Below are 144,179 nucleotides of genomic sequence, written 5' to 3' on the forward strand. Positions count from 1 at the left end.
AAGTCTGGTTATCCTTTGCTTTATATCCAGTATCCACTTATGAGTGAGTACTAACCATGTTTGTCTTTCTGAGTCTGGGTTACCTCACTTGGGATGATTTTTTTTTTCAGTTCCATTTATTTGTCTGCAAATTTCATGATGTCATTGCTTTTTCTTTAACAGCTGAGTAATACACCATTGAGTAAATGTACCACATTTTCTTTATCCATTCTTTGGTTGAGGGACATCTAGGTTAGTTCTAGGTTCTGGCTATTATGAATATTGCTGCTATGAACATAGCTGAGCAAGTGCCCTTGTGATATGAATGAGCATCCCTTGAGTAAATGCCCAAGATTAGTACAGCTGGGTCTTGAAGCAGCTTGATTCCCAATTTTCTGAGAAGTCACCATACTGATTTCCAAGGTGGTTGTATGATTTGCACTCCCACCAGCAGTGGAGAAGTGTTCCCCTTTTTCCACATCCTCCTCTTCAACATAAGCTGTCATTAGTGGTTTTGATCTTAGTCATTCTGACAGGTGTAAGATGGTTGTCTCAGAGTCATTTTGATTTGCATTTCCCTGATGATTAAGGATGTTGATCAATTCCTTTTGGCCATTTGAGATTCTTCTTTTGAGAAGTCTCTGTTTCGATAAGTACCCCATATATTTTGAAGATCAGCCCTCTGTCAGATGTGGAGGTGTTGAAAAATCTTTTCCCATTTTGTTGGCTGTTGCTTTGTCTTATTTACCATGTCCTTTGCCTGACAGAAGCTTTTCAGTTTCAGGAGGTCCCATTTATTGATTGTTGCTCTCAATGTCTGTGCTACTAGTATTATATTTAGGAAGTTGTCTTCTGTGCCAATATGTTCAAGGCTACTTCCCACTTTCTCTTCTATTGGGTTCAGTGTAAATGGATATATGTTGAGGTCTTTGATCCACTTGGATTTGAGTTTCATGCATGGTCATAGATATGAATCTATTTGCAATCTTCTACCTGTTGACATTCAGTTATGCTATTGAAGATGCTTTCTTTTTTCCATTGTACAGTTTTGGCTTCTTTGTCAAAAATCAGGTATTCATAGCTGTGTTGATTAATGTCAGGGTTTTCAATTTGATTCCATTGGTCCACATGTCTGTTTTTATGCCTGTACCAAGCTGTTTTTTATTACTATCTCTCTATAGTAGAGCTTGAAGTCAGGAATGGGAATGGTGATGCCTCCTGAAGTTCCTTTATTGTACAGGGTTGTTTTGGCTATCCTGGGTTTTTTGTTTTCCCATATGAAGTTGAGTGTTGTGTTGTTCTTTCAAAGTCTGTGAAGAATTGTGTTGTGATTTTGATGGGGATTGCATTGAATCTGTAGATTGCTTTTGATAAGATTGCCATTTTTATTATGTTGACCATACCTATCCTTGAGCATGGGAGATCTTTCCATTTTCTTATATCCCTTTCAGTTTCTTTCTTCAAAAACTTAAAATTCTTGTCATACAGGGCTTTCACTTGTTTGGTTAGAGTTACCCCAAGATATCTTATGTTATTTGTGGCTATTGTAAAGGGTGATGTTTCTCTGATTTCTTACTTGGTCCATTTATCATTTGTATATATAGTTAATCTGTATCCCACCACATTACTGAGTTGTTTATCAGCTGTAGGAGTTCTCTGGTAGAAATTTTTGGGTCACTTAATCATATCATATCATCTGCAAATAGCAAAAGTTTGACTTCTTCCTTTGCAATTTTGTATCCCTGTGATCTCCTTTTGTTGTCTTATTGCTCTAGCTAGAACTTCAAGTACTATATTGAATAGATATGGAGAGAGTGGACAGACTTGTCTTGTTCCTGATTTTAGTAGAATTACTTTGAGTTTCTCTCCATTTAATTTGGTGTTGGCTGTTGGCTTGCTGTAAATTGCCTTTATTATGTTTAGATACGTTCCTTGTATCCCCGATCTCTGTAAGACCTTTATCGTGAAGGGGTGTTGGATTTTGTTGAAGGCTTTTACAAGGAGGATCTTAAGAGGGATGCATGGATGGCTCTCAGAAGGGGAAATAGATGAGATCTCTTGGGTAAACTGGGAGTGGAAGGGCAGTAGAGGGGGGGGGATGAAGGATGAGAACATGAGGGAATGGGATGGTCCAGCTGGATGAATGATGGAGTGGGAGAGCAAGGAAAGAGATATTTTGATAGAGGGAGCCATTGTGGAGTTAGGAAGGAACCTGGTGCTAGGGAAACTCCCATGAATCTACAAGGATAACCCCAGCTAAGACTACGAGCAACAGCATAGAGGATGCCTGAGCTGGCATTCTCCTGTAATCAGATTGGTGAATACCCTATCATCATAGAGCCTTTATCCAGTAACTGATGGAAGCAGATGCAGAGATCCACAGCCAAGTACCAGGCCAAGTTCTAGAAGTTCAGTCAAAGAGAAGCAAGAGGGATTATATGAGCAAGAGGGGTCAAGATCATGAAGGGGGAATCTACAGAAACAACTGAACCAAGCTTGTGGGAACTCATGAACTTTAGACAGACAGCTGTGGAGCCTGCATGGGGCCAAACTAGGCCCTCTGCATGTGGGAGACAATTGTGTAGCTTGATGTGTTTGAGGAGCTCCTAGTAGTGAGACCAGGATCTTTCCCCAGTGCATGAGCTTTCTTTTTAGAGCTCATTCCCTATGGTGGGATGCCTTGCTCAGCCTTGATGCATGGGGTAGGGCTTTGGTCCTGCCTCAACCTAATGTACCAGGTTTTGCTGACTTCCCATGGGAAACCTTGCCCTTTTAGAAGAGTGGATGTAGGGTGGGAGGGGGCACTGTGGTTGGTATGTAAAATGAATAAAATGTTAAAAAAAACTTCAAGTCATTGAAGATAAAAGTTAAAGAAGATATCAGAAAATGGAAAGATCTTCCACGCTCATGGATTGTTAGGATTAACATAGTAAAAAATGGCAAAATATAGTAAACAGTACAAAAAACAATATACAAATTCTTTTCAATTTCCATCATAATTCAAACACCATTCTTCACAGATCTGAAAAGGACAACTTTCAATTTCACGTGGAAAAAAATAAAAAAACTCAGGGTAACTAAAACAATCTTAAATAAGAAAAGAACTGCTGGAGGTGTCACCATCTCTGACTTCAAGTTATACTACAGAGTCACATCGACAAAGAAACAAACAAAACAAAACAGCATGGTATTGACACAAAAACAGACATGTTGATCAATGGACTTAAATTGAAGACCCTCACATAAATCCACACAACTATGGACACCTGACTTTTTTTGATAAATAGGACAGAAAAAAGACAGTATCTTCAAAAAATATTGCTGGTCTACATGCAAACTGGATGTCTGCATGTAGAAAAATGTAAACATATCCATACTTATCACCCTGCATAAAACTCAAGTTTAAATGGATAAAAAAAAAACCCTAAACATAAAATGGGATACACTGAACCTGAGAGAAGAGAAAGTGAGTGATAGCCTTGAACTTGTTGGCACAGGAAAAGATTATCTGAATTGAACACCTTTAGGACAAGCAATAGGATCAATGATTAATAAATGGGACCTCATGAAACTAAAAACCTTCTGTAAGGCAGAGGACATTGTCAATAGGGCAAAATGGCAGTCTACAGATGGGAAAAGATTTTTACCAACTCATCTGACAGAAGGCTAATATCAAAAATATATAAAGAATTCAAGATACTAGACATCAACAAACCCAACAATCCAATTAAAAAGTGAAGTACAGATCTAAACAGAATTCTCAAAAGAGGAAGCTCAAATGGCTAAGAAACACATAAAATAATGTACAACACCACTAGCCCTTAGTACAATGCAAATCAAACTGTTTTTGATATTTCATCTTAACTCCATCAGAATTGTTAAGATCAACAAAACAAATGACAACTCATGATGAGCAGAATATGGAATATGATGAACACTCTTCCGCTGGTGGTGGGAGTGCAAACTTGTACAGCCACTATGGAAATCTGTGTGGCAGTTTCACAGAATGTTGGGAATTGATCTACCTCAAGATCCAGCTATACTACTCTTGGGCACATACCAAAAGATGTTTTATCCTGCCACAGACAAAATTGCTCAAGCATGTTCATTGTTGCTATATTCATAATTGACAGAAATTAGAAACAATTTAGATGTCCTTCAACAGAAGAATGGATTTTTAAAATGTGGTACATTTTCACAATAGAGTATTACTCAATCATTAAAAAAGAAAAAGACATTGTGAAATTTTCAGGCAGATAGATGGAACTAGTAAAAATCATCCTGAGTGAAGTATCTCGAACCCAGAAAGACAAATATTGTATGTATTCATTTATATGTGGATATTAGCTGTTAAGTCAATGAGAAGCAACCTACTATTCACAGAGGATATGTATAGAGTAAGAGACTAGAGGGAACAGATAGATCCTTAGGAAAGGGAAATAGAATAGATAGACATGGATGAAAGCTAGGGTGGAATTGGAGGATAAAGTGGAGAGGGGTTTGGGGAGGAAACACACAGAGAGACAGCTAAAATTAAAGGCCATTTCATGAGTAGTATGGAAAAATAATGCAGTAGAAACTGCCATATCTACATAGGCAGTCTAAATGGAATTGCCAAAAATGGGGGAGACTGCATCCCAACTGGCTACTTCTTGTCACCAAATGAAGTTTCAAGTACCAGGGTGGTATTCTGAGTTGCATATAGGATCATATGTGATCATGGGGCCTTAGTAGCCATATCATAGTAACAGGCCATTTATAAGAATGTTTTTGTGAACATTTCCTGGGATGTCACTGCGAATCTGAGATACTTTAGTTAAACAAAGCCTTTTTCTTGGTCTTCCTTGGAGATGGCATCCTAGGCTATTCTTTGTGGTTGTTCCACATTAGTTAAGAATCAGTAGAAGGCCAGATAGGTTGTTTGCTGACCTTTTGTGTTATCTCTCTTCCCCCAGACCCAATCCTAGCACTGCAACAGGCTACCAGCTGCAATCTCCCCACCCCACCTCCCATATCTCCTAAGGATCCCACAGACTACCCCCTCCTGGACTCCCTTACCCTACTCATCATTGTGTTCCAGCTCCCAACTTGGGTGAAGTTGTGCTCAACCACAGGACATACCTGCCAGAAGACCAGGTAGGTAACCCACAGACCTTTTCTGCTCTCTCTGTTCCTCAAGACACAATTTCTCAGGCTCTTTCTTGGCACTGCAACAGAACACCAGCTGCAGCCTCCCATCACCCCTGTCCACATCTCCCGTGGATCCCATAGACCATCTTCTCCTGGCCTCCTTCCAACCACTCATTGCTATATTCTAGCCTTCAACACCAGAAGGCATTCCTTGTGAACACAGCAGACAAACAGGTCAGTAGAAAGCCAACATACAGCAGTCACACTCTCTGAAAATCCACAGAAGAAACAGAAACCAAGGAGCAAAACACTCACCCAACCATGAAAAACCCAGAAATTAGGACCTAGATCTATAATCACCCTAAACCCAGATGCCTAGACACCAGCATAAGAACATGATCAATAACAGCTAGGAGAATACATCTCCATGAAAGTCTAGCTGCCCAACCACAGCAGGCCCTGAATATTCCCACATGGCTGAAGCTTAAGACAAAGACCTTAGGTTCATATCCCTGGGATAGCTGTTCTTTTCTGAAAAGAAATGGAGAATGAGTGGATCTAAGAAAGAAGGGAGTTGTGTGGGACTGGGAGGGATGGAGAGAAGGGAAAATGCTGTAGGGATGTATGAGAGAATAATTAAAAAAACACTCTTAAAACTAAGTATATAAAGATGATAGAGGCCCTTATAGATGAAATGAATAAATCCTTTAAAAGAATCCAGGACCTGGGCTGCTGCCAAGAGTCATGTCTGGGTCGGTGGCCCTGCCATAGCTTTAGTCTGTGTTGTTGTCTGTGGCTCCTCTTACTGCCTAGAACCATGAGGATGAAGATAGGGCTGTGGAGCTGGCCCCGCCCCTCACTGGTTACATGCCGCACTACAGAGAACAAACAGACCCTGCACCTCACCTGGGCAGCATACTAAAGCTGGCCCTGTTTGTGGGGTTGAGGGTGAGCCAGCCCTGAGGGGGTAAAAGCAGGAGAGCTGATCTCCCCATGCCATGTGGTAGCATGGGCAGGGGGAAGATGCCTTCCCTGACCCACCCCTTGCCACCCGAGGAGAGCGGGCCTGGGAAACACTAGAGCTAGAGAGTCGGCCTTGCACCTCACCTGGGCAAAACAGTAGAGCTGGCCCTGGTGGTGTGGGTATGGTTGAGCTAGCTCTGAGGGTATGAGAGCAGAAGAACTGGCCCCTCTCCTTGCTGCCTGCTGTAGTGGATGAGTTAGTTGGGGTAGTGTTGGAAAGCTTGCTGTGGTGATAATGACGAGGGAAAGCTGGTAGGCTGACCAATCCAGCTACTATCCAGGCTCAGAACCCGGGCTACAAGTTGCTCCGTCCCCCAACATCTACCACATCTACGATCTGCAGGTCCAAAGTTGCAGGATCTCCATGACACAAGGCAACAATAGGATATCCAAGAAAGTCCCAGTGAGGGCCCATTATCGAGGGTGTAGCATAAGCCAGAGGCCTCGAACCAGACCAATGACTCGTTGCAGTAACATTTACAAGTAAAGATGTATGGGCTAAAGTGTATACTGTGTGGCTCATCGCATCACACTACAGCTTTCATGCTGGGACTTCTTTGTTTTTGTTTTTGGTTTTTATGTTTCTTTTAAATTTTACTTTATTTTAGTGGGGGTTTGCAAGGGCAGAGGGCAAATATGAAGGGATGGGGAGATGGATGAGATCAGGATGCATGATGTGAAATCCAGAAAGAATCATTAAAAAGCTAAAAAAAATAATCCAAGAAAACACAAGCAATTGGAGGAAATACATATATTTCTCAAAGAAAGCTATGAAAACAAAAATAAACAATTGGAGAAAATGAATAAATCCCTTTAAAAAACCAAGATAAAACAGTTAAAGTAATGAATAGAACTGTTTAAGAACTGAAAATGGAAATAAAACAAAGACATGAGAAGAACAATAGTCAACTTAAAAAAAAAAGAAAAACAAAAAACTCAGAATAGCTAAAACAATCCTGTATAATAAAGGAACTTCCAGAGGTATTACTATCCCTGATTTCAAGCTCCACTATAGAGCTATAGTAATAAAAACAGCTTGATATTGGCATAAAAACAGACAGATGGATCAATGGAATCAAATTGAAGACACTGATGTAAATACACACACCTATGAACACCTGATTTTTTTCATTTTTCTTTATTAAGAAATTTTCTACTCACTCCACAAACTATCCACAGATCCCCCCTCCTCCCTTCTCCTACCCCCAGCCTTCTTTCCCAAGCCACCCCACATCCCCACATCCCCCAAATCGAGGTCTCCCAGCACACTGAGCCTAGGCAGGTCCAAGCTCCTTCCCACTGCACCAAGGCTGTGCAAGGCGTCACATCTCAGGCACTGGATTCCCAGAAGCCTGCCCATAGACCAGGGACAGATCTCGATGCCCCTGCCTGGGTGCCCCCAAACAGTTTGAGCCAAACAACCATCTTCAATATCCAGAGAGCCTAGTCCAGTCCCATGGTGGCTCCACAGCCACCAGTCTACAGTTCATGGTCTTCTACCAGTGTGGCCAGTCATCTCTGCATATCCTCCCATTATGATCTTGGCATCCCTTGCCTGCACTATCTCTCCTCTCTCTCATCAATTGGATTCCCAGAGCTCAGCCTGGTACCTGGCTGTGGATCTCTGCATCTGCCTCCATCAGTCACTGGACAAAGGCTCTATGATGACAGCTAGGTTATTTGCTAGTCCAGTCACCAGACTAGACCGGTCCAGGCACCCTCTGGACCACTGCCAGCAGACCAAGGTGGGATCAACCTTGTGGATTCCTGAGAGCCTCCCCTTCCTCTTCCTATCCCCATGATGTCCTCATATATCTTGATATCTTCCTCCCTGCCCTCCCACTCTGTCCCTGTTCCAGCTTGACCCTCCCATTTCCCTATGTTCTCATCCTCCACTCCTCGCCATCTGCCACTCCCCCACACCCAGTTCACTCATGTAGATCTCATCCACTTCTCCTTTGCAGGGTCATCCATGTGTCCCTCCTAGGGTCTTTCCCTGTTAGCTAGCCTCTCTGGAGCTGTAGGTTGCAGTCTGGCCATCCCTTCCCTCCCATTTAATATCCACTTATGAGTGAGTACATACTATGTTTGTCCTTCTGATTCTGAGTTACCTCACTCAAGATGATATTTTCTAGCTCCATCCACTTGACTGCAAATTTCATGATATCATTGTTTTGTACTGCTGAGTAGTACTCCATTGGAACACCTGATTTTTGACAAAGAAGCCAAAATTATACAATGTAAAAAAGAAAGCATCTTGAACAAATGGTGCTGGCATAACTGGATGTCAGCATGTAGAAGATTGCAAATAGATCCGTATATATTGCCCTGCACAATACTCAAGTCCAAGTGGCTTAAAGACCTCAGCATCAATCCAGTTACACTGAATCTGATAGAAGAGAAAGTAGGAAGCAGCCTTGAAAGCACTGGCATAGGAGATCACTTCCTGAATAGAACAGCAGTAGCGCAGACACTGAGACTGACAATTAATAAATGAGACCTCTAAGGCAAAGGACACTGTCAGTAAGACAAAACAACAGCCTACAGGATGGGAGAAGACCTTCACCAACCCCACATCTGATAGAGGGTTGATCTCTAAAATATATAAAGAACTCAAGAAACTAGACATCAAAACATCAAATAATCCAATTAAAAATGGGGTACTGATCTAAACAGAGAATTCTCAACAGAAGAATCTCAAATGGCTGAGACACACTTAAAGAGTTTTTCAACATCTTAGCCATCAGGGAAGTGCAAATAAAAAAGAATCTGGGATACCATCTTACACCTGTCAGAATGGCTAAGATAAAAACAAAACAAAACAAAAAACAAATGACAGCTTATGTTGGAGTAAGGTGAATACTCCTCCACTGTTGGTGAAGTGCAAACTTATACAGCCACTTTGGATATAATGTGGTAGTTTCTCAGAAAATTGGGAATCAATCTACCTCAAGACCCAGCTCAATCATACCACAAGGACACTTGCTCAACTATGTTCATAGTAGCATTATTCATAATAGCCCAAACCTGGAAACAACCTAGATGCCCCTCAACTGAAGAAATGTGGTACATTTACACAATGGAGTATTACTTGGCTGTAAAAAAAACAATGACATCATGAAATTTGCAGGCACATGGACGGAACTAGAAAAAAGTCATCCTGAGTGAGGTACCTCAGACCCAGGAAGACAAACATGCTCTGTATTCATGCATAAATGGATATTAGTTGTAAAATAAAGGATAACCAGGCTACAATTCACAGCCCCAGAGAAGTTAGGTAACAAAGAGGGCCCAAAGAGGGATGCATGGATTTCCCTGGGAAGGGGAAACAGAAGAGATCTCCTGGGTAACCTGGGGGTGTGGTAGGGAGATGGGAACATGAGGGATCGGGTGAGTCAGATGCTGGAGAGTAATGAAAGAGATGTCATGATGGTAGGCACATTTTGGGTTTAGGGAGAAACCATCATAGATGGAGAAAATAAAATAGTCCACAACAGGGCCAAATTTAAATAATATCTATCTACAAATTCATTCTTACAGAAAGTGCTAGAAGAAAAACTACAACCTAAGGAAGTTAACTATATTCATCAAAACACAGGATATAAATAATTTAAAACCAGTAAAACCAAAAGAAGAGAAGTGTGTGTGCATACACAGACTTACAAACACACACCACCATCACAAAATGACAAGAAAATAACAATAATCAACATCCATTGGTAATAGATATCTCTCAGTACCAATGGTCTCAATTCCCTGATAAAATGACACATACTAACAGAATGGATGAGAAAACTTGATCCATCCTTTTGCTGCACTCAAGAAACAGACCTTAACATCAAAGACAGACATTACCTAAGAGTAAAGGATTGGAAAAAGATATTCCAAGCAAATGGATCTAAGACGTAAGCTGATGTAGTCATTTTAATATCTAAGAAAACAGACTTCAAACCAAAACCAATCAGAGGAGATGGTGAAGGACACTACATACTCATTAAAGGAAAAGTCTACCAAGATGACGTTTCAATTCTTATGATCTATGCCCCAAAACAAAGGCACCCACTTTTGTAAAATAAACACTACTACAGCCCAAATCACATATTGATACTCACACACTGATAGTGGGATAAATCAATACCTGACTCTCATCAACTTTTAATAGGTTGACAAAATAGCCTGAGAAAAGCCAACACCCTTTCATGATAAAAAATCCTGGAGAGATTAGGGATGCAAATCACATATCTAAATATAATAAGGGCAATTTAGAGCAAGCCTATAGCCAACATCAAATGGAGAGAAACTCAAAGCAATTCCACTAAAATCAGAAACAAGACAAGGCTGTCGACTCTTTCCTTATCTAATCAATATAGTACTTGAAATTTTAGCTAGAGCAATAAGACAACTCAAGGAGATCAAGGTGGTACAAATTGGAAAGGAAGAAGTCAAAGTTCTGTTATTTGCAAATAAGAGTGCACATAATTGACCTTAAAAATTCTACCAGGGAATTCCCATAGCTGATAAACATTTTCAACAGAGTGGCTAGATACAAGATTAACTAAAATATATTAGTAGCCCTCTGGCATATCAATCCCAATGAACTGAGAAAGATACCAGGGAGACAATATCCTTCACAATAGCCTCAACTAATATAAAATATCTTGGGGTTACTTTAATCAAGTGAAAGAATTGTATGATTAAAAACTGTAATATATTGAAGAAAGAAACAGAAGGAGATATCAGAAGATGGAAAGATTTCCCATGCTCATGGATTGGTAGGATTAACATACTAATAATGACCATCCAACCAAAAGCAATCTGCAGGTTCAAAGCTATCCTCATAAAAATTCCAAAAATCTCCAAACTCCAACTCTCCAAAAATCTTGAAAAGATAATTCTCAACTTCATATGGAAAAACAAAATATCCAGGATAGCTAAAAACAATCCTGAACAGTGCAACAACTACTGATTTCAATCAGTATCAACATCCCTGATTTCAAGTTATACTACCAAGCTATAGTAATACAAACTGCTTGGAATTGGTATAAAAACAGATGTGTTGATCAATGGAATCAAACTGAAGACTTACACATAAATTCATACATTTATGGACACCTGACTTTTTATAAAGAAGCCAGAAATACACACTGGAAAAAAGACAGAATCTTCCACAAATGGTGCTGGTCAAACTTTATGTAAAGGAGTGCAAATAAATCCATTGGTCAAGATCACCTTGACCAAAATTCAAGTCCAAGTGGATTAAAGACCTCAACATAAAGCTAGATTCACTGAGCTTGGTAGAAGAGAAAGTGGGGAATACCCTTGAATGAGTTGGCATAAAAGATGAATTTCTGAACAGAACATCAATAGTGCAGGCAATAAGATCAACAACTAATAAATTGTACCTCACAAATCTGAAAAGCTTTTGTAAGGCAAAGGACACTGTCAATTAGACAAAGTGGCAGCCTACAGAATGGGAAAATAAATTTACCAACTTTACATTTGGTAGATGACTAATATTCAAAATATATAGAGAGCTCAATAAAGTAGATAGCAAAAAACCAAATAATCTGATTAAAAATGAGGTTTAGGTTTAATCAGAGAGTTCTTAATGGAGGAAACTCAAATGGCTGAGAAAGACTTAAAGAAATGTTCAACATTCCTAGTCATGAGGGAAATGCAACTCAAAACTATTTTGAGATTCCATCTTATACCTGTTTGAATGGCTAAGATAAATAACACAAGTGCTGTTTCATGCTCACAAGAGTGTTAAGCAATGAGAACACTCCTCTATTGCTTTTAAGAGCTCATACTTGTACAGCCACTATGGAAATCTGTGTGTTAGCTTCTCAGAAAATTGGGAATTGATTTACCTGAAGACACAGCTATCCATCCTACCACAAGGACACTTTCTCAGCTATTTCAATACAGCTTTACTCGTAATAACCAGAAACTGGAAACAATCTAGATGTCCCTCAACAGAGGAATGGATAAAGAAAATGTGGTATATTTACAGAATGGATTATTATTCAGCCATTAAAAAAATGAAACCACAAAATTCACAGGCAGATAGATGTAACTAGAAAAAAAATCATTCTTCGTGAGGTAACCCAGACCCAGAAAGAAAAATATGATATGTATTCATTTATATGTGAATATTAGCCACTAAGTGAATGATAACCAAGCTATAATCCATAGACCCTGAGTGATTAAAGAGAGGAATGACTAGAGGAGGATGCATTGATGTCCCTGGGATGGGGAAATAAAATAGATTTTGTGGATGGTGTGGGGGTAGGTGGGGATGGAAGTAGGTTGTTTCAGGGGGAGACAGGGTAGAAGAAGAAAGTGTGGGGAGAGACAGCTGGAACTTCTGAGTATTTGAGGGTGTGTATAAACCTAGTGCAGTGGAAACTTCCTGGAATCTATCATGGTGATTCTAATAAGGACTGCTAGTATTGGGGGATATGGAGTCTTAGCTGGCCATCTCTTGTAGCCAGGCAATGCTTCCAGTGACAGGACTGGGTTGCATTGAGTTGAGTTGGTCAAGAGGTTCCCTTGGAGATCCCCAAACAACCCTGGCTGATGCTAGGACAGAGGATTGCTCTCCACAAACTGACAGCAAGGCCCCATTGAGGAAAACATATGCACAGCTCATTGAAAATGGTGAGGTTGAGCTGGAGCCTACCTGGAGCATTCACCCCTACATTCATGTCTCTTTGGTTTGAAGGTACTGTGCAGGCTAATAAAAGAGAAATGTGGACACCAACCCTTGAACAACAATCTGTCCAGTCTGCAAGATGGGCTGGGGCAATGGTTGTACAGAACTTGTGGGAGTGGCCACCAATGTCTGATTGAACTTAAGGCACACTCAAGGAGAGGGAGCCTATTGGTGAAATTATTAAGGCCACTCCATGTAGTTAAAAGGGATGTTTATTTTGTGGGGTAACTTACAAGTGAAGGGATTGGTTACAGAGTTTGGGAAAGGTGTATCGCAGTCCAGCGGTGTTCTCTGGAGAACTCTGCTCAGTCTACCTCCAGCGTCCAGGCTCCAGGAACCAAGAGTGTTGGCGCATCCAGATCTTGGGTCTTCAGGGTCCTCTCTTGGTCCTGCCTTGTAGGCGTGATGGTTACCGAAGCCTCAATGGGGGTTGAAACTTCCAGATCAAAGCTGGAGTGGCTACCCACTACAGGAGCCCATGCCCAACACTGTGTAGATGGCCAGGAACAGGAGCTGAATAGCCTAGGGTAGGACTAAACATGGTTGGTCTAAAAACAAGTCAATGAAATGATACTTAATGATCTTCTGCCATACTCATAGATCAGTGCCTTGTCCAGTAATCATCAGAGAGGCCTCCTTCAGCAGCAGATGGGAGAGAATGCAGAGACCCATGTATTGGATTCCCCCAAATTCTGTGCATGCTAATAAACTTATCTGGGGTCAGAGACAGAACAACCACAATATTAAACATAAAGGATAGGCAGTGGTAGCACACACCATTAATCCTAGCATTCCAGAGGCAGAAATCCATGTGTTCAAGGATACAGCCAGGCACGGTGACTCATCATGCCTTTAATCCCAGAAAGCAAGCCTTTAATCCCAGGGAGTGGTGGTAGAAAGCAGAAAGGCATACAAGGTGTGAGGACCAGAAACTAGAAACATTTGTCCTGGTGAAGCTTTTGGTTGGTTAAGCTTTCAGGCTTTGGAGCAGCAGTTCAGCTGAGAACCATTCGGATATGAAGACAGAGGCTTCCAGTCTGAGGAAACAAGATCAGCTGAGAAGTTGGCCAGGTGAGGTTAGCTGTGGCTTGTTCTGTCTCTCTGATCTTCCAGCATTTCACCCCAATACTTGGCTCCGGGTTTGATTTTATTAATAAGACTCATTAAGATTCATGCTACAGACCCATACCCAAACATTATGCTGGCTGAGAGTCTACAATGGATGTCTCCATCGGGTCCCTTAGAGCTTGAGAAGAAGTGGGGCAGATGAATTCTAGGCCTTAGAGGGGACTCACTGAATTAAAAGCTCACTGAATCAACTAAGCAGGGCTTATATGGGCTCACAGAGACTGAAGCAGCAAGCATGAGGTCTGTATAGGTCTGTACCAGGTCCTCTGTGTATTATGTTGTGGCTGTTAGCTTGGTGTTTTTTGTGGGACTCTTATCTGTGGGAACCGGTGTGGGATCCTTAGGACTTTTTCTCCTGTTATGTTGCACTGTCCAGATTTGGTGCCAGCTTTGCCTTATTGTATTTTGTTTTGTCTTGTTTAGTTGTTGTCTCTTAGAGGCCTGCTTTTTTCTGGGAAAAGAGGAGGAATGGAGTTAGAAAGAGGAGAGGTGGGGGGGAAGTGGAGGGAGAGAAAACTGTGGTTGGGATGTATTGTATGTTGTATGATTAAAGAATCTATTTTCAATTATACATGTATATATATACACACACATATATATATATATATACATACACACACATATATATACATACACACACATACATACACACACACAATTAATCTTTACTCTTAGGGTTGTTGATTTAAAAAAATATAAAAAAGAGGTAGAGACCAAATTTGTGGTCCAACAAATTTGTGGTCCAAAGTGAAGCAATTCCTGAGAAGAAAAGCAGAAGCCTTGGGTTAGAAAGAGACAGCAGTGGAAAACTAAGGCATGTAAATACAGCCCCCTGAGACTTCTGGAAGGTCTTTCATTTCTCAAAGGCTCTGGAAGTGATGTAACACTTCTCCAGGAGTGTATCATGCTTCCTTCCTCTCTTGGTCATCCATAAAGATCAATGGAGAAGATCATTTCCATGCTTTTGTTCTTTGTAATTAAAAAGAGCTAAACACAAAGATGTATCTGTATAATTTGGAGATTAAGTGACAAGGCACTATATTATAATTTTGTTAGAAATTAAGGACTCTAATGAAATTATGATCAGCAAGATTTGTTGTGTGTGTTAACTCTCAACTGTCATCAGTGAAAGAAGCACAGACACTTAGGGCAACTATAAATAATACAAATTAGACATTATTGAGGCTTGTGTTTTTAAGTCCTCTAAATATCTAAGAATCTTGTCATTTATTTAATTCACTAATAACTCCTGGATATAAAGTTGTGATGTTTGAAAATATCATAAGATCTCACAAAACAGCAGTTTGGATGACAAAGAATGGTACAGTTTGGAGGGTGAGTTCTCCTATGATTTACCATGTTGTAGGGCTGATGTCTTTGATCATAATTAGAAGAGCAAGTATATTAGTAGCTATTAGCTGTGTTAGTTTTGTGTTTTAGAGACAAAGAATCCTGGTGCAATAGTAGACAGGGAATTTTGGATTATGGAGTTCTCCTATGGTCTTTTCTTACTCTAAAATTAGAAAGAATATTGAGTTACAGTGAGATTACCCTAATGAAGCAAAGTGTATTCATCCTCAGACCCTCAAAGAGCACTCTGGTAATGCAATCGTTTTCCTTCAGCAATTCAACCCAAATCCATGATGACCTTGCTAATGATACATAAAACCTATAACACGCAATTATATTAATATATTCTAATGCAATTTGGTTGTACAAAAGGCTGGTTAAATTTATAATGACGTTTCCACATTTCTCAGAAGCTTTAGTTCTTTCAGACATCTGTGCCTCACTTTTCAAAGCATCACTGTGACTCTACTCCAAACACATAAATGATTTTTAAAAACAAATTCCTACACATTATTATTTTATAAAATATATCACAGTGTTTGGTGATTGGAGGTTATGAAAGGGGTAGAGTAATAGAGTTCACAATGTCCAAGTTATCAGATTGCTATTTAAAAACTACTGAGTGTGTTTTTAGAGACTCAGATTTTGAAGTATGTTAAGTAGTTTTGCATTTAATAACACATTGTAGCTGCCCTCATTAAATAAACTCCTTATTAGAACTTACTCTCTACTTAGAACTGCTGAAACTAGCAAGTTTCTGGGACTACAGACAGCCACACTGAGTTCAGTTGACCTGTAGTGGTCAGATAAGGGCTGCTGCATGGAAACTAATGTTTCAGAGTTGGGCCCTGGTTCATTTGAAAATATGTTATTATCTGCCAGGTAGAGGATGGCTCTTCATATATGAAAATTACCCAATGGCCTCTTATGTTAGAGTTACGATTTTGCATGAATTAATGTGGGGAGAAAAGACTCAAATCCTTTGAACTTCACACATGCCATTTTATTCTCTTATCTGGCTACACACGGCTACTCATAAGCGGAGGTTTCTGGAGGGGCCTCTGTGGCAACCTGCCTGGCCAACTGTTCTCTGTAAAGCTAGGGCTTTTCTCAAGTTCGAGTGCAATTTATACAACACAGATAACTGTCAGCCAGTAACTAAAGAGAGCATACAAGTTACTGAAGGTGTGAGATTAGATCCAGCTGTGGTGGAAGGGGGATCCCGGAGAGGATTCCTGGGGAGACAGTCCTGCTGAGGGACATGCATGGCCAGACTCCTCGGCAGGGAAGTCAGCCTGGCATCTCCACACATCCACCTCTGGGGATGTTGTTGGGGGCTCTTCAGAATCTCTTAAATGTATGAGGTAGAGAGTGGGTAAGGATAGCAGGGAAGGAAAACTGGAGGGAAATGTCTGAAAAAAAAATCACCACACAAATGATCTGGGCCTCTTGCTGTAAAACCTAACAATTTCAAGTGAGTATGATTTTCTGGGTTTCTTCTGCAAGTGCCTGAGGGATGGAACCACATAACAGACAAAGTAATTATTAAAAATGCAAAGATCCAGTAGGTATGAAAAATGGAAACTTGTCTCCAGAAAAACATTAAAAAGCATGCCTAAGTCAGGGAACCAGAGTCTCTTTGCTTCTAACAGCTGCTTTTCTGAGGCTGTACAAGTTCTGCGATGAGCAAGTCCTGTATATGGAGGTGGCTGCTCCATTGTTGCTGGCAGTTGAGACCAGAGTAGGCTATTGAGGGGAGCTAACGGTTTTGGCACTGGGTTTGGGTGTTAAGTATCAACTAACATGTTTATGCCCGCCCTTCAGATGTCCACACACAAAGACCCCTTTCTCTCCCTTCTGGCAGAAATCCAGGCCAATCTTGGAATGCTTCATCCCTCGTCCTTCATTAAAGACCCTGTGTTAATCGTGGGGCTTCATCATAGAAGCACCCTGGAAAGGAATGCTCACTGACCCACAGCAAACACATTTCCGCTTCTGTGGAAATTGCATGTACACTAACGTAGGGTTCTGAAGCAGAACTAAGAAACAATCAACCTCCGGCCCACGTGAAACCACCTATAAGTTTAATTCGCCGCAGCGCAAGTGGGTCTGTCTAGAGGTCGCTGCCATCTCAAAAAACACAAACAAAAACCAACCCCCCAAACAAAAAACAACAAACAAACAAACAAAACCCCTGTATTAAATCTGATTGTGTGATACATATGTCTACATACATATAGAGGAGGTTCTTTCTTACTATTTGTATGGATAACTTAGTTATATATCTCCTCAGTAGCAGGTCTTGGTCCGTTAAAATGATGTTGGCCTGATCTAAATAGTATGTTCAAACTGGATTTTGATAAATAGGATGATAAGCAAGTAACGAGGGAGCGCTGCGTGTTCCCCGTGGCTTTAAAGGGTGATGTTGCTATACCAGCTTTACCAGAACTATTTCACTTTCTTTTGTGTTCTTTTTGGCATTAAAATTCTCCTGATATTCTCTAGGCTTTGCTGAGACCAATGATTTTAATGAACTACATGTTTATAAATTTATTAAAATAAAATCACCATCAATGGAGAAGAGAATTTTTGGATAATTCTACTAGCAAACAATTTCAGGGAGGGTTTTGTTTTGAAATAATAAATTGTAGTAAATAATTTCTTTTTAATATTGCAGGTTGGTTTATTATTGGGCAAAGAACTGAAAAATAAAAGCATGGCCTCACATCCTAGGTATCAGATTTTAAAAAATTCTGTATAAGTGATGACTTATTTAGTTAATATTATGACTTATTTGGGTTACATATTCATATTATAATTCTTTACTCATGCTCAAAGATTTATTTTTATGATTAAAAAATGAGTGTTGAGTATTTAGAAAAGAAGAAAATTTCTTCCCATGCACGCCAATAATTTGCATATTTATGTTGTCTGACTTTCAGTCTTACCTTCAAGTGAAAGAAAAAAAAAAGAGTTAAAAGTAAGACACTGTGCTCATCTCCTTAAATGCCCTCGTTAGTTATTTCCCACTTACATTGCCAGTTCAGTGTCTTCTTCAGGCTAGAACAGGCATGCATCATTCAGCACTTTTCAGGCTGCAACGGTAGTTCTAAAAATCCCCAGAGACACGGCCTAGGCTTCTGACAGGCAGGACATCTGTCCTCTAAGTGCTGCATGCCAGGCACATAGCTGGCACCCAATAAATAGTTTTTGAATGGCTGATTGGATAAAGACTTTGTGATTTATGCAAGTATGGGAGGAAACATTAGCCCCCCCTTTTCTTCTCTGTTTTTGTAGAAACCACAGCATCTGACAGGCCTATAGCTTTATGTAGTGGCCTGGATAAGGGCCGCTGGCTTCCAGAAGACCCTTTGGGGGCCTTTGCGTCCTTGGTTCTTAGTCCTGAAGACCCATATGCACACTGCTCAGAGTATCCAGACTCAGCCACGTTTCACATTCCTATTGTCATGGATCGAGAATAATTTCTGGAGTGGGCAAGAGGACCCAGGAAGGGTCACAGTTTTCAGTTTTTTTTTTGTTGTTGTTGTTGTTTTGTTTTGTTTCTAACACCCTGTCCCATTCAGCTCTTCTTCTTCCCTCTGATCAGTAGCCCACTGACTCAAAGGCAACACCCTTCCTATCTGATATTTCTCTCCATTCTATGTTGGTTAATGCCATATTTACTGTACTTTACTTTAGAGCTTGTGCTACACAGAACTACTGCAATTCTCATATCTCAATATCCCACTTGCTGACTACAACTCACAGTTTTTTTATTTTCTCACTTACTGTGTGTCTTCTATGGCCTTATAAGGACCCCTAGTTCCTTGAATCAGAAACTTCTGATTTCTTCCCACCTCTTTTACCCTCTCCATCTTTTCTCCTAATTAGTACAAATTTGGTAACCTTATTTTTTTAGTTGTCTCCTTGCTGACAGGCTCCATATACTTTCCCCTTGTTTCCGTAGACCTATAGAACCCTGCCACTGGGTCAGTCTAGTGCCATTTGTCCCACCAATGTATACCAGGCTGCTGTGACTTCCTGGGAAGATCATTTGTCAAACCAAAAAGTTGGCAGTCAGCCTCAACTGCTTCCTTCCATGCATTAGAGCTGCTGAGCGACCTTGGGTCACTTACCATCCTCTCTGTGTTTAACTTATTCATCTTTAATATGGGGCTTATCATGTGGTGTGAGCACTGGATTAATATGTGTAAAGGATTTTAGAACAACCTGAAACTAAAACTACTTTGAGATTTCATCTTACCCCAGTCAGAATGACCAAGGTCAATAAAGCAAATGACAGCACATGCTGGCAAGGATGCAGGCACAGGGGAGTGAAAACCTGTACAATGTGGCAGTTTCTCAGGAATCTGGAAACTGATCCACCTCAAGATCCGGCTATATCACTGTTGAACATATATCAAAAGGACTCTACATACTACTCCAGGTATACTTGCTCATCCATGTTTATTGCTGCTCTATTCAAAATAGCCAGAAATTGGAATCAGCCTAGATTTCCATTAATCAATAAACGTAATGGAAATATGGTGCCTTTACATAATGAAATATTATACAGCTGTTAAGAAAAATAAATAAAAATTTGCAGGCAAATGGATGAAGCTAGAAAAACTCATCCTATGTGAGGTAACCCAGATCCCAAAAGACAAATATTGCATATTTTCTCTTCTATGTGGATGCTAGCTTTTAAGCTTTCAATATGTGTGCTACAATCTATATAACCACAGAGGTTAGGTACCTAGTAAGGTACTAGAGGGAGGGACAGGATCTCCTAAGGAAAGGAAAATAGAATATATTGTGGAAAGACAAAGGGGGGAATTAAAATAGGAGGATTAAATAGGGAGGAAGATGGGAGAGAAGGATAAAGGAGTGAATATGAGGAGGGGCAACTAACACTAAAGGCCATTTGCAAAACCTTATGGAATCTGTCTACTGTAGAAGCTTCCTAAACTATAGACATATATGAAAGGAATATAATGGAGTCACCACATAATAGGGGAGACAATGTCACAATGGACATCTTATGTTGCCAAATAAAACCTCCAGTGCTAGGAGTAGTTACATCTTGTTGAGTCATTGGTCAAAAAGGTCCCATGGGCCACTCCCAAATCACAAGCTGTTCTCAAGGCTATTGATTGCTCTCCACAACCTGGTGGTAAGGGCCTATTGTTGAAGACAACACTTGCTTATGTCATCAAACATGGAGAAATTGATCTGCTGCTTAACTAGGAGCCTCGTGCCTACTGTCCAATGTTCATGGTAATAGAAAGTGCATCCAGCACTACTGGAAGAGAAACGTGATAATTAACATCATTTAGTTACAAATCCTCTGACTTAAAACAGTGACCTGGTACAATATTGGCACAACTGTTATAATAAATGAATTAACAGTGTGACCCCCCTATCAAGATTTTCTCTTCTATCATGTTTTTCTGTTATTTTTGCCATGACTTCACCTAGCAGCCCCAGCAATATTTTTGACTACCAAGCTGACTGTGTCTGTCTTTATCTTTTTGCTAGTTTTTAAAACCTGCCAGTGTCATGATTAAATTTGGCTCTAAATTTTTTTTTTAGAAACTTAAGATTCTTCATCTGCATAGAGTGGCATGAGGCTAAGGTACTCACACATTTTTTTTAAATGTAAAAGAGATTCCAACTACCTTTAATCATTATGAATAAAGAGGCTTGCAAAGACTCAGTTACTTATCCAGAGACATGTGTCAATTAATGCTGAAGGCAACAGTGAAGAACCAGCATCCCATGGCTCTCTTTAGTTGACAATGAAACATTTCTGCAATATATTATTAAGAAAGAAATTTCAGGTATGTATAAACACAAAAAAGTATTTATAGGCAGATATGGACACATTCATGAATAATTATATAGACTATGTAAATAAAGTGAAGTTTTGAGAAAGTCACTAGGTTCCTAGTTCCCCTGGTTTGCTTTGCTCCAGATCTTTGTTCAAGTCATATGTTTCTTCTTTCAGAAAACAAAGTTGAAAATCTTTCCTATCCATTCTTGCTAGTCCAGGGTCTTAAATATTAGGTTCTTCTCTTTCAGATGAACTTAATTTTTTCTCCCTTTATTTACCATTATTTACCATAATATTATGATGCCTTCTTCACAACAGATGACACTGCCTCTTATATGTTTTCTGTATTGATTTTAGCAGTTCAGTGTGTGTGTTTTTTTTAAGTAGATCTTCCAACAGATTCTTAGCTTTTATTCGTTTTTAACTTTCTTGTTAATACTGTTGATCAAGTCTCCACTTTCGAAATACCCACTCTCATGGGAAAGAAGATGAACATATCTAGGTTACATCATACTGGTTCTTTTCTGTCTTATTTAAGCCTTCTGTAAATCCTTTTTGTTCTTTCATGTCCAACAAACTATTCACCAAATTAAAGCCTTTTATTTTTCTTCTGAGTTTCTGTTCTTTGACAATCAATCCTCTTCTATAATTTGCTGGGAGATTTGTGAGAGCAGAGACACTGTCACTGTCATTCTCATCTGGTCTCTTTTCAGTACATTGCAGCACACCTGGAACACGGTAGGTACTCATAAGAGTTTCCTCACTTGAACATAAGCTCTGTAGATGACTCAAAAGTCTATGACAATAACTTCTGCTCTTTTCACTTCCAGTCCCAATAATATTATCACTTTCTGTACATTTATAACAATAAAACAGGCGCCGACACTACACTAGCTAGTCTTCTGGATGACTTGAATACACATTTTAAACATCCTTAGCATGGAAAACACTGACATGCACATAATGTTTTCAGCTTAACTTTGCAAAAAATAACATCTTCTCAGCCCTGCTTATGAGGTCTTTCCTTGTCTAGGAAGCACCAGTTCTTTCATCCAACTATTCTTTCCCTTTTTCCACATCCAGTTCATTAATATGTACATGCAGTCAATTATTAAAAAGACACTTTCACCTCACTTTTCCTCATTTCTGTTTTCCAAGCTAGTACAGACCACCATATTTTCTGTCAGTACAAGAACTTCCTGTTGTATGTCTTGACTTTTCTTCCAAACATCTACATTCCATTCTACACACCAGACCATGATATTTCACACAATGTAGATCACATTACATTACCTGAGTGGTTACAACCTGTCATTACCAAAAATATTGCGTACAGGGTGACCTGATAGTAATGGCAGTGTGACTGCATGGTACTCTTAGCGATAGGTTTGAAAATATAAATTAGTTGAAAATACAAGCCAAGTGTTGATTCATGTATGAAGGAAACCATGTCAAAGTCCACAAGAAAAATTAGGAAATGAAAATTCTATATTCTGTAGTTACTTTAAGTATTCAAGTATCAAAACTTAAAATATTAGCTAATTTTCCATAATTTATTTAATGCACTTTAATAAATATTAATTGCTGCAAAACTAGGGATAAGACTAGGGGACTGAATTTGGAGAAATGGAAGAGAGATACCTTCTTGCTTCCCTGGCAAGAGTGGGCTGTGGGTTGCTTGTTAGATCTGGGAGCTGGGATAAAGCAATGAAGGGGAGCCAAGGGTTAGGAATAGAAGATCTGTGGGATCCACTGGAGATTGGACGGGGGAAAGGAGGCTACAACAGGTGATCTGTTGCAGAGCTGGTGATGAAACTTGGACATTGTATTTGAGGGGACAGAATGAGTCAAAAATCTGCTGTTAGCTTCCCTGCTTCCCTTGGTGGAGTGGCTTGTGTCTTCCCAAATAATCTCCAGCAACTTAACAAAGCTCTAGTGCAAACAAAAGTAATGACACCCAGGAGGAGTAAACAGCAATGAATAATCAACCACAGGGTTGAAATCAATAAAATAGAAACAACAAAAACAAAAAACAATACAAAGAATCAATGAAACCAAGAGTTGGTGCTTTGAGAAAATCAATAAGATTGACAAATCCTTGTCCAAATTAACTAAAAGGAAGAGGGAGAAGATTCAAATTAACAAAATCAGAAGTGAAAAGGGGGACATAACAGCAGACACACAGAAAATCCAGAGAATCATAAGACTATACATTAAAAACTTGTATTGTAATAGAGACCATGCCAGTACCCATATCACTAGGTAGTCACCCAGCTCACAGACCACCAGTACTTCCCCAGAACCTGACCTGACTAACCCCAAGAACTCTTACTCTTCTCATCACTCTATCCTGACCTACATCTCCATCAGAAGCCCCTTGTTCCACCAGAGGTCATGCCAGCCCCCAAATCAGGCAGGGATGCTCTACTCAATCACAGGCCACACTGGCCAGAGAACCAGAGAGAAACATCTGTGTAAGTGAACAGAAACTATAGAAGCAAACATCACCAACAGAATACAAGAAATGAAAGAGAATCTCAAGTGCTGAAGATATGATAGAAGAATTGGTCAAAGAAAATATTAAATCTAAAATATTCCTGATACAAAACATCCAGGAAATCTGGGACACCATGAAAAGACCAAACCTAAGAATAATAGAATTAGAAGAAGGAGAAGAATCACAGACCAAAGTTCCAGAAAAATATTCTCAACAAAACCATAGAGGGAAAACTTTCCCAACCTAAAGAATGGCATGCCCATAAAGGTAGGAGAAGCTTACAGAACAGCAAATAGATTGAATCAGAAAAGAAAGTCCCCATACCACATAATAACCAAGACACTAAGCACACAGATCAAAGGATGTTAAAATCTGCAAAGGAAAAAGGCAAAATAACATATAAAGACAGGTTTATTAGAATTACACACAACTTCTCAGTGGAGACTCTCAAAACCAGAAGACCCTGGATAGATTTCTGCAGACTCTTAGATACCACAATTGCTGTCCCAGACTATTATAACCAACAAAACTTTTATGCATTATATATGAAGAAAACAAGATATTCCATGATAAAGACAAATTCAAACAATATCTATCTGCAAATCACATCCTTCAAGAGGTATTAGAAGGAAAATTCCAACTCAAGGGTATTATACCTATGAAAACATAGGAAATAAATAATCTTACACCAGCAAAATCAAAGGAAGGGAAACACACACACACACACACACACACACACACACACACACACAAACACACACACAGAGCTACCACCACCACTAACAAAAACAACAAAATAACAGGAATTAACAATAATTATTTATTAATATCTCTCAATATTAATGGACTCAATTCCTCAATAAAAAGACACAGGTTAACAGAATGGATATGAAAACAGGATCCATCCTTCTGCTCCATTTAATAAACACACCTCAACATCAAAGACATACATCAACTCAGAGTAAAGAGTTGGAAAAAGATTTTCCAAGCAAATGGACCTAAGAAGCAAGCTGGTGTGGCTATTCTAATGTCTAACAAAATAGACTTCAAACCAAAATTATTCGAGACTAAGAAGGAAAATTCATACATATTAAAGGAAAAATCCACCAAGATGACTTTTCAATTTTTAACATCTATGCCCCAAATGCAAGGGCACCTACATTTGTGAAAGACACATTATTAAGCTTATATCACACACCAACCCTCACGTATTAATAGTGGGAGACTTGAATATCCCACTCTTACCATTAGACATGCTTATGGATTGGTAAAATTAAATAGCAGAGTGGCATCCTATTAAAAGCAGTCTGAAGATTTAAAGCAATCCCCATCAAAATTACAACACAATTCTCTACAGCCTTTAAAAGAATAATACTCAACTTCCTATGGAAAATTAAAAAACTCAGGATTGCTAAAACAATCATGTACAGTAAAAGAACTTCTAGAGGTATCACTATGCCAGATTTCAAGTGGCACTACAGAGCTATAATTAAAACTGCAAAGTATTGGCATAAAAACAGACAGATTGATCAGTGGAATCCAGTTGATGACCCAGACATAAATCAACATACCTACAGACACTTGATTTTTGATGAAGAAGCCAGAGATATTCAATGGAAAAAAGAAAGCATCTGCTGGTCTAACTGAATGTCTGCATGTAGAAGAATGCAAATATATCCATATCTACCATCCTGAACAAACATAAAATTCAAGTGGGTCAGTGACTGCAACATAAAACCAGTTACACTGAACCTGATAGAAGAGAAAATGAAGAATAGCCTTGATCATATTGGCACAGGAGACAACTTTCTGAACAGAACAGCAATAGCAAAGGCACTAAGTTTGACAATTAATAAATGGGACCTCATGAAACTGAAAAGCTTCTGAAAGACAAAGGACAAAATGTTAATAGGACAAAATGGCAGGCTACAGAATGGGGAAAGATTTTCACCAACTCTTCATCTGACAGAGGCTAATGTCCAGAACATATAAAGAACTCAAGAAACAAGACATCAACAAACTGAATAATCCAATTAAAAACTGAGGTACAGATCTAAACAGAAAATTCTCAGCAGAAGAATCTCAAGTGGCCCAGAAGTGCTTAAAGAAATGTTCAACAGTCTTAGCCATCAGGGAAATGGAACTGAAAATGAATCTGAGATTCCATCTTATACCTACTAGAATGGCTAAGATAAAAAACACAAGTGACAGCTTATGCTGGAGAAGATGTAGAACAAGGGGAACTCTCCTCCACTGCTGATGGGAGAGTGAAAACATGTACAGCCACTTTGGAAATCAGCATGACATTTTCTAAGAAAATTGGGAATTGATCTACCTCAAGACCCAGCTGTACCACTCCCAGATATATATCCAAAGGACTCTCCATCCTACCACAAGGACACTTGGTCAACTATGTTCACAATAGCCTTATTTATAATATCCGGAATTTGGAAACAACTTAGATATTTCTCAACTGAACAACTGATAAATTAAACAATGAACATTTACACAATGGAGTATTACTTAGCTGTTAAAAAATGAAATCTTGAAATTTGTAGGCAAGTGAATGGAACTAGAAAAGATCATCCTGAGTGAGGTAATCTAGATCCAGAAAGACAACCATGGTACATACTCATGCATAAAGATGTATAAAGAACTCAAGAAATTAGATATCACAAAAACACATAACTCAATCTAGAAATGGGATACCAATCTAAATAGAGAATTCTCAATAGAGGAATCTCAAATATCTGAGAAACATTTTCAGAAATGTTCAACATCATTAGCCATCAGAGAAATGCAAATGAAAACTACTTTGAGATTCTATATTAAACCTGTCAGAAAGGGTAAGATCAATAACACAATTGACAGCTCATGCTGGAGAGGATGTGGAACAATGAGAACACTCCTCCATTGCTGGTGGGAGTGCAAACTTGTACAGCCACTTTGGAAATTTGTGTTTGTTCCTCAGGAAAAAATGAGTACACTTCAAGATTCATCTCTACAACTCTTGGACATATACCCAAAGGATGTTTCATCTTACCACACAGACATTTGTTCAATGATGTTCACTGCTGCTCTGTTCACAAAAGCCAGAAACTGGAAACAACCTAGATGCCCCTCAACAGAGGAATGAATAATGAAAATGTGGTACATTTACATAATGGAGTATTACTTAGCCCTTAAAAAACTGACATCATGAAATTTGCAAGCAAATGGATGGAACTAGAAAAAAATCATATGAGTGAGGTTATCCCAGACCCAGAAAGACTAATACCATATGCATTCTCTTATATGTGGATATTAGCTGTTAAGTCAATAATAGTCAAGTTACAATCCATAGAACCACAGAGGGTAGGTATAGAGCACCCTTACTATAAGGAACAAATAGATTTCCTTACGAAAAAGATATAGAATAGATAGATATGCATAAAAGGGTTAGTTGGAATGGGAAGATCAAGTCAGGAGAAAGATGGGAGAGGGTGAATTTGGAGGGACTACCTGGAGAGACAGCTAAAAGTAAGCTTATGAAGGGTAGTATGGAAATGTAATACAGTAGAAACTTCCTAAGATATAAAGGCTATCTAAATAAAATCACCAAATAATGGGGAATACAGAGTCCCCACTGGCCATCTCTTGTCACCAAAGGAGGTTTTCAGTACCGTACTAGATTGCATTCAATTGAATTTTTGGCTAAGGCAGTCCCATGGAAATCCCCAAGCAGACCATGCTGTTGACAAGTCAATGGATTGCTCCCTGCAAGCTGACAGTGGGTCCCCATTGCTGAGGACAACACCCATACAACTCATTGGACATGGAGATATCGAGGTGGTGCCTACATAGAATCTTCATTCCTACGTTCGAGCATCTTTGGTACAGGAAGGTACTCAGCATGCTATTAAAAGATAAAATTAAACATCAAGTCAGACAAAAAACTCTTATCTACAATGGTGTATTAATTTCTAGACATGATAGGGCAATAGTGGCACAGACCTTATGGGGTAATCAACTAATATCTGATTTGACTTAAGGCCCACTTCATGAGATGGAGCCTATATACAACACTGATTGAGTGATTAAAAACATGGGACTAGATAGCCCAGAGACCCAGGGTAAAACCAAATAATACTGTATAAATACAAGGTGCAGCGATAAAATGCCACCTAATGATATTTTGCTATATTCATAGATAAGTGCCTTGTTTAGCCATCACCAGGATGCTTCCTTCTGCAGCAAATGGGAATATGTACAGAAACCCACAGAAATGACTTAGAGAGTAAGAGACCTTGGACTATGTCTAAATGGATGCCTCCATCAAATCCTTACCCTCAGAGGTCAGAGAACCCAGCATAAGAGGAGGCAGAAACAGTGTAAGAGCCAGAGGAATGGAGGACATCAAGAAACAAGGCAAAGCTCCTATGAACTCCCAGGGAGTGCAGCAGCATGCACAAGGCCTGCTCCTGTTGGCACCAGGTCCTCTCTGCTTGCATCATGGCTTCCAGTTTAGTGTTCTTATAGGATTCCTGAGTGTGTGAATGAGTTGGTCTATGATTCTTCATTCTTATCTTGGACTCTTTTCCTTCTGTTGGTTTGTCTTGTCCAAATTTGATGTAATAGTTCTCATTGTATTTCATTATATTTTATTTTGTTATATTTTAAATGAATGAATGAGTGAAAACCTAGTCACTAGGGTAAAGGTTAATAACTGTCATTTCTACCTGCTGGGAGAGGGAAAATCAGTTTTCTCCAAAGTAGTGACACTGGATATCAACCACTCCAGGACAGACTTCATACCCAGGAGAAGTTGACTAACATATAATGGACTCTATAGTTTTTTTTTTTTTTAAATTGTACTTGTTTTTTCTTTTTCCTTTTGGATGGTGTTTAATTTTGTTTTCTTGGTTTGGGGGTTTTGTTTTTATTGGAGTTTTATTGTTTTTTGAGAAAGAACTTAAATTTATATGGATTGGGAGGGCTAGGGGATCTGGAAGGACTTTGGGGAGGGGAAGAATATGAGTAAAACATATTTAAATTTAAAAATTGTTTTAAATAATAAAAAAGAAAATAGTGCAACATTACATCCTCAAATAAATAGTCCTGTAAGAAGCAGAAATTTTCAGTTTACTTCTTTATTCCCAAGTTTAAAATTGGCCTTTTTAAGGGATGGGAGTTCCTGCTTGTGACCTCATATCTGGGAAGAAGGAGCCTCAGCTGAGGAATTGACTGGCCTATGTGTATGTCTGTGGAACATTTTTATGATTGTTAATCGATTGAGGAGAGCCCAGTCTACTGTGGGTAATGCTATCCCTGGGAAGGTGGAATTGGTTATAAAGAAAATCTGTTCAACAGAAGCAGGGGCAAGCCAGCAAACTGCATTCCTCTATAGTTTCTGCTGAGTCCCTGCCCTGACTCCCTACCACGGTGGACTGTTATGTGGAAGTATAAACCAAACTCTTCCCTCCCTAACCTGGGCTTGGTCGATGTGTTATCACAGCAACAGGAGCCAAACTAAGACATGACACAATGAAACACGATGATAGACATGTATTACAAACTACATGGTAAGAGTATTCGTTAAAACCCAGCCGCTCCCTTTTTAGGAGGCAGGAAGGAAGTTTTCTCATTCTGTTCAGGTAAAACTGCCTTGGTTTTCCCCAGTGGTGATTTTGACCTGGGTTGCCTTGGGTTTCTAATTTGTGAAACTATTAATATCCTAGAGCTTCTGTTCTGTGTGTTGATCCTGGTTGGTAAGAATACGTTATATCAATGAGTCAGAGTTGCTCCATATTCTGGGGAGTCAAAGCAAGATTGGTAAGGAGATGTGGATGAAGTAGACAGGGCTGTTGAATGATTGTGTCCTTATGGAGTATTGATTAGATTCTGGTAGGTTATTGATCTGGATTATACTTGTTGGATAGGGTTGTGATGAATGGATTATGTAAATTTTGTCTTTGACATTCCTCTAACCTTAGAGACTATTTCTTATTCTGAAATTTTAGCTAACAGTGCTTTCTCTCTGTTACCTCCTCTGTCTCCCTCTCTCTATCTCTCTCCCTCTTATTAACTAAATGATATCCAGAAAGGACATGGATATTTATGAGCCCTTTCTTAAGACAATTTTGCATTTATTTCAAAAAATTTTACACACAAGGAAAACGTTGATTTATTTAAATTAGTGAATGAAAATTCTGCAGAGTATCCACTTCAACCACAATTCCAATTACTTTTTCCTTCTGTCATCACAATCAGGTGAAAATTATAGAAGTCTCAGCACCAAAGTTTGCAAACTCAATAGACATAGTACATTTTTTTTTCAGAATACATGCTGTAAAAATAGGAGCAAACTATAAGCTGTAAACCACCTCATTTTAAAGGTAATATAAATGATTCCAATACAATATTCAGAAATATTACTTTATCAAGATAAGAACATATCATGATGTTACAGAGCTAGCCCATATAAGTTATTTCCTCCTAATAATATTTTTTAACAGAAACTGACAGGCTGTGTTGCACCTTCCTCTGAACACAAATTCAGTCTTTGCCTTAAGCCTGGGCTGTCCAGTACAGTAGCCACTGGGGTTCTGTGGCTGTTTCACTTTAACATAATTTAGATAAAAATGTATTAGACACATTTCAAATTCTCGAAAGTCACATGTGATGGTAGTGGCCTCCTTCTTGTAGAGTATAGATCATAAAACATTATTGCAGAAAATTCCACCAAACAATACTGCTTTATCTAACGTCATGAATTTATTTTATATCAAAGCTGTAGCTAGTCTTTAGTAGGGACTGAGAAAGTCTATAGAATTGTAATATTTATTCCCAGTGTTGCATGGTGCGCGCGCGTGCGCGCGTGCACGCACGCACGCGCGCACACACACACACACACACACACACCACTAGCCCTAAAGTATTCAATGTTCAATTTGTTCATTCCACTTTATGATTACAACTCACTTCATACTTTGATTTAACAAACACCTCACTGTACAGACTTTCTTTTGTACCACCAACCAACTCCCAAATCAGGGCAAGAAGATTTGTTTGTGAATGGAGGCAGAGTTTTTCTGTCTCAACAGCCCAGTCCCAAATAAACACACAAAAGCTTATATTAATTACAAAATGTTTGGCCATTAGCTCAGACTTATTATTAACTCTTTTTTACATTTAACTTAACCCATCTCTATTAATCTATGTATTGCCACATGGCCCATGGCATTACTGGTCCTCTGGTGTCTTGCATGTTAGGCAGCTCACTTGCATCTCTCTCAACTCGGCCCTTCTTCATTTCAGTCCTCAGTTTGATTGTCTCACCTAACTTTATCCTGCCTTGCTATAGGTCAAACAGCTTTTATTATTAACCAATGAGAGTAATACATATTCACAGTGTACAGAAGTATTATTCCATAGCACTTATTATTAATTATGAATGCTCATAATCCTTATCTTATACTTGTCCCATAGCTCTTATAACTTAAATTAATCTGTTTCTATTCATCTATGTTTTGCCTCGGGTTTTTACCTTTCTTTCATTCTGTATGATCTACTCCAAGTCTGTCTGTCTGGCCCTCAGCGCCTCTTTCTCTTTTTCCCTCTTTCTCTCTCCTCTCATTCTCTTGAGCCTGAATTACTCCTACTACTTATTCTCTCTGCCCACCAGCCCTGTCTATCTCCTTACTGCCTAGCTATTGACCTTTCAGCTTATTAGACCAATCAGGTGCCTTGGGCAGGCAAGGTAAAACAGCAACACATCTTTACATGATTAAATAAATGCAGCATAAACAAATGTAACACACCTTTACACAGTTAAAGTAATATTCCACAACACAAACAAATGTAACACATCTTTGCCTAGTTAAACGGATATTCCACAATACCTCACCACATTTCTTGTCACTCTGGACACACGTCAGGGATATGGAATCTATATCACATCCCTTTATTCCTTTTTATTTCCTCTCAGATTATTATATACAAGAAGGCACTTTCTTTTTGACAAGTACTTACAGGGTTGAAATGTAACAATGCCTATAGCTACGGTTTGGTTATGGTTTATCCCTCAAAAGTTCATGTTTTGAATGCTTAGTCCTAAGGTCACAATTTAGAAGGTAGAAGATTTTTAATGAAGAAGGGTCTAGCACAGCATGATAGCCCATGTTTCAGTCTAGAAGCTGAAACAGGGAGAGTGAAAATTTGAGAGGCCTGCTGGGGATACAAAGCAAGACCATGTATTAAAAAACAGACAAAAACAAACAAACAAATAAGCCCCGCAGAGCCTCTTGCCTTGTGGTACTGAAAGGGTGTCTAGCAGAGAGGACACCTAGACTCTGCTTCTTCACTTATACACATGCCCTCTACCTGCTGCCAGTTTCCACTCAGCATCTGTCATGTCACTCAGCCACAGGCCTCTTAAGATGCACGTCCTGTTAGCAAGAGTAATGAACCAGGTCAATCTGTTTCCTTTACACTGTTAAGTCAACAAAAACCATGCTCAGACACTTATGAATACCCACCTACTCTGATGCTGTGCATTCTGGGTACTTAGTAATTCAATGTCAGCTGGCTAACCTGAGAGAAGAGTATCCAGTGAGGTAGAATTCTCAGTGTCCTAGGTATCTATGGTGGCAGTTTTTACAGGGGGAATCCTGTGAAGCAAAAGATAACAGCCAGTACCTAATAGCTGCTTTGGTAGGCAAGTTCCTAGTCGCTCCTGCTGAGGGCCTTGTGACAGGGAGGAAGCATTGAAACCCCAAACTCACTGCTTGGAAAGCTGGGCACTTGTTTGTCATTCAGTTTGCCCTGAGTTGTGCGATTCAGCCAGAAACAGTTCTCAAGCGTGCTACTGACAACTCCTTTCCTAATCCTGACAGCTATTTTCAAAGCACGTGTTCATTCTTCATATGGGCATTAAGAACCTCTTTTTTTTTAGATTTATTTATTTATTTATTTATTTATTTATTATGTATACGGTGTTCTGCCCGCATGTATACCTACACACCAGAAGAGGGCACCAAATCTCATTATAGACAGTTGTGAGCCATCATGTAGTTGCTGGGAATTGAACTCAGGACCTCTAGATGAGAAGCCTATGCTCTTAATCTCTCCAGCCCAAGAACCTCTTTTATGCAAAGGTGTGTCCTTGATATTGGAGATGAAACAGAATAAGGGAAGTAGATAATAAAGAGCAAACCAGTACATTGTTTCAGTCTATGAGACACTGCAAAGAACTAGACCAGAATGCTCTAGTAGAGGGATAGAGGGGAACTAAAGCAGGAAGAATCTTAGATTCATTTAGCAGAGAAAAACCTCTGGCAGAGGAGACCTGAAGGATGAGAAGAGCCAGGTGGGAGAAACAGCAAACAAAGTCATTGAGACAAATTTCAAAGTGTGGCTTGATCAACTGTGTGGCTCAGCAGAGTTTAGAGGAAAGGTGCAAGAGGTACGGAGGTAGTGACTACGTCACTGCTGCATTGTGCATGGTTTTCGCAGGCATAGCAGATTTTAAGAGGTTTGGAAGGCCCCTAAAATATTTATAATCAGGAGACTAAAGTGGAGATTTGATGCCTGAGGAGGAGTGAGTGAATGAATGAATGAATGAATGAACAAACATACTGAATACTCAGGATAAAGTGTTTAAAATGAAAGGAATCCTAAATGCCTAGAAGGTGCTCATCTTCCTTAAATAGCTACTGCACTTCCTCTCTGCTCCCACTCTTCCTTCTTCTGCATTAGGAGGGTGATATACTGAGTGGGACTCTGGAATTGATTGGACAATATCTCTACATCCACTTTCTAAAGAAAGCAACATTAACTGGAAGACTTCCTTGACCCCTTTAGGCAAAATCAGGCCTTCTCTCTTCTGCATCGCCACAGTGCTTATTGGCACATTCCTCTATGAAACAGTTTCACTTTAAATTATAAGTAAATGTTCCAAAGGTTTCAAGTACTGTAACTTCCCAACTCAGCCCCCAGCACACATAGGCTCTTGCTCAATGTTTTCTGGACAAATTAAAGAATGAGAAGGAAAACATGAAGGTGCTTTAAGTAAATGCAGAACCAGAACCAAGTTTCAGTGCCAATTAGTACTAAAAGAAGATTAATTTACTGTCTCTGCAATCAGCTCCTCTGACCTGATTATGCATTGGAGTCATGAGGTTCTCTACAAATATTACTATTTATGCAGCATGCAAATTAAGACAACTCTCAGAAAACTTACAAGTTTGAATTCCCATGCTGTAATAGAGGTCTTCTCAATTCCAAGTACCCTTTGGTAAATAATAGCTTGAAAGCCAGTGGTACTAGCCAGCATTCCCTACTTTGTGTTGAGGATAACACTGCTGTATTTACACAGAATGTGGTCTTTGATTTTACCTGAGGGAGGTAGGCAGAACAGCATCTTATCTGTACATTGTAGTGAAAATATAGTCCACCCCAAGAAATGCTCTTAGTTACCCAGTTCACACAGGGCAGTGCTGGTGGTACCAGGGCCTTTTTGCTGGACAACTATCCCAATAGGTCTCAAAGTGTAGTGCAGCCGCAGTGGAAATCTCCCCTTGGAAGTGTCTAGAAATGCAAATTCTACTTTTTGAATGTTTCAGGGTAAGAAGGTGAAGAAAGAAAGACCAGAAATATTTTTCCAACCTGGATGGTTCACCTCTCCTTAAGACAATCTGGCAAGTTCCCTGCTTCCAGAAGGTGAGTATATTGATGATTGATGGCTAACTTAGTGAAGAAATCCAGTTAACAAAAAGCACTATCACCCAGACATCTTGGATTTAAGTGATGCCCAGGCTTCAGCCACTCAAGTAGCTAAGAATTCAGGCTTGTGCCACTGCAACCAGACAGAAAAAAAAAATAAAAGCCCACCATAGACTCTATCTCTCAGAGAGAAGTACAGACATAAAGTTCTAAAACAAAAAACAAACTAAGGGATTCAAGCTGTATTCACTCATGGAATATATTCCTCGTATATACTCTAGGGATACATGCCAAGTAGTATGACACTGCTTTAGCTGAAAAAAATTTCTGACCTGTAAATTCAAATATATTCATTATCCATTATTGTATTAAATTTTCACACTAAATACTATTTCATAGGAACATATTTTTGTTTTATATGATAATTGAGCACTTCATCACAACCTTCCAAGTATTGTGTAATCTTCAATGAAGAAACTGCAATAAACTATAAGTTGTACTTACACCTAATCTGATCCAATCAACATTAATGCAAACTGAATTGCATAAAGCTTGGTCTTTATACTTATAAGAGAAAAACAATATAGAAAAATATATAGTATGAAGTCAACTTCATGGTGGGATGTTTATGTTAAATCACAAAATAGATGGGGCAGGGTAATGCACTTTTCTGCATTATTCCAAACAAACTTTTCAACTGAACGAATCTCATCCAAAGGAGACAATTGGCTGTTTTTCCCTGGATACATGCATACAATATACAAGCTTCACATAACCTAAAGCTAACCAAAGTACTCTGAAGGGATCTCAAACACATTCTACTAGCAGAGCCATGCAACATGCAAGCAACATGTGCTGTGTGCTTTGCTGTTTTTGCTTCTTCAGTTCTGATCCAAGGTCCTCAGATCCAAGTCCTGGCACATGTTGGGTAAGCTCTTGACATCATCAGCCAAGATGTGTGCTTTTTATTTTATTTTATTTTTTTTGAGACAGGGTTTCTCTGTGTAGTTTTGCACCTTTCCTGGAACTAGCTTTGGAGACCAGGCTGGCCTGGAACTCACAGAGATTCGCCTGCCTCTGTCTCCCGAGTACTGAGATTAAAGGCATGAGCCACCACCGCCAGACCAAGATGTGTGCTTTAAGATGCAGAGATCCACAGCCAAGCACCAGGCTGAGCTCCAGCAGTCCAGTTGAAGAGAGGAAAGAGGGATTATATGAGCAAGGCAGGGCAGGGGTTTAAGATCATGATGGGGAAATCTACAGAGACAACTGAACCAAGCTCGTAGGAACTCAGGAACTTTAAACCTACATATAGGAGACAGTTGTGTAGCTTGGTCTGTTTGAGGGGCCCCTGGCAGTGGGATCAGGATCTATCCCTGGTGTATGAGATGTCTTTTTGGAGCCCATTAGCTATGGTAGGATGCCTTGCTCAGCCTTGATCTGGGGGAGGGAGGAGCTTGTCCTGCCTCAACTGAATGTATCAGGCTTTGCTGACTCCCCACAGGAGGGGAGCCCTTACCTTTTTAGAGGAGGTGATGGGGGGTGGCCTGGGGTGGGGGAAGGGTAGGGGTAGTGGGAGGAGGAAAGAGAGGGGGATCTGTGGTTGGTATGTAAAATGAATAAAAATATTTCTTTTTTTTTTTGTGATATATATTTTTTATTTTACAATACCATTCAGTTCTACATATCAGTCATGGGTTCCCCTATTCTCCCCCCTCCCACGCCCTCCCCTTACCCCCAGCCCACCCTCCATTCCCACCTCCTCCAGGACAAGTCCTCCCCCGAGGACTGTGATCGACTTGGTAGAATCAGTCCAGGGAGGTCCAGTCCCTTCCTCCCAGACTAAGCCAAGTGTCCCTGCATAAGTTCCTGGTTTCAAACAGCCAACTCATGGAATGAGCACAGGACTTGGTCCCACTGCCTAGATGCCTCCCAACCTGATCAAGCCAATCAACTGTCTCACCTATTCAGAGGGCTTGATCCAGCTGGGAGCCCCTCAGTCTTTGGTTCATAGTTCATGTGTTTCCATTCATTGGGCTATTTTTTTTCAATAATTGAGTAAAACTGAAATTTATTATATGCCACAGTCGTCCTAGGGACCTCCATGCTATATATATAGCCTCTATGGTTCTATGGGTTGTGGTCTGATTGTTCATTTTATATCTAGAATCCACCAATGAGTGAGTACATACCATAACTGTCTTTCTGGGTTTGGGTTACCTCACTCAGGATGATTTTTTCTAGTTCCATCCATTTGCCTGCAAATTTCATGCTTTCATTGTTTTTCTCTGCTGAGTAGTACTCCATTGTGTATATGTACCACATTTTTTTCATCCATTCTTCCGTTGATGGGCATCTAGGTTGTTTCCAGGTTCTGGCTATTACAAATAGTGCTGCTATGAACATAGCTGAGCATGTATCTTTATGGTATGTATCAGCATTCTTTGGGTATATGCCCAAGAGTGGGATGGCTGGGTCTTGAGGTAGTTCGATTCCTAATTTTCTGAGAAACCGCCATACTGATTTCCATAGTGGTTGTACAAGTTTACATTCCCACCAACAGTGGAGGAGTGTTCCCTTTGCTCCACATCCTCTCCAACATTGGTTGTCATTGGTGTTTTTGATCTTAGCCATTCTAACAGGTGTAAGGTGGTATCTCAGAGTCGCTTTGATTTGCATTTCTCTGATAATTAAGGATGTTGAGCATTTCTTTAAATGTCTTTCAGCCATTTGTAGTTCTTGTTTTGTGAATTCTCTGTTTAGCTCTTTAGCCCATTTTTTAATTGGACTGTTCAGTGCTTTGATGTCTAGTTTCTTGAGTTCTTTATATATTGTGGAGATCAATCCTCTGTCAGATGTGGGGTTGGTGAAGATCTTTTCCCAATCTGTTGGCTGTCTTTTTGTCTTATTGACTGTGTCTTTTGCCCTGCAAAAGCTTCTCAGTTTTGAGAGGTCCCATTTATTAATGGTTGTGCTCAGGGTCTGTGCTGTCGGTGTTTTATTTAGGAAATGGTCTCCAGTGCCAATGCGTTCAAGAGTGCTTCCTATCTTCTTTTCTATTAAGTTTAGTGTAACTGGATTTATGTTTAGGTCTTTGATCCACTTGGACTTGAGTTTTGTGCATGGTGACAGATATGGATCTATTTGTAATCTTTTACATATTGACATCCAGTTATGCCAGCACCATTTGTTGAAGATACTTTCTTTGTTCCATTGCATAGTTTTGGCTCCTTTGTCAAAAACCAGGTGTTCATATGTGCATGGATTAATGTCAGGGTCTTCAATTCGATTCCATTGGTCCGTATGTCGGTTTTTATACCAGTACCAAGCTGTTTTTATTACTATAGCTCTATAGTAGAGTTTGAGGTCCGGGATGGTGATGCCTCCAAGGGTTGCTTTATCGTATAGGATTCTTTTAGCTATCCTGGGTCTTTTGTTTTTCCATATAAAGTTGAGTATTTTTCTTTCCAAGTCTGTGAAGAATTGTGTTGGGATTTTGATGGGGATTGCATTGAATCTGTAGATTGCTTTTGGTAAGATTGCCATTTTTACTATGTTAATCCTACCTATCCATGAGCATGGGAGATCCTTCCATTTTCTGATATCTTCTTCAATTTCTTTCTTTAGAGATTTAAAGTTCTTATCAAAAAGGTCTTTCACTTGTTTAGTTAGTGTTATCCCAAGGTATTTTATATTATTTGTGGCTATTGTAAAGGGTGATGTTTCTCTGACTTCTTTCTCCGCCCTTTTATCATTTGTGTATAGGAGGGCTACTGATTTTTTTGAGTTGATCTTGTATCCTGCCACTTTACTGAAGGAGTTTATCAGCTGTAGAAGTTCCCTGGTAGAGTTTTTGGGGTCACTTATGTATACTATCATATCATCTGCAAATAGTGAAAGTTTGACTTCTTCCTTGCCAATTTGTATCCCTTTGATCTCCTTTTGTTGTCTTATTGCTCTAGCTAGAACTTCTAGTACTATATTGAATAAATATGGGGAGAGTGGACAGCCTTGTCTTGTTCCTGAATTTAGTGGTATCGCTTTGAGTTTCTCTCCATTTAATTTGATGTTTGCTGTTGGCTTGCTATAAATTGCTTTTATTATGTTTAGAAATGTTCCTTGTATTCCTATTCTTTCTAAGACCTTTATCATGAAGGGGTGTTGGATTTTGTCAAAGGCTTTTTCAGCATCTAGGGAGATGATCATGTGGTTTTTTTCTTTCAGTTTGTTTATATGGTGTATTACATTGACTGATTTCAGTATGTTGAACCATCCTTGCATCCCTGGGATGAATCCTACTTGGTCGTAATGGATGATTGTTTTGATGTATTCTTGGATTCGGTTTGCCAATATTTTGTTGAGTATTTTTGCATCAATGTTCATGAGGGAGATTGGTCTGTAGTTCTCTTTCTTTGTTGCATCTTTGTGTGGCTTGGGTATCAGGGTAATTGTAGCCTCATAAAAAGAGTTTGGTAGTGTTCCTTCTGTTTCTATTGTGTGGAACACTTTGAAGAGGATTGGTATTAGTTCTTCTTTGAAAGTCAGGTAGAATTCTGCACTGAAACCATCTGGTCCTGGGCTTTTTTTAGTTGGGAGACTTTTGATGACTGTTTCTATTTCTTTAGGGGTTATTGGTCTATTTAAATGGTTTATCTGGTCTTGATTTAATTTTGGTATTTGGTATTTATCCAGAAAATTGTCCATTTCTTCCTGGTTTTCCATTTTTGTGGAGTACAGGTTTTTTTTTTTTTTTTTTTTTTTTTGGTTTTTTCGAGACAGGGTTTCTCTGTGTAGCTTTGCGCCTTTCCTGGAACTCACTTGGTAGCCCAGGCTGGCCTCGAACTCACAAAGATCCGCCTGCCTCTGCCTCCCGAGTGCTGGGATTAAAGGCGTGCGCCACCACCGCCCGGCATGAGTACAGGTTTTTGAAGTATGATCTGATGATTCTCTGGATTTCCTCATTGTCTGTTGTTATGTCTCCCTTTTCATTTCTGATTTTGTGAATTTGGGTGTTCTCTCTTTGCCTTTTGGATAATTTGGCTAGTGGTTTGTCTATCTTGTTGATTTTTTCAAAGAACCAACTCTTTGTTTCATTGATTTTTTATATTGTTCTCTTGTTTTCTATTTCGTTGATTTCAGCCCTCAATTTGATTATTTCCTGGCGTCTATTTCTCCTGGGTGAGTTTGTTTCTTTTTGTTCTAGAGCTTTCAGTTGTGCTGTTAATTCATTGGTATGGGATTGCTCCATCTTCTTTATGTGTGCATTTAGAGCTATGAATTTTCCTCTTAGCACTGCTTTCATAGTGTCCCATAAGTTTGGGTATGTTGTACTTTCATTTTCATTGAATTCTAGGAACTCTTTAATTTCTGTCTTTATTTCTTCCTTGACCCATTGATGTTTCAGGTGGGTATTATTCAGTTTCCATGAGTTTGTGGGTTTTCTATAATTTTTGTTGTTATTGAGTTCTAACTTTAAGGCATGGTGGTCTGATAAAATACAGGAGGTTATTCCAATTTTTTTTGTATCTGTTGAGATTTGTTTTGTGTCCAAGCATGTGGTCAATTTTTGAGAAGGTTCCATGGGGTGCTGAGAAGAAGGTATATTCTTTTGTGTTAGGATGGAATATTCTGTAGATATCTATTAGGTCCATTTGAGTCATAACATCTGTTAGGTCCTTTATTTCTTTGTTAAGTTTCAGTCTGGTAGATCTATCTTTTGGTGAGAGTGGTGTGTTAAAATCTCCCACTACTAATGTGTGGGGTTTGATGTGCGTTTTAAACTTTAGTAGTGTTTCTTTTATGAATGTGGGTGCTTTTGTATTTGGAGCATAAATGTTTAGAATCGAGACTTCATCTTGGTGGATTTTTCCTGTGATGAATATGTAATGTCCATCCTGGTCTCTTTTGATTGATTTTAGTTTGAAGTCTATTTTATTAGATATTAGGATAGCTACACCAGCTTGTTTCTTAGGTCCATTTGCTTGGAAAACCTTTTCCCAGCCCTTTACTCGGAGGTAGTGTCTGTCTTTGGAGTTAAGGTGTGTTTCTTGTATGCAGCATATGGATGGGTCCTGTTTTCTAATCCATTCTGTTAGCCTGTGTCTTTTTATAGGTGAGTTGAGACCATTGATATTGATGGATATTAATGACCAGTGATTGTTAATTCCTGTTATTTTTTTGGTTGTGTTGTGTTGTCCTTCTGTGGTGTATGTTGGTGTAGGATTATCTATTGCTTGATTTTTCATGGATGTGTTTAGCTTCTTTGGGTTGAATTTTCCCTTCTAGTGCTTTCTGTAGGGGTGGGTTTGTGGACAGGTATTGATTAAATCTGGTTTTATCCTGGAATATTTTGTTTACTCCGCCTATGGTGATTAAGAGTTTTGCTGGGTATAATAGTCTGGGTTGGCATTCATGGTCTCTTAGTGTCTGCATGAGGTTTGTCCATGATCTTCTATCTTTCATAGTCTCTATTGAGTAGTCTGGTGTTATTCTGATGGGTTTGCCTTTATATGTTACTTGGTCCTTTTCCTTTGCAGCTCTTAATATTTTTTCTTTATTCTGTGTGTTTAGTGTTTTGATTATTATGTGGCGAGGGGACTTTTTTTTTGGATCCAGCCTATTCGGTGTTCTGTAAGCTTCTTGTATCTTCATAGGTATTTCTTTCTTTAGGTTAGGAAAGTTTTCTTATGATTTTGTTGAATATATTTTCTGTGCCTTTGAGTTGGTATTCTTCTCCTTCTTCTATCCCTATTATTCTTAGGTTTGGTCTTTTCATGGTGTCCCAAATTTCCTGGACGTTTTGTGTTAGGACTTTTTTGTCTTTATTGTTTTCTTTGACTGACGAATCTATTTTCTCTATCGTGTCTTCAGTGTCAGAGATTCTCTGTTCCATCTCTTGCAATCGGTTCGTTATGGTTGTTTCTGTAGTTCCTGTTTTGTCAGGATTTCTATTTCCAGCATTCCCTCAGCATGTGTTTTCTTTATTGTCTCAAATTCATTTTTCAGATCTTGGAATGTTTCTTTCATCTGTTTAATTGCTTTTTCTTGGCTTTCTTTAATTTCTTCCCATTTTTTGTTCGTTTTTTCTTCCATTTCTTTAAGGGAGTTTTTTATTTCCTCTTTAATGGAGTTTTTCATTTCCTCTTTAAGGGAAGTTTTTATTTCCTCTTTAAGGGAGTTTTTTATTTCCTCTTTAAGGAAAGTTTTTATTTCTTCTTTAAGGTAGTTTTTCAATTCCTCTTTAAGGAAAGTTTTTATTTCCTCATTGAGGGAATGTTTTATTTCTTCTTTAAGGGCCTCTATCATCTTCTTAATGTCATTTTTAGGGTTGATTTCTTCTGTTTCTTCTGTCATGGTATGTTTAGGTCTTGCAGGTGTAGAATCACTAGGTTCTGATGTTGCCATATAGGTCTTTATGTTGTTGCCTGTATTTTTGCACTGGCGCCTACTCATCTCTTCCTCTGTGAGGTGCAGGTGGTGTCTGTGTCTGAGAGTGTCTCTCTTGTTCTAATTTTTAGTCTTGGTTTAGTCGGGGTTCTTGGTTAAATTGGTGCTTTTGGGCTATTTCTTCAGGGGCTGCTGATTTCGATCGGTGAATTATATACTTATGATTCTGGTGATCTGGTTTGGTGTCTGGGTAGCGCCTTCTTCTGTGTTCTCAGGTCACTTTTTGTTCATTTGTCAACTCCTCAGCTGATCTTGTTTCTTCAGACTTTAAACTGTAGGCATCTGAATCCTCTCCCAGATGGGTTTCAGCTGAGCAGGGTAGTCTCACCAACACCTCCAAGTTGTTGGGTTTCACAGGATCAGCAGCTGGGCCCTGGGTTGTCCTCAGACGGAGTGTTCAGATTCGTTCTGGTTCTGACCCACGGAGATAGCTTCTTCCCTAGATGTTGGGGTTAGGGGCGTCCCTGTTCCAAGCTGTGTCTGCTTGTCTCCGTCCCTGGGCCTGTTTACCTCTGCGGTCCGCCGCCGGGCCTGTATGTCCCTGTCAGCTGCCGCTGGGTCTGTCTGCCTCTGGGGGCCGCCACCGGGCCTGAATGTCCCTGTCGGCCGCTGCACGACTACCTCAGCGGGCTGCCGCTGGGCCCGTCTTCCTCCACAGGCCGCCGCCACAGGCCTACCTGCGTCTGCCTGTCTTCGCCACCGGGCCTGTCTACCTCTGTGGACCGCTGCTGGGCCTGAATGTCTCTGCCGGCTGCCGCCGGGCCTGAATATCTCTGTCGGCTGCCGCCGCTGGGCCCGTCTACCTCAGCGGGCTGCTGCTGGGCCCGTCTATCTCCGCGGGCCGCCGCCGCAGGCCTACCTGCGTCTGCTTGTCTCTGCCGCCGGGCCTGTCTACCTCTGTGGGCCGCCGCTGGGCCTGAATGTCTCTGCCGGCTGCTGCCGGGCCTGAATGTCCCTGTCGGCCGCTGCCGCCAGGCCCGTTTACCTCAGCGGGCCGCCGCTGGGCCTGAATGTCTCTGCCGGCTGCCGCCGGGTCTGAATATCCCTGTCGGCTGCCGCCGCTGGGCCCGTCTACCTCCACGGGCCCCCACCGCAGGCCTACCTGCGTCTGCTTGTCTCTGCCACCGGGCCTGTCTACCTCTGTGGGCCGCCGCTGGGACTGAATGTCTCTGCCGGCTGCCTCCGGGCCTGAATATCCCTGTAGGCTGTCGCCGCTGGGCACGTCTACCTCAGCGGGCTGTTGCTGGGCCCGTCTACTTCCGCGGGCCGCCGCTGCAGGCCTACCTGCGTCTGCTTGCCTCTGCCGCCGGGCCTGTCTACCTCTATGGGCCGCCGCTGGGCCTGAATGTCTCTGTCGGCTGCCGCCGGGGCTGAATGTCCCTGTCGGCCGCTGCCGCCGGGCCCGTTTACCTCAGCGGGCCGCCGCTGGGCCCGTCTACCTCTGTGGGCCGCCGCTGGGCCTGAATGTCTCTGCCAGCTGCCGCCGGGTCTGAATATCCCTGTCGGCTGCCGCCGCTGGGCCCGTCTACCTCAGCAGGCTGCTGCTGGGCCCGTCTACCTCCGCGGGCTGCCGCCGCAGGCCTACCTGCGTCTGCTTGTCTATGCCGCCAGGCCTGTCTACCTCTGTGGGCCGCCGCTGGGCCTGAATGTTTCTGCCGGCTGCTGCCGGGCTTGAATGTCCCTGTCGGCCGCTGCAGGGCTTGAATGTCCCTGTCGGCCGCTGCCGCCGGGCCCGTTTACCTCAGCGGGCCGCCGCTGGGCCTGAATGTCTAAAAATATTTCTTAAATAAAAAAATAAAAACACCCCCCCCCGCAAAAGATGTGTGCTTTAAAGGTACACAGGTAGATAAGCCACCAAAACCAAATATGAAAAGGAACTATTATTCCTCCAATGGTTTTCATTTAATAAAGGCTTACCTTAAGGAAAAAAATAATCAAAACCTGTGGGTTAATGAACCCAATTTCCTATTTTAGGGTGAATGAGCACTTCAGTGTTGCTGAACAACAGCTGTTTGTAGTCCAAATAAGTAGGTTTTGGTTTTAGTTTGGACTTCCACAACTTTATTTTGCAAAGGGGAAGGAATCTTTGCCAGCTCCCAGTGTTTGGAGATGATAATCAAGGATAAACATGAGAATCTTTAACATCCCAGCCCCTAAGCATTAGCTACCAAATGTCTTCCTTTTTCTTCGATGCCTTCCCTGTCTTCACCCACTCAAATGTAAGGGATTTCAAAAAGCCATTAATACACCTTGATTAACCTCGGCAGATTTTACAGTCTCTAAATCATTTTCATGAGGGCACATTGCATTCTGGGATATGTTATCAATTTTATGTCCCAATGACAGTCTTGTCCTTTTCTACATACATCCTTTGTCCCCTTCCCAAGGGGAGCTGATCATAACCAGAAGGTGGAAACTGTTTAAGAAAGTGCCTAAAAGGTTTGAGTGCTGATATGCACAAAAGCTGAGCTAAAATAATTATATATGATTACCTATGTCATTGATTACAATAATTATCTAGGGTGAGTTAGCTCTCATTTGAAATATGGATAGAAAAATATATTAATAGTGACAATTTAATAAACAAAGATATTATAAATGTAAATAAACACATAGAATAAATAATAATCATCTTTTATTGATGATGTGCCTTTAAGTTTTCACCTATTTCTCCACAGCTGATGAGCTTAATTTACTCTTCCCACAACACTCCCTCTCTTGGTGGCATCATCTTGGCTACAAGTTGAACTTGGAAAGCATCTCTGCAATGGTCACTGTACCTTGTCTTCTAGAAGAATGGATTTCAGCTGGAAAAAATAAATATTTTAAACAAATAGAATCTAAATGATACAGATTTTATAAGGAGTTATTTTAAGATTGTAAAATTTGTTTAAGTGCAGAATTGCTGCATCAAATGTATCAAAGAGACTTCAGGTGACTAGAACCCAAAAGAAATCAACTTCCTCAACAATCAACACATTGAGAATGAAAAGGCAGCAATACAGTGACAAATACAAGACAGAAGCAAGTATCGTCTTTAATTTTTATCTAGATATTTCATAGTTTCCAAATAAAAAGCAAATATATACTAATCAAGACTAATTTTACTCAGAAAACACTGCGTGTAGTTTTGCTGATATCAGCAAGACAGAAGTTCCCAGCGGAAAAGCAGAATGTGCTTCCTAAGCAAACAGGATTAATTTCCAAGTCACAGAATTATTAAATCTCCCTTTGGAATACTATTGTTTTCCAGAAAAAGAATCTTTTATGGTACTGAGACAACATGGCACCAAGAAAAGAGTATCACAATTTATCCATTCTTTTAACAAATGTTTATTGAACATTTCTTATGTGATAGGCATGATGGAAAAGAAAAGATGAACAAGGCCATCTACGCCAATAGTCCATTTGGGAACATACATATGACAATAATTGTGAAGCAGTTCAACAGGGACTGTAACAGAGGTTTGTACAAGGTCCTTCTGGAACAAGGAGAAGTGAGATGCATTTTTGGCCGGTTTCCAAGAAACTCTCACTGGGGCATTGTAGCCTCTCATGTGCACATTTCCAGAGGTAAGATGATCCCTAACCTGTTACAGAGATCTTATTGCAAAAGCAGAGGTGGAAGCTGGTGATGGTTTTACTCTTGAATGTGCCTCTGACTAGGAAGCAATAATAGAAAAAGAAATTTACTGTTAGCAGTAGCAGAGCTGGATCTCTGGGAATACTAGGGGAAGAGTTAGGATCAAAGGGTCAGTTTCTAACCTCAACTAAATTCTCAGACCAGGCATGAACTAAAATGAATATAAAGAAAGGAAGTTTGCTTAATGATGTAGTGAGTTTATTTGGGACATGTTGAGTTTGTAGTTGTCCTAAAATAAAGTTCAAGATTTAAGAAGAGAGGAAGCCTGAAAACATAAGCCCATTTGTCCTTGTCATAGGTACGGTTGGTGCCACAGAGGCAGGCAAAAGTGATAGTAGGAACAAATATTAGGCAAAGTGGAAGCAGCCTTCACCTAAGATGCAACTCTTGCATAGAGAGCTGAGAAAAGGGAAAGAATCTCAAAACAGCTCTTGATGAGGGAAGGAAGAATGAGATAAAGGGGGAAATACAGAGGAAAGTGGATAAAGGAGAGAAAACATTAAGAAGAAAGAAGAATATGCTTAGCTTCAATTTCTGGAATATCATCTTTTTTTTCATAGAAGTTTAGAGGGCATTTCCCCATGTCAACCTATCTTTTATTATTGTAAACGACACTTTAAAATGATTACTTTAATAGCCAAACAATCACTATATTGTTTAAAAAAAGAGCTTTTCTAAAAGCACAAGTTCTACACCGAAATCAACCTTGTGAATATCAAAATTAAGTGTTCTTGAACGTTCAGAGGTTTCTCATGAAATTCATGCAAACAAAAAACTTTACAAAACTAATTTCAAGAAAAAGTTTTATTTTGAATATGTGAAAGTGTTTTGTACCTTTGTTTGCCTTCAGAACAAGTTCAAATAGTTAAAAACATAGGATTATATTTTTCAATGCAGTGAAAATTTTATCAGTTAAATAAACTGACATGTAACCGTTCTCAGCTTGCAACTTTCTCCACCAATCAAATGAGGAATATTTTGATTAAACTATTTTTCTAATGCAAAGATGACTACAGTTTATTAGATACATTCTTTCAAAGTTATAATGAAAAGGTGTGTGAGGAAATTGCACAAAGTTGAACACAATGGCAGATAAAGTCAGATTTCTTCATTGGCCTCTGCTTCCCAGTGTGGCTAAGTCCAAAGACAGCCAGGTGATGCCTCTATGCATCTGACAATCTGTCATGGTTTATCTAACCCCTAAACATGTAATACAAGTCTAAAAAGCACAATCATGGGAAAAATGGCAGATTTTAACATTATTTTACTTCTTTATTTGGATATTTGGCTTCTCACTATCTAGATTCCAATGCAAATCCAAACTGGAGACAATGCAAATATAAATTATGGACAACATTAGTATCACAAGACGTTATTTTGTACTAGTTATTTGAATAAGATGATAAGGCTTAAGTACCACAAATTATTCTTATGTGGGTATGAATACTCCTCACGGTATGTAATTAATATTTTTTTGCCATTTATTTATTTTAATTCAAATATATTTTGATCATATTCTCCCCATCTGTCAAGTCCTTCCAGATTCTTTCCCTCTCCCCACTCAACTTTAAATTTAAGGTGTTTCTCAAAAGACAAACAAAAACCCACCACCACAACAAAACTTAACAAAACCAAGAGAACAAAATAAAATGCCACTCCAAAACAAAACAAAACACCAAACTGTTGTGTTAGTTTAATCCATCCAGCCAATGACTTTTGAGATGTCTGGCCCAAAGGGCATGGTTTTCTCTGGCTAATTGACTGGTTAAAACTGGGGGTGAAGTTGTTTGGTAGCTAGCTCTCTTGGGTGTCAAGGATCAGGTCAGGCATAATGGAACAGCTTAATTTGGTGCCCATCCCCTCAGGGGCAGGAGGACAGGACAGCAGCAGCTGGACCAGCAGGATCAGTAGTGTCTTCCTTATTCTGTAACAGTGAGTATATTATCCCCATTTTATACCTTAATAAATTCTTGAGATTCTTTAACAGACTCTGATGGCCTCTCATAACACCAAACTGTATTAAAATAAAAGAATGCAGAAAAAAAATGTGAATCCATTATATGTTGGCCAGCGATGCCTGACCACGAGGCCCGTCTTGGAATGGTTGATATACCAAGTGTCAATCTATTGGAGAAAACTGATTTTCACACTCTAACAGGTATAAGTGACAGTTGAGTTGTTAACCTTCACTCTAATGGCTAGGTTTCCATTCATTCATTCATTTTTTTAAATATATAACAAAATAAAACAAAAGCTATCATATTGAAGTTGGACATGACAAGCTAACAGAAGGAAAAGAACCCAAGAGAAGGCACAAGAATCAGAGACTCACTTGTTTGCACACACAGGAATCCTGTAAAAAGACTAACAGGAAGCCATACTATATATTCAGAGGACCTGCTACATACCTGTGCAGGCCCTATGCATGCTGTTTAGGTCTCTGTGAATTCATTGAGTTTTCCACATGTCAACATAGACAGCTTTGGGTTTTGTTTTGTCTTGTTTTTTTGTATCCTTCATCCCCCTTGGCTCTTAAGATCTTACCATTACCTCTTCTGTGGTATTTACTAAACTCTGAAGGAAGGTTTTTGATGGAGACATTCCATTTAGGGCTGAGTGTTCCAAGATCTCTTACTCTCTACTTATTGTCTTGCTGTGGGTCTCTATATTCTTTTTCTCATCTGCCGCAAGAGGAAACTTCTCTGATGATGACTGAAGAAGGCACTGACAGTGTATTTCTGTGTCTGGGATACCTTACTCGGAATGTTTTTTTTCCTAGTTCCATTTATTTGTAAATTTCATGATTTCATTTTTAATGTCTGAATAATACTACATTATATAAATACATCACATTTTTTGATCCATTTTTCTGTTCAGGGACATCTAGGTTGTTTCCAAATTCTGGCTATTGTAAATAAAGTTGCATTGAACATAGATGAATAAGTGTCATGGTGGTAAAATGGAGCATTCTTTGGGTTTATGCACAAGAATGGTAGAACTGGGTCTTGAGGTAGATCAATTCCCTATTTTCTGAGGAACTGTCATCTTGATTTCCATAGTGGCCATACAAGTGTGTACTCCCACAAGCAATAGGGGAGTGTTCTCCTTGCTTACCATCCTCATCAGCATGAGCTGTCACTTGTGTTATTGATCTTAGCCATTCTAACAAGTGTAAGATAAAATCTCAACGTAGTTTTGATTAACATTTCCTTGATAGCTAAAGATATTGAACATTTCTTTAAGTATTTCTCAGCCATTTGAGATTCCTTTATTGAGAATTCTCTGTTTACATCTGTACCCCATTTTAAAATTGGGTTATATGTTTTCTTGATATCTAGTTTCTTTAGTTCTTTATATATTGTGGATATTAACCCTCTATCAGATGTGGAGTTGGTAAAAATCTTTTCTCAATCTTTAGGTTGTTGCTTTGTCTGAGTAACAGTGTCTTTTACCACACAGAAGCTGTTCAGTTTCATGAGGTCCCATTTATTAATTGTTGATCCTAGTGCCTATGCTAATGATGTTCTGTTCAGAAATTCTTTTCCTGTGCCAGTAAGTTCAAGGCTATTTCCTACTTTCTCTTCTCTCAGGTTTAGTGTATCTCATTTTATGCTGAGGTCTTTGATTCATTTGAGTTGAGTTTTGTGCAGGGTAAAGTATAGATCTGTTTATATTCTTCTACATCCAGTTTGACAAACACCATTTTTTTTGAAGATGCCATCTTTTTTCAAGTATGTATTTCTGGACTCTTTAGCAAAAGTCAGGTGTCTATATCTGTGTGGAGTTATGTATAAGTCTTCAATTTGATTCCATTGATAAAAATGTCTGTTTTTGTGCTATTGTGGTACTTTTTTTGTTTGTAATCACTACACTTCTGTAGTGCAACTTTAAATTGGGGATGGTGCCATCTCCAGCAGTTCTTTGATTGTCCAGGATTGTTTTACCTATCCTGCTTTCTTTTTTGTTATTTTTTTTTTTCGTTAGGAAGTTGAAAATTGTCCTTTCCAGATCTGTGAACAATTGTACTAGAATTTGATGGAGACTGAATTAACCTATAGGCTGTTTTTGGTAGAATGCCATTTTTACTGTATTAGTTCTACAGACCCATGAGAATGGGAGCCCTTTTTGTTTTTTGATGTCTTCTTTAATTTTTGTCTTCAATGTACTGAAAATTTTATCATATGAGTCTTTCACTTGCTTGGCTAGAGTCACTTCAAGATAGTTTGTATTATTTGAGGCTATTATGAAGTGTGTTTTTTCTCTGATTTCTTTCTCAGATCATTTGTCATTTGTATATATGAGGGCTACTTAGTTTTGTGTTAATTTTTTTGTTTTGTTTTGTTTTTCAGACAGGGTTTCTCTGTGTAGCTTTGCAGCTTTCCTAGATCTCGCTCTGTAGAGCAGGCTGGCCTTGAACTCACAAAGATCCACCTGCCTCTGCCTCCCAAGTGCTGGGATTAAAGGTGTGGGCCACCACCACATGGGTTGTGCTAATTTTGTATCCAGCTACGTTGCTAAAAGTGTTTCTTTACTGTAGGAGTTTCCTGTTAGAATTTTTTTGGGTTACTTGTGTATAGTATCCTATCATCTGTAAATAAAGATACTTTGACTTCTTCCTTTCCAATTTATATCCCTTTGATCTCCTTTAGTTGCCTTATTGCCCTAGCCAAGATTTTTAAGTACTATATTGAATGAGTATGTAGATAATAAGTGGATAACCTTGTCTTGTTCCTGATTTTAGTGGAATTGCTTTGAGTTTCTTTTCACTTAGGTTGACTTGGATATGGGCTTGCAGTAAACTGTGGCTATTATATTGAGGTATGTTCCTTTGTATCCTGAATCTCTTCAGACTTTTATCATGAAGAGGTGGTAGATTTTGTCAAAAGCCTTTTCTGTATCTAATGAAAATGAGGTGATCATGTGGTTTTTGTCTTTCAGTTTGTTGAGATTGTGGATTGCATTTATCAATTTTACATATGTTGAACCATAACTATCCCTGCATTTCTAAGATGAAGTCTACTTGATAATGATAGATGATCTTTTCAATGTGTTTTTAGATTTTGTTTGCAAGTATTTTATTGGGTGTTTTTGCATGAAAATTCATAAATTAAACTGGTCTTTTCTTCTTTTTTTGTTGGGTGTTTATGTGGTTTGAGTATCAGGGGTAACTGCAGCCTCATTAACTGAATTGGGCAATGTTCCTTCTGTTTCTATTTTGTGGAATAATTTGAGAAGTATTGGCATTAACTCTTATTTGGAAATCTGGTAGAATTCTGTGCTCAAGACCTTGTTTTTTGCGGGGGGGGGGGATTTTAATGACTGCTTCTATTTCATTAGAAGTAATAGGTCTGTTTAATTTGCACATTCGATCTTGATTTAACTTTGGTAAGTGCAAAGCACCTTCTGATTGGTTTAATAAAGGGCTGAATTGCCAACAGCTAGGGAGCAGAGGATAGGCAGGATTGCCATGAGAAGAGAGGAAGAGGAGATGAATATAGGCATGAAGAGATGCCAATGAGACACAGACTAAGTCAGACGTACAGAATGGTGGAGAGGTAAAAAAAAACCATGTGGCAGAGTGTAGATTAGTAAAAGCAAATTAATTTAAGTTATAAGAGTTAGTTGGGGACAAGCTTAAGTTAAAGACCAAACTTTCATAATTAATAATAAGTTTCAATGTCATTATTTGTGGGCCAGCTGTTTAAGGAAAGTGTGACTATAGGTAAGTAGGACCTATGGAAGAAAACAATGCATTTCTTTTAGATTTTTCAATTTGGTGGAGTACAGGTTTCAGATGATATTCTTATGATTCTCTGGATTTCCTTGGTGTCTCTTGTTATGTCCACCTTTTCATTTCTGATTTTGTGAATTTGGATCTTCTCTCTCTGCCCTTTAGTTAAGTGTTTGTCAATATTATTGACTTTTCTCAAAGAACTAACACTTTGTTTCATTGATTCTTTGTATTACTTTTTGCTGTTTTTATTTCTATTTTATTTATTTCAGCTCTGAGTGTGAGTATTTCTTGCCATTTACTCCTCCTGGGTGTAATTACTTCTTGTTCTAAGAACTTTTCCATCTATTGTTAATTTGCTAGTATGAGATAGCTCCGATTCTTTTCTGTAGGCAATTAGTGCTATGAACTTGTCTTTTTGAACAGCCCTCACTGTGTTCCTTAAGTTTGACTATGTTGTGTCTTCATTTTTATTCAATTCTAGAAAGTCTTTGATTGCATCCATTCTGTTAATCTGTGCCTTTTTATTGGTGAATTTAGACCACTGATATTAAGATATGTTGATGACCAGGGATTGTTGGTTGCTTTTATTTTGTCGTTTTTGTTGGTGTGTGTGTAATTATGTGTATGTATGTGCATGCATGCTTCCCTTCTTTTGATTTTGCTTGTCTGAGATTATTTATTTCCTGTGGTTTTGTGGGTGTAGCTAATCTACTTAGGTTGGAATTTTCCTTCTAGCACCTTCTGTAGGGCTGCATTTGCAGAACGATATTGTTTGAATTTGACTTTATCATGAAATATCTTATTTCATACATCTATAGTGAATGAAAGTTTTGCTGGGTATAGTAGTCTGGGCTGGCATTTGTAGTCTCTTTGAGTCTGCAGCACATCTGCCCAGTATCTTCTGATTTTTAGACTCTTCATTGAGAAGTCAGATGCTATTCTACTAGGTCAGGCTTTATGTGTTACTTGGTTATTTTCTCTGGCACCTTTTAATAGTCTTTCCTTGTTCTGTGCTCTTAGTGTTTTGATTATTATGTGGTGTGGCGACTTTCTTTTCTGGTTCAGTCTATTTGGAGTTCTGCCTACTTCTTGTACCTTTATAGGCATCCCCTTTTTTAGTTTAGGAAAAATTTCTCCTATGATTTTATTGAAAATATTTTCTGGGCCTTTGAACTGGGATTTTCTCTTTCTCTATTCCTAACTATTCTTAGGTATTGTCTTTTCATAGTGTTCCAGATTTCCTGGATATTTTTGGCAGGAGTTTTTTAGATTGAACATTTTCTCTGACCAATGTATCCATTTCTCCTATCATATCTTCAATGCCTGAGATTCTCTCTTCCATTTCTCATATTCTATTGTTGAAGCTTGCCTCTATTGTTTTTATTCAGTTTCCTAAATTTTTAATTTCATTTCTTGAATTTCCTCAGTTAGGGTATTTTTTTCTTTAGTGATCCCGTTTCCATTTTCAAGTCTTAAACAGTTTTACTCATTTCCTTGCACTTTTTATTTTTTATTTTTGGTGATTTTTCAGGGTTTCTTTAGGAGATTTTATAATTTTCTCTTCAATGACAATTATCATCTTCATAAAAGGAGTTTTTAAGCTCTTTTAATTTTGCTTTAGCTATGTTGGAATATTTACAGCCTGCCATGGTAGGATAGTTGGGCTCTTGTGGAGACATATTGCCTGTTACTGATTGTGTTTTTACACTGGCATCTAGGCATCTGGTATTGGGATGATTATACGTCTAGGTGCTGATTTCTGCATTTGTCTTTGTTGGGTTGATGTTCTGTTCCTTGATTTCTGTTTCCCCTGTAGGTTTTTGGAAAATGTGATGGCTGTGGGTTGCCTGGTAGAAACTTTCTTTGGACCTGATAGTTGTTGACACTGGTGTTTCTAGGTAAAATATGTACCTGGATATTGGGAGCTGACACTTAGGAACGGTGACAGGCTAGGAGTCTGTTTGGTTTCACAAGAGGCAGGAGACCAGAGTGTTCATCCAGGATCTGTTTATTTTGTCTCCTTGGAATAGGGAGAGCCAATGAAGAGAGGTTATGCCATAGTGTCTGCTGTACATCTGGGGATGAGACTTGAGGGTTGGCTCTAGAAGAACAGAAGGTTCTACAGATAGCCTTCCTGCTTCCCTGGTAGCAGTGGCCTTTGAGTTAACAGGGAGTGCCTGCTGAAGTTGGGGTCTGGGGTAAAGCACTAAGTTGGGGGGTAGGGGAAGGCAGGTTTGCAGTGGACGGTCTTTAGGATCTACAGGAGGTGTGGATGAAATCTGGGGGATTTTGTTTAGAGGAGAGGAGGGAGCATGAAGGTCTTCTAGTAGCTTACTTGTTTTCCAGAACTGCTCAGCTGCCATGTTCACAAGAAATGCCTGCTGGTATTGGTAGTTGGGATACTGGGACTTTTGTCTTCACAGTGGCTGCTGGAGCTTTAAACTGCTAGCACCCAGCTGCTCAGGCCATAACCTGATGGGAATTCTATTCCCCCAGACAATGGCTCTGTTGCTTCCATTAAAGGTGGCTTTAACTAAATTTCCACCTTCCAAAAAAACTTGAGATTCAAAGGCTAAGGTGAACATCTGTGAGCTTACAGTGTTAGAATAGCAACTGGCTAACTTTCTTTACTGGCATTTTTGGAAGCCTCTCTTTTTCCATACCACCCCAACTGAAAAACCCACACTATGCTTCTCCCTGCTACTTCCTGTTAACTAGTTGCTAAACATGCCTCTCTGAGCTCAGATTAGTTTTATGTAATTAAAGCAAATGCAACACATCCTTATATAGTTAAACAGCCTAAACAAATGTAACGCATATTTGCCTAGTTAAACAAATATTCCACAAAAGAGACAAATTGAGGTAGCAACATTGGAGGAGATCTTTGTGATCTTTGAGTATGATATCAGAGAGAAAAGGTAGACCACAGAAGGTGTTCTGCTATAAAGTTGGGAATGATACTGTATATGTGTGATTTTAAGAAAGCACAGAATGATATGTTTGTCTATGGCTTTTAAAGCTGAACTTAGTGCTATTTATCTTCCTTCCCTACTTGTCATTTGTTTTGCCCTCTCTTGAACCTTTCAGGAAAGGACCGCCTCATTTTTCCCATTTCCCTTCCTAGCACCTATATTCTACTGTTCCCTCTTTACAGCCCCTTCAACCAATTTCCTACACGGTCCCACTTTACTTTTCTGGTATCTACTCTTTGTCTAGGTGATACACTAACGTCAAAAGATTTGGAACTAGGATCCACAATTAAGAGGCAATGTGTGGTGTTTGGCTCTCTGGATCTAGGTTACCTCACTCAATTCAATCTTGTCTAGTTTCATGTATCAACATCACAACCATATGATTTCATTTTTCATTATAGCTGAATAATGGAATTGGTTATTTTTTAAATGTAAAATATCCAGATGATTTAGAGAGGTTTTATTAAATTATTATGTATTATTTTATTAAAGTCTCATTTTAGATCTTGTTAACATGTCTCTCTTGACAAGCATGCAACTCTCATGTGCCACAGAAACATCAGGGCATTGGTAATTTATATATGGCCAAACACAACAAATATATTTGGAGTTTATCTAATGTCTCATGTTATAAATTAATACCCCTCAACTCTTAATTGGGGGCCAGAGAGTGGAATGTGGTGGTTTGAAAGAATATAACTCAGGCTGGAGAGATGGCTCAGAGGTTAAGAACACTGGCTGTTCTTCCAAAGGTCCTGAGTTCAATTCCCAGCAACTACATGGTGGCTGAAAACCATCTGTAATGTGATCTGGTTCCCTCTTTGGGCCTGCAGGAATACATGCAGGCAGAACACTGTATACATAATAAATAAATAAATCTTTAAAAAAAAAGAAAGAATATAACTCCCATAGGCTCATAGGAAGTGGCACTATTAGGAGGTATGGCCTTGTTGGAGTAGGTATGACTTTGTTGGAGAAAATGTGTAACTGTGGAGGCTGGCTTTGAGGTCTCATATTCTCAAGTTATGCCAAATGTGGCTCACAATCTCTTTCTGCTGCCTGTGGATCAAGATGTAGAACTCTTAGCTCCTTCTCCAGTGTTTTGTCTGCCTGAATGCTGCCATGCTTCCTGTATGATAATAATGGACTAAACCTCTGGAAATTCAAGCTAGACCCAATTAAATGTTTTCCTTTATAAGAATTGCCGCCGGGCGGTGGTGGCGCACGCCTTTAATCCCAGCACTCGGGAGGCAGAGCAAGGTGGATCTCTGTGAGTTCGAGGCCAGCCTGGACCACCAAGTGAGTCCCAGGAAAGGCGCAAAGCTACACAGAGAAACCCTGTCTCGAAAAATCAAAAAAAAAAAAAAAAAAAAAAAGAATTGCCATGATCATGGTGTCTTTTCACGGCAATAAAAAGTCTAGCCAAGATGCATTGTAACTTTGGTTGCACAGTATATCTGTGTCCTTCTGAACACTACATCATTTCAATGTTTCTTACATGAGAAAGTAGATAGAAAGCTAGGATATACCAGCCACATACTTTTCAGCTGTTTGGAAGACCTCATGGTTCTTGCTAGCAGTTTTTGTTTGTTTTTAAATACTGAAATATTTTTTGAGAATTTTATACAACATTTTTGATCACATTTGTCCCCTACTCCTCCCAAATCTACCCTTTCCACTTTGTGTTATTTTATTTATTCATTGCCTCATACATATGTATGTATGCATGTATATACACACATACATACATGTATGTCACAATAATAATCAAAGACAAAGAGGCTTTCCAGCCTTGAAGTGGAGCATGGGAGGAGTTTGGGGAGGGAAGCTGGGAGAGGCTGGAGGAAGGGAAGTGAAGAGGCAAAATGATATTCTATTTCAATTAGAAACAAACATTGTTTTCAAAAATGAGAAAAGGTTATTTTCAGAAATGTAGAGACAACAGGTATTTCTTTTCCTAGTGGAAACCTGGAGAAAGCTATTTCACAATTTTATATTTTTGATATAGATTGGAAACCTCTTCAACTTTATTAATCTATAGAATATATATTATGCAAAATGACAAACATGTGGCTTTGCACCTGACAGAGGAAATAATTTTCTTTCACTCTGATAGTATAAAATTGCATTGGAAAACAAAACTGTGTCTGCATCTTTAAAAAATATATCACGCAAGTACATAATGTGCTGAAATAAAAATACTGCATTATAGAAAATAGCATGAGTCTCCAAAGGTCCAGCCATGGTGAGCAGAACCAAAGTCTTTTGAGTGGACTGCCTGTTATGAAGCAGACTAGATAAGGCAGCTGTATGCTTGTCTCTCTGATGTAGGGTTGTTTCTCCTTCACTGCATGTGATAGCCAATAAGGAGAAACCTCAGCCTGAGAAATGTGTGCAGTGTGTGGGGACTGACTGCAGAATGACTCAGGGACATCTCAACATCGTCATCCCAATCTTTATGTGTTTAAATCAGAAAGAAAATGAAAGTAAAATAAGACAGAGCAGAAACTTGTAAACTTTGAAATGGCTGGCTTCACTAGAATGCAATAGTGATTCAGAGCAGTTTAGAATCCAATGGAGGAAAAACCACAGTAGTAATGTTTAGGAAAGTTATAGCGATGTCTAGGTGAATTGGCCAAGGAGTGATTTAAAGATTACGGTCACAACAGGATAAAAAATCATAAAAGTAATGTATTATTAAGAGGCGCAAGAAAATACCAGCAGTTGAAGACTGTCAAGGGAGAAAATAAAAACAATAAAATAAAATTCGACTGGAGTGGATCCTGGATTTCCCCAAACATGAGAAGTCAGTGTTGGAGGATTAGGGGGTGGAGGTCAAGTTTAAAAACAGATTTTTTTTTTTGAGAGAGAGAGAGAGAGAGAGAGAGAGAGAGAGAGAGAGAGAGAGAGAAGATGCTGAGGATAGACTCAAAGAAACAGTTGAGATAGGGAGGGTGAGAGAGGAAAGGATGAAGAGAAAAGTAACAGGTTGAGTGATTTTCAAATGATAACAACTGCTTCTTCAGTCTTTTACCAAAATTAACCTAAAGTATATCAGAGAAACTGAATTTGTGTAAAAAGGAATCTCTGTGTCCAAGGCAAAGTGCTTTTGAACTTCAGTCGAGCTTCCTGTCATACATCCAGAATTGGGGAACAAAACATTATAAAGTTTACTTATATTAATTTATATGATAAAGTATTATTTAATAAATTTAACAGCGATGATTTTTAAGGAAATTTATTAAGATGTTAAGAGCTGTAAAACTGTAACATATAAATGCTGTGGGATGTTCTGTATGTACTGTGGGAGCCTATTCTCGGGTTCCTCATGGCTTTACCCAGTAGGTCCACACAGAGGATGATTAGGACCACAGGCCTGAGTGCAGGTGTCTGAGATGGTCTGCACTTGGCTGTGCTGGGGGATGGTCTGTATGTCAAGTTGCTCTGATTAGTCAATAAATAAAACCTGATTGGCCATGGCTAGGCAGGAAGTATAGGCAGGACTAACAGAGAGGAGAAATAAAAGAACAGGAAGGCAGAAGGACTCACTGCCAGCCACCGCCAGGACAAGCATCATGTAAAGATGCCGGTAAACCACAAGCCACATGGCAAGGTATAGATTTGTAGAAATGGGTTACTTTAAGATATAATAACAGTTAGCAAAAAGCCTGCCATGGCCACACAGTTTGTAAGCAATATAAGTCTCTGTGTTTACTTGGTTGGGTCTGAGCTGCTGTGGGACTGGCGGGTGACAAAGATTTGTCCTGACTGTGTGCAAGGCAGGAAAACTCTAGCTACATATAAACATAACAAGTAATTTAAAAACTAGATGCATCTAACAGGGGTGGAATGATTTTAAGAACCACAGGTCAGGGAGGCCCAGAGTGAAATACCATCTTCTGGACATGACAAGACAGCTGCATTCATAAACTCACAGCAGTTGTGGTTGCCTGCACAAGATGTGCACAAGATCAATACAATCACCATTCTCCTGCTGGCTGAGGAGCTGTTGACAGTTGATGGCCTCTGGGGAAGTGAGAATCAGTTTTTTTTTTTTTAAGGCATGTGGTCCCTGTTGATGGATCCACACCTAAAGATTATTTGGGATACCCAGAAGTATTTTGTTAGCACAAATTAGATTTGGTAGATAATAAAAACATATAAATAAAAAAGAGGACATAAATTTGGCAGAGTGGGTGGGTGATGAGAATTGAACTGAAAGGCATTAGGGGAGGAGTCTGGGGGCATATGTTCAAAATACATTGTATGCATGTATGAAATCCTCAAAGAATGAATAAAATATTATATTTAAAAACAAACAAACAATACACTACAGTGTCCTAGGACCGCTGGGTTATGGAGGAATAAAACTGAGAGTCTTAACCACATGTATAAAATGTAACATTCACTGTCAGTTTTGTTTAACCTTGTATGAAATCTAACTCTATTGCTATTGAAAGTTGAGAGTGGCTTGTAACAGTTTTTAAACGATTCTAGAAAAAAGTAAACATCGGTATACATCTTAAATATAAAAACCAAGGTAGCATTAAAAATGACAGTTGTACGAAGAAAATAACATAGCTTTTGTGTAGATATTTTAACATGTAATTTTCAGCACAGAATTCATATAATCTAAAGGCTTGCATTGACCTTGAGAAGAGGTCAGAGCCATCTTTCTGCTGTTAAAGGTGAAGAATGAATATAAGATTGTGGAGTGATAGGTACAGACAGGTGAATTCACAACAGTGACTTCCTTCTCTGAAAATAACATTATTTTCATTTTCATTTTGATAAAATGAATGGCCAGCTGAAAATACATGGCTCCTTGGAATTTGCTTAAATCCTGTATGATAAACAATTTGGATCAAGTTGCATCTCACTTTACAAAAAGCATTTGCATCACTAAATGTTAGAGAAAAGAAGATTAAAATAACAGTCAAGTGCACATATTGAAATAAAAAACATTTTAAATGACAGAAAACTTCAGAATTTGTGCTATGGCTTTGGAAAGTTTTGTATATGGCTCTTAGCTCCAAATTTGATTATCTTCTGTTGAAGCTGTCACTTGAAATTATACTGAGTCTACTTTGCTATACAAGGCAACCTTTCTTTGAATGTACTTTCACAGAAGAGTTTCTTTTTGAATGTGGTTAGCTGGATTCTGAGGATTTTGATGACAGAGTGGAGAAGGATCACAGAAGCCTTCCCTCCCAAAGCTTAAACACATTATGAAAGATAGGGCCGTGAGTTCTCAACGGTGGTCAAGTAAGGAAAGGGTATACTTTTTAACTAAGGCTCAAAAAATAGGAGAGAGAGAGAGAGAGAGAGAGAGAGAGAGAGAGAGAGAGAGAGAGAGAGAGAGAATAGAGAGACAGTTATCTGAATACCCTATTTTGAAGAAATATGAACTGAAAAGGTAGAGTTTTCCTGAATAAAGTCAAGGAAAAGTCCTGCAAAACAGGAGCTAAGTGTAGAATACAGGCCATCCACAGTGATGTGATGGGCAAGTGTCTGCTCTTTTCCATGGTGAGTGGACAGGTCACACTCTTGACTAAACACAGTTGTGTTAATGGATATTGAACGAAGAACATTAGAAGAACTTGGAACCCGGAGTCCTTTTTATTAAGGGGCCAATATGCATAGGGGGCCAGTGAATGTGAAGGCAGGCTCCTGAGATGGTGACTTCTCATTCCCAGAAGATTCTTCAGGGCAAAATAGTTGGAAGGCATGGGGACGGGCATCTAAACAGGTCCAATGGGGAGAGAGGAGGACCCAGGGACCCTGTAAAATATCCAAGCCAGCATTCATTTGTTGCACTTCCAGCCTCAGGCTTCTCCTACCCTGAAGAGATAAATACAGCTTTTCCTTTCTCCTATTTATCAGCCTGGTCTTTGGTCTTCAGTTCTTCATTTAGGCACAGCAATCCCCTGGATGATCACCAGCAACCTGATTACAGCTCACACTTGCATTCAAGTACAGCTTGGTTTATGTGACACATAATTATGTTAACACATAATTTTCATGTTAACTTGGCTGGGCCATGGATCCCAGATATACATGGTTCAATATTGTTCTAGGTGCTTCATTCAGTGAATGTTGAAAAGATCAACATTGAAATTAGGCACATTTGGTAAAGCAGAGTACCTTCCCCAGATAAGACTCACCCAGACAATATAAATGCTTAACAGAGTTGTGTTGGTGCACACCTTTATTTCCAGCACTTGTGAGGCAGAGACAGGTGACTCTCTGTTGGTTCCAGGCCAGCTGCAGCTATATGGTAAGCTCTCATCTCAAAAAGAAACAAAAAGAAGTAGAAAACAATCACCAGCACTATCTTGACCTCTGGCAGACTCATGCTACCACAAGTTAACTGCAGCTCTTTCTATAGCTTGATGGCTTCCTATTTTTTTGGAGAAGTCTGGTTCTGACTAACAGAGCTTGGTAAAGGAAAAAACTTATTTACCTTCAACCTTAAAATTCAGATGGTTAGCACATGATTCTACATAGTTTATCAGAGATTGAAGCTTTTTCCACCTTTCTTCTTTACTGATTTCTAGGGTATTAAAGTTTCCTTCTAGATTTCCTGCATCAGCCCACAGACAGATAAAAGATGATAGACCACTGTTGTTGGGACAGCAATAGGGGTTAGACCCAGAACAAGAGACTGAACATTTGGATGTACCCCTTAGGCGAGCTCACCCTTAGCATCACTCCATTGCCAGGGAAGTTTTTTGAGACAGGGTTTCTTTATGTTGTTTTGGTGCCTGTCCTGTATCTCACTCTGTAGAGCAGGCTGGCCTTGAACTCACAGAGATCTGCTTGCCTCTGCCTCCCGAGTGCTGGGATTAAAAATGTGTACCAGGGAGGTTAAGAAACACTGTGTATCTGTGAAAAGGGTAAAGGGAATTCATTTTATGAACTTAAAGTGGGATTTCAGTTATCCTTTCTTACCTATTTCATAGATTTGCTCAGGTTACTGAATGGGCAAGTGTTTTTAAAACAATCAAGTCATAGACATATGTGTGCCATTATTGTTATTACTTCAAATGTTAAGATTTTGCAAAGCAGACTTATTTTTCAATTTTACAGGGAACTTAAATATAAATAAGAAAAATATATTCAACTTGGGACATTTAAACAATCTACCTAAAATACTATTTATTGTCCTTACTGGTAATAAAATAATATGAATCGTAGAAAATACTCAAAATGAAGAAAAACATGAAATAAAATCCTAGATATTCCTAATCTATTTGTAGAGAGAATCTGTACAGTAGAGACTTTAATAATTGTAGCCCAACCTGGTTTGATGTGGCTACTGCAGACGTTTATCCCTGCTAGTCTGTCTGTTATACTTGCTATATGCTTCTTTCTTGTGTTGGTATTGGAATCAGCTTGGCTTTCTTTGGATAGCAGAAATGGCTGTAGCCATTCCAAATGGCATGTTCTTATATTGAACTAACCAGAGGAAGGCAAAAGAGCCCTGGCTGTTTTCTCTGTACTCTTAGAAACCCATTTTCTTTCCCTTCCAGAAATGTCCAGAAAACTCTTGTGAGCCATGATCTGAATTATATTACATGCCCACCTCAGATCTGAACTTGGGCCCTCATGCTTGCATGGCGAGGACTTTACTTCCTAAGCTATATCCTTAGACTCTTTAATTTTTGAGACACAGGCTCTTATATCTAAGCTGCCATCACATTCTCGATGTAACAGAGGATGACTTTGAATGTCTGATATTTCTGTATTCCCTCTCCCACGTGCTGGGATTACAACAAGAAAACAATTGTCTTAAATATTTTAACGAAATTGTCCAGCACATTGTAGGGTAGTACCTTAGATAGTAACCTCCAACGTATTATGTCATTACCAGTTTTAGGAAAAGCCGTCAGTGAATCAATAAGGCAAGAATGAGATTTGTATTTCTCTATTGGAACTTCTGCTCTGTAATATTCTTGTTTGGTGTTAAGCAGAGTCAGTTGGGGCTGAACAATGTAGTTTATTGATGGCTTGTTTTGAACCTGAGGTGTGGAACTTGAGCCTGCTCCCCCTAGTGTTGCTGCTGTTACTGATTTTGCAAATTCCTTTTGCCTAGTGTAACTAGAGTATGGAGGTTAAGGCCTGGGTTTCATTGAACATGGCTGAGGAATGCACTGACTTGTCCCATCCAGACATTGAATCAGGGTTAAAAACACTCCTATTCTCATAGAGATACCAGCTTCTGAATGAGGCTGGTGCTGATGGGTATGCCAATAAGCAGCATAAAACAGTTTGAAAAAACCTGGCTTGTGTAGGGGGATCAAGGTCATGATGGGAGAACCCACAGAGACAGCTAATCTGAGCTCCATGGGAGCTCACGGATTCTGAACCAACAGTTAGGGAGCCTGCATGGCGGTGACCTAGGCCCTCTGCATGTGTGTGACAGTTGTGTAGCTTGGTCTGTTTGTAAGGCTCCTAGCAGCGAGATCAGGACCTGTCCGTGGTGCTTAGGTGGCTTTTGGGAACCTGTTCCCCATGGTGAATTACCTCTCCCAGCCTTGATGCAGGACTAAGAGCTTGGTCCTGCCTCAACTTGATGTGCCAAGCTTTGTTCAAGTCCATGGGAGGCCTGACCCTTTCTAAATGGAGATGAGCAAATGGGGAGGGAGGGTAGATGGAAGAGGGGGAGGGAATGGGAGGAGAGGAAGGAGGGGAAACTGTGGTTGGTATGTAAAATAAATGAAGAAAATTTAATTTAAAAAGAAAAAAGAGAAAAAAACTGGCTTGTCTTTTCCATAGCATGCTTGTTTTCACTAAAATGAATCCTTACACTATTTACATGAATAGCAGCTTAGCAAACTTCCAAAACAGATATAAATGTATATCTATCTATCTATCTAGACTAAGATTTACATTTGTGTGGAATTGCATTTTAGCCTAGAATTGATCTTTAGGAATATTTATTTTTTAATATATTTTTTAACTTTTTTGAGAATATAATAGAATCAACCATTCTTGTTCCTTCCCTTTCTTCCTGCTAAGCCCTCCTGTGTAAACCTTCCCTCCTAACCACTATCTTTCAAATTCACAGCCTTTTTCATTTAATTCTTGGTGTGTGTATGCATGTATATATATATATATTATATTATATTATATTATATTATATTATATTATATTATATTATATTATATTATATTATATTATATTATATATATATATATACATGCAATAGTATATCTATTGGTATCTTGTTTAGGGGGCATGTTGGTGAAACTTCATGGATGTAACATATCTGACATTTCTAGGAGACACACTATTATAGCAAACTTCTTGTACTTCTGGCTTTGTTTTAAAAATTTTTTGATTTTTTTGATTTTTGAGACAGGGTTTCTCTGTGTAGCCCTGGCTGTCCTGCAACTCACTCTGTAGACCAGGCTGGCCTTAAGCTGAGAGATCTGCCTGCCTCTGCCTCTTAAGCGCTGGAATTAAAGGCATGGGCCACCACCTGGTGGGCCTCTCGCTCACTTTTCTTTCTTTCTTTCTTTCTTTCTTTCTTTCTTTCTTTCTTTCTTTCTTTCTTTCTTTCTTTCTTTCTTTCTTTCTTTCTTTCTTTCTTCCTTCCTTCCTTCCTTCCTTCCTTCCTTCTTTCCTTCCTCCTTTCTTGCTTTCTCCTTTTTTTTCTTTATTTCTTTTTTATATTTAATGTAATTTCTTTATTCAATCTTAGGGGAAAACCAAGAGCAATAGCAATAGCCTGTAATATTTTGGGAGTCTCCTGGACAACCCTGACTAGAAACTCAAAAGATGACTTCTCATGTCTGGCATTAGGGGGTTTGTTAGATAATCTATGGCCTTTGGGGAAAGCATTGTCAGCTCAGCCCAGATGGGAAAAATTTCATTTAAGCTATATATGTATATATATACACACCAGTATTAGAGGTATTTAGGGAAGTAGGTAGAGGTATTTAGTAAGTAATTGCATGATTTCTTATGACCTTTTCAAATATCCATACTGCTATTTCCCCTCGTCCTTCCTTCTTTGCTATTCATCTCCCTCCCTGTCCCTGATTAACCTTCCCTGTTTTCCTTTCCTCCATTCAGATCACTTGTATTCTGCTACTCCCCTCTTGTGTTGATCCTTCCCTCCACATTTGCCCCCTTTTACTTTCCTGGATTCTGCAGGTCCTTCAGGTTACAGACTCACAGCTGGACCTAGGTACCTCAGATGAGTGAGAACACATGACATCTGTCTTCCTTGGTCTGGGTTCCCTTGCTCAATAAGATCATCACTATCTCCACACACCTACCTGCCAATTTTATGATTTTATTGTTCTTTAGAGCTGAATAGTATTGCATTGGGTCTGTATATCCCACACTTTCATCATCCATTTACCTGTTGAAGGACATTTAGGATGTTGTTTCATTTCCTAGCTACTGTGAATAGAGCAGCAATGAACATGACTGAGCAAGTATCTGTGGAGTATGATGCTGAGTTCTTTGGACATACTGAGGTAAGGTGTATGTATCTGAGTCATATTGTAGAATTGTATTTAGCTTTTTAAAGGTCTATGTTACCAATTTCCAACGTGGCTGCTGAAGTTTGCAGTGCCACTAACAGTGGATGAGGTTTACCCTTCCCCCACATCCTCTCCAGCATTTCTTGTCCACTATTTTGTTGACTGTTGCCATTCTGATTAGGGTAAGATAAAATTTCAAAGGAAAAAACAAAAATATATCTGTGAATTTACATGTTGGCCTAAAAATGTATTTTTAGAAACATATTTTCAAAATTGATATTTTAGGTGCAGTTTTCATATGTGTAGAAAGAAAACATCACAGGATTTATTTTCTTGTTAATGAGTGATTATAAATTATGATTATTATTGAAGTTGCTTAAAATTATTCCCAAATCTTATTGGCCAAATTCAACTCATAGAAAACCCCAAGTCATCACTATTGTCAAGGCTGTTGGTTATTCGCTGTCTTGTGATGGTAAGGCCCCATTGCTAAAAGCATTTATTTATGTCATCCAACGTGGAGAAATTTAGCTGATGTCCAACTAGAAGTTTCAACTCTGCTGACTGGTGTTCATGATGCTGGAAGGTACCTTTTGTGGTACCAGAGGAGAAAAATAAGCATTGATATCACCTAGTTACAAACCCTGAGACCTACAATAAAGACCTGCCTGCACAATGTGCTGGTACAATAGTGGCTCAAATATTTTGGGAGAAAAAAAGTGACTTTTTGAATGAATCTAATGAGATGAAAGAAATCCATAGATGACACTACTAAGGTGGGCAAGAATCTGAGACTAGCTAGATTTTGGGCACTCATACATATGAGCCCATGAGGGCCATTCTCATTCAAACCACCAGAGGGTTTATAGCTTAGGGATCAGAGACCATGATGCTGGAGCTGAGGTAGCAGATGGTTGAAGCAGTAGCTGAGAGCTCACATTTTGATCCACAAACATGGGGCAGAGAACACTGGGAATGGCACTAATCTTTTGACACTCAACATCATGATCCTTGTGAAATACTTCATCCAGTAAGGCCTCACCTGCTAATCTTCCTCAAACAGCCACCAACTGAGATCAAATATTCAAATTCCTGAGACTTAAGGGGGTCATTTCATTCAAATTGAATGGCATTGGCAATTTGGATGTTGCATAATCACCACATTGGTTACATATTGGTTTAAATATTGCTTCACAACCAACACATTGGTTAAATATGAATGCTACATTGGTTAAATATGGATTGCCAGGATTAAATATGGATGCCAGGTTTAGGCCAGAGGCATAGAGGACACAGACACCTTACCGCTTAGGATATACTCTGTATTGTAAAGAACAAGGACTGAGTTTAACTTGGGTTAACCAAAGAGCCATCTAATTGGCTCATGTAAGAAGATTCTCAGAGTTTACTGCTTTCACATTGCTTAGATGAGGTAACTGAGTCCTAAGTCCTTCCTGCCAACTGGCACTGCTCTCCTCTGGGCCTTGGCTTCCACGTGGGATTTCATGGGGGAAAAAGATAGCAGTAGCAGTTCTATTCTACATGCTTCAAAGTTCAAGTCTATCTGAAAAGAATCCTCCCAGAGAGGGTCATTATCTGTCACTAGTTCAAGGAGCCATGTGATGACTTAGTCCTTGGACCTTGAAATGAGGCTAATGTTGCTCAAATATGTGTCTTGAGAACAGAGGTGGGGTTGTTTCCCAGTCATAACTTGATGTTTGGTGTGGGTGCTGGCTGGCAGGGACAACAATGCCTCCACCTGCACAGAAGTCTAGCTAGTAAATTTCCATTTATTCAGGCAGCGTGCTAGTACTTTACATACATTGTCTCATGTAGCACTCAAGATGGTTTTCTTTTGATGACGATGTCTCATCTGCAAGCTAAAACTGGTGCGTGCGTGCGTGCGTGCGTGCGTGTGTGTGTGTGTGTGTGTGTGTGTGTGTGTGTGTGTGTGTGTAAGAGAGACTAGTCACTCGAGTGACTTGGATATGAAGTTCCTAGTCTTATCTAAGTTGGTTCTTGTCTTTGTTTTCTGATGGATAAATTTTGCTTTGTAATGATTATGTGAACTAATAAATGATCGGATTAAAAAAAAACAAAAGCAAGGTACAACATTGAACCTAGCTGAATTAGACAGCTATATGTCTTTAAAATAAAATTAAAATTCTTGTGTGTTACATGCACATGTCACATGCCTGCATGTGAATATCAGAGGACAATTTGCTGGAGTCAGTTCTCTCCTTCTACTTTCTAGGTTTCTGGGGATTGAACTCAGGTTGTTAGTGTTTGGCAGCAAGGTGTGATTGTCAAGTTAGGAAAGTTTATTTTCAAAGCCTAACATATTGAACAGGGTGTACTATTTATAAAAGGTTTATGAACAAAGAATCATGTTCTTCATCCTTCCATTGCGAAGTGCTGAGGGATCTCTAGGCATACCCCCTTCTGATGTTAACTCAGGGTAGAGAGACCCTGTTCATCAATTTTATGATACTTCAAGAAAGGACAATTTTTTTAAAGCCAGGTATTTGTACTATATTTTTCAAATATAACTGAAAAATAGTCATTTTGTATTACAATTACTGTCTAGCATAGAATGAGGCATCAGATAATATAATTATCAGTTAATGTTTCAAAATACAGATGTAATCTTTTCTGATTTGTAAGCCACATGCAAATATTGTGATTTTAGGTTGCTATTTCACAGCTTACAGAAGACAAAGGAATGACTCCTAGGAAGATGCAGACCTTCAAGTTTGAGTCGGGGGCAGGAGAGAGAGAGAAAACCAGTCACTGAGCCAAACTTCTGTCCCTTGTCATCTTGACCTTGAAAACCTTGTTTCTTTCCACCCTTCCCGTTGGTCTCCAGGGACCATCAGAAGGCTGTGGAAGGGCTATGCTTATCGTCTCTCTATGTGTAAAGAATTAACCCACAGGATATAGTGAGTAAGGGAGAGTTATAGTGATTAGGTTTGAAAATTCCATTCTACCAAAAACCTATTAGAAAAGTGTTTGTCATCAGTGGCTCTCAACCTGTGGGTCGAGACCCCTCTGGGGGTCAAATGACCTTTTTACAGGGGTCACCCAAGACCATCCGAAAACACAGATACTTACAACATGATTCATAACAGTAGCAAGATTTGTCAGGCGGTGGTGGTGTACACCTCTAATCCCAGCACTAGGGAGGTAGAAGCAGGCAGTTCTCTGTGAGTTTGAGGCCAGCCTGGTCTACAGAGCTAGTTCCAGGACAGGCAGGAGTATACACAGAAACCCTGTCTTGAAAAAATGAACACAGAAAGTAGCAAAATTACAGTTATGAAGTAGCAACAAAAATAATTTTATGGTTTGGAGTCACCACAACATGAGAAACTGTATTAAAGGGCCACAGCATTAGGAAGGTTGAGAATCATTGTTCATGATTATCCAAAAGCGGGTATTTTTGCTCAGATGAGCTGTGTTGTAAAATTAGTGCTCTTTTTAAAAAAGTTCATGATCTTGAAATTACTCTGATGATGACTTCATTCTGGGAAGTCCTGCCCTGCTGGCTCCTGGACACAAGTTCAGTCTAAGGGGGAGTCTCTGTGAGAGGTGAAACTTGCTTTCTGAGCCATAAACCAGTCAAAATTCACAAAAAGGAAGCTTTAAATTTGCATGCTGGGAAGGGGGTTGTTAAAGCTGGCTTTTAGAGAGGGCAACTGTAGTGTGGAGCTCTGAATACCGCCTCTGTTGTGCCCCCCTTCCCCTCTGGCCAGCGGAGCACTTGCTGGAGGAACTGGTAGGATGTTGTCTGAGTTAACATTGCCTCCTTTCTCCATTGATTTCCTTTCTGAATAGGCCTCCTTGAATCCGTAGTTATCTGCATCTTTAGGGTTCCCCTAAGGGGTATTGGATTTCCTGCTTCTAGGACTAATCAGAACCATTAATCAGCCATGAAAATAAGTGCCGGCCTATACAGGCCAAAGGCCTGGAGGAAATTACGGCTGGCTCATTAGGTAGTAGGTATAGAAGAACTGTATTTATTTATGAAACCTGTGTTCTATAAGGGACCTGACAAAGGCAAATGGAAAGATTTTCCATGTTTGTGTGATTTGGAGTTCAGAGACTGCTTCCAGGGCAGTGTGAAGGCCATAAGGCTTGCTCACACCAGGCACATGGTCACATGGCCAAGCAGACAGACCATCATAGACTTTGGCTTCCAGAGAAATGAGTGGGAATTTTGTTGACCTCAATTCCCACATCTTTAATTAAATATTACACTATATTATTCTGATCTCTACAATCATTTTCTCAGAACGTTGTTGTGGAATCTAACTAGTAGGAAATACATCACCAAATTGTTAGTAAATACTGCTAAGCTGGTTTTCTCTGAAGCAGGTTCCCAGTCACACATTTGCATGTAGAAAGGTTTGGGAAATATAGGCACCAGCTGTGGTGGCTAGTTTTATGTCAACTTGACACAAGCTAGAGTTATCAGAAAGGAGGGAACCACAATTGAGAAAATGCCTCCATAAGATCCTGTTGTAAAGGCATTTTCCTAATTAGTGATTGATGAGGGAGGACACAGCCCCTGGTGGGTAGTGTCATCTCTGATCTGGTGGTCCTGGGTTCTATAAGAAAGCAGACTGAGCAAGCCATGGAGAACAAGCCAGTAAGCAGCACCCCCTCCATGGCCTCTGCATCAGCTCCTGCCTCCAGGTTCCTACCCTGCTTGAGTTCCTGCCTTCACTGTTTTTGATGTGGGACTGTGGGTGAAATAAATCCTTTCCTCTCCAGGTTGCTTTGCTCATGGTGATTCATCGCAGCTCTAGCAACCCTAACTAAGACACCCATCTAGGGGAGTAAGGAGAAAAACTGGGGAAAGGAGCAGGTAATAAAAGAAGAGCTAGCTATTAAGCTATCCGACATGATGTGAAAGTTTATATTTTGAAAATTTACTCCACAATTTAATAGGTTAAGAAATAGTATTTTAATAAGTGATTAGGCCATGAAGCCTCTTTATTAATCGATATTTAAATAACAGCGTCACAGAAATGGGTTAGCTATTGCTGTAGTAGATTTGCTAGAAAATATTTTTCTTGGTTTTTCTTGTGTACTCTTTGATAATGTGGTTTTCTCTGCTGTATGCAATGAAGCAAGAAGACCCTCACGAAATGAAAACAACTGGTTTTGATTTCCCACCTTTAGAACCATGACCCCAGTAACTCTCTCTCTGTATATATATAATGTATAATATATATAAACATATATATAATGTATAATATATATATAATGTAATATATATATATATATATATATATATATATATATATATATATATTCTAGATAGCATAGCCAATTCTTCCCCCCTACCTTTTTTTTCTGGTGTGATCTGAGTCCCATCAAAATCTAAGCTTTTGAAAATGGAAAGTCCTTTTCATAGCCATTTGTGGCAATGTTCTTTGATATCATGAGTATCTCATGGTTGTGTGTGTGTGTGTGTGTGTGTGTGTGTGTGTGTGTGTATGTTTGTGTGTAAGGGAAACATCAGAAGGAAAACCTTACAGGAAAAAATCAGTTTTGTCCATTGTCCTGCCTTTCATCTCTTTTGCCATGGCTACCTTTCCCTCAGACTTCCCTTTCCATCTCATAGCAAGCAGAATGTCCTTTCTGTTTACTGTTGGCCTCCAAAGGAGAGTCCAGTCACCCACCCTTCTATAGCATCAAGAGCGTCTGTCATCTGAGGAAACACTGAATTCTAATGTTCAGGTAAAGGTAGGATATGGAACTGAAGGACCTGTTCAGGTTCTCACTCCCATTAGTGCCATCATTTTGTTATAGTGGACTTGTCCCAAATTTCTACTTAGGATTTAACTTCCTTATCTGTAAAATAACAATAATAACCACTTTTATAGAGTGATTCAACATCACAAGATATGCAAAAGTACTTTGTAAAAGGCAAGTGTCTTTAAATATATGTCAGTCTTTTCTTATGCCAACTTTTGGCAATTCAGAAATATCTCCCCCATGGAAATTCTGGGATAGAAAAAAAGGTAAGTAATAAAAGCAAAGTCAATTAAGCCAGGCAGTGGTGGCATACACCTTTAATCCCAGCACTTGGGAGACAGATTGGCAGATCTCTGAATTTGAGGCCAGCCTGGTCTACAGAACTAGTCCAAGGATAGCCAGAGCTACACAGAGAATCCCTGTCTCAGAAACAAAACAAAACAAATCAACTAATAAAAAGTGTCTATTCTTTTACTGAAATAGGTGTGGGATTTTGATTCACCCTAGTGTCTGTTTTTTTCTCTGTCTTGATGTAGCAAAGACTTAATTAAGCAGGATACAGAGCTGTAGTGACCACACTTGTCTCAGCTCTGGGACATTATTTGGAATTAATTTGTCCTGCCAGACTTTCTATTATATTTCCTCTGTAGTTGTTTAACAGACTTTTATTTGTTTATAATCTGTGACTTCTTTTCATAACCCAATTTTTGTTGCAGTGACTATCAAAGGGGGTGCATAGGCCCTGATAAAGCTGACAGGCAGGTGAGCTCCAGGTATCTGTCTCTCCACCCCAGAACTGGTACTGTAATGATTCCATCATAATTTCTGTTTTACATGGGTATTGTGGACTGAAGTTGGGTCTTCTTGTTTGCGAAGCAAGTACTATGCTTTTGTGTGAGCCTCACATTTCTGTTTAAACTCTTTACCGAGAGTGCTTGCCAATATTTCACATTCAGTATATTCCAAAATTAAGTTATGATGTTTTCCAACCCAAACCCTAACCTAGGTTAGAGTCTTCTTTGAGATGGATCACCATTGTGCCCATGTTATATACTTCCTTGTATATGACTTCCATGTCATATCTTCCTTTGAGAAAAATGAAGCAATGACTTTAAACCACAAACTACCCAACACATTGCATATGCTCAACAAACACTGGCTATTACTATCATTATGTAAATGAGCTGAAGGACTCATAGCCATACACATGGCTTTTAAGTGTCTGTAACTCCAGTTCCAGAGGATGGATCCAATATCTCTTTTGGCCTCTATGGAAATCAGGCATGTGTATGGTACACACACACACACACATACAGACACAACACTCAAATGTATAAAATAAAATAAAATAATTTAAAAAATCCAGTTGTTAGTAATACCGTCTATGATTACCTAAAATTTAAAGTTGCTATTACAGAAGAAAGAAAAAAAATGTATGATAACATTTTCTTTTTCTAAGGTTCACTAAAGAAGCTTTAGTTCTCTGTTTTAAGTATGGCATATCTTGCTAATAGTTTGCTAGATGAAAGGAAAACAAGACTGGTGTGAAATTATTCATGAACACGTGAGCAGGAAGTGAGGAGAAAGATTTTCTTAGGTCACACTAGCTGATTACTTTGTATTTATTTAATAACACATGTAAGGTGTAAATAAGGAAAGATTAAAAATATTTTAGAATTTTGGAAATAACTGATATTTCAGAATTTTGAGATACTTGCCTGTTCCGGGATGACTGGCCCCTATTTGTTTGACTGTTCTAAATACAAAACATGTGTTGTCATTTTTTAAAATGGGAAGTTTAGTGACTAAATGGTATTGAATTCAATCAGCGTAATCATTATGATTATTCATTCACCCCAGCCTTGGCAGCTCAATATATTTTGGTGAAAACTCCCATTTGCACATCAGTTTACATCCAGGATAGGATAAAATTATAAACTTCAAGCTGAATTTTATGATAAATTTATAAAGAAGGAAAGTGGAAGAATTCTTCAAATCTTTCATATGAGATGTGAATCTCGATCTTCAGCTTACAGAGCATCCTCTAAGGCCACCACCAAGGTCCTTCTTCTCAGTCAATTTTATTTATGTAAAATCTTTCATCAAAAAATCACAAAGAGCTGTCTAACCAGCTATAAAGAAACATAAATCACAAAAGAAAATGAAATGCTCAAACAATAAAATTATACATTAGAGGCCCATTTAAAGCTGAGCATTTTAAGATGAGAGAAAAGTCTTGGCTGAAGTATACAGAACATAAGTTATAATGGGAAGCTATTTCATAATTTGGTGAAAAATGAAAAAAAAAGCCCACTTCTAATCGTGGAGAGCCTGTTATCAGGAACGATCACTTGCATACTAGTGCTTTAATGAAGAGCTGAAGAGCATAATAATGTGAAGTAGAACTGTCAGAGGACTGAGGCACTTGCTGCTCCCAAGAAGGAAAAAAGAATATTCCCCACAACCCCAGCCAGATGGGCATTGTGCCCAAAGTGTTGTGCTCTTTAATACATCTGGTACCTATGTCTCTCATGTTGTTCTCAGAGACCTATGCTGAGGTCCCACAATACACATATAATATTCATATATTTATGATGGCATCTACCACACAGGGGCCCCAAGAAAGCCAAGGGGACCTTTCACTCTTTTCTGTCATCCTTACTTGCTTCCTCAGCATAGTTTCATCCAGTGTCCCCTAAGTCTCTGTATTTCTAATTTATAGTCAGAAAGATATTCATTTTCATGTCCCCAAGCATAGGAGAAATACGAGAATCTTGTAACAGCATTGCCTTAACATAAGTCAGCTCTTTTACATTTACTTCTATAGAAAAACTGAGGATTTTTGAGACACTAGTCTTTTGTTTTATTGCTCTTAAAATAAACATAAAGAAAATGCTTCTTGGGTCAAAGTTCATAGCATTCAAATTAAAGTATACGTTTTAATTCTAGAATTTCATATATGTCTAAGACTTCAATCCCTCTTGCTTGGCTATTCAAGTCTGATTCTTGAAAATTCATTTGTAGTTTGAGGTGTATACTTGCCAACCTGTCCTGAGAAGACTTACCCAAAGTTTGGTGTTTATACCTTCCTGGTAGTTAAAATACACATTCAAAGCAATGTCCAGTCTGTGTGTGGTATATGTTAAGATTAGGCGGCAAAGTTAGTGGATATAAAATTTTAGTATTTTCTTAATTTACAACTGAGGATATGTAGTTTATCATTTGTACATTCACAATTAAGCACTGCCAAGTACCAAGAATATGTAGTTTATGTCTTGAATGCTCATAATTAAACATTGCCAAATCACAGGCTAATCTGTATGTTAGAGATGAATGAAGAAGAAAGGGAAGCCACGTGAGGAGGGAATTGCCTCTACCACCAGGGGTGATTTCTCTGCATTGGAGATATTTGAACTAAGACCCAAAAGAAGAAGTGGAACAGTCCACATTTTCAAGAGGGAGCAGAATGTGTAAAGAAAGGAAAAACATTCAAATGTTTGAGGTACTGCAAAATATGCTGTAACATGAATGCCATCAACATGCTGGAGAATCTTGTTAAAATGGAGGTTTCTAGGTGTTGTATCAGGCAAGCTCTTGGTTTCAAACTGCTTATGGTACAAATGTATACTCAAACATCTATATGCTGACATTTAACCCTCAATGGAACATTCTGAGAAGCATTGAATTTGGGGCGATCTGTAGGTCATGAGGGCTCAACCCTCATAACTACATTGTTGCTGGTATGGACAGGGTTTGTGTGAGTGGTTGCCTTTCTATATTCCATGAAACACATGACCAGAAAACCCCCACCACACAGAAGCACCTTGTTCTCCAACGTTCCGACATTTAGAACTGGGGAAAATAACCCTCTCTGCTTTATACACTACTCCATCTGTGCCATTTCCTTATGTCGGTACAACATGGATTAAAGCATCAATGATGGCTTCACAAGCTTGAAGAAATTTGTTTCAAATCCATGATTGATGGGGAATGTAGTGAATAACTTTGAATAATGAGCAGGAAACCAATGAATGACAAAAGGAGAAACACATCTTTAGGCCATTGCTGGTATTTGTGTGTCTGAATGCTGACAATTTGTGTTCCAAGGAAGCCTTTCTTGGTCATCTCCATGGCTTCTTGGCCCTTTCAGATGCCCACTTGGAGACATTGGCTTTGCAGTAAATAGACCACAGATGTGTTGTATTCCAGAAGTTGGAGAAAGTATGGATCCTTGGCATGTGAAGACTTACATAGTGTTAATCTCAGTCTATATTACCACTAACTCCTGGAAAGGAATTAACTAGATTTAGATGCAGTGTGAGTTCATTAAGAACTCTGATGGGAGGGAGGTGGCATGATTCTGTATTTCACAGACTGGTTATCCCAGCTGCTGCTATTGAGTGTCCCCTTGGAGAAAGGAAGTAGCATTCTATTTGTTAAAGAAACAAGTGGTAAACTTTAGACAGCTGGAAAATAATTTCACTAATAGAATAATACATTTTTATATACTAGATAGAGTTTAAAACATAACTAGCCAAGGAATAGCTATTTTGAATTTTTTTTTCTTAGACCTCGACCATCTTTAGCTCCCTATCCTGTTAAAGGCAGGAACTGTCTGAGCACCTAGTTACAACTACCACTTGGACTCTGCAGGGCTCAAGCAGGAGCTCAAAGAACAAAACAGGGCTATATAAAGTGCCAAAGCCTACACCAAAAACTTGTTAAGGGTTTCAGTGAAGCTCAGAAATGAAACTGGGCTGATTTTTTTTAAAGGAAGGACTACAAAAAAAAAATCTACAAACAAAGCATTGGCCTCGTGAGCATTGGTATGTTAGTAATTGCTACTCTTTTCATTGTGCACTCTTTGAAAGCAATTTTGCAAAAGTAGAAATAATTTAAAATATCATTTTTTTCTAGAGTCTTAGATTTTCAAATCACTGCAGACGTGATATAAATTCTTAGCGGATGTCTTAAAGGAAAATTCCAGATGAGAAAGGGCTGAAACTCACTGCCCATTAGTCTCCCAAAGAGCACAATAGGGAAATCATTTAGAAGGGAAAAACTCTCCAATTTTCTGACAGTCAGTGTCAGAGCAGTGAAACTCAGGTAGCTAATATATTTTAAAAGCAGTGAGTGAGTAATCCTGACATACTCTAATGAAGCTGCTAAATGGTTAATAATTCATAAAACAGTCTTTTTGCAACAAAATTAAGAAATTTCCCGAATGTATGACTGAGATAAAAATGAAAGGGAGGTATTTAACAAGAGCGGCATTTGTCAAAAAGCAAATCAAATTACAGTGTGATATGCAGCACATGTCCTTACACACACACTCACACTTTCTTACACACCCCTGATTCATATAGAAAACTAGTGGTGATTTTTGACCAATTTGCAGATTGCCTTTCAGAATACTGTTTTTATAGCCAAGTGTATTTCCATCTTGGAAGTCGAAGGAAGGAGGGCTTTTCTAGTAGTTGTTGAATGCCTCTCACGCTGGCAGTTCATTTGTGTTGTGTTTTATGTGGCTTGATGCTTTATTATTCTATCGTTGTGGTGATTTTTCAGATGGCTATTGCTATTTGACAGATGAGGGAATTAAAGGCTCAGAGTAGATAAGAGTTTCTGCAAAGTCATGGACCTGGTAGGTAGGTGGACTGGATTCTCAAAACCAGGTTTAATTAATTCTTCAATTTATAATTTCTTCTAAACCTTGCATGCTCTTAGATAATATGTATATGAAAATTTAACATAGCTACTATTATTTAAAGAATAATATGTGTTTATATTTACTCAGACTGTATGAAAAAAACCATTATTAAATTATTTGACTTATAAAACTGGAAACATAAAATTTTCACTGAAAACACAAAACCCTGTAAATGATGGGAAAATTGCTGTCATAATTAATGGTGAAATCCATTTTCCACTGCATATATTATTATTATCACATTATATTCATATAAACCAGACAGAGTGGTATATAAGCTCTTTTTTGTGATCATTGATGTATTATTGACTCATCTTCCTTTTACTGAAAATAGGTTTTTCCCACATGCTATACCCTGATCATACTTTCTGCTCCTTCTACTCCTCCCAGCTCCTCTTTTCACTCCCTCTCCTCCCATCCAGATCATTCCCATTTTGTCTCTCATTAGAAAAAAAGTCTTATAAGGGATGATAACAAAATATAATATCATAAAATTAAATAAGATAAAAACAAAAACTAAAATAATTGAATAGGATAAAACAACCAACCAGGAGGAAAAGAGCCCAAGGAAAAGGCACTAGGAACATCTAAAGACATAGAGGCCCACTCGTTTGCACACACGAAATTCCCATAAAACACTAAACAAGAAGCCATAATATATATCCAAAAAACATTTAGGGTAAAAAAAGGGGGGGGAGGAAAAAATAAAATAGGATTAAAAAAATAAGCATGACATAACATGATGAGACAAAGAACCCTTAAAGATGACATGGAGATTGTTTTCTGTTGGACACACACTGCTGGGCATGCAGCCTATCCTTAAGAGTAGTTTCCTTGTGGATTGTAGCCTGGCTAGCCTTTGCTTTGCATCTACTATTCATTTACAAGTGAGTACATACTGTGTTTGTCTTTCTGGGTCTGGATTACCTCACCCAGGATGATTTTCTTCTGGTTCCATCCATTTGCCTACAAATTTCATGATGACATTGTTTTTTTTTACCGCTGCGTAATACTCTATTGTGTAAATGTACCACATTTTCTTTATTCATTCTCTGGTTAAGGGCATCTAGGTGTTTCCAACTTCTGGCTGTTTTGAATAATGCTGCTGTGAACACAGTTGAGCAAATGTCTTTGTGGTGTGTTTGGGCATCTTTTGGGTATATGCCCAGGAGTGGTATTGCTGGGTCTCGAGGTAGGTTGATTCCCAATTTTCTGAGCTAAGATTCATAGCAATGGTGAGGAGGGTACTTGCACTAGCTTTCCTCTGCACTAAGATTGGTGTCTACCCTAATTGTCATTATAGATCTTACACCCAGTGACTGATTGAAGCAGATGCAGAGACCCACTGCTAAGCACTTGGCCAAGATCCTGGAGTCCAGTTGAAGAGAGGGAGAAAGGATTATAGGAGCAAAGGGGGTCAGGATCATGATGAGAAAAATCCATAGAGATAGCTGACCCAAGCTAGTGGGGGCTTGTGGACTCTGAACTGACAGTTGGGGAGCCTGCACGGGACCACACTAGGCTCTCTGAATGTGGGTGAAAGTTGTGTGGTTTGATGTGTTTGCGGGTCCCCAGGGAATGGGACCAGGACTTATCCTGGGTACATGAACTGGATTTTTAGGGCCCATTTCCTATGGTGGGATACCTTACTCAGTCTTGATGCGGGGAGGAGGGGCTAGGTCCGGCCCCACCTTGGCATGGCAGCCTGTGTGTTAACTACCCAAGGGAGGCCTTACCCTCTATGAGAAGAGGATGGGGATGGGATAGGGGAGGGGGCAGCATGGGGGAGAGGGAGAAAGGGAGGTATGGGGAACAGTGGTTGATATGTAAAAGGAAAGAAAAATTTTTAATTAAAAAATCATAAAAAAGAGTAGTTTCCTTCCCCAGTGAGACTCCATGGGGGCATGCATCCCCTTCCAGCTCTAGGATATCATGTGGTGCAGCCCTGTCCAGGCCCTGTGCATGCTGCCTCAGTCTCTGTGAGCTCACATGTAGGTCCTGTTGTGTTTAGAAGGCCTTGTTTCCTTGGTGTTGTTCGTCACTTCTGGTTCTTACACTCTTTCAGCATCCTCTGCCCTAGGGCCCCCTGAGCCCATGACAGGAAGGATTTGATAGAGATATCCCATTTAGGGATGAGTGTTCCTAGGCTTCTCTGTGCATATTGCCTGTCTGTGCATATTTGTTTACATCTGATGCAAGAGGAAGCATCTTAGAGGATGACTGATCTACAAGAATAGCAAAAAGTCACTAGGAGTCATTTTATTGTAACATTCTTTTAGTAGAACAGTAGCATTTGGTTTTACCTTAGATCCCTGGGCTATCTAATCTAAGGCTCTTTGTCACCCATGGAGTGCTGAGTAGGGGTCCCATTTCATGGAGTGGGCCTTAAGTCAAATCTGTTATTGGCTGGTTACTTCTACAAGCTTTGTGCCACTATTGCCCTACCATATCTTGCAGGCAAGACACCATTTAGATCAAAGGGTTTGTAGTTGGATTAGTGTTTACATTTCTCCTTTGGTAGCATGCAGAGTACTTTCCTGTACCAAAGATAATAGCATATAAAGCACCAGCTCAACCTCTCCATGTTCAATGAGCTGTGTAGGTGTTGTCTTCAACAACAGGACCTTGTTGTCAGTTTGTGGAAAGCAACTTATAGTCTTACCAGCAGCCTGGGTTGTTTAGGGCTTCCCTTGGGACTATTTTGTCAATGATTAGATGTAACCAGTTCCTAGTACTGGAAGCTTTATATGGGGACAAGAGATGTCCAGTGGCGCTCTGTCTTCCCTGATAATTTGGCAGTTTCACATAGATCACCTTCATATATGTGTATATTTTAGCTTCTAATATTTTAGGTTTCTATATTACCCCTCAAATGGCCCTTAATTTTAGCTTTCTCTTCCTATATTTCTTCTCTTGTCCCCCCTCTTGCCTTCTCCTTCCCACTTGATCCTTCTGTTCTAGCCCCACCACCCAACTATGATTATCTATTCTATTTCCCATTTCTAGGGAGATCTATCTCCCCGCTAGTAGTTTCTTACTTTATACTTAACCTCTGTGGTTCTACAAATTGTAGCTTGTTTGTTATTAATTTATCAGTTCATAGCCACATACAAATGAATATATACTATATTTGTCTTTTTGGGTTTAGGTTACCTCACTCAGGATGATTTTTTTTTAGTCCTGTCTATTTATCTGTGTACTTCATGTTGTCATTTTTTTAAACAGCTAAGTAATATTCCATTGTGTAAATGTACCACATTATTTTAATCTGTTCTTCTATTTAGGGACATCTAGGGTTATTTCAATTTTAATATTATGCATAATATTATGCACAGCCAGAAATTGAACAAGTCTTCTCTGTGGTAGGATGAACATGGTTGAACATGAAAGTGTTTTGTGGTAGGATGAAGCATGAATTAGATATATGACTATGAGTGGTTTATCTGGATCTATTCCCATCTTCCTGAGGAACTGTCACGCTGATTTCCATAGTTGCTATAGGAGTTTGCACACTCACCAGCAATGGATGAGTGTTCCCCTTACTACATATTCTTGCTAGCATGGCTGTTATTTGTTCTACTTACCTTAGCCATTCTTACAAGTCTAAGATGAAATTTCAAAGTAGTTTTGATTTGCATTTCCTCAATGACTAAGAATGTTGAACACTTCTTTAAGTGTTTTTCAGCCATTTGAATTTCCTGAGAATTCCCTGTTTAGATCTGTGCTCCATTTTTGTATTGAGTTATTTGGTGTTTTTGATGTTCAGTTTTTTGAGTTCTTTATACATTTTTGATATTAGCCCTCTATTGGATGTGTAATTGGTAAAGATCTTTCTGTAGTCCACTGCTTTGTTCATATGACTATATCATTTGCTGTGAAGATGCTTATCAGTTTCATGAGGTCCCATTTATTAATTGTTGATCTTAGTGATCGTGTTAACAGTATTTTGTTCAGAAACTCTTTTCCTATGCCAGTGACCTTTGATCCATTTAAAGTTAAGTTTTGTTCAGGATGTTAAGAATTGATCTATTTGGTTTCTTCTACATGCAATCATCCTGTTTGACCAGCACCATTTATTGAAGAAACTCTCTTTTTTTCCCACTATGTATTTCTGTCTTCTTTATCACAAAAAATCAGACATCCATCATGTGTGGATTTATATATGGGCCTTCACTTTGATTCTGTTGATCAACATAACTGTTTTTGTGCCAGTATCATACTGTTTTTGTTACTATAGCTTCATAATACAACTTGAAATGAGGGGTGGTGATATCCCCAGCAGTTTTTTGATAATTCAGGATTATTCTAGCTATCCCATTTTTTCTGTATGTGTGTTACAAAATGAAGCTGAAGACTGTAAAGAATTGTTTTGGAATTCTGATGGGGATTGCATTAAATCTGTATATTGCTTCGGTAGGATGTCCATTTTTACTATGCTGATCATACTGATCCATGGAGCATGGGGATCATTCTATCTTCTGATATCTTTTTAAATTTCTTTTTTCAGTGTTTTAAATTTTTATCATACAAGTCTTTCACTTTCTTGGCTAGAATGGTTAGAGTTACCTGAAGATATTTTGTATTTTATTATTTGAGGCTATTGTGAAAGGTGCTTTTTCCATGATTTCTTTCTCAGACTATTTACCATTTGTATATAGCAGGGCTACTGATTTTTGTGACTTTATTTTATATCCAGCGACTTTGCTGAAAACATTTATCAGCTGTAGGAGTTTCTTGCTGTTTTTTTTAAAGGATCACTTACTTATACTATTAAATCATCTGCAAATAAAGATTCTTTAACTTCTTCCTTTCCAGTTTGTATAGCCTTGATCTCCTTCAATTGTCTTATTGCTCTAGCTAATACTTCAAGTACAACATTGTATAGATATAAAGAGTGAACAACCTTGTCTTGTTCCAGATTTTAGTGGAATTGTTTTGAGTTTCCCTCCATTTAAGTTAATGTTGGCTATGGACATGCTGTAAATTGCCTTTATTATGGGAAAGATGTCTCTTGTATCCCTAATCTTAAAAATAATAGTATACTTTTGTGTAAAGGAATACCTAAAAGGGACTTAAAAACCTTTTTTAAACATTGAGGAGATAGTTTTCAGGGTAAGAGCACCTTTTGTACAACCTTGTGGACCTTTATTTCAATTCCCATCATGTAGTTATAAAGCCTGCTATAACCACAATTGCTTGTAGCCCAGTATTGGAGGAAGTAGACAGGAGGGTCACTGGGTCTCGCTGGATAGCCAATCTAGCCCCCAAAGAGTGATATCCAGGTTCAGTGATAGACCATGCATCAAGGTTATGATAAAGTGGAGAGTAATAGAGGGAGACACTCAAAGTCCTCTTTAGACTTCCATAATAATGCATGAATGGGGTACCTGAACACACACACACACACACACACACACACACACACACACACACACACACACACACACAGAGAGACAGAGAGAGACAGAGAGAGAGAGAGAGAGAGAGAGAGCCATACAAAGTGAAATTCAAAAAAGTATGTTAAAAAGTGGTTTTCAAAAGAAAAACAAGAATTTAAAACACAGAGACTGATTAATGTAACAAATTAAATCCTTCTGATTTTTCTACATTAATATAGCATTTTGAGGCATTAAGTATGTTTGCTGAATTGCTGATAAAATTTCACTCATAGAATATCAATCCCATTAAGTTATTAAAATGATTATTTCAAACGCATTTTCTTAGAACTTCAAAAGTTTTAAATAAAAAGTGTTAGGTAAAGTGTTAAGGTGAAACTGACTGAAAATATGGCCCTAAAATTCTGGATTATGGCCTTTCAAAGTCCAATCCCTTTGCAGAGTCTAAGAATGTCACTTCTCCCACCAAGGATGCACAATTTTTTATTATCATTAGTTTTTTTATGTATTTTATATACCAACCACAGTTTTCCCTCCCTCCTCCCCTCCTATCCCTTCCCCCACCTCCTTTCTACAACTCCCCCATCCACTCCTCCAAAAGGGTATGGCCTGCAACGGGAGTCAATAAAGCATGACACATCAAGTTGAGGCAGGACCAAGCTCCCCCCCCCCTACTGGCCCCCCCTTGCATCAAGGCTGAACAAGGCATCCCACCATAGGGAATAGGTTCCAAAACGCCAGCTCATATGCCATGGACAGTTCCTGGTTCCACTGCTAGGGGCCCTACAAACACACCAAACTATACAACTATCACCCACATGCAGAGGGCTTAGGTCAGTCCCCTGCAGGCTCCCTAGCCACCGGTCTATGAGCTCCCAAGAGCTCCAGTCAGCTGTCTCTGTGGATTTTCCCTCATGGTCATGATATTGAAGCCCCTCCCCCTTACATAATTCCTCCTCCCTTTCTTCAACTGTACTTCTGGAGCTTGGCCTAGGCATGCACAATTCTTGTGTTATATGTAAAACCAGTCAACAACTCAAAACTTACAATGCATGTTTTCACTTAAATTTTAATATCTTAAAATTTCTGAAATATTGAACTAGGTATGAGTTATTGGTGTTAAACTGAAATTAGTAATATGCAGAAAACAGGGCTTGATTTAAGTATAAATAAAACTTCCCATTGATTTGATTGCTATGTTTTGGTTGATAGCTTCATCAGTTCTATGTAAGAAATATTCTTTCATTTAACAGAGCACTAGTTCTGGAAAAACTCAGAGTAGAAAATCATTATAATTATTTAAAGAATGAATCAAAACATTAGTAGGGCATCTGCTATGCTTTTGTTACCAAGGATCAGTGTGATGGCTTGAAAGAAAATGACCCCCATAGGCTCATAAGGAGTGGTGCTATTAGAAGGTGTGGCCTTGTTGGGGTAGATGGCGCCTTGTTGGGTGAAGTGGGCCACTGGGGGTGGGCTCTGAGGTTTCAGATGCTCAAGCCAGGCCAGTGGCTCACAGCTCTCTTCCTGCTGCCTGTAGATACAGACATAGAACCCTTAGATGCCTCTCAAGCACCATGTCTGCCTTCATGCTGCCAGACTTTTGGCCATGGTGATAATGGACAAAACCTCTGAATTATTAGCCAGCCTCAATTGGATGTTTTTCCTTATTAGAGTTGCTGTGGTCATGGTGCCTCTTTCCCAGCAATAAGAATTCTAACTAAGACTGTCAAGTTGTGGGCCATGAGTTCCCATGTTCTTGGTCTCTTCAAGGATGAAATTAAAGCTCAAATACATTGCAAAGTAGTAAGGAAACCTTATCTAATACAAAGGTGTAGAACAGGTTAGAATATACTGTAACACAACAAAAAGTCACATTGGTAGAAACATTTAAAGGATTATGCTGGTTTAGTAAACTGGTAGCTGTAGGTTCTTCTCCAAGATTTATGGGTAGTTGTTTAGGTTTCTGGGACCAAGCATGGTTTCCTTCTTGTTGAGCAGGTCTTAAGTACAATTCTAGAGCAGCTGATTACTGCCAAGGTATGTATACCACTACTGTATCCTTAGGGTTGTTATGCCATGTTTTTTATTTATTTATTTTTATTTTTTAAATTTTCTTGGCAATTCTCAGTAAACAGCTTGACTAGACTGTTGGCTGCTTTCCTTCTTTGATTGACTGCATGGCTCCTGATATCATGAAAACTAGTCCTCAGGGAGGAGGCTTTCCAGTCGGTTTCAGTGCAGAGGCCTCTAGACCCTGTGTCTGAAGTGCACTTTGTCTTTAGCAGTAGGTACTTAACTTCCTCCTCTCATGGGGCAACCAAGGCCAATAGCAACAGCTCAATTGTTTTAGGAGTTTCTTGGGCAACCATGATCAACAACTCAAAAGAGAGCTTCTCATACCTGCTGTTTGGAGTTTTGTTAGATGGTCTTTGGCTCTTGGCAGTAACATTATCATCTCAGATGAGCACATTTCATTTCAACTCATTAGGAATATTTATGTACAAACCTACATGTATTATAGCTTTTTATTGGATATATAGCTGCTAGCATGCTATCTTATGACTTTATTAGATATCCTTACTGTTATTTTATCCTATTCCCCTTTTCTTCTGTATTTGTCTCCCCCTCTCTAATTAGAATGCCCTCTCTCCCTCATTTTCTTAAATCACTTGTACTCTCTTGTTTCCCTCTCTATTGCTCCCCCGCCCCCAAACACTGGCAAGGGTCCTTTCTGCTTTCCTGGTTTCTGCAGTTATTTCAGGATACGTACTCACATCTGAAGACTGGGGCTAAGGGTCTCCAATCTGAGAGAACAGGTAATGTTTTTCTTTTTGGGTAACATAATTCCTAACTGCATTCCAAAAATTAGTCCTTTGTTCCCCCCACAGATGAGTATCATTCTCAGTCCTAATCCAGGAAACTTCTTTTTGCAACAGATGGAGACCATTATGGGAAATGCAGAGCAATGTAGCCCAGTCTCAATGGATATATCTACAAAACACTCCCACACCTAAGGCTCAGGAAACATTACAGAGGAAGGAACAGAAAGATTGTAAGAGCCAGAGCATAGGGTGCTTGTTGTGAGGCTGTGTCTCCTAGTAAAGTTAGGAGCTATGTACCAAAAGTCTCAAAAATATGACTGCTTAAACGTGCATTGAGAGAGCAACGATATGCTAAGGTGGAAGGGGGAAACTATCACAAGGCTTTGGCCCTAGACAAATAACTATAGGCAAGAAAGGAATGCTGAGTGCAGAAGAAATAGTCTTCCCCAGGCAAGAGCATACCAACTTGTTACCCAATATAAAATGGCCAGCCCTAAAATCATACATACAAATAACATTACACAGACTAAACAGGTTAGGATTATATTTAGGTTATATTTAGGTTATACATATACATATATATGTATATATATGTGTGTGTGTGTATTGTGTGTATTTATATATATGCACATACACACACATACATGCTTGTAATAACAATTAATGAAAAAGAGACTACAAATTTGAAAGAGATTAAGGAGGGGAATATGGGTCAGTTTGGAGGGTAGAAAGGGAAGGGAGAAATGATGTAATTATATTATAATCTCAAAAATAAAATAAATAACAGTAAAATATACCTAAGGGCTCTAATTATTGTTTGGGGCTTTTCAAATGAGATTCTAAAGAAGCAGCTGTTCATTACTTAGGACATAGTTTGAACAGTTCTCTATTTTGATAAATGTGCTTGGATTAGGTATGTTTGCTCTTTATGCATGTCCCTTCTCACTATGAATGCCATTTTAGTTATATGCATGCCAAATGATGCACAGGCATAAGGTAGTAAAGCAAAGATTGTCTCTAAAATTCAATTTGAGACCACAATTTGCCTCAGTGTGCACATATCCTGAACCACTCTTGGCCAGGTTGACCCACTGCTTGGATTCTGCTCCAGGATGTGTTTAAAGCAAGGTTTTACACAGGGCTGCTAAGGAGAGTAACTTATTCCCACTGTTTAAAGCAGATACACATGGGGCTACATGGAGGTATGAGTCTGAAGTTGCTAAGGACTTGTTACATGCATTCTCTGGAGAGCAGCCTGTGCACAGCCCAAGCTAGTGGCCTTCCAGATTGGGAAGCCATTTCCTATGGTTGTCGCTTTGGTCTAAATATGTTTTACCCCTTTTAAGACTCATGTTGAAATATGATTTCTAATGTAATTGTGTTGGGATGTGGGAACTTTAAGGCATGTTTGGGCTATGAAAATGAAGCCTCCACTAGGAAGTCATGCTGTTCTAAAGGGACTGGGGTAGCTCTCTAAGGATTAAGTGCCTACCTTGCTCTCCAGGAACTGAATTAGTCACTGTCATGAAACCAGTCTGTCCCATGTGCTTTTTCTCTTCCATATCTGCCTGCTTGTCTTTCTGTCAGATTAGAATGCATCACAAGACTTCCATCAGAGATACCCACTTCACCTTGAACTTCTAGGTTCCTTACTTCTTAATTAAACTTCTTTCCTTTATAACTCACCAAGTCTCAGGCATTCTGTTACAGCAAAATATAACAAAGGAAGACTGAAGTCCCAAGGAACTTGATTATAAAACAGTAGATATGTTTATCCATTAAAAATGTTTTTTTTTAAACAATTTGCTTCTGGAGAAATAACCAAGTTGCATGCTTGTGATATAAACATTAGGACTTGAGTTCAGGATCCTAAAACCAGCATAAATTCAAGTGTGGCAGTGAGTGCCTGTGAGCCAAGTTCTGGGGGATGGCATAGGTGGTGAAAGGCAGATCCCCGAGCTGACAGGCCAGTCTCTGAATCAAGCCTCAGGTTCAGTGGAAATACCCTGTTTCAAAACTAAGGCGGAGAGCAACAGATGATGAAGATACCTGAAATGAACATCTAGCTTTTGCTCATGCATACACATACAAGCACACTCTCATGTATGCTTGTACTCTCACGACATAGTACTGACATATGCATGTCCCTGTGTGTATATGTGTGTATGTATATGCATGCACATGTGCACACACAGAGAGAAGAATGTGGTTTTTCTTGTAGGGAGGAAGTGAGAAAACCCACCAGAGGCATTTTCTTGACACACAATGAGTATAGGTTTTTATTGACTATCTATAATATTAGAAAAGTATTTTTTTGGTGTTTGGATTTTAGAAAAAGTGTCATTGTGGCTCCTTACAAATTAATTCTTAGTATAATTGGTAGAAATTTGCATTGGGAGGGTTCTTAAGATGGGAAAAATAAAATCTATTAAACTTTCATTTGTTCTAGCATTAAGATGTGAAAATATCAATTACATGGTAAAATGTTGTTCACAACAAAATGTTAGATGCTTTCATAGACAAGATACTTTTTGATAATAGACTTTGTATGTGTGTGATACCTAACAATTTTGGGTCAATTTAGCAATCCAGAAAGAACTTAGGATTTGATTTTGAATCCATGTGAGAATGACTCCTGCCAGTCTGGTTAATAAATTTAATAAATATATATAAATATATAAATTATAATATTATATATTATATATAATAAATTTAATAAATAATTATATATATTATATTATATATATTAATATATATATATATATATATATATTCTGTAATATATATATATTACAGAACCACTGCTACTCAAATTTCTTCTTTGATGATTGGCAGGATCCAGGGCTGTGCTCTTTGTGTGAGCACAGAGGTGCCATTCTGCACAGAGAGTGCAAGGTTTTCCACCATTCATTAGTAGAGTGAGCACTCAATGTTCCAGCAGGAATCACAACTAGTCTTGGGGCAAATTCTGGTAAACTGGGAATGGAATAGTCTCTTTTGCTCAACACTAGCATAACTCTTGGGTTTGGAACAACTTGTAGACATTTTCAGGTCCATGCTTAAGAAATTATGAAATTCTCTGGTTTTTGTTTATCTAATGTGATGCTCTGCTCCATGAAAAATTTCTCAGAAACCTGGGTTAGGAATTAACAGTGCTAATGTGGTGGAAAATTGGGTGACTGTATTCTTGCTTTTTTCAAGACCTCATTTGGAGGGCTTCATAGTCTTTTTTTTAAATATAAAACCTTTGTGGCAATTGTTTCCTATTTTAACACTCAGAAAGTTATGTTGGATACAACACTTTGAAGTGGAGGTTGTTTGTAGTAGATGACTGAAAATCTTGCCCTGCTTTTCAGAGAACTGAGGGGATCTATATCCTAGTCATATTTTTCTTCTTGTCCTTTCTTCCTCCTCCCCAATACCTCCCTCTCTTTTCTCTCTCTCCCTCCCTCTGTTGGTTTTTTTTTCAAGACAGGTTTTCTCTGTGTTGCTTTGCGCCTTTCCTGGAACTCACTCTGTAGCCCACGCTGGCCTCAAACTCACGGAGATCCACCTGCCTCTGCCTCCTGAGTGCTGGGATTAAAGGTGTGTGCCACCACCACCTGACTTATTTTCTTTGGGCAGTTCTTACTATGTAGCTCAGATTTTCTCAGAACTTGTGATCCTCTTGTCTCAGTCTCCCAAGGACTGACGCAGTAGGATTGTACCATCAAATCCAGTCAACAAAGATAATTTCTTAAAGCATGAGGATATGAGGGAGTGTGTTGAGGACTTAGAATGTGCAAATTCTGTCATCTGTTTTGAGCATAAAACTGTTAGCCTCTAAGAAGTAGGAAGTTGGTACAGAAACTCTCTCTCTCTCTCTCTCTCTCTCTCTCTCTCTCTCTCTCTTTCTCTCTCTCTCTCTCTCTCTCTCTGTGTGTGTGTGTGTGTTGCTCAGGATTGAATTTAGAGTCTTGTACATGCTAGGCAAGTTAAATCCCCTGTAACTCTTTTGTACAGTAATTTTAAAGTCTCAAGATACAAAGTGAATCTTCAGGTATCAGGAGCTCAGAGTATGTTGGGAGAAGGGAGACTTGACCACCAAGAGTTGATTCCATAACTGGCCTGCAGAGTAGAGTCTGCCTGAATTATTGGACCCAGAAATGAAGAAGAGAGTGTGTCAAGATAGTTAGAGCTGGGATTCTGGAGATTTTATAATGATGCAGAGAAGGTGCTTTGTAGTGCTTCCTGGAAAGGCAGCTCAGCCTCAGAGAATAGGCAAGGCTTTATTTAGTGATTCCTTCTTATGTACAGTTCCCTAAAACAAAGAAACAAGCCAGAAACCTAAACACCTCTTTTGGTTACCTCATCCTCCAATGGTCCCACTGGAAGATCTCATTTTTTCATGCCATATAGAGTAATAAGTGAAAGGAAGGGCAATTGGGCTCCCAAGAGATAATGCTAACTGTTAGGAACTTAAAACATTTTTTTAGTATCTAACTTAATTTCTTTTTCCTGTTGCTGTGATAACGCAACTCAAGGAAGACAGTAGTTATTTTAACTTCTGTTCAAGGGTACAGTCCATTATCATCTAGCATAAGGAAGTAGGAGCTTGAAGTATCTGGTAATACATCTACAACCAGGAAGCAGAAAGTGATGAATGCTTATGTTTGGCTAATTCTCTCTCTCTCTTTCTCTCTCTCTCTCTCTCTCTCTCTCTCTCTCTCTCTCTCTCTCTCTCCTCTCTCTTTAATGGAGCCCATAATTTCAGCCTAAGAAATGGTACTAACCACAGTGCACCGGGTTTTTCTGCCTTTATCAAGATAAACCCTTAAAGGCTTGTCAGAGACTTGTCTACTGTGTGAATCTAGCGTCTGTCAAAATGACAACACAATCCATCACAGTATATAAACTATTTCACTCTTAGAGTAAATCTTGAGGGTTTTTTTTTCTTTTTCATGAACAGTTTATGTTGAAATCCATTAGTACTTTATGGCAAAGACTAGAATAATATGTGATCACAAAAGGCATCTTTCTTCTGGGTACATTGTAGTTCAAAGATCACCTTCATGGTATATAGGCAGGTAACTGAGTGCTGGCTATCAATATGTTGTTAAGGGGTGGGAATCAGCTTCTTCAAGGCCAAGCTCATAATCACCCCATGTAATGTTACTTGATCTTGCTTGTTCATTCCACAGTCTGCTGGACAAGGAAAATGTGACAGTGGATTTTAAGGTCTGTGGTAGTTTGAATGTAATTGGTCTCCATAATCTCATAGGGAGTGGTACTCTTAAGAGGTGTGGCCTTGTGGAAGTAGGTGTGGCTTTGTTGGAGGAAGTGTGTAACTGGGGACAGACTTTGAAGTCTCTTTTGTTCGAGATTCCCTTAGTGTGACACAGAGACTACTTCTTGTTGTTTCATATCAAGATGTAGCCAGCACCATGCCTGCTTGCATGCCATCATGCCCCCCACAATGATGATAATGGACTGAACTGCAAGCTGCCACCTCAGTTAAATGTTTTCCTTTATAAGAGTTGCATATGGTATCTCTTCACAGCAATAGAAACTCTGACTAAGACAAGGCCCAAATGAGTGGCAGAGTCCTAAGACAGAAGGTACTTGTATTACTGAATCACCATGAGGAAGAAATCTATTCCATGATCATAACACCCAAATGGACTTTTAGAAAGAGGGAAATTCATTTCCATTATGTTAAATCACTGAGATATCAATATTTGTATGTTGTAGTTGATAGCCTAGTGACACAGTCTTAATAATAGCCAAAATTTTCAGCATGTATATAGTATTTATTCCTAGGTGGCAAATGCACTTTACTTATAACCCAATCTAGATTAAAAAGCTTGTGGGAAAGTACTCTTATTTTCTCTACTTCAAGATGGGGCACTGAAAGTATTAAATGTCTAGGATAACAGAACTTGAGACAATATAGACAGTATATAACTGTGTTGATTTAGCTACAGACTATAGCATTTTACATTCAGAGAGTTCTCTAAAATAAGATGTTTATTTTTAATTTTTATGAAACTAACTATGATTTCTTTATTCAGGAGATCATGCTAATGTTTTGGCTCATGGATGAATTTAATATCCATAAGACATTTGGGACCATGAACACAGATATAAGAAGAGAGAACCTGGCCCAGAGAAGGAGACAACAGAGTCTTGGAATGAATGAAAATAAAGGAACTAAGGCTCAAGTTTCTGAATATTCACAGAATTTCCCAACAGTGGAAAAAGTACAGTGCCCATTGTTCCCAGTGAGGCCACCAGAAATAGATAAGGAGGAGGTACTATTGCAACTCTGGCTGACCCATCACATAGCTTCATCTTTCAGAGAAGAGAAAGATACAATGAAGAGCTGGGATATTTTATTACTGTCCTAGAGGCCGGAACATTTTATTCTATTGCTCTTAAAAATGTCTAAAGTGCATCAATGCTGATGAAAGGCACATCAAGTCTTCAGTGACCTAAGGAGGGTTTCTGAAAACCCAAGGGGAGAAGAAAATCTGTCCTCTTTCCCTGCCAAGCAGACAGGGACATGAAGAATCCTCTATTGATGGCTCCTTGTCCTAAGATGACAATGAACAGCTGTTGCTGCTATCAAGTGCTTTGGAGGTGCTCCTCAGGGCAATAATCAAGGCCTAGAAGTTCCAATTTTTACATTGTTTCATGAGAAGCAGCTGGCTTCAGACCCAAAGGGACAAACAGAAACCTTGATAACTGTCTGGGTGTTGATAAGTGGGTTATAGAAATGGCCCATTATTACCACAACACAAAAAAGAATCCTCAGTGCCAATCCCCAAATTCCTCATTCCAGTAATTCAGATATAGGCTCTGCAAGACTTGAGATGCAGTATTTAAGTTCCTTTCTTTCAATAAATGTGCTCTGGAGTACATTTATAAATAAATTGTGCTTATTTACTTAGATTTCCCTGAGAACTTGATTCGTGAGCACTAACAGTTTAGAGGAACTTGGGTTGATACTGTTGGTCATTGGTAATGCTAGAGAGTAGTGGTTACAATGATGATATGTGTTTCTCTTGAAGCTATCAATTTTGCAAAGAAGATATTTACACAACTCATAAAACGGAAAATAACAAATTGAGAAATGAGAAGGTGCTGAGTATGAATATGTCCTAAGGTACTTATTCTTCCTTTAGGCAAAATAGATAGGGATGTGGGAGAGTGAGGATAAATATCAGGAGGTTACCCATAGTGCATTGTCTCCAAACCCTACCTAGCAGTAGTACATGGACCTAGTAACCTGGTACCTCGTAAATAGATTTAACTTAGGCACACCAGGTTTCCCCTTGAGAAGTTTCCATATGTATTTTTGCATCAATCCTTTAACTAAGGAATTTTCACTCCCTTACATTAAGTATGAGTGCAGTTCTGTGATTGACAACAAACTTCCTAGGTAGACATTCTGCTTTGGGAAGGATTACTGGGGAAGAAATATGCTTTCTGGCATTTCAAGGAGGCTTCTCTGTGTGAGTTATTGCTGAGGGCTCCACAGCCGCCGGGTTTGTTTACATCATCCCTGCACTACAGTGCGGAATTCATTGTTTGTAAAGCTCTTTGGGATAATTTGTATATGAAGGATTCTATATAAAAATCAGTATTTATTCCTTTTTGTATTATGCTTTTTCAGCCTGACACATAAGGGTGCTTTTATATGCGGTAAGTAAGAAGTTAAGCACTCAACTCCTATTAACAGCACTAGGAACTGGCTTCCAGCGTTCTATCTGGGGCAATGGGAAAGGACTCACAGGTGTGCAGGTAAATTGAAACAAAGACAGGGGAGAGCTCAAGTACTTATTCAGCTGCTGTAAGTTTTATGTGCAGACAAGCTATAAAGAATGTGGGGAAATTTTACTGATTGTTGAAGCTTGAATTACTCTGGCTTATCTGTGGGTGTTATTATATACAGAATGTGTGTGTGTACAAATAATAAAATGTCCATTATCAACATCATGTTATATGATAATTTCAATTAAATAGCATAATTTGATTCATTGATGAAATTATACTAATATCTACCATACACTTGAAATACTGAACAATCCTGTAACCCTTTAGAATCTAAAGAAAGAGATTAAACTGAGGTTTATTGGGATTTTGTATTATTTTTCTTTTTTATTCTTAGAGCAGGAATGGTTGAACTAATAGTTGTAGTGACCTGCTAAATCACAAGTTTACAAACTATGTTTTTATTAGTTTAAAAATTATAATACAGAGTAATGGTTTTCGTGATGGTATTTTCTTACATACTTTTTGTTGATCCTCTTACCTCCCATCTTTTCGCCAGTCCTCTGCCCCTTTGTTATGGTCCCCATCCTTATTTTATTGATCATCCTTCCCCCACATCACCTGTGTTTTGTTACTCTCTTTTATCTTTCCTTTTCTCCCTCCCAAGTCTTCACTTTCTCCCCACTATTCTCATGTTCTCCTTTCTAGTTTCACAAACTATATACAAACATGAAAATTTAAATGTAGGAGTCTTATCTAGAGGAAACATGCAGTATTTGATTTTCTAAATCTGGAGAATAAGCTTAAGATTACAATTTCCAGTCTATCCATTTTCTGCAAATATCATGATGTAATTTTTTGTTATAAATGAGTACAATTCTATTATGCATATATACCATATTTTTGTTATCCATTCTTCTGTGGATGGACATCTAGGCTGGTTCCATTATAAATTATGAAACAAAAAAATATGAATGTACAAATATCTCTGATAAGACTTAGAGTCCTTTGGATAGATACTCAGGAGTGTTGTAGTTGTATGATATGGTAGTTTAATTTTTATCTTATTGAGAAGCTTCCATACCAGTTCCCATGGTATCTGTATATGTTTACCTTCTTACCAACACTGAATAAAGTCTCCTCTTACCATGTATCCTCATCATGTTTTTTTTTCTTCATGTTATCTATTCTAATTTGGGTGAAATGGCCCTTCAAAGTAGTTTTAATCCATTAAAGAATATTTTGAGGAAGGGCGATGGTGAATGACACTCATTCCTCAACTACTAGAATCTCCAGGAGTAATTTAGAAACAGTTGAGAGAATCCAACTTCCAAAGTGGGTGGTGATGAAAAGGCATGGACTTTTTAGCAGTAAGAGAGAGGAGAGAGAGCTCACCCCCCAAATCATGAGTGCTTAGTTTTGAATTGTAAGTGCAATTGAAGAGGGCAGGAACCAAAGCTAAAGCTAAAGAAAGCTTCAGAAAATATGCACTGTTCATTCATTTCCTGAACAATTGGAGAGCAGTTGAGTGAAGAGAGGGAGGCAGAGAGAGGAGGGAGAGAGAGATAGCCAGTTAGCACCAGAGATAAAAGTGAAGACAGAGACTCTGAAAATAGAACCAACTCTGGATTCGTTGCTGAGTAGATTTACAGTTTAGTCAGATAGGCATCCTGAGGGTCTATAACACACAAGTGCTAGGGAAATCCTCTTTTGTCCGAGTTTTATTCACTAGGGCAGTGGCTCAAAGCTGTTGTGAAAAGGACCTCACTGAGTTGGCAGATAGGAGAACCTAGAGACAAAGGTTCCTGTTTGCACTGACTGACAGTCTGTGAACCCAGGGAAAATGCCTGGCAGTTATATTCAGAGCTGGCCAGCAGAATCTGGCTAGCTAGAGGGGAAAATTATGAGTCAGGACCATGGATAGCTCCAGCAGCGGTCACCTGGTCTGGGCCATGAGTGACTCTCACTCCCCATCCTGGTATTAGAATGCTGGCCACTGGAGGAGGGAAGAGCAACCACAAGTATATATACAAGAACAGTTGTTAGAACCACTTTGCCCTACCACAAGCCTAGAGAATTGAAGGTACCAAAGTCTTAGACCCAAGAGCAGACAGCTTCTCCTCTGCTCCATCCAGTCTCTAAAGATAGAAAGACCATCTTAAATACAAACCTGTACTGCTCAGCCCATAAACGCACCCTTTTGTTTTGGAGAGAACATCACAAAGATTACCAACGGGAGTGAAATATCACAAAGGTTTGGTCTTATTCTCATTGGGAGACTTGAACCCCAGTAGCCAAGGGAAGGAAAGCCAGACAACACAGAGACAGGTTCTGCTCTCCCACATATGGAGTGACAACCTCAGGAGATATAAACCCAGCTTTCCTTATTCTCATTCTGTGAGTGTGCTATTATCGTTGCTAGCTTTATTTTCAATTAAAATTATTTCTATTTTATTTCATCTTTGCCCCTTTTCTCAGATCATAGAACATTTACAAAGTGTTTAAGTCAGATAGCTTCAATCAGAGAGAGCAGTTCAAGTACTTACTTCTATAATTCTCTTTGTTAATATTTAATCTTATGGCCTAGCTTGGTCTGCTCCCCCTCTGTCTTTGTTTCTGTCTCTGCCCCCCTTCCCTGTCCTCTGTCTTTCCACCCCACTCTGTCTCCCAACAGAGCATAGGTTGGGCTGGTGCTAGGGAAGAACTTCTCTCTGTCTGACTTCCCCAAGTTTCAGTTTGCCTGATCACATTTCTTTTTTTTCTCTTTCTCTTCCCTCTATACCTTTAGCTAGGCCTGTCTTCTCTCTTCTTCTTTACTGTTCCCCTTTATATCTATCTTTCCTTCTTCTATTTTACTACATTGCTGTATACTTATCACTAGTCTTACTCTCTTTTTTATATCGTTACACCCATTAACCAATATCTTTGTATGTGCTGTACTATCCTTTTTTCTTTATTCTTAAAAATTATTGAAATTGAAGGAGTGCTTGTCTTAAAATTTCTATTTATGTGTTTTTAATTCAGGTTTTAACTATCAACGTAGTTAACTTTGTACTGAATTTTCTATTCTTAAAGTGATTATTAAGGATTGTGCTTGATACTTTGAGAATGTAACCTTACAGTTTAGCTACCGAGCAATCCCCATGGTCTAGTTGGGGAGAAAATACATCTCAACCACAGAACATCTGAGTCTCACCTGAATATTGCAAAAGCAACTGAAAGAATGTAGACAATACATAAAATTAAACCAGTGATCCAGTATCAGATATACAAGTCCCAAAGAGGAAACAAAAGAACATGAAAAAAATCAGAGGAACATGACTCTTCCTGAAGTTAACAATTCTGTATTAATGGATTCCAATGAGGGTGAAGTAGGTGAAGTCAATGAAATCCCCAACAAATAATTCAAAAGGAAAAAAAATGATTTCAAGAGTGTTCAGTGAAGTCAAGGAGGACAGAAATAAACTCCTGTGTGACTTCAGAGAGCATACAATAAATAGCCGAATGATGTAAGGAAGAAAGCATAGGAAGGGCAAATCCAAAAAGGAGAGAACAAGACGCAAAAGATCAATTGAAGCTTTGGAAATAGGAAGCTCAATAAATGGAATAAGAAATCTGATGGGAAGCCTGAGAGATCAGATCAAATGAAAGACAGAATATCAGGGATTAAAACAAATGTAGAAACCAGGCGGTGGTGGTGCATGCCTTTAATCCCAGCACTTGGGAGGCAGAGGCAGGTGGATTTCTGTGAGTTTGAGGCCAGCCTGATCTACAAAGCAAGTTCCAGGACAGCCAGAGCTGTTACACAGAGAAACTCTGTTTCTAAAACAAACAAACGAACACACAATGTAGATGAGTTGACCATTTATAAAATAATACAAAACAATAGGGAAGTATAGAAAGAGCACGCAAGATCTCTGGGACATCATTTAAATTCGCACCATATTATGAATATGAAGAAGGAGAGGCCCCAGATAAAGGAATAGAAAAAACTCAATAAAATAATAGAAAACTTCCAAACCTAGCGGAGGAGTTAGCTGTCCAGACCCAGGACATACTTAAACCATCAAGCAGATAAGATTAGAAGATACTCCTTTTGTGTCGTATTACTGTGAAAACACTAAGCCTGCCAAACCAAGTTATAACACTGAAAGCTGTAACAGAGAATTGTCATGTTAACATAAAAGCAAACCCATTGGAATAACAGAAGATTTCACACCAGAAATTTAAAGTCAGGAAGGCTTGTAGTTATGTATTTCAAGCCATGAAAGATACTAACTGCCATCACAGATTAAATTACTCAGAAAAGTTACCCTTTAAACTGAAGGAGAAAAATGAGCCTTCCATGCTAAATACAAACTAAAGGAATTCATGATCACTAAGCCAGCAGTACAGATTTGAAGAAATCCTACACATTGAGAGAGAAAAAAAATGAATATATCTAAGAGGTCATGGAAAAGACCAAGCTGCATCACAACAGTAAATAAGCATGTGAGGACTAGGAGTACACCAAAATTAGAAAACCACAGGAGGCCTTTCAATATTAATGCTGAATGCTAATGGTCCCAATTCTCCCATAAAAAGACAGACTAATAGATTGGTAGGAGGAAAGGGGAAAATGATGTAATTATACTTTAATCTAAAAAATAACAGAAATAATATAAACTATAGTCAAAATGTGAAGATACCAAAGTAATTCAATTTTACATTTTAAAATGGTGTAGCCTATTATATATCAAACATGTCTCAATAATGATGTTTGGACACCCTCATATTCAACCCAATAAACCAGGTGAGATGATGGCTCAGTGATTAAAGGCATTGGCTGTTCTTTCAGAGAACCCTGGTTCAATTCTCAGCACACACAGGGTGGCTTGAAGTCATCTGTAACTCCAGTTACTGGGGATCTTATGCCCTCTTCTGGACTCCTTAGATACTGTATGCACATGACTCACAGACATATATACAGGCATATATACTTATACACAACAATTTTCAGAAAATTAAGAAAAAAATTCTTTAGGACCTATATATCTGTTGCTCTTAAGAAACAAATCTCTGTTTTGAAGAAAAATCTAGCCTTACAGTAAAAGGATGAAAAATTTATCCAAAGAATATGGAACTGGAAAGCAACCAATAGTAGGTATACTAATATCTAACAAAGCAGACTTCAAACCAAAATGAATCAGAAAAAGATCATTTCACACTGATTAAGGGAATAGTATTTTAAGAAGACATAAAAATTCTAAACATATACACACTGATTCATATACAACCAATTTTATTAAAACTCTGAGGACGTAAAGGCACAACCTGACTTTCACACAGCAATAGTGGGTAATTTAATTGCTCCACTCTCATTAATAAACAGTTTATTTAGAGCAAAGCACTAGCAGGAAAACAACACAGATAACTGATAGGATAAACCGAGTCATTTTCACTCTCCAATTGCTGAAGAATACATTCTTCTCAGTAGACAATGGAACTTAATCTAAAATATTGCATATTGTAGGATGTAAAGCAATCCTTAACAAATATAAGAAAATTCAACAACTTTTCACACTCTATTTGTTCATAAGAAATAACAGCAAATGAAACTCCTAAAAATACACAAACTCATGGAGATTGAACAATATACTATTGAATGACCAATAATAGGTCTTAGAAAAAAATCAAGCTGTAAACAAAAAAGTTCCTATAATCAAATAAAAATGAAAACACAACATAGATACTGTGGGGTACAATGAACGCAGTTCTGATAGGAAAGCATATAGCTATAAGTTCTTATATTAAAAAATTAAAGAGATCTTAAAATACATAACTTAATGATGCACCTTAAGGTCTTAGACAGATAAAACAAAACTCAGAATCAAGGGGAGGGGGCAGGAAGGGAGAGAACAAGGGAATCTGTGGCTATTATGTAGAACTCAATAGTATTGTAAAATAAAATTTAAAAAAATTTCCCTGTTATTAACTTTGGCTTCATATTACACTGATAATATAAAATGTTTTTACTTTTATTTTATAAAATTTATTTGTGAATAAATCATGACTATATAAAAAAGAAATAAATAGAAATAAACCCAGAAAAAAAACCTCAGAATCATTAGATGGAAAGCAGTAATAAAAATCAGCGTAGAAATGAACAAAATGAAAATGAAAATAACAATACAAAGAATCAATGAAACACAGAGTTGGTTCTTTGACAGACTAAATAAGACTGACAAACTTTTAACCAAACTAACAAAGAGAAAAGCCAAACAAGTAAGGTCAGTGATGAAACTGGAGTCATTACAACAGATACTAACACAATTCAGTGGATCATTTGAGGCATGCTTCAATAATGAAAATTTCAGTAAATCATAAAAATTAGAGAAACCGATAATTGTATAGACACATTTGATCTGCCAAAATTGGACCAATAGAACAGAAGCAATTTAGTCAGCTTTATAGTGAATACTGAGATGGAAGTGGTAATAAAATTCCCTTAACTAAAAGAAGCCTTAGTCTGGATGGATTTTCTTCTGAATTCAATCAGACTACTAGGAAGAAGCAAAATTAATGTTCTCTCAACTGTTTCATAAAACAGAATGTGAAAGAATGCTACTAAACTTTTTATGAAGCCAATACTATGATGATACTCAAACTAGATGAGGTCACAGTAGAAAAATGAAGATTATGGACCCATCTTCTTCATGAATATGGGCGCAAAAATGCTTAATAAAATACATGTAAATGAATTCAGCAGCACATTAAAAAAGATTGTTCACCATGACCAAGTTTGCCTTAATCTAGGGATGCATGTATGGTTCAATATAGGCAAATTATAAGTGTTAACACAGCATATAAATAACTCAAGGACAGGAATCATGGAATCATACAATCATCTCAACAATAGCAGAAAAGATTAAAGATAAAAGCTTTGAAGAAACCAAGATTGGAAGGAACAAAAGTCAACATCATAAACACTATGTATGTCAAACCTATAGCCATTGTTCTACTAATAACTAAAAGCATTTCTTCTAAAATCAGATTCTGATAGGTATCAATTTCTTCTTTTCTTATTCAATAGAGTGCTTGAAATCTCAGCTAGAGCCATCAGAGGAAACAAAAAAAGTAAAAAAAAAAAAAAAAGTATATACTTATTTGTAGCTGATAAAGTTCTACAAATAAGACATCCTAAAGACTCCTCCAGAACACTCGTAGGTCTAATAAGCACTTTCAGCAAAGTAGAATACAGAATTGACCCACAAAACCCAATATCTTTCCAATACACCAATAACAACATTCTTAGGAAGAATCAAGCAAAATTCCATGGACAATATTGCTTAAAATTCTTGGAATAAACCTAACCCTGTAACTGAAAGACTTCCATAGTTAGCTAGATGAAGGAGAGATCACCTGTAACTTGTGAAATGAAATAAATAGTCATGTGAAAACGGCTGCCCTACCAAAGACAAATTTCAGATTTAGTGCAATCCTCACAAAAATATCACCACCATTCTTCACAGAAATAGAAAAATAATAGGTTTAAAGTTCATATGAAAGCACAAAAAACACCAGAGAGTCAAAGCAATCCTACTCCAAAATGGTGCTAGAAGCATTATCATGCCTGATTTCAGGTTATTTTACAAATACATGGTAATAAAAAGAGTATGGTACTGGCATTAGAAAAAGACATGCAGCTCAATGGAACAGAACAGAAGATCCAGATACAAGCCCAGTTACCTACATACATCTGATTTTTGACAATACACCAACAATACACATTGGAGAGAAGACAGTCTCTTTAACTCTGGGCAGATGAAACTGGATGTCTACATGTAAAAGAATGAAACTAGATTTGTCTCAATCCTGTACAAAAGTAAGGTCAAATGAATCCAAGAGCTTAATGTAAGACTACGGTGGTGGCGCACGCCTTTAATCCCAGCACTCGGGAGGCAGATCTCTGTGAGTTCAAGGCCAGCCTGGACTACCAAGTGAGTTCCAGGAAAGGCGCAAAGCTACACAGGGAAACCCTGTCTCGAAAAACCAAAAAAAAAAAAAAAAAAAAAGAAATCTGAAATTATTAAAGGAAAGTACTGGAAGAACACTTCACGATATGACCACTGGAAAGACTTTCTAAATAGGACATGATCCAATCAGGAAATAGGACTGACAATTGACAAATAAGACCTCATGAAACTAAAGTCTGCATAGCAAAGGAAACAAATGAGTTGAAAAGATAGCTTAGAGAGTGGGACGAACACAAAGGGAAAGAGGAGGGGGACCCGCTATGAGTTCTCCAGGCCTTTTAGGAAACATGGAGTTGTTCTTTGGCCACTTACATGCCAATCTACAAGAAAGGTGATATTGTAAACATCAAGGGAATGGGCACTGTTCAAAAAGGAATGCCTCATAAGTGTTACTTACCATGGCAAAACCGGAAGAGTCTACAATGTCACCCAGCATGCTGTGGGCATCATTGTAAACAAGCAAGTTAAGGGCAAGATTCTTGCCAAGAGAATTAACGTGCGGATTGAGCATATAAAGCACTCTAAGAGCCGAGACAGCTTCCTGAAGTAGGTGAAGGAGAACGACCAGAAGAAAAAGAAAGCCAAGGAGAAGGGCACCTGGGTTCAGCTGAAGCGCCAGCCCGCCCCACCCAGAGAAGCACACTTTGTGAGGACTAACGGGAAGGAGCCTGAGCTGCTGGAGCCCATTCCATACCAATTCATGGCCTAATGTACAAAAAAAAAAAAAAAAAAAAAAAAAAAAGACCTGTAAAAAGGGCTTTTCTTTAAAAAAAAAAAAGAAAGAAAAGAAAAAGAAAAAAAAAGAAAACTTTGCTGACAGAAGCTTAATATCCAAAGTATATGAAGTTCTCAAAACAAAACTGAATACTGAAAATCAAACAATGCAGTTAATAAATGAGCTGATGAAATGGACAAATAGTTCTCAAAAGATGAAGTAAAAGTAGCTGAAAAGATGGCTCAGCAATTAAGAACAATCATTGTTCTTGCAAAAACCTCCTATACCCTGAGGGTATCTGCATTCACATGTGCACACACACACAATGCACACACAAATAAGAAATAGAAATCTTAAAAAGCAATAAAATTTCCAGTACAAGTATGCAATAAATATATTTTAACATATCCAATGTTCATAGACATCAGGAAAATGTAAATTAAAAGCACACTGGAATGCCATTCCAGCCCCAGACAGAATGGTTTTCATAGTGAAAACTGCAACAAATACTGGTAAAGATGCAGGGACAGTGAACGCTTACATAGTTTTGGCAGGAATGCAAATTCGTCTAGCCACTGTGGAAATCAGCATTCGGGTTCCTAAAAAGAAACAAAGAACTAAAAAACAAATAAACAAAAGCTAAAAATAGATATAGCACAGGACCCACCTATACCCCTCATGGGTATATTGGGAAGAACTCTAATGTAACAAATCACAGAGAAACTTGAGAAATTCATCCTTATCGCAGCACTATAATGATAGCTAAGCCATGGAATTAACCTAAGTGTCCATCTGTCACTGAACAGTGTATATGCAAGATGGGTATCTGTTCACCTGGGAAGAATGAAATGAAATTTGCTGGGAAGTGCATGTAAAACCAGAGATCATGACATTAAGTGAAATAAGGAAGACTCAGACACATATTGCATTGTTTTTTCCTCATTTTTCAATTCTAGATTTATTGTAGATTCATCAAACCATGCACATGAGGTCCACCATATATGAATGCAGAATGGTGTACATAGAAAGAAAGGAGACGAGTGTGTGGGTGGGCAAGGGACAGAACAGAGCAAAAATTCATGATATATTTTAAAGAAGTTATGTTTATGACTCAATACTATGTATGTATACAATACTATGTATAAAATTCAATACTATGAACAATGACTATATAATAATATAAGTGATATAAAACAGCCAAGTGGTAGCTTGAAACAAGAGCATTTAAAATTCATATCCATTGTTTCCATGGCTTGATCCTACAAAAACCTTCTGGGCACATTTCAACCATTGTATTGGCTCCTGAAATGAGCACATATGTAAGTTTTTCACATCTTGATGAGGTTATGGTTATAGATCCTAATGTTCCCATGATAACCCTTAGAAATACTATTTAATTTATATGACCCCAAGGTTCTGAAACCTATTCAGACTGTGAGTTCAGATGAGGTCACATTTTATTGATGCAATAATCACAGTGGTTATGTGGCTTTGGGAAGTCATTTAACCTTTTAAAACACCTGTTAACTCATCTGTAAAATGAGAATAATAATAGGACCAATATCATTTTGTCTGCAGATTAAGGAGATGATCCATGCAAAGCTGGTAGGAAGTGCCCATCACTTAAGAGTAAAAACATAAACATTGCTACTAAGGGCATCATTCTGTTTATCCCTTGATTTCTATCCTGTTTTTAGCAAAATAAAACTAAAAGAAGAAATTTTGGACTAATTTTAATTATATCAGATATATTTTCTTTACCACACAATATCTGAAAAGAACACACAAATGTTGGAAAAGCAAAAGTTGTCAATACTTCAAAAACCTCAGTTCAAATGTATCTTATAACTCAATCCTTAAAACTGGAGCCATTGAATATGCCTTTATAAGTTCAGTCAATCTCTTCATTTTGAAGATAGATTTAGTTTCACAGTTCTTTCTTGTCTGCACATGACTAAAATGCAGTTTCCATTACCTATCAGACTGAATTGCTATCACATTTCTGTACACCATTAGCCTGTGAGAATGCTTTGTTCTGGAAGAGGCAAATGCTGGGAAACACAGCAAGACTGTACAGCTTGTTCTTGTATAACCAGCAGTGGACAAGGGTGTTGATATGGGATGTGATTCTACTTAGTAAAGGGATCACTGAGCAGAACATAGGCAATGACTAGCCATAATTATACTCTGTGGCAATAATTATTTTCCAAAGGAAAAGCACATATAACAAACAAATGAAATATTTAAATATAGACATAGAGAGGAAGAAAATTCATTATTTGGAATGAGTGAAAGAAGAAAGGATCAAAATATGTGATGATTAACGGAAATAAGAGCAGTTTAGTTATCTTTTCATTGAAATAATTGGGAGAACTAAGCACTTGTCATGATTGGTGACAGTCACAAAAAAAAAAAAACAAAAACAAAAACAAAAACTCAGGCATAAGCTATTTTAATGCCAAAGGAAGGAAATAGGAGGGTTTTAGTATTTTTAATTCAAATTTTTGTTTAAGGGTTGGAGAGAGAGAGTGTATGAGAGAGAGCTGGCTTAAAAAGTGTGGTGGGCTGCCATGAGAAAAGAATAAATGGAAGTATGAAGTTTAGTATAAAGAGTCTTTACAGTTTACCAGCTTTAAGCTAATTGCTTATGTCTTCTCTTTAAGAAGAAGAAAATGGAAGAACTCATAGGCAACACTAGCATTTGGGAAAGTGATGGCATAAAGAGCTACAGCAATAGTAGCAGAGGGGGAAGGAATCTTTCAGCTTTGCCACTGTCAGGAATAACAGATGTTCCTGGAGAAGTAAGCTCAGACTTGGAGAACAAGTGACCCAACTACAGACGGAGTTGAGGTGTGAAGGACAGGTAACAGCGCAGTAAAGATCACACAGCAGGAAGGTCTAAGACGAAGAGTGAGGAAGGGCTCTTTGGCAAAGGCTGGAAGAGTGGCCTGACTCACCAGCTCCATGGCAAAAGGATCATATGTGGCCAGATTAAGATCTTTTTTTTTCCCTCACGTCCTCTAATGTCAAGTTCTTTCAAAATTACAAACTCTAATCTCAAATAAATAACAAGCTCGTGGAGTTGAGGCTAAACAGACCTACAAGACATATATTTAACATTTTTATACTTTTTTATTTAGTGATTAGGGTTTTATTTTTACTTTTTTTAGTTATAAAGAAAAAAAAATACTGGTTCTGGTCAGTAGGTGCCAAGACATGTTTCTGGATAAAATACCTCACTCACAGCGGGGGAGGGGGGTTGGGGGGGGGCGGAGGGGGGCGGTGGGGACTGAGACCAGACTCAGCTGCCCCCTTTCTTCTTCGGGAATGGAACTGCGGAGGTGCTCCAGGTATGGAACTCTGCAGGCGCAGGCGGGTTTAGGTGCCCTCCAGCGGGAGAGGAGGAAGCAAAGGCAGGGAAGAAATAGTACCAGGAGGTTAAGTGTTTGGTCCCCAGGACAGGGAGGAATTTTAAAAGAGACAGAAAAGAAGAGACAGGGAAGTGTGGTAAGTGTGGAAAGCGTGCCACAGCAGCCACAGAGGAGGCTGAGGGTGGAAGCCACCCAGGCCTTTGGAATTTGCCTCACGTGAGTGCCAGATATTGGTGGAAGTATTAAGGCAACTCCATGTAGTTAAAAGAGAGGTTTATTTTGTGGGGTAAGTTACAGGTAAAGGGATAGGTTACAGGGTCTGGGGAAGGTGTAGTGCAGTCCAGCGGTGTTCTCTGGAGAACTCTGCTCGGTCTACCTCCAGTGTCCAGGATCCAGGAACCAAGAGAGCCGGCACATCCGGATCTCAGGTCTTAAGCTCTCCTGTCTGGGCCCTGCCTTGTAGGTGTGACAGTTACCAGAAGCCTCACTGGGGGTGGTACTTCTAGGATAAAGCTGGAACAGCTACCCACTACAAGGTTTTCTTTTTATTTTCTTTAGTTATAAAGAAAAAATAATTTTAATTCAGTACAGGGTTCTGGTCTGTAAGTGCCAAGACTTATTTCCCGATATTTGCGATTAATTTTGAGAGACCTCAAAGTTTCACTTGCCAGTGAAGAGGGCACTCTCAACCTTTAAAAAAGTGTTGTCACTCTGCCTGAGCCCTAGAAACTGAAACTCATGCCCCAGGGAGCCATCTAGTCAATGGTGGGAAGCACTTCTGTAATCTCTGTCAATGGTTATAACAAGCCAGCAGTCTCTATATTGATGTAACCAACAGGATCTGTGTCTGTAGAGCAGTGACAGAAGTGAATGTAGATCTCCCACCTGCCCTAGGTCCCATGGCCATTATCCCTTGAAACTCCCTGTATCTCATGATTTAGAAGGTGTGCTGGGCTCCAAACGTAGGAAGGTATTTCTGCAGCCCTTACCTCCTCCTTTTCCTAAGGCAGGGGAGCCTGCAAAATTAGAGCCTTGCTGCAGCTCCTTCAGGTATACGGTGCTTTTACAATTTGCCAATTTCTTGCAGTGAATCAGATTGCTACAATCTTATCATTTTCAAAAACTCATCATTACTTGCTCTCTCTGTGTAGATCTTTTTCAGTTATAGGAAAACCTCCCTCAGCTTTTAATCTCACACTGGGGCAGGGTTTCGCATCTCACTTTTCAAGTGCATTTCCGCAGAAGAGAAATACATAGACATTCTGATAGACAGTCTCTCAAAACTAGAACGCTATCTTACCTTTTTATCCTTTGCTACTCTAAACTAAAGAGTGTGGAGAGAGGAATTTTCTTTTTCTTATGTTAAATTATTTTTTAATATAAGTACTGAATTTATATTGACCAGGCAAGGATGCTACAAAGACCTTTTGGGTAGTCTTGGTCATCAGTTGCTTAAACTAAACAGAGAAATAGTATTCCACATCTGCAAAAGTATGACATATGTGTAATATTTATACATGTACATATGTATGTGCATGTGTGTATCTATCATATGTCTATGTTCCTATCATGTACTGATACATTTATGTCATCTCTAATCTATAATCTATTTATATTTATCTATCATCTCTCTGTTATGTATTATCAATAATCTATCTATCCATTGTCTATCATCTATCTATCTATCTATCATCTATCAATCATCTATCTATTTAGTAAATATCTCTAACCCTTATTAACTTGAAGTTTTTCTGAATAAAATTCAGGTAAAACAGTCATGAAGGACCTCAAATAAAATACTTTAGTAGATATAGAAAAGCCTCACATACATCCGATGCATTCCTTAGTCATCTTGTAAACCCCAGAGGTTTTTTGCCTTTACAGCTCTTGAGAAACTGAAGTAGCACTTCTCTTTTACAACTGTGACTCAAGGATACCTGTTTGGGAACTTTAGGAATATAAGAGGACATCTAGAAGTCTGTTGTATGTGTTTTAGTGAGCTTTAGTGGGTAAGCTCAGGAGGAGCTATTGTGGTTGGTTATCAGATGAATGAGGTCAGGATTGTAAAACAGAATTAACCACAGCAACATGCTGTTCAGTTTACAGTTTTAATATGACAGAAATGTAGAGAACTATAATTGTTGGATAACATTTGGACTTTTTGAAAGTAGATGAAATAGCTTTATTTTCTTTTCCCTTATTTGACTTTTCTGTGAGACATGTTCTTTTGTAGCTCAGGTTGACTTGAACTTGCTATGTTGCAGAGGATGATCCTGAACTATTAATCTTCCTGGCCCAGTAAGATAGATTCAGTTAATCTCCCACCACCTCTGCCTTTCTCTGTCTCTTTCTTTCCCCTTTCTGTCTATCTGTCTCTTTGCCTCCTCCCATCCTCCCTCCTTCCCTCCCTCCCCCATCCTTCTTCAACTCTCTCTTTCTCCCCTTCTTTACTTCTTCACTGTCCAGATTATTAAATTCTCATGATTGACACTCAGTTCATCTTTTTAATAAGCCTATTGATAACTCTTTCCTGTTGCTAGTGTATCAATCTTCCATAGAACTGGTTGTTTTTTTCTTTACTCATCTCATGAAGAAGAGGGTCATGCTTTTTCTCCCCTAACACCTCCATGCCTGCAGCTCTGTGTGGAGCAGCGACTGTGGGTTTCAGAGAAATAGAACAAGCCACAACTCATTCAGCCTATCCTGTTTCCATGAATCCTCAGACTGAAAGCCTCTAAGTCCTCACCCCGAGGGTCTCAGTTGAACTGCTGCTTAGTTCCTGTCTCCTCACGCCTTATATACCCTTCTCCACCCAGCCATGTCACTTTCTGGGATTAAAGGTGTGTGTCCTTCCCAAGCAAAGACATGAGATCTCAAGTGCTGGATTAAAGGCGTGTACCACCACTGCCTGACTCTGTTCCCAGTGTGGCCTTGAACTCACAGAGATCTAGACCAATCTCTGCCTCCCAAGTGATAGGATTAAGGGTATGTGTCACCACTGTCTGGCTACTATGTCTAATTTAGTGGCTGGCTCTGTCCTCTGATCCCCAGACAAGTTTATTAAAGTATACAATATATCACCACAGGATGGAGCTTGTGAAAGGCCTACTTTAAGATATATCAAGTGAGATTCAGAAGGTGGTGAGAAGGTAAAACTGACTACTATGCTTAGAAGTGATTGGTGATCCAGGTCCAGAGTAAATACAACATCCAAATACAGGATGATAGTTCCTGTAACTAACAGAGATATCATTTGCCAAATTGCATATGCCCATATAGAAGGGGATAGGATAGTTTGCACAACAGATGCACATGAACTGCCAAAATATGGTGTGAGAGTTGGCTTGACAATTATGCTGCAGCCTGTTGTACTGGCCTCTGCTGGCCTCCAGGCTTCTCAATAGGTTTGGCATGGACAAGATCTATGAAGGCCAAGTGGAGGTGACTGGAGATGAATACAATGTGGAAAGCACTGATGGTCAACCTGGTGCCTGCACTTACTATGTGGATGCAGGTCTTGCCTAAAACACAAATGGCAATAAAATATTGGGGGCCCTGAGGAGAGCTGTGGATAGTACTAAATGATTCCCTACGTGTGATTTTGGAAGCAAGTTCAATGCAGGAGTACATTGGAAGCACAGCATGGGTCACAATGTCACAGACTACACGAATTACCTAATGGAGGAGAAGGAAGATGTTTATAGGAAACAGTTTTCTCAGTACATAAAAAACAACTCCAGACATGCTGGAGGGGATGCATACCAAAGCTCATGGTGCCACCTGAGAGAATCCAGCCTATGAGGAGAAGCCCAAGACAGAAGTGAAGAAGAGGAGATGGAACTGTCTCAAAATATCCCTGGCCCAGAGGCCAGGAATGTGCTGGTGAGAGCTAAAGTAATTTTTAGTGTTTGTTTTGTTTTTTCAAGACAGGGTTTCTCTGTGTAGCCCCAGATGTCCTGAAACTCACTCTATAGACCAGGCTGGCCTCGAACAGAGAAATCCACCTTTCTATGCCTGCATAGTGCTGGAATTAAAATCATGCACCATTACCACCTGGTGCTAAAGCAATTTTCTATGAAGAGTTTTTTTTTTTTAAAAAAATAAAGACAATAAATTTATTGACTGAGGAGCTAAAAAAAAAAAAAAATTCTTGTCTTTAAACCCTGAAGATACCTTTTCTTTTCCTTAGGGTTGTTGGCATAACAAGAACCTTGCATTTTCTTTTCTTCAGGTACCACACTTGGCTTTATCTAGGAAAGAGCTGTGAAGATACATTTCTTTTTTTGATTTTAAAATTTATTTATTTTTAGTGTTTGTATTTGGAGTGTGTGTGTGTGTGTGTGTGTGTGTGTGTGTGTGTGTGTGTGTGTGTGTACACGTGTGTACTGCATGTGATATAGTTCATGTGTGAAGCCCAGAAAAAAAGATGACTTTCTTAAGGCTTGGGAAATATGTGGGTGTGGTTCTCTGATCAAAAACTAAGAGTATCAAATTATTTAAAATGAATTGCTGATAAGGAAAACCTCCTAGAGACATTAAAAATTACTACACAGGAGTAAAGGATGGAGGCGTGATGCCTACTGGAATAGACATGCTTACCACGATGCTTCCAATGAGACCCACGCATGCGTTAAGCCATAAAGATGGGCATGTTAGCAACAGTGGAGTGATGGGAGTCCATTGACTGTAACTGTGAAAACACAAAGCTCCCAAGACAATGTGCTAATGACTATGTTTTTTTTAATGAATAGTAGAAGGAAAGGCAAACAAAAAGATTCCTTTGCCTTGAGGAGATTTTATAATGTAAATTAGAAGAAAGTATTGCCACTCATTTCCTTATTTCATTCAAAGAATAATTTATTTTATTTTATTTCCTTTTTAAAAAAAATTTAAAGACAGGATCTCACTATGTAGCCCTTTGTATAATGATATAGCCCTGGCTGGCCTGGAATGTACTATGTAGCCCAGGCTAGCCTTGAATTTACAGAGAGCCTCCTGTCTCTGTCTCCTCAGTGCTGGGGTCAAAGGTGTGTGCTGCCATGCCCTGGGACAAATGAAATAATTTCTGAAGTAGAAATTACATAAGAGGCATTAATGTGACAGATACAATTAGTGGCATGCAAGACCGGTGTCTCAGGCTAAGATGGTGGCATAGAGGGTATTGAAATAACTTGCAGATCAGGTTCTACTCTGTGTCTACACAATTTCGCCACATGTTATATACTGCTTATCTAAGCACAGTGCGGTAGTAATGAAGAATAAGGCAGCACAAATGTTCCCATTATGTGCCTAATGTCTATGTATTTGGAATGGGGTTGGGAGGTAGTATTTGCTCGGAGCAATGGCGACTGTTTGCCTCTGTATTGGGGTCATTGGTGTGTTCAGTCAACAGCTGGCTGTATTGTTTATACAACTCCTAAGCCTTTACGGTAATAGACCACACAGGTCTTTGTGTATGCGTTGTTTATTAAATTCAGTAACTTTTAATGTTTCTTTCAATACATGTACTGGTTAGCTCTTGTAAACCTGATATAAGCTCAGGTCATCTGGGAAGACAGGACCTTAATTAGAAAATGTCTCTATCATATTGGCCTGAAGCAAGCCCTTGGGTGTTTTCTTGATTGATGATTGATATGAGAGGGTGCACCCCACTCTGAGTTCTATAAGAAAGCAGGCCGAGCGGGCAATGGAGAACAAACCAGTAAGCAGCATTTCCTCATGACCTCTGCTTCAGTTCCCGCCCCTGGGTTCTTACCTTTAGCTCCTACCCTGACTTCCCCTCATAACTGATTCTGACCTATAAGTTGTAATAAACCCTTCCGCCTCAAGTTGCTTTTGGTCATGGTCTTTATCACAGCAACGGGAAACCAAACTCGGACAGAGAGGGTTTGTACTTTTGTGAAAATATTGCTATGTCTAGGCATTTTTTGAAATGGAAATTATTTTGAAGATTTTGATTTCCTCCCTTATTTCGCTTATTTGAGCAGAAGTCTAAAGTTTTGTTCCCAAGAATCTCAGATACGTATCCCAGATTCATAGTTTGAGTATTATGATTTCAAATTGTGTAGACTAGATAAGAATTAACCTAAGCAGTCAAAATAGGAAATAATAACATTTCTTCAGTCCAACAACTAACAAGTTAGGGAGAGCTCTGGGTGCAGTTAAATTATGAAGGTGTCACATTGAAGTACAAAGCAATGTATGAAATGGTACAGAAGAGTAGAAACCACTGAACTTTATATCTGCCTCACTGTGGCATTGCCCAGAATTTTCCATTATGCCAGCCTTTATCTCTTCAAAGCATTTCCCCAAATATTTTGCAATTCTCAAATATTGGGGCAGTAAGTATCATTAACATTTAGTAGCTGTTTTTCAAGAATACCAAGTGACATTATTATGGTCTTTCATCAAGACAGGGAGGTTACAGAGGAGACCAAAGTTGATCACTACACATAAAGATTTATACAGACAAACACAACAGCATTTATGCCAAAAAATTGTATGTGTTTCAGTAGAGTAGCAGCATATTCTAGTCCTCTGTCTGCTTGTGATAAAGCATTCTTCGTGCATTACAGCCAAATACTCTCATAACAGAGGAGAGTGAATTATGTTGACCTCATAGAAACATTTTTTAAACATTTCACTTATTTAAAAAGAACTTGTGGGAATTGTTGTCCAATTAAAAATGATCATACCTGGGAGTGGTGGTGAATGCCTACAGTTTATGTGCCTGGAGGCTGGAGTAGGAGGTTATGAGTTCAAGGTCAGCCTCAGGTAGATATCGAGACCTTGACTAAAATATGATTGTAAGTAATAGCTTCTTATTTTCCATGTTTCAGCTGTTTTGGCAACTTATTAGCAGTAGCAAGTTTTCACACTTCTTTGTTTATGAGGCTTGCCTAGAATATTTATTAAAGCATAAGTTCCTTGTCTTTGGATCATGCTTTTGCCCCAGATCTTTATTAGATGAATGTAAGTTAAAATCTGGAAAAGCATAAGCCAGGGTATGGATTTTGTTCATGAGAAACAATACACTGTGAGAAATTTGGCCTTAGGAAGCAGGCAGGTCCTTGGCAGCACCTCTGTAAAAGCACGAAGGTGCTCATTAAACATCGGTTAGAAGAACGACTCTGAACAGGCTGGCACCTGGAGTTGAAAGAAACAGAGGAACAGTAATGATTACTGAATTCTTGCAATATGATGCTCGATAGATGAATATTACTTTTCAGGAAATGTATTCCTCTTAGGAGAAAAGATAATACAAAAATAATTATAACAGTGACATAACAAAAAATGGGCATTTGGGTCCATAGAATATAATACAGAAAAGACCCTAATGTAACCTATTGAATTTAGATAGTTCATAACTATGTATTGATATTGTAACAAATGTACTAAAGTGAATGTAAGGTACTAATAATAGGGAAGCCAAGAGTTTTAGGTAATTATGTGGGATAATGTACATTATATTTAACACAAATCTGAAAGTACCTCCAGAAAAGCTTATTAAGTAAAACACTTAGGTATTTGATAATTAAAGGAAAAAGAAGGTGAATAAGATGAAATGAGAAGAAATCAATATAATCAGCAGAATCCATCTAATGTTTGTCATGTTAGTATCAAAAGTGTCAGAGTGAGTCTGCTTACCACAATGGAGAATATTCTTTATGTTTCTTTACACACAGCCCTTTTTTATTATTAAGTATGAGCCACAGATCCCCCTCTCTTCCCTCCTCTAACCTCCCAGCTTTATCCCCTCCAAACCACCCCCTTTCCCTCCTCTGACAAGGTAAAACCTTCCATGGGGAATCAGCAGAGCCTGGTACATTCAGTTGAGGCATGTCCAAGCCCTCCCTCTGCATCAAGGCTGTGCAAGGTGTCCCACCATAGACAGTGAGCTCCAAAAAGCCAGCTTTTTGGGATGGATCCAGATCCCACTGCCAGGGGGCTGCTTAAGCAGATCAGGCTACACAACTTTCTTACTTATGCAGAGGACCTAGTCCAGTCCTATGGCAGCTCCACAGCTGTTGGTCTAAGTTCATGGGTTCCCACTAGTTTGGTTTGGTTGTCTCTGTAGGTTTCCCCATCGTGATCTTGATGTCCCTTCGAATAGAACCTTTCTTCTCTCTCTTTGACTGGATTCCTGGAGCTCAGCCTAGTGTTTGGCTACACACAGTCCTTTTAAATAATTCTTTGAACTCATCTTTATCATTAGTAGAATGATATGTTCCCATTTAGAAACGTGATGAAACACAACTATTCATTAGCAAGCATGAATCATATAATAATTGCTCAAGAGTTTATCTTGTTACAGCTTAGAGGACTGGGAATGTGTGTGTGTGTGTGTGTGTGTGTGTGTGTGTGTGTGTGTGTGTGTGTGTGAGAGAGAGAGAGAGAGAGAGAGAGAGAGAGAGAGAGAGAGCTGCAGTGAAACAAATTCTAAGAATTTAAAGAATTCTTTCACTAGAATGAGAATACATGTCACAGCAACAGCAACTAGTTGACACCAAGAGTGAAAGACAGAGCAAAGAAGAAGGCTGCAAGCTTCTCAGAGTGGGGGTCATGTGAATTCAGGACCTCATTTTACAGGGGAAATATCAACTTTCAATTTGTATATAGTATAAGAATCTAAATGACTTAATGTAGAATATCTTATGGTAACCTCCTTCAGAATCATGCAGTCAGCACAACCTGCAAATGCGAATTGTTTTATTTTAACCTTTGCCAGCATTTCCATCCTCTATTTGGTATTATAGTAATGCAGGATCTGCCTCTATTTTGCTAGTAAGCCATTCCTGTGTACATTAATGTACACATATAAATGCATATATATATATACACATATATAAAATGACACATACTTCATCTGCATGTTTTACAAATAGAAAAGAGATGATTGTACCTAGATAGTGTTTGTATTTTGTCCCATTTCCCTCCATTGGCCTGAAGAATGCCATTTGTAGTTTTATGAGTGGCCTTTATGTCCAGGTACTCTATGGATAAAGGTTCTGGATGTAATTGACTCAGTCTAAATCTTTGCAGAAATCTGCTTAGTAACAGAGTGCAGGGGAACTGATTTTATACTTGATTATGTTAAGCAACCATCTAGGCATCTCCTTAAAATGTATCTTCTGAATTGGCAGGTATAGAATTGGCCTGAGATCATGAATTGCTTTCATTTTCCTGGTGTCACTCTTTAGCAGCTGTGCTTAGGAGCTACTACCTGCCATATGACTAATATCCAGTTTGATCTTTTTATTTTTCATTATATATAATGTAAAATTCCATACAATATATGCTGATCATATTCACTTCCTATCCTCCTCCCCCAACTCCTCCTAGATCCATCCTCCAACTCCCAAAACCTTCTCAACTTTGTGTCTTTTTTTTTTATTTTTAAAATAATCCACTAAGTCCAATTTGTGTTGTTCATATACTAGTGGGTGTGGGACCATCCACTGGATCACAGTCATCCCACCAAAGGTCATCACCTGGCTCCTGCTGGACAATTCTAAGAAATTATCTGTCGACCTGTTGATTTGCATTTCCCTGATGATTACGGATGTTGAGCAATTCCTTAAATGTCTTAAATGTCTTTCAGTCATTTGAGCTTCCTCTGTTGAAAATTCTTTGTTTAGTTCTACAGCTCATTTCTTAATTGGACTGTTGGGCATTTTGATGTCTAATTTCTTGAGTTCTTTATATATTCTGGATATATATATATATATCTGTCAGATGTGGGGTTAGTTAGTGAAGATCTTTTCCCATTCTGTAGGCTGTCACTTTGTCTTGTTGACCGTGTCCTTTGCTCTACAAAAGCTTCTCAGTTTCAACAGGTCCCATTGATTGATTGTTTCTCTCAGTGTCTGTGCTACTGGTATTATATTTCGGAAGTGAGAGAAAGCCCGAACTGACCTACTCTGGTGGTCAGATGGCCGAACACCCTAACTGTCGTCATAGAACTCTCATCCAATGACTGATGGAAGCAGATGCAGAGATCCATCACGGCCAGGCCCTAGGTGGAGCTCCAGGAGTCCAATCGGTGTGAGAGAGGTGGGATTATATGAACAAGAGATATTAAGACCATGATTGGAAAAAGCACAGGGACAAATAGACAAACTAGTGGAAACATATGAACTCTGAACCAATAGCTGAGGAGCCCCCAAGGAACTGGACCAGGCCCTCTGGATAAGTGAGACAGTCGATTAGCTTGAACTATTTAAGAGGCCCCCAGGCAGTATGACTGACCGGACCAGGACCTGTCCTTAGTGTATGAGCTGGCTTTTTGGAACCTAGGGCCTATGCTGGGACACTTTGCTCAGCCTAGGTGAAGGGAGGAGAGGACTGGACCTGCCTCAACTGAATCTACCAGGCTGAGCTGAATCCCCAGGGAAGATCTTGCCTTGGAGGAGGTGGGAATGGGGGGTGGATTTGGGCGGCAGGAGGAGGGAAGACAGGGAATCCGTGGCTGATATGTCAAATTAAATTAATTATAAAATAATAAAAAGAAATTGCCTGGAGAAAAGGAATGAAGCCCTGCACACACCACGTACATTTTAGTGTCAAGGCCAGGTCACTGTTATTTTAAAATAAAGTATCTCGATGCGAAAGGAGTGTTACCTGAATATTAGCAGCCCTCACAGCACATGTTAATTGTGCTGGCATTGCTCTGCTGGAGTGAGGCTTCAGTCAGACTGCAGGATAAGATTCTTTCCTCTTCCCAAGTCCCCATAATTTTCTGTTTTTATTCTCACCTTTGTGTGGTGTGGGTAAAACAGATTGCTGGTAGTCAGGTAGTAAATGTAATCATTAGGGGAAAGATTGCTTTCTTTTTTCAAAAAGAATTAAGGGCAACAAAATTGGCCGCTTGATTGTTTTAAATAGCACATGAAGTGCTTTTATGCTCATTTAAAAAATAGTAAGCTGATAATTAAGTGCGTTGGTAATTAAAATAGACATTTTCATGTATTTGGAGATGATTTCTCAGTGGTTTATTCCTGTGGAAGCTTTGTCATCTTCAAATTTTCAGAAAATTTCATGACTAAGCTTTTTTACAGAAAACATAGAATACTTTATGTCATTATTTTGCCTGCAAATACATTTAGCATAAAAATATTGATCAATGGATTCACTGACACATATATTACAAATTTTCATGCTGAATGAATGCTCTGACCTGGCACAAGAACTTTACAAAGGAGCTGTTTAGGGGAGGGGAAGGGAAAAAGAAGCAGAGAGAATAATGGGGGAGGAAAAGACAGCATCAACCAAGGGAATTCACTGTGGAGGAGGGAAATGTGTCCAGCTCTCCAACCTTGCAGGTAGCATGTTTGTCTGCCACAGGAGCACATTATTCGTTCTTTTTCCTCTGACAGTGAACTAAAGAATGCATTGTGGGGAAAACCCATCCTGACATCTGACACAGTGCAAAGGAGGATCACAGCGTGAGGCAGCATCAAGGAGTTGACATGGCCTTGATGCACTTAGGCACAGCACGGGGGCTCCGGAGTGGCTCTTCCAACCAAAGCCCTGGTGCAATTTGCACAATTCTCCAGAGAGCTCCCAGTGAAGCCCCAAGCCCCAGCAAACCAGGCCAAAGAGGAGAGCAAAGACCTTGCCCCCTGCCGGGAGACACACAAAAGGAGGCAATTCAAAGGGGGCTTAGTTAAAAGGAGGGAAACGTATACACAAATATTAGAGGAGAGCTGGGTGGGTTTTTAAGAAGGGTAATGGTATGAATGGGAGCAAGAGGGGTGGGAAGGAAACGGGAAGTTCTGGGACCTGGGTAGCAAAGTGCAGATCAGAGAGATGTGCTAAACATTTCTCTCTCTCCCTCCCTGTCTGGTCCTCCTCTCCCCTCTCCTCCCTCCCTCCTCTCCTTGTCCCTGCTTTCCTCTCTTCCCTCCCCTTCTCTCTCCCTAGTGCAAGGGAATGCTGTAAGAGAACCCGGTTATTTCGGATTCTTTTTTCCTCTGACTTTCGTAACTTTTAAGCAAATCCCCATGTTCAAGTGAAAGTTTACAATTTAAAAAGAAAGAAAGAAAGGAAGGAAGGAGGGAGGGAGGGAGGGAGGGAGGGAGGAAGGAAGGAAGGAAGGAAGGAAGGAAGGAAGGAAAGAAGGAAGGAAGAAAAGAAACAAGAAAGGGAGATAGAAAGGAAAGGCTGAGCAAACCCACTTGCTACTCCTCCCTGAACCTGCCCCAGCCCCATCTATTTTCCCGACCGCTTCTTGTTACATGCCACACTGTGTCCGCTGAGTTTATAGTTCAACCTTTGTATATTCTGGCTGAATATTAATCATTAATCTTTCATTTGTCCTTTCTGTAAAAGGACTTGAAACTTTCATTTTACTGTAAAACCTGAACACAAAAGCATATCTAGTGGGCGTTTTCCTTTCTTTCTTCATGAAGAATCCACATTATATAAGCATTAGATACTTCGGAAAATTTTTCCTTGATGTTTAAAAAGCCGGAAGCATGCTTCAGACTGAAGATGACCATTGTTCTCCAGAGCCAGCAATAGCTCTTCACACAACCCCGAGTCATTGCACACAGATTTTATTAAAGTTTAATAAAGAGTTAGAGGGCTAGGACAATCAAAAATGTTAAGTGATTTTATTTTTGATTTACCTTATTATCTGTCTACCTTGAAAGCCAAACCAAACTGCTGGCCTAGTTGTCTTAGTTGGTGTTCTATTGCTGTGAAGGGATACCATGACCAAGGCAACTTATCAAGGAAAGCATTTAATTCGAGGCTTCTTTACAGATCCAGAGGTTTAGTCCCTTATCAGGTAGAGAGCATGGTGGTGTGCAGGCAGACATGGTACTGGAGAAATAGCTGGTGGTTCTGTATCTGGGGCCATAAATAAACTTGGCATGGGGATTTGAAGCCTCAGAGCCCATGCCAGTGACACATTTCTTCCAACAAGGCCACACCTCCTAATCCTTTTAAACAGCGCCACTCTCTGGTGGCCAAGTATTCAAATCTATATGAGCCTATGGGGGCCATTTTTATTCAAACCACCACACCAGTTATTTGAGAGTCTCCTATGATTGAGCTGCTTCCTGACTCCATTGCACATGTAATCAAAAGAAAGTGTTCCAACTTTCCATCCAAGGTACAGTCCCACAGAGTTTCTTCATAATTAGGATTTTTCACTTATTTCTGTCTCTAAAATTAGCTTATTGCTGATAATAACTGTCCTTAGTACTTTAAGGGACTAATATATCTATTTAAGAAGTTTCAAAAAGGTTAGAAAATGGAAATACATAAGTGTTTCCTCATGATTTGAGGGGGTATTTGGGATTCTAAATTATTGTTTGTTCTTGGACTTAAGACCCAGAATTCATAACAATGACATAATAGTCTCTGTGCCTTTATATCCACCCAAATCCCAGTTGCAGACTGTGTTGTGATCCATCAAATATGTTGAGCCATCCCTGCATTTCTGAGATGAAGCCACATTGATCATGGTGTAAACACCTTTTTGGGTGTGTTCTTGCTTCCAGTTACAAATATTTTATTGAGATTTTGCATCCATGATTGTAATAGATGTTAGTATATAAGTTTCTTTTTGGTTGAGTTTTTTGTCTGGTTTTGTTATTACCATAATTCTGGCTTTATTATGAATTGGGAAGTGTTCCTTCATTTTATATATTGTGGCATAATTTAAGAAATACTGACGTTACTTCTCCTTTGAGGGTCCTGTTTAATCCACTGCTCCAACACACATTTTCAGTTGGGAGGTTTTTGTTTTTGTTTTTAATTACTGCTACTATCTTACTAGATATGAATTTCTTTAACTTGTTTGTTTCATCTTGGTTTAACTTTTGAAGGTAATATATCTAGACATCCATCCAGTTTTTTTTTTTTTTTTTATGTTTTTCAGTTTGGTGGAGCATAGACTTTTACAATATGACTTCATGATTCTCTGAATTTCCTCAGTGTTTTTGGTAATGTTTCCCCTTTCATCTCTAATTTTATTAATCTCTTTCTTTTGGTTGATTTGGCTACAAGTCTGTCTGTTGCCCCTGTTTCAGAAAACCCCCAGAGACCACAAAGGAGCTGGTTTCTGATCAAAGCCCACAAGGGTCCTTTTACTGTCAGATTCAAATCTGGGCCACCACACGGCAAATGGGGGGAAATGTGGTAGTGGCGGCAGGCCCAGGGGTAGAGAGTTTTTATAGGGAAAAACCGCAAGCCAGAAATTACATGCTTTGGCAACTTGAGATTGGGTAAAAGGGATATGGGGCAAGGTGATTTTTTGAAACTATTGGTCTAGACTTTCGGTGAGAAATCACATTGGAAACTATTGGGTTGAACTTTTTTCACAGGGAATCACAACTTGCTTAGTAGGATTATCTGCTGCTCAGCAGGATTATCTAGATATCTTTAAGGACTATAAACCACACAGGAGCATAATGCCCTGTATCCGTTAAGTTGTTATGGCAAGTTCCTGAGGTCCTTCCTGGAACTGACTATAGCAGGTGGTCTAGGTCTAAGATGGCGGCCTTCCCCTAAGATGAAGTCTGTATTGCCTTCACATACAATCTTGTTATTTTTTTTAAAGAACAAACCCTTCATTTCATTGAATTTTTTTGTTTTATTTTTTATTTTATTGTTTCTGTTTCATTAATTTCAACTGGAAATTTGATTATTTCTTCCCATCTCTCTTTTTTGGGGTATTTTTTAATTCTTGTTTTTCTAAATCTTTCAAATGTATATCAAGCTATTAATATGAGATATCTTCAGTTTTTCTATATAAGCACTTAGTGCTATGAATTTTCATCTTAGGGCTTCCTTCACATGTGTCCCATACATTTTCATAGGTTGTGTTTTCATTTTACTTAAATTTTAGTACGTTTTAAATTTATTTTTTGATTTTTTTCCTTGATCCAATATTTACTTAGTAACTTGTTGCTTAGCTTCTACAAGTTTGTGAACTTTTCTATCATTTCTATTATTTTTTTTATATTCATCTTTAGTCCTTCTTGGTCAGATAGGATGTAGGGTGCTATTTCAATTTTTATATATTTGTCAAGACTCACTTTGTGTTCTATTATGTGGTCAATTTTGGCAAAAGTTCCATGTGCTGCTGAGAAGAAAGTACATTCTTTAGTAGTGTTCAGGTGGAATACTCTGTAGATGTTTGTTGAGATCATTTAATTTATGATGTTAACTCCAAATTTTATCTATTTAGCTTTTGTTTTGATAATTTGTATAATGGTGAGAGTGGGATATTACACTTACCAACTATCATTGTGTTATGGCTGATATGTGATTTTTCAGTCTCATAGATTTTTTTTTTGATAAAATTGTGCTCTCCTGTAGTTTGTAAATATTTAGAACTGTACTATTATCTTGGTGTATTTTTCTTTTAATGAGTATGTAGTGTCCTTTCTTATCTCTTCTGACTAATTTTTGTTTAAATGAAGTCAGATATTAGAAAACCTACTCTTGCTTATTTCTTAGTTCCATTTGCTTGGAGTAACTTTTTCATGCTTTACCCTAAGGTGATGTGGGTGGTTTGAATGAGAATGGTCCCAGTTGGCTCATATTTTTGATACTCAGTTACCACGGAGTGGAACTGTTAAAAAAGATTAGATGGGGCTGGGCGTTGGTGGCGCACGCCTTTAATCCCAGCACTTGGGAGGCAGAGCCAGGTGGATCTCTGTGAGTTCGAGGCCAGCCTGGGCTACCAAGTGAGCTCCGGGAAAGGCGCAAAGCTACACAGAGAAACCCTGTCTCGAAAAACCAAAAAAAAACAAACAAACAAAAAAAAAAGATTAGATGGATTAGGGGTGTGACCTTGTTTGAGGAAGTGAATCATTGGGGGTGGGCTTTGAGATACCCTTGCCAGGTCCAAATCTCTGTCTTTGCCTATGAATATAGGCTCTCAGCTACTGCTCCAGTGCTACATGTGGTGCTGTGCTCTCATCATGATGGTAATGGACCAACCCTAGGAAACTGTAATCAAGCTCCCAATAAAATGCCTTTTTTTTTTTTTTTTTTTTTTTTTTTTTTTTTTTGGTTTTTCGAGACAGGGTCTCTTTGTGTAGCTTTGCACCTTTCCTGGAACTCACTCTGTAGCCCAGGCTGGCCTTGAACTCACAGAGATCCACCTGGCTCTGCCTCCCAAGTGCCGATTAAAGGCGAGTGCCGCCACCACCGCCTGGCTTAAATGCCTTTTATAATGATTTGCTTTGGTCATGGTGTTTTTTTACAGCAATAGAACAATGACGAAGACATGGTGTCCTTGATGCTGAAGTGTTTTTCTTTGAGGAAACAGGAAGATAGATTATGATTTATGAGCCAGTCTTTTTATTAAAAGTTCTGTTTTTATTGTGGGATTGGGACTGTTATTGAAAGTTACTATTGAGCAGTCTCTGTTAATTCCTACAATTTTGTTGTTGTGATGGGCTTTTTTTTTCCTTAGCTCTCTTTTAATTTACTGCTTTGGGATTGTTTATTCCTTGTATCTTTTCCAGTGTGTTTAATCTTTCCTTCAGACTGAAGTAGTCCTCCTAGTATTTTCTGTAGAACTGGCTTGGTAAGCATATATTCCTTAAATTTGTTTGAACACAAAATATTTTACTTTGTACTTTGATTATGGCCAGTAGTTTTCCTGGGTAGGGTAGTCTGCTTGGTATCTTTGTACTTCCAAAGCTGTTGAATATTGGTCCAGACTCTTGTGGCTTTCAAAGGCTCTATTGAAATGTGACATGTTATTCTATTTGGGTCTGTCTTTTTATGTGGTATGGTCATTTCCCCTTTCATTATTTCATTATTATTTTCCCTTTGTAATGTATAGGTTGGTGTTTTTATTATTTTGTGTCACAGGGAGTTTCTTTTCTGGTCCTGTCTACTTGGTGCTCTGTATGCCTCTTGCACAGTTTTCTTTTCTTGCATTGCTTTCTTTAGATTTGTGAAATTTTGTTGGAAATACTTCTATGCCTTTGACCTGGATATTTTTCTTCTTCTATGTTTATTTTTTGTAGATTTAATATTTTCATGGCATCCTAGAGTTTCTTTGACTGCATTATGTATTTCTTCTACCTTTTATTCAAGACTTCATATTCTCACTTCCATTTGATCCGTGATGTTGGTGAGGCTTTCCTATGAGCTTTTTGACTTTCCAAGTTTTTCACTTTGAGTTTTATTTCAGTTTGGATCTTCTTCAGATATTCTATCTCTTTATTAAATTCTAATTTAAAATGGTGAGTTGTTTTCATTCAACTGTTTGTATTTTTTTTTTTTTTGGTCCTCCTCAGATACTTTCTCATAACGTCTTTGAGACCCTTGGGTATATACGTAACTGTTATTCTTAACTCCTTGTCTTGTACATCAGCTAAATTGCTTTTCTCAGGGAATATTACAGTGGGGTTGCTGAAATTTGTGGAAAGCATTTGTCTTGGTTGGTCATGTTGCTTGTGATTTTGAGTTGACGTCTAAGCATCTGGAGTTAGGATGATAATGTTCCTGGGCTTATGTTTGTTGAGTGAGTGGATCTTTGTTTGCCGCTACTTAACTTATCAGGCTGTGGAGTAGCTGAACAATGCTTAGTTTTAAGTCTTAGGGCCACTCCAGGTTTCTGTGTCCAGACACAGAATGGTCCTAGATCAGCATGGTGGGTAGGATAACTGTTAGTCTTGCAGGCAGATAACTACAGGGAGAGGCTTTGGTGTCTATAGCTAGGATTCTGAGTTGGGCTTCATATGGTCCCAGGGCCCAGCAATTGGCTTTTGACTTGGAGCTGGACAGGCTCATAGGCTGCCCGAGGAATTTCCTTTGTGGAATTCCAGTTCAGAAGTGGATGAGGGTGTGGTTCATGGAGGGTCTGAGATTGTCAAGATGCAGGCTGAGCAGGGGTCTTTTCATTTGGCATTGTACAGTTGCTTTTGTTGAGTGCCAAGGAAAGAACTTGCTTTGAAATATTAATCAATTAACAATAATAGTTATTATTGCTATTAGTATTGTGTATATGTACCCACATTTGAATACAGGTGACTGGATGCTATAGTGCTAGTGTGTAAGTCGGAGGACAGCTTTTAGGAGTTGGTCCTGTTCATTCATCATATGGATTCAGGAATTGAGCTCAGGTCATCAGTCTTTCATGGCAAGTCCTGTGAAATGTTTCTTTCTGAAACAGTCCTCCCTCTATGTTGTCCTTCCACTTTCCCCCTTTAAAATGTCTATTACTGTCTGGAAATTTAGCTCAGTTTGTGGAGTGTCTGCATGAACCTCTGGGCTCAGTTCTCAGCACATAAATTAGGAATGTTAGCACATGCCTGCAATCCCAATATTCAGGAAGTGGCTCAGGAGGACAATAAGTTGAAGGAAATCTTCAGCTATACAGTTAGTGTAAGATCATTTTGGGATGCAAAGACCTTGTCTCAAGGTAAATAAACAAAAATATAATGTCAGCCACTGAGACTTTGATGCCAGGTATCTGAAGCTCCTCTGTTAAGCCATAGTTCTAGTGACCCTCTTGTTGAGAAGAGGGGTTCCCCCCAGATCTGTCAGCCATTTTGTAATGTTTCCTATTTTAATTGTTATTAATAGATATGTTTTTAAATCATCTACCCCTACTGATAGCTGTGTTCTAGTTTTATCCACTGGGTAATATCATAGACTCTGCTTGTACAGTGTTTTCCATTTTCTAGAACTTCTATTTTCTCAATTTCTCTAAGTATTGCCATTGATTTTTACAGACACATAAAACAATGACTTTCATTATGACAATTTCCTTTTAGCTTATTTTGGCATCATACATAAAATATGTATAGTATAGGTACTATGGAGTTGGGGATTGCTATTTTATTTAACCTGAGAACATATGCTTTTATAGTAGAGATTTTGTAATGTTTGTATTTAATGAAAACATTTATCTTTATTAGACTTAACCCTATCATTTCTGTTTGTTCTGTTTTGTCCTCTTTTCTTTATGTACTTTATTTGTTATTAACTGAATATACTGCAGTTAAGCCACGATCTTATTACTTCATACATAGTATAATAAAACTCACATCAATGAAATTCCATTTTTACTCTCTAGATCTATTTGTCACATATTTTACTTTAACATGAATTGTAAATTTTGTCCTCAGTAACTATTTCTTTGACCTAAACAGTCAGTTATTTGGAGAAAATTAATAGAAGAAGGTATGGTCATGTATCTGCAGTTTCCCATTCTCTCTGTGCCTTCTCATGGGCCCTTATTAATTTGTTGTAATTTCTTTCCTTTCTGAAACAGTTCCTCCGGATTTTCTTGAATATGAAAAACTGTGTTCCCTAAGTTTGAGTATGCTGGGTATTCATTTCCATTCAATTCTAGAAAATCTTTAATTTCTTTCTTAATTTTGGTCTTGATCAATTTTTTATTTAGTAGAGAATTGTTCATTTTCCATGAGTTTGTAAGCTTCTTGTTGTTTCTGATGTTGTTGGTATTCAAATTTAATCTGTAGTGGTAAAATGGGATGTAGGACATTATTTCAAATTTCTTGGCTCTGTGGAGACTTGCTTTGTGTCTAAGGATGTGATCAATATTGAAGTAAGTTCGATGAGATGGAGAAATATGAATTTATGGGACACAATGAAAGTGATTATAAGAAGCAAGGTGATAGTACTTAACACCTACATAAAGATTTGGGAGAGATTTCATACCAGCAACTTAATAGCATGCCTGAAAGCTCTAGAAAAAAAAAAGAAGTAATCACACACAAGAGGAGTAAAAAGAAATAGTCAAACTGAGGACTGAAATAAAAAAATAGAAATAAGAAATAAAGAAAGAATACAAAGAATCAATAAAACAAAGAGTTGGTTCTTTGAGAAAATCAACAAGAAAGACAAACTGTTATCTAAACTAACTAAAAGGCAAAGAGAGAAGATCCAAATAAGGAAAATCAGAAATGAAAAGGGAATGTAACAACAGACACCAAGGAAATCCAGAAAACCATAAGGACATCTTTTAAAAACCTGTACCCCACCAAATTGGAAAATCTAATAGAAATGGTTAATTTTCTCAACAAATACCACTTACCAAAGTTAAAAGCAAGACCAAATAAAGAATTAAAACAGACATATAACATACCCGGTGAAACAGAGGCAGTTATCAAAAGTCTCCCCCAACACCCCACCACCCAAAAAAGGCTCAGGGACAGATGGTTTTAGCACAGAATTCTACAAGGCTTTCACAGAAGGGTTAACACCAATAATGCCCAAATTATTCCACATAGTAGAAACAGAAGGAAAATTATTGAATTCATTTCATGAGGTCACAGTTACTTTGATACTCAAACCATAAAGACCCAACAAAGAAAGAGAATAATAAACCAATTTCCCTTATGAACATAGATTCAAAAATACTCAATAAAATACCTTGAAACTGAATCCAAGAATATATAAAAAGATCATCCAACCATGATGCAGTGATGGTTCAATATATGTAAGATGATAAATGAAAGTATTCATATGTACAACTGAAAGACAAAAACCACATGATCATCTCATTATTTGCAGAACAAGCTTTTGATTAAGTCATTATAAAAGTCTCAGAAACATTAAGGATACAAGGGATATACCTTAACATAATAAAGACACTTTATAACAAGTCCATAGCCAACAGCAACTAAAATTGTGGGAAACAAAAAGGAATTCCACTATCAGGAACATGACAAGGTTTCCCACTCTCTCCATACCTACTCAATTGAAGACATAGAAGAGTAATAAGACAACTGAAAGAGACCAAGGGGACACAAATTGGAAAGGAAGAAATCAAAGTATCTTTATTTGCAGATGATATGGTGATATATAAGTGACCCAAAAAATTCTATAGGAAACACCTACATTTGATAAGCACTTTCAGAAAAGTAGCTGGTTACAAAATTAACTTATAAAGATCAGCAACTCTCTTACATATAAGTGATAAATGAACTGAGAAAAGAAATCAGGGAAATAACAACTTTCACAATAATCTCAAATAATAGAAAATATCCTGGGGTAACTCTAATCAAGCAAGTGAAAGACTTGTATGATTAAAAACTTTACGACATTAAAAAAAGAAATTGAAGAAGCTATTAGTAGATGAAAAGACCTCCCATGCTCATGAATCAGTAGGATTAACACAGCAAAAAGGCCATCTTACCAAAGTCATCTACAGATTCAATATAATCCTCATCAAAATTTCAATACAACTCTTCACAGACCTTGACAGGACAATTCTCAACTTCATATGGAAAAGAAAACCCAGCATAGCTAAAACAATCCTAAATAATAAAAGAACAGATGGAGGTCTCAGCATTACTGATTTCATGTTGTACTGCAGCGTTATAGTGATAAAAAATGCATAGTACTGACATAAAAACAGATACATTGATTAATGGAATCAAATTGAAGACCCAGACATAAATCCTTACACCTCTGGACATCTGATTTTCTTTTTATATAAAGGCCAGAAGTACACACTGGAAGAAAGGAAGTGGCACTGTCAAGTTGGGTGTGGGCATGCAGAAGACTACAAACAGATCTGTACTTATCATTCTGCTCAAAACTCAAGTCCAAATGGATCAAAGACCTCAACAGAAAACCAGTTACACTGAACCTGATAGAAGAAAAAGTCCAGAACATCCTTGAACTTACTGGCACAGGAGAAGACTTTCTGAACAGAATCCTGATTAGGCAGGCACTAAGGTCAGCAATTAATAAATAGGACTTGTGAAACTGAAAATCTTCTGTAAGGCAAAGGACACTATCATTTGGACAAAGCAGCAGTTCATTGAATGGGAAAAGATTTTCACCAACTCCACATCTGATAGGGGACTAATATCCAAAATATATAAAGAACTCAAGAAACTTAATGTTATGGAAAGCAACTGAGGTCCAGCCCTTATTGCTTTCTCCCAGGGTCCGTGGAAGACTCTAACAACCAGCTGAGAATCTAATCTGTGGGATATTAAATGAATCGAAGCACACTGAGTTCTTTAGTGCATTCACTTTATTCTGGTCAGACAATTCTATCTACACAGCTTCTTTTCTGTTTAACTCTCATGCTTAGCTCCTCTCATTCCCTTCTGCTGTTCTCTCATATCTATCTAGTTCTTTCTATCTTCCTTCTGCTTTTTGTTCCCCCAATCATATATATATATATATATATATATATATATATATATATATATATATATATATATATATATGTAGTGGGTAGCTGTTCCCGATTTGACCTGGAAGTACTACCTCCAGTGAGGCTTCTGGTAACTGTGAGCCTACCTATGACCTGCCTCTGAGGCAGGGTCGAGACAGGAACTCTTAAGACCTGAGATCTGGATGTGCCAGCTCTCTTGGTTCCTGTTGATCCTGGATGCTGGGTGGTAGACCAAGCAGCGTTCTTCAGAGAATACCGCTGGACTGCACTTCACCTCTTGTTAGTAAAAACTACAAAGTACACTCTCAGGGACAAGTATTCTGATAAGAGTCACACTTGGCAAAGACTTGGTCAGCTTAATTGGTGACTGACAATAGCTATAGGTTGTAAAAAGTTCTATTTCTTAAAAGGATAGCTACAAGGGTTACACGGTTAAACCAATGAGAGATTTAAGGAAAAGGCAAAGAATACATGTACTATTTTATGTGATTAATAATATCCAGATATGGTTAATCAGTTAATAGCCTTTTTCTGTTAATCACCCGGATCTCAGGACCTATACATAGTCTATTGAGCCTAAAATCTTGCATTAAAAACTGTTGTAGAAATGAATTTAAAGTGTTGTTATTTGATTCAGAGTGGGGAGGTGCCAGTGGAGGAAGCTTAGGGCAACATAGGTGCTATTGATCTCTTGAAGGACTAAGATACACCAAGGCCAGACACCTGCACTATTACTTCTAGTTCACTATAATTCTTCTGAAGGGTTTTGATCCAACAAAGCCAGGCACCTGTAATTCAGCTCTATGAAAGTTTTACAGGGACACTTTGTCTGGCCAATTTTGCCTTGTCAGTGGCTAAGACCTCTAAGTGTCTACAGTCTACATGGAACAATAGACTCAGTTATAAAGCATATTTTAGTATGTTTCTAATCATAAAAATTGTACAGTTAAGTAAGAAACCATCATCTAGACTTATGTGTGCCCATAAGATTGAGATGAAATCATGAGATTACATGTACATATAACATTGGAAATGCATGGTAAATGGGGTGAATCATAGCTGTTATTGCACAAAAAGTTCACAACAAGAAACAACCAATTCATTCAAAAGGCAGTAATTCCATAATACCTTTAGTGATGGTTTCCTCTAACAGAACCCTTGGTTCTGATAGGTTGACCTTCTGAACACTGGTTGTCATCTGTTATATACTCCCATGATCTTTTGCTACCAGCAGGTCTTAACATAATATAAAAAAAAACAAGTAACTCAATTAAAAAATGGGAAACAGATCTAAACAGAGAATTCTCAATAGAGGAAACTCAAGTGGCTGAGAAACACTTAAAGAAATGTTCAACATCCTTAGCCATCAGGGAAATGCAAATTAAAACTACTTTAAGATTCCATCTTACACCTGTCAGAATGGCTAATATCAATATTACAAGTGACACCTTATGCTGCAGAAGATGTAGAGCAAGAGGAACACTCTTCCATTATTGGTGGGAGTGCAAACTTACACAGCCATTATGGAAATCAGTGTGATCGTTTCTCAGGAAGATGGGAATCAATCTACCTCAAGACCTAGCTATACAATTCTTAAGTATATACCCAAAGTATGTTCCATTCTACCCCAAAGGACATTTGCTCAACCATGTACACTGTAGCTTTATTCATAATAACCAGAAACTATAAACAACCTAGATGTCCCTCAACAAAATGTGGTACAATTACACAATGGAGTATTACTCAGCTGTTAAAAAATGAGAGCATGAAGTTTTCAGGCAAATGGATGGAACTAGAAAAAAATTATCCTGAGTGAGGTAACCCAGAACCAGAAAGGCAAATATGTATATATTCACTTATATGTGGATATTAGCCATTAAACAAAGGATAACCAACTTACAGTCAGAGGACCTAGAGAGGTTAGGTATAGAGGAAGGGACTAGGGAGTGTCCACAGATCTTGCTGTGGGGTGGGGAAAAGAAGAGACTTTATGGCTGGACAGGACATGAGGGGGCTTAGGATGGGAGGATCAGGTGGAGAGGAGAGTTAAAGCAGAGAGAGAGAGATAGAGAAAGAGAGAGAGAGAGAGAGAGAGAGAGAGAGAGAGAGAGAGAGAGAGAGAGAGAGAGAGAGAGAGTTGGAATTGAGGGTCATTTAAGTGGTGGTATGTAAACTGAGTGCACTGGAAACTTCCTAAAACATATGATGGCAATCCTAATGACGTCTCCCAATAATGCGAGAGATAAAGTCCCAGCTGGCCATTTCCTGTCACCAAATGAAGCTTCCAATACTGGGACTGGGTTACATCCAATTGAGTTGTTGGTCTAAGTGGTCTCATGGAAATCCCAACACATCCAGGCTGTTGAAAAGGAAATAGGTTTCTTGACAAATTGACAGCAAGGACCCATTGCTGAGGACAATACTCACACAACTAGTAGAACATGGAGAGGTAGAGATAGTGCCTACATGAAACCTTCACCCCTGTGGTCTAGTGTCTTTGGTATGGGAAAGTACTCAGTAGGCTACCAAAAGAGAAGTGTTTACATCTACTCAGCAGCAAAAACCTTTGTACTACAATGCTATCCTGCCTGCAAAATATGTTAGGGCAATGGTGCCACAAAGCTTGTGTGAGTAACCAGTCAAGGTCTGATTTGACTTAAGACTCACTTCAGGAGAAGAACCCATACCTGACACTGATTGGGTGATCAAGGATCAGAGATCTAGGGTAAAACAAAGTACTGCTGGTCTTAAAAAAAAAAAGTAGTGATAATATGACTCCTAATGATTTTCTGCTAATTCATTGATTAGTTCCTGATTCAGTCATTACCAGTGAAGCTTCCTCTTGTAGTAGATGAGAACAGATGCAGAGACCCACAGATAGGTGAGAGAGAGAGAGAGAGAGAGAGAGAGAGAGAGAGACAGAGACAGAGACAGAGAGACAGAGAGAGACAGAGACAGAGAGACAGAGAGAGAGACAGACAGAGAGACAGAGAGACAGACAGAGAGAGACAGAGACAGAGAGACAGAGACAGAGAGATTGATTGATTGGAACACTCAGACTTAATTAGGATGTGCCCATCAAATCCCTCCTCTCAGAGCACAGAGAACATTTTGGAAGAGGAAGCAGAAAGCATGTAATAGCTCCAGGGAATAGAGGACACCAAGAGAACAAGTCTTCTAAATCAACTGACCAAAGCTCATGTGAACTCATAGAGCCTTAAGCACCTGCACAGGGCTTGCACAGGTCTTCTCCTGGTCCTGTACTTAAATGTTGTGGCTTTGAGAAGTTTAGTGTCTTTATGGGACTCCTGAGTATGTAAAGGAGTGTGTGTCTGATTCTAGTGACTTCTCCTGGGCTCTTTTCTTTCTGTTGGTGTGTCTGTACAACTTCAATGTGATGGTTTTTGTTTTATTTTACTATATTTTATATTTTGTTTTATCCTCCAAGTATTTTTCTAATAAGAGATAGAAAAGGAGTGGATCTGGATGGGAGAGGAAGTGCGAAGGGTCTGAAAAGAGGGAGGGGAAAACTGTAATCAGGTTATACAGTATGGGGAAGTAACCTATTTTCAATAAAATGGAAAAAAAGAAAATGAAAATCTGGCTCTTACATTTGTGTTTGTTTCCATACATGCACACATTTTCTCTGAATGCTTTCAGTATCTTTTCATCCCTATTTTGTACATTCTTATTGTCATAGGTCTTGGAGGTTTCTTTATGTTTGGAGGGATTTGAGTTTCATTTATTTGTGCCTTCTTGTTTTCAGTAAATTTGGAAAACAATTTCTTTAATTTTTCTATTTTCTCCCCCATTTATATTTTTAAAATTTTCTTGCTGTTAGCTGATTATTTCTGCTTGTCTTTGATTTTCTTTTTTCTCTGTACTTTATTTTGGATAGTTTTTATTAGTATTTCTTCAACTTCAGCCATCTTTACACTGCAGTATGCAATCTAAAAGTATAAACAGTATATTTAATGTTTAATATCTTGTTTTTCTATGCTAACTGAAATACCTACTTTAGGTTTATTGATATATCCTATCATTTTAGGTCATCTTTTTTTTTCCTGCTTCTTCACATGCTTGGTGATTTTTGATTGGATGTCAATACTTAGGAATTTTTTTAAAGATTTATTTATTTATTATGTATACAGCATGTATCCCTGCCGGCCAGAAGAGGGCACCAGATCTCATTACAGATGGTTGTGAGCCACCATGTGGTTGCTGGGAATTGAACTCAGGGCCTCTGGAAGAGCAGTCAGTGCTCTTAACCTCTAACTGTTAATTGCTAGATGCTTTTCTGTTTGAGAATCTAGTCTCATATCTTGTGATTCAATTATATCATTTGAAATTCTTTGATTCTTTTGAATTTTCACTTTTTAAAAATTTACTCAAATAGTTTTGGAGCAGAGCTCAGTTGAGGATAATTATCCTTTGCTGCTGAGACATGGGCTTACTGTGTACTCTACTGGGCAGATTGTGAGTTGCATGGTTTTTCTGGCTGGCTGTTGAAACAGGAACTATTCCAAGCCCTGCATAAGCTCTTGGCACTATTGACTCTAAACCTTTCACAAGCATTTTTCCTAGACAGTAGGTAGCTTTCTCATACACATTCACACATAATATCTACTAGATACTCTGGGGATCCCTCTGCCCATCTTTCAAGCTCCATTTTGATTATCAGTTATAATGATGCAAAAGCAAGACTGGAAAGATGGGTGTGCTTTCTGAAAATGGAGAGGAAATGAAGAGTTTTTCTGCAGGCTAATTCTCAGCACACACTGTACAGACCCACAGAACTATTTAAAAGGAAGTCCTACAAGTGATAGTGACAGACTCACTGTATAAACTGGCTTCTTGTGGTATAGAAGACTTCAAAGGCTCATTTTTAGTGTATGTGTATACACATGGAGCAAAACACAGATTTAGGTTTTTACTTAATTCCTTAGAGACTGGAGATCTACTAACCGTCTATGCAAAAGTCCCAAAGAGATGAAAGTTACCATCTAGGAAGAACTTTAGAGATTTTCATATGCACAAAGTATGGGGAAGAAATTAGCAAGAACATTTTAGGACTAGGTGGAAGGCTGGAATAGAGGCTGCAGGTATGGATAAGGAAGGGATACACTCCAAGAAGGAAAAATGACTGAATTTGGAGATAGACTTTATAGCAAGGTGAATCCTGGAAGCAGTTGTGGGTGACTTGAAGGCTTGGAGGAGGCTTGATTGATAGAATGTTGATTCCAAGAATAGAAATAGAAATGACAGAAGAGCTTGTTTCAGAGTGAAGATGACAAATTTATTTTTAGGTGTTTGAGTCTTGAAGTGACAATGGTATATCAAAGTAGATATGTACATCTGTTGGATGAAAATATGGAAGTGTAGGGAAAGTTCAGAGCTAAAGACAGAAGTGTGTGTGTGTGTGTGTGTGTGTGTGTGTGTGTGTGTGTGTGTGTGTGTGCAGAGAGGCTGCCAAATAAAGTCAGGTTCAATTAGTTTACTAAGTTATTAGTATCAATAGTTTGTCGGAAGCTGACCTTGGCATTAGGATTAAAAGCACAGATGTTTAGTTTCTATCCTCAAGAAGTGGATAAACAAGCCAGATACTACATCACAGTCCCAGAAGTTATATCTGTGGTAGAGTGGGGGCTTCTAGGAAAGCTTCCTGGGGAGATATGATGATCTGAATGGTGTCTTAAGACAGCATGTGTCAATCAAGAAGTAAATCAATCAATTCATAAGTAAATAAAACATAAGTAAGTCAATCAATAAGTAAAGAGTATTAAAAGCAGAAAGAAGAGTATGTGCCAAAGTGCAAGGCAAAAGAACATGGCATACTCTAGGTTTAGTTGGGATAGATGCATGTAAGCAGGAAAAAGATAAAGCTAAAGAAAGAGGCAAGCCTAAAACTAAAGAGGATCTTGAGAGATGCTCAATGACTTTTTAGGTTATCTGAATGGAGATTCCCTAAGGCAATGAGCAGCAGTAATGAAATCAATGCAGTTTCATTGGCAACTGAGAAAGACATAGGTAGCTGTGTAATGCTTCATTTGGGGGCTGAAGGCTGAACTCAGGGGAATTAGCTGTAGTGTTACTTTATCTTTGTAGGCATAATGAAGAAGGCTGGAATGAAAGCAGGATTAGTAGGAATGAAGAAAAAAGACATTCCCCCAAAGACCAAGGAATTATAATAGGCAGAATTCTGTGACAGATTAGACATAGGAAATATGAAGTTGGAATTTTTTTACTACACAAGTGATATTTGAGTGATTTGAAGGGAAAATTGTTCTAATACATGTGATAGTGTCTATCTAGGCTGACAACTCAGATCTCCCAGTTATGGATTTCATATGATTTATTGGATTCTCTGAGGAAGAGCTATGATGGCAGACCTGGGAGCAGAATAATGAGACAATATTAATTCCAACACTTAAATAAGTAGGAAGAAGAAATGAATTGGCAGAGGAAAGAATAGAAAGAAGACAAAATGAAATTCAGTCTCAGTGGAGAAAACATGGTTAACAGTCCTCTCAATTACAATAATGACCCCAAAAGATTGTCCCCTTTTGGGCATTAGGAAGGTCCAGATGTTCCAGTAGAATTATGAGGAAACAAAATGAATAACACTAAGTGGACTAGGTGTGGAGAAACAGAAACCAATTATACCGTGTTGAGGTTAATAGGCTTAGTTATGCAAATTATAGCAGAATCTTTTATTATAAATTTAATTTTAATAGCTATTTATTTGTTTAATTTATTTTCTAGTTAGTATATAAAGTAACAGGATGTCTAAGCACATTTTCATACCTGCTGAGTTTGGGTTTATCCTCCCTCTCCTGATTCATCTATTCCTCTCACCTATTGTCTCCATGACTCACTTCTCTTTCCTCTGTGTAACCTTACACCCAGTATTCCTCTTTCCAAATTCATGTCACATGTGTTCCAGTCCCTTCCCATTCCCTTCTTTAAAGCCTCATTTCAACTCTCTCATAGACCCATTTCTGACTTCCTAACCTCTACCCACACCTAGTCCCTCATAAATATGCATGCATTAAAAAAATAGAAACTAGGATCCTCAAAGGAGAGAGAAAATGGAGTATTTGTCATTCTGTACTTGGCTTAACTAACTTAATATAACATTTTTTATTTGTATCAATTTTCCTATATATTTAGTAATTTTGTGTCTTTTATGGTTGAATAACATAGATAAATTAGGAAATAAGACCAACAATCAATACTATGGTAGAATATGAACATAATGGTGTTTCCTAGAGGCATCCTCCATAATATTAAGCATATTCACAAAAATATTTCATGGACAAATTAGAAAAATGTTAAAACCTCTCAAAGGACTGAAAACAGCTTAACCCCCAGCACCCTCAGCTTTCTTTTCTGAATTATGGTAGACCATAGTTCTTGTTACGTTTAATAATACAGTTTAGCATCTAAGGACATGGGGTTTCCTAAATTGAGAAAATACTTCTGTGATCTTCATTATGATAATTAATTTCTTGAATTATTGTGAAGTATGTTACTTCTATGGAAAGCATCAGAAGGCAGAATTAGAGGCCATTGAAATGCAGGTGGGAGGCACAAATGGAAGTCATGGCTGTACCCTAATGTCATAGGTGAGAAGGCTTCCTGACCCTCAGATGATGCCAGCCCAAACACCGAAAAGAGCCTCTTCTGAAATCCTTAGGTTCAAGGGGACTTCTGGGCTCACAAGCTTTCTTTTAATCTCATTTCTTTCATTTAGTCTCATGCTTTGATATTTGCATTAATGAGGACTATTTGGCAATATTGATGTTAAAAATTACATTTAAACATCATTTTTAGCTTAATATTTTCCCATGGTGTTATTTTATCTTTGGGGCTGGAGATGTGGCTGTCTCTCTGCTTTTGCAAAGGACCTGGGTTTGATTCTGAGCACCCACATGGTGGCTCACAAACATCTGTAACTTTATTTCCATATAGTCCATCACCCTCTTTTATTTTCACAGTCACCAGATAGGCAAGTACTATGTATGCATACTTGTGATATTTTGCTTGAGATCTAACAAATAAAGCTTGCCTGGAGATCAGAGTGTAGAGTTAAGTCACTAGTTAGCCATAGAGGCCAGGCAGTTATGGCACACACCTTTAATTCCAGCACTTGGGAGGCAGAGGCAGGTGGACCTTTGTAAATTCAAGGATACCCTGGGCTTCAAAAGATTGATCCAGTCTAAAAGAGAAAGAGAGCCAGGCAGTGGTGGCACACACCTTTGATCCCAGCACTTGGAATGTCATTCCTTTAATCCTAGTACTAGGGAGATACAGGAAGTGATATGGCTAGGCCGAGACAGGAACATAAGGTGGGAGGAGACAGGAGCTTAGTATCTTTCAGGCTGAGGAGTTGGCAAGGTAAGAGGTGTTGGCTGTGGCTTGCTCTTTTGTCTCTCTGACCTTTCAGCATTTATTCCATATCTGACTCTCGGTTTTATTATTAAGACCAATTAGAATTCATGCTACAGATATCTGAAGACAAAGCACTCATGCACACAAAATAAAAATAAATATAAACATATTTAGAAATCAAATTATAATGCATAATTGGAAAGCATATAAGATGAAAAAGAACAAAATGATTATTTGTTTTTATTATGACTATTCAGTAAGAAATTTCTGACCAAAGCACATTGTTTGATTCCAGTACTGGCTTTACAATAGTGATTGAAAAAGAACACGTTGAATCCAGCCAGGGAAGCAGGTAGACTAATTGCAGATTTTTACCTCTCCTACCCTTTCTCCAAGATAATTCTCTATTCTCATTCCCAGCCCTGCAGGAGACCACCTGCTCTGGCCACCCTCTCCTCTCTGACGCTTTCTCCGCTTTCTCCAATGAATCATATAGACCATCTCCTCTCACTCATTGCTTTGTCTCAGTACCCAAATCCAACAGGCATTTCCTGGGAACCCACAGGCCAGTCCTGCCAGGATAGCAGGTAGGCTAACTGCAGATCTCGGCTTCTTCCTCAGTTCCTCCAAATCCACACCCAGTCTTATCCCTAGCTCTGTAGAAGACCACCGGGTACAGCATCCCTTTCCCTCTTGCCCTTATCTCTGGTGGACCACACAGATCTTTCCCTTCAACCTTTCTTCCCCATAGTCATCACTTTATCCCAGTCCCCAACTCCAGACACTCTTCTCTGGGAACCCACCAGCCAAGCCTGTCAGGGAAGCAAATAGGGCAGCAAAGTAGGTATGAAAGCTTCAGATCTTCACTTTCCTTCCTCCTCTCTCCATCCAGTCCCCAGTACCATCCCCAACCCTGTAGCAAATGAGCTGTTGTGGCCCCTCCTCACATTCTGCCCCCATCCCCAAGGAACTAAGCAGATCCTGGTGAAACAACCTGCTTTGCTCCCTCCTGTGAGCCGCCTCAGCCCTCCTCTCCTAGCCCATCTCCATTCCGAAGTGTCAGCTCCCAATATCTAGAAACACATTTTACCTTAAATACTCAGTGCCCACACCTATCAGGATCCCAGAAGACTTTCCTACCAGGAAAAAACATGGCCACCACACTCTCCTAAACATCAAAGAGGGCAACAGAAAACAAGAAACAAGACTTTCAGTTGGCAAAGAAAACATCAGATGTCGGCACATAGAATAACAATTTTTACAAACCCAGAGGCCTAGAGGTCAGCATGAAAACACCATCAATAACAGCCAACACAAATGTTTCCACTAGAGTCCAGCAACCCAACCACAGTAGTCCACGATTATAGCAAATGTGAGGGTTCTCTAAAGCTTTGCATGTGGCCCATGACCATAGAAGGAGGTCTCTGGGAGACAGACTCTGGTGAATTAACTTAATTTTATTCCAGAGTATAAGAAATACATAAAATTGGGGAGCCTGGGAACAAAACCTAATTTGCATTAAGTGGCATGCTCCTATCACAAGGCTTAGTAGGATCCTATAGCAGAGCTCCTCGAACAAGTCTTCTTAGCTGGGATCTCTGCCAAGGGTCAAGCTAAAGATAAATCAGGCATCTGTTTTAGAGACAGCTTTTAGATAAGGTCAATCTTCCAGGCCCAGGGACATTCTCCAGATAAGGGCAGGTAGAGAGCAGGAAGCCTTGCTTGGGAGAGGGGGGTGGGTGGGAAGTTTCCATATTGCTGAGCCTAGAGAGAAAGCCGCTGGACTGTGGCAGACTGTGACCTCTAACCAGCCAGCAATGTATTCCAACAAGCAACAGAGCTGAAGCAAAAGAAAAAAACCTTAAAATATTATTTATGAATATGAAAGAGGTGCTTAAAGAGGAAAGGGATGAATACCTTAAAGAAATCTATGAACACACACACACACACACACACACACACACACACACACACACACACACACATTCCTACCTAGTGGAAGAAAATGAATAAAATAGTTTAAGATCTGAATGTGGCAATAGAATGAATAAAGAAAATCCAAACTCAGAGAAACCTAGAAATGAAAAATATAGGAACTCAAACAGGAACCTTAGAGGAAAACTCACCAATCGAATACAAGAGATGGAAGAGATAATCTTAGACATTGTAGACGTATTAGGAAAAATATATACCTTATCAAAAAAATTCTAAATCTAAAAAAAATTTGCACAAAATATCCAAGAAATCAGTACACTATGAAAAGATCAAATCTAAGAATAATAAGAACAGAGGAAGCAGCCGGGCGGTGGTGGCGCACGCCTTTAATCCCAGCACTCGGGAGGCAGAGGCAGGCGGATCTCTGTGAGTTCGAGGCCAGCCTGGGCTACCAAGTGAGCTCCAGGAAAGGCGCAAAGCTACACAGAGAAACCCTGTCTCGAAAAACCAAAAAAAAAAAAAAAAAAAAACCAAAAAAAAAAAAAAAAAAAAAAAAGAACAGAGGAAGCAGGAGAATTGAAGGTCAAAGGCATGGAAAATATTTTTAATAAAGCATATAAAAAATTCCTAACCTAAAGAAGATGATGCCTATCAAGGTCCAAAAATCTAACAGAACATCTGCATGAGGAGTTTTTCTGTGTCTTGGCAGCTGCTCCCAAATAACCACAAAGAGGCTTAATATTATAAATGCTCAGCCAATAGCTTAGGATTATTACTAGCTAATTCTCACATTTTAAATTAACTCATATTTCTTATCTACATTCTGCCATGTGGCTTGATACCTTTTCTAAGTATGACAACTTCATCTCCTTCTGTCTGTGTCTCCTCCTGATTCTTCTTCCTAATGTCCTCCTAGTCTCACTCTCCAACCTAGTCTCTTCCTGCCAGTCCACTCTTTATTAACCAACGAGAGCAATACATATTTACAGTGTACAAAGATTATTCCACATCATTTCCCCCTTTTTGTATAATTAAAAAGGAAGGTTTTAATTTTAACATAGTAAAATGATATACAATAGGAATCATTATCAATTTTTGTTGATAAGGTAATAACCTTAACAAAAATGAAATTGCATGAACAATTATCAAGTAAGAGATACATTTTCAATGTCCAGTCCATATGTAATTGGCAAATTTAGAAAGATTACTCCACTGGCTGTCATCTCCTGAAGAGTTCAAAGTTTTGTACCTAATTTACCCTTTACCATGATTTGGGAGAATTGTAACTGTAACTGTCTAGATTTCAGCCCATCAAAGACCTGAGAATGATATAATATTACCTGACTAAGCAGAAAGTACATAGCAAGTGACTTCCAAAATTAAGAGAAATGACAGAAACAGCTGGATGCCTCTACCTTAATAAAAAAAAACTATTAATCTCAAAATATTTATTATTATTATTATTATTATTATTATTTTACAACACCATTCAGTTCAACATAATAGCCACAGAATCCCCTGTTCTCCCCCTCTCGCCCACCCCTCCCCCCGGCCCACCCCTCATTCCCACCTCCTCCAGATCAAGGTCTCCCCCGAGGACCAGGGTTGACCTGGTAGACTCAGTCCAGGCAGGTCCATTCCCCCCTCCCAGACCGAGCCAAGTGTCCCTGCATAAGTCCCAGGATTCAAACAGCCAACTCATGCAACGAGCCCAGGACCTGGCACCAATGCACAGCTGCCTCCCAAACAGATCAAGCCAAATGACTGTCTCACCCGTTCAGGGGGCCTGATCCAGTTGGGGGCCCCTCAGCCTTTGGTTCATAGATCCTGTGCTTCCATTCATTTGGTTATTTGTCCCGGTGCTTTATCCAACCTTGGCTTCAACAATTCTCGCTCATATAAACCCTCTTCTTACTCACTAATTAGACTCCCAGTGCTCCACCAGGGGCCCAGCCATGGATGTCTGCCTTCAGATTCCTCAGTCCTTGGATGGGGTTTATGGCACCACTATCTGGGTGTCTGGCCATCCCATCACCAGAGTAGGTCAGTTCCTGCCGTCTCTCGACCATTGCCAGCAGTCTTTTGAGGGGGTATCTTTGTGGATCTCCGTGGGCCTCCCTAGCTCTCTGCTTCCTCCCCTTCTCACCTTCTCATGTGGTCTTCATTTACCATGGTCTCCTATTCCTTGTTCTCCCTCTCTTTTCTTGATCCAGCTAGGATCTCCCACTCTTTCCCTCGACTGTCGCCCTTCATTGTTCCCACTCATGACCAGGCTATTCATGTAGATCTCGTCCATTTCTCCGTGTCTTGTTTTGGGGTCCCGTTTTCGAGGTAGCCTCACTGGTGATGTGAGTAGCAGTCTAGTCATCCTTGTTCCACATCTAGCATCTTCCTATGAGTGAGTACATACCATATTTGTCTTTCTGAGTCTGGGTTACCTCACTCAGGATGATTTTTTCTAGATCCATCCATTTGCCTGCAAACCGTGTGATGTCATTGTTTTTCTCTGCTGAGTAGTATTCCATTGTGTATATGTGCCACAATTTATTTATCCATTCTTCAGTTGAAGGGCATCTAGGTTGTTTCCAGGTTTTGGCTATTACAAACAATGCTGATATGAACATAGCTGAGCAAGTGCTCTTGTGGTATGATTGAGCATTTCTTGGGTATATGCCCAGGAGTGGTATAGCTGGATCTTGGGGGAGATTGATTCCCAATTTTCTAAGAAAGCGCCATATTGATTTCCAAAGTGGTTGTACAAGCTTGCATTCCCACCAGCAGTGGAGGAGAGTTCCCCTAGTTACACATCCTCTCCAGCATAAAGTGTCTTCAATGTTTTTGATCTTAGCCACTCTGACCGGCGTAAGGTGGTATCTCAGAGTTGTCTTGATTTGCATTTCCCTGATGATTAGGGAGGTTGAGCAATTCCTTAAATGTCTTTCAGCCATTTGGGATTCCTCTGTTGAGAATTCTCTGTTTAGTTCTAAAGCCCATTTCTCAATTGGACTGTTGGTCCTTTTGATGTCTAATTTCTTGAGTTCCTTATATATTCTGGATATCAGTCCTCTGTCAGATGTGGGGTTGGTGAAGATCTTTTCCCATTCTGTAGGCTGTTGCTTTGCCTTGTTGACTGTATCCTTTGCTCTACAAAAGCTTCTCAGTTTCAAGAGGTCCCATTGATTAATTGTTTGTCTCAGTGTCTGCGCTACTGGTGTTATATTTAGGAAGTGATCTCCTATGCCAAGGCGTTCAAGACTATTTCCTACTTTCTCTTCTAGCAGGTTCAGAGTAGCTGGATTTATGTTGAGGTCTTTGATCCACTTGGACTTAAGTTTTGTGCACGGTGACAGATATGGATCTATTTGCAGCCTTCTACACGCTGATATCCAGTTATGCCAGCACCATTTGTTGAAGATGCTTTCTTTTTTCCATTGTACACTTTTGGCTTCTTTGTCAAAAATTATATGTCCATAGGTGTGTGGGTTAATGTCAGGGTCTTCAGTTCCATTCCATTGGTCCACATGTCGGTTTTTATGCCAATACCAGGCTGTTTTTATTACTGTAGCTCTATAGTAGAGCTTGAAGTCGGGGATTGTGATGCCTCCAGAAGTTGTTTTATTGTACAGGTTTCTTTTGGTTATCCTGGGTTTTTTGTTTTTCCATATGAAGTTGAGTATTGTTCTTTCCAGATCTGTGAAGAATTGTGTTGGTATTTTGATGGGGATTGCATTGAATCTGTAAATTGCTTTTGGTAAGATTGCCATTTTTACTATGTTAACCCTGCCTATCTATGAGCATGGGAGATCTTTCCATTTTCTGAGATCTTCTTCAATTTCTTTTTTCAGGGACTTAAAGTTCTTGTCATATAGGTCCTTCACTTGCTTGGTTAGTGTTACCCCAAGGTATTTTATGTCATTTTTGGCTATTGTAAAGGGTGATGTATCTCTAATTGCCTTCTCAGCTTCTTTGTCCATTGTATATAGGAGGGCTACTGTTTTTTTTGAGTTGATCTTGTATCCTGCTATGTTGCTGAAGGTGTTTATAAGCTTTATAAATTCCTGGGTGGAATCTTTGGGGTCACTCAAGTATACTATCATGTCGTCTGCATATAGGGAAAGCTTGACTTCTTCCTTTCCAATTTGAATCCCCTTAATCTCCTTATGTTGTCTTATTGCTCTGGCTAGAACTTCAAGTACTATATTGAATAAGTATGGGGAGAGTGGACAGCCTTGTCTCGTTCCTGATTTTAGTGGAATTGCTTTGAGTTTCTCTCCATTTAATTTGATGTTGGCTGTTGGTTTGCTATATATTGCCTTTATTATGTTTAGGTATGTTCCCTGTATTCCTGATCGCTCCAAGACTTTTATCATGAAGGGGTGTTGGATTTTGTCAAATGCCTTTTCTGCATCTAGTGAGATGATCATGTGGTTTTTTTCTTTGAGTTTGTTTATATGGTGTATTACATTGATGGACTTTCGTATGTTGAACCACCCTTGCATCCCTGGGATGAAGCCTACTTGATCATGGTGGATAATTGTTCTGATGTGTTCTTGGAGTCTGTTTGCCAGTATTTTATTGAGTATTTTTGCATCAATGTTCATGAGGGAGATCGGTCTGTAGTTCTCTTTCTTTGTTGCATCCTTGTTTGGTTTAGGAATCAGGGTAATTGTAGCCTCATAGAAGGAGTTTGGTAATGTTCCTTCTGTTTCTATTATGTGGAACAATTTAGAGAGTATTGGTATTAACTCTTCTTTGAAGATCTGGTAGAATTCTGCACTGAAACCATCTGGTCCTGGGCTTTTTTTGGTTGGGAGACCTTTAATGACTGTTTCTATTTCCTTAGGGGTTATTGGACTATTTAAATAGTTTATCTGGTCTTGATTAAACTTAGGTATGTGGTATCTATCCAGAAAAATGTCCATTTCTTTTAGGTTTTCCAGTTTTGTGGAGTAGAGGTTTTTGAAATATGACCTTATAATTCTCTGGATTTCCTCAATGTCTGTTGTTATGTCCCCCTTTTCATTTCTGATTTTGTTGATTTGGATTCTCTCTCTCTGTCTTTTGGTTAGTTTGGATAAGGGCTTGTCTATCTTGTTGATTTTCTCAAAGAACCAACTCTTTGTTTCATTAATTTTTTGTATTATTCTCTTAGTTTCTAATTTATTAATTTCACCTCTCACTTTGATAATTTCCTGGCGTCTATTCTTCCTGGGAGACTTTGCTTCTTCTTGTTCTAGAGCTTTCAGATGTGCTGTTAATTCACTAGTGTGCGATTTCTCCAACTTCTTTATGTGGGCATTTAGTGTTATGAATTTCCCTCTTAACACTGCTTTCATAGTGTCCCATAAGTTTGGGTATGTGGTGTCTTCATTTTCATTGATCTCTAGGAAGTCTTTAATTTCTTTCTTTATTTCTTCCTTAACCCATTGGTGATTCAGTTGAGCATTATTCAGTTTCCATGAGGTTGTAGGTTTTCTGTAGTTTTTGTTGTTGTTGAAATCTAGCTTTAAACCATGGTGATCTGATAGAACACAGGAGGTTATTCTGATTGTTTTGTATCTGTTGCGATTTGCTTTGTGGCCAAGTATGTGGTCGATTTTAGAGAAAGTTCCATGGGGTGCTGAGAAGAAAGTATATTCTTTCTTGTTAGGATGGAATGTTCTGTAGATATCTATTAGGTCCAATTGGGTCATGACATCGGTTAAGTCCTTTATTTCTCTGTTAAGTTTCGATTTGGGAGATCTGTCCAGTGGTGAAAGTGGGGTGTTGAGATCTCCCACTATTAATGTGTGGGGTTTTATATGTGGTTTAAGCTTTAGTAATGTTTCTTTTACATATGTGGGTGCCCTTGTGTTTGGGGCATATATGTTCAGACTTGAAACTTCATCTTGGTCGATCTTTCCTGTGACGAGGATGTAATATCCTTCTTGATCTCTTTTGATTGATTTTAGTTTGAAGTCTATTTTGTTGGATATCAGGATGGCTACCCCTGCTTGTTTCTTAAGACCATTTGATTGAAAAGTCTTTTCCCAGCCTTTTATTCTTAGGTAGTGTCTATCTTTGAATTTGAGATGTGTTTCTTGTATGCAGCAGAAAGATGGGTCCTGCTTTCGTATCCATTCTGTAAGTCTATGTCTTTTTATAGGTGAATTAAGTCCATTGATATTAAGGGATATTAATGACCAGTGATTCTTCATCCCTGTTATTTTTGGTGGTAGTGTGTGTGTACTTCTCTTCTTTGGGGTTTACTGTTGTGGCTTTATCTATTGCCTGTGTTTTCAAGTGTGTATCTGACTTCCCTCGGTTGGAATTTTCCTTCTAGTGTTTTCTGTAGGGCTGGGTTTGTGGATAGGTATTGTTTAAATCTGGCTTTGTCTTGGAATGTCTTGATCCTTCCATCTATGATGATTGAAAGTTTTGCTGGGTATATTAGTCTGGGCTGACATCCATGGTCTCTTAGTGTCTGCATTACATCTGTCCAGGTCCTTCTGGCTTTCAAAGTCTCCATTGAGAAATCGGGTGTTATTCTGATGGGTTTACCTTTATAGGTCACTTGGCCTTTTTCCTTGGCTGCTCTTAATATTCTTTCTTTATTCTGTACATTTAGTTGTTTAATTATTATGTGTCGAGGGGACTTTTTTTTGGGGTCTAGTCTGTTTGGTGTTCTATAGGCTTCTTGTATCTTCATAGGCATTTCCTTCTTTAAGTTGGGAAAGTTTTCTTCTATAATTTTGTTGAATATATTTTCTGTGCCTTTGAGTTGGTATTCTTCACCTTCTTCTATCCCTATAATTCGTAGGTTTGGTCTTTTTATGGTGTCCCAGATTTCCTGGACATTTTGGTTCATGACTTTGTTGGCTTTAGTGTTTCCTTCGACTGATGGAACTATTTCTTCTACTGTATCTTCAATGCCAGAAATCCTCTCTTCCATCTCTTGCATTCTGTTGGTTATACTTGCATCCGAAGTTCCTGATCTTTTACTCAGGTTTTCTATTTCCAGCATTCCCTATGTTTGTGTCTTTTTTATTTTTTCAATTTCCCTTTTCAGTTCTTGGACTGTTTCCTTTGTTTGTTTCATTGCTTTTTCATGATTTTCTTTCAGTGCTTTATTGTTTTCTTCCAGGACTTTAATGTTTTCTTCCAGGACTTTATTGTTTTCTTGGAGGGCTTTATTGTTTTCTTCTAATTTGTTTGCCCTTTCCTCTAGTTGTTTACAGCGTTCTTCCAATTTTCTTGTCTTTTCCTCTACACAAGCCTCTACCTTCTTCATGAAGTTACTCATAAGGCTACTTTCTTCTGCTTCTTCCAATTTTTGGTGTTCAGGTCTAGATGTTGGAGGCGAGCTAGGTTCTGGTGATGCTGTATTGCTCTTCATTTTGCTGTATGTACTTCTGCCTTGACGTCTGCCCATCTCTTTGTAGTTCCTTCTTGGTCTTATCAGTGTACTTGTTTCACAAAGAGCTGACAGACTCAGGAAGACTCTCTCTCTTGTCCAAAAGGGAGTTCTCTTATCCAACTCTTTGG

The 144,179-nt window shown here is 38.8% G+C and overlaps 2 pseudogenes; both read left to right on the forward strand.

The window, feature by feature from the left end:
- Positions 1 to 47,518: 47,518 nt before the first annotated feature.
- Positions 47,519 to 100,827, forward strand: LOC143271733 (large ribosomal subunit protein eL21 pseudogene; annotated as a pseudogene).
- A 471-nt stretch (positions 100,828 to 101,298) lies between these two features.
- LOC102909804 (large ribosomal subunit protein uL18 pseudogene) lies at positions 101,299 to 108,077 on the forward strand (annotated as a pseudogene).
- The last annotated feature ends 36,102 nt before the right edge of the window (positions 108,078 to 144,179 follow it).

Source organism: Peromyscus maniculatus, chromosome 2 (assembly GCF_049852395.1).
Source record: "Peromyscus maniculatus bairdii isolate BWxNUB_F1_BW_parent chromosome 2, HU_Pman_BW_mat_3.1, whole genome shotgun sequence".
NCBI lineage: Eukaryota > Metazoa > Chordata > Mammalia > Rodentia > Cricetidae > Peromyscus > Peromyscus maniculatus.